This window comes from Haliotis cracherodii, unplaced genomic scaffold (assembly GCF_022045235.1).
Source record: "Haliotis cracherodii isolate W230 unplaced genomic scaffold, xgHalCrac1.p SCAF_18, whole genome shotgun sequence".
Taxonomy (NCBI): Eukaryota; Metazoa; Mollusca; class Gastropoda; order Lepetellida; family Haliotidae; genus Haliotis; species Haliotis cracherodii.
In genome coordinates this window covers 13645046-13778101 of record NW_027266273.1, presented here as the reverse complement: position 1 = coordinate 13778101, position 133056 = coordinate 13645046, and the positions used below count along the sequence as shown (strand labels likewise).

At 39.5% G+C, this 133056-nt stretch overlaps 3 protein-coding genes across 4 annotated transcripts; 1 reads left to right on the top strand and 2 right to left on the bottom strand.

Annotated features, from left to right (window-relative positions):
• Positions 1–5929: 5929 nt before the first annotated feature.
• Positions 5930–23493, bottom strand: LOC139465791 (EGF-like domain-containing protein 2). The gene is made up of 15 exons (XM_071247708.1): positions 23382–23493; positions 20487–20567; positions 18972–19219; positions 18317–18407; positions 16945–17219; positions 13796–13886; positions 13062–13190; positions 12160–12297; positions 11363–11586; positions 10699–10847; positions 10291–10430; positions 8777–8867; positions 7316–7487; positions 6736–6856; positions 5930–6186 (listed from the first exon to the last, which is right to left on the bottom strand). Exons 1-15 carry the CDS (start codon positions 23491–23493, stop codon positions 5978–5980), a joined length of 2271 nt encoding a protein of 756 aa, XP_071103809.1. The 3' UTR covers positions 5930–5977.
• A 22912-nt stretch (positions 23494–46405) lies between these two features.
• LOC139465289 (uncharacterized) lies at positions 46406–47861 on the top strand. The gene is made up of 4 exons (XM_071246967.1): positions 46406–46542; positions 46833–47059; positions 47236–47345; positions 47550–47861. The coding sequence occupies exons 1-4, from the start codon at positions 46406–46408 to the stop codon at positions 47859–47861; spliced, it is 786 nt and encodes a 261-aa protein (XP_071103068.1).
• A 7080-nt stretch (positions 47862–54941) lies between these two features.
• LOC139465790 (uncharacterized) lies at positions 54942–110136 on the bottom strand. 2 transcript variants are annotated; one of them, XM_071247707.1, is made up of 15 exons: positions 110115–110136; positions 87052–87132; positions 85588–85832; positions 84867–84957; positions 76647–77005; positions 63831–63921; positions 62945–63073; positions 62342–62479; positions 61533–61756; positions 60923–61071; positions 60408–60547; positions 58551–58641; positions 57131–57302; positions 56242–56362; positions 54942–55640 (listed from the first exon to the last, which is right to left on the bottom strand). In XM_071247707.1, the coding sequence occupies exons 2-15, from the start codon at positions 87116–87118 to the stop codon at positions 55432–55434; spliced, it is 2226 nt and encodes a 741-aa protein (XP_071103808.1). In that variant the 5' UTR covers positions 87119–87132; positions 110115–110136; the 3' UTR covers positions 54942–55431. The 2 variants fall into 2 exon arrangements, with proteins under 2 accessions (XP_071103808.1, XP_071103807.1); XM_071247706.1 differs by lacking the exon at positions 110115–110136 and adding an exon at positions 109996–110103.
• Positions 110137–133056: the final 22920 nt, after the last annotated feature.

Sequence of the window (133056 nt, the reverse complement as noted above, 5' to 3'; positions counted from 1 at the left end):
TGTGTAAATGGGGATGTTTCATGATTTTGCCTCAGTTTAATAGCTACACTTATCTTATGAAACCATGCATTGCTTGGGCATCTCAAGAATAAATAACACATGTTTCCTTGGCTTAGAACGTCTAATGACGCATTGATCTGTTATGTCAAAGGTCAAAGTCACTAGCAGATAAAAAGTTTGTTTGTGGTCTGATACTTCCTATGGGCAGGGGTCGAAGTTAGAAAAAGGTCATGCGTGACCTACATACAATACATTTTCTCTAAATTGCCTTTTTCTGCAGAAGTCTTAGTAACTCTTATACAGATACCTGTTATATTATTTTCATATTTTTGTCAATGTTTTGTTGAATTCCACCAAAGAACAACATATTTAATTTGAGTATTAATTAATTAACTGCATTATTTTGGTAATCTGACATTATTCCAATTCAAGGGGCTTTCTCCCCCTGCATTTGTGTTCCACGGTCAAAGGGAAGCTACTCTTCCTGGTTTATAAGTGCAAGGGAAGCTACTCTTCCTGGTTTAATAGTGCAAGGCACCTCATCAGTGTATTATTCAGGAATTGTTCTTCACATGCTCTAAACAAAGGGAAGTAAACCACGTTGCAGCTGAATTTAGTTGCTACATCCTTTTTTCATCCACACAACCACACCGGTAAGACGTTTTATAAATGGCGGAAACACTAACGTTAGAAGAAACATTTCTAATTCTCGTTTTAGTGGCGTTAGTTATTATTGTAGTGAACGTTATAGCTTTATTTATCCTCATGGAAAAGTATTTCAAACAAAGGACAATTTTGTTTCGGGGATGGAATCAAGATTTGCAGTAACAACTGCAGCTATGAGAGTGCGTTTCATGGAGACAGGAAAAATGGCGGCAGCAGATAGGCCGAAGCAGAGGTCCCCGTGGTCCCAGAGGCTATCGACGATAACGCCTGTTACCACTACTCCTTCAGGAGGTGAGTCAGTGCAGATTGGTTTTTATCCCTATAATGCATATAAACCCTCAGTTAACTCACAAATGTATCCTCCCGGAATTTGAAAATCATGTCCCTCAATCCCAGCATCATAACAATGCTCCTATTATGGTTAGTAACCCAATTGCCCCTCATAATTCAGAAGTCATTCCCATGTTTCAAAATGTTGACATGTTAAATATGCCACCACCTACAACGACACAAAGTGTTTATGATCACCTGGGTTGTAATGTTTCTGTCAGCATTAAAAACAAACTATGGAATGGTGAGTACATAGATTTTGGCACTTTTGCTGAAACCAGACAGAGATTTGATGGTTTATATACAACCTCGGCAGTTTTCATCAGTACAGCTGTACAGCTGGAGTTGAGGCCCAAGTGTGTGGTAGGAAGCCTCACCACCACATAAGATTGTCAAGGAACATGAAGAGTGACCTAAGAATTTGTCAGAGTTCAATGTAGTTACCATAATGAGATCAAATGCTGATCTGGAGTTTTTATACTGACAGTGCTTGTGGACAAGGCAAAGGTTTTGGTATTTATTTTGCCAGTCCATGGACCTGTGGAGCTTGGCCGAATCATTGGGTTCCAGGGCTTTATGACGAATATTACCTTCCTTGAGTATTTTCCCATCGCAGTTGCAATTGTGATATGGGGTCTTGAGTTACAATGGAGATAGACGTAGGTACCGGTGTGCACACTGTAAAACTTGGATTTTACGCCTCTTTGAAAAGTATTTCAGTTACATTTATATCATGTAAAGGCGACATGTAAAGCTATACAATCAACAAAATGTAACTAGGTTTACAAATCAATACAAATTACTACACGGCAATTACAATGGCAGTAAACAATAGAGTGGTAATACAATATCCAATGGCAATATACAATATGATGGCAGTGGCCAGTATCAAATACATACATACAGTGGTGATAGCAAAAGTCAGTGATAACTATATATACTCATTCAGCGCCGCCAGCGGTCAAGCTTCCGAGATGGACTAGGCAGGGAATCAGGGATGATGAACGATCCTCACATGAAAGTTGGCCTTGACGTGATGAAAATGCGTGAGAGACGAAATGTGTGAGAGATATGTAAACACGCTATTGTACCACTATATATACAGCCTAACCAGATCAAGGAAGGTTCAACCGTGTCTTTACCAGTCCATCGGCACGAGAACATTAAAGATGATTCCACAACATTCTGTCACAGTCCGCGGTCACCGGGAGTTTACACACCACAATGGCATCTAAATGCTTCCTGCCCATTCGTCACCACTCGCTCCTTTCCGTAACCTGCAAGAAGACTCACCTATCGATGAATGTTATGTGCGAAAATACGACAAACCAATCTGAATGCGCGTATGATTTCAAGTTCTTCGTCAAAGAATCCCTCAGAAATAATTTTTGATCTTACGTATGTCTTGCATCTAAAAATATACCCAAGGCACAGTTAAATGTGTTCAATCATACTGTATAATTTCGCACATCCCGATGTTTTCTTACCCTGAAATATATATATATAATATAAGGGGAATTATATTTGAACCACTGCGCAACGAGTTGACAATTGTTTTACGTAGGCCCGTTTGCGCTAAGACAGAACCCTGTCGCAAAAATGCCCACGAGAGGGGCACGAGTCGCTATTCGGGTTGTCCCGGAATAACACGAGTTGGTCATGAATGGCTTCCTGCCGTCTGCTTAGATTAAATGGCACTACATTCCTGACGACTAATCACTCTACCGAATCTCAACCAAAACAATGTAGCACAGTTACAATCATTGTCAAACAATAAAACAGATAGAGCCATATAACAAAAGTTACATTGATTATGAATTACATGTAACACAGGGGGACAGCCATTTTACGATACTTTAACCTCCTGAGCAGAGCCTTTGTCGACAAAAGCTTCACACCAAGTTTAGAAACAAGCAATTAATTATCCACATACTTATTTAAAATGTATGATACCGACTAATTTCTTTCAAGTGGTTTAGAATGAGATGTCCTCATATGGGAAAAAAAATCTTTCAGATTTACTGTTTGATAATGTGACTCCCTTGCGATTGCAAAGTCCAAACAGTCAAGCAAAATATGCTTGACGGTGAAACTTTCAATACAAGTGATACACTTAGGAGGTTCGTCCTTATCTGTTTTAAGCAGATATTCATGGGAAAACCGACTGTGGCCAGTACGATATCGTCACAAATCGACCTCATCATATCGTGACTGGCAACCCAAGTAGGTATAACCGACTGTTGGTTTAAACTACCTGGGTGTCCCACCTTTATTGCATTTGATCCCGAGTATTACTGTAATTACTGTACGGATAAAGGAATGGAGATAACGGTTTATTAAGATCTGCTTTAGCTGCAGCATCGACTTTTGAGTTATCTGTATTACATGACATGGTATCCAACAAAAGACGATGTCACATAGGCTAGTAGAAAGATCATTATATGTATAAATGCTAAGGATTATAGGATATTTCGATGAGAAGGCCTGAAGGCAAGACAAGGAATCTGAACATATGATGAAAGTTGTACATTTTTGGTGTTGTTTTACATAGGTCAAAGCTGTCAAGATAGTTTGGCCTCAGCAGTTGCGATTGAACTATTATCTGGGATTCTTGAAGTTTGGATCCTATGATTGTAGCACATTTCCCCCATTCGTGGGCCCGTCTGTAAAAATGGATCTGTAAGAATAATATTTTGTTCCTAATTGGTTATATTCTAGGTGACTTACCAAAGGATGTGACTATTGTGATGACACTCAAATGATTTCATATTTTGTCGGTGAACACGAAACGCCAACGGACTCGGAGCCGCACCATATGATTTGAGGACGTGTAAACGTTGATCTCTACTTCAGCGACACATTATAAGGACTAAACTACAAACTTTGCAAATTTTTCTGTTCTTTGTCGGCCAGTAAAACGACTTGCATCACCCAAGAAATGTTTAGCGGTTCTTATTCACGAACCAACAGTCACACATATGTCACCACCCCCGCCCCACCTCCCACCCCTACCCCAATAGAGGTGACACAGAAAGTATCCTCAGTACAAAATGTGAGATTGATCCTGTGAAAGGTTACGGGATGGTCGAGGTTCTAGAAAGCTGGTTGCACCTTTATAAGAGCGGCCTCTTACGACCTGAATTGTTTCCTATCTACTTGCCAAGTGCCCGCGAGTGTGTGAGTTGGGTTTAACGCCGCTTTTAACAGTATTCCAGTTATATCACAGCGTGTCCGCTTAATATTGGAGGAAAGCCGAATGTGATGCAGGTCTCAGACGTTTCCCACTTCGGTGAAACCCACGAGCACGGGTATGGTGCTGACAAACCTAGAAACATAATCGGGGCGAACCGGGATTCGAACCCACAATCATGGGTGTCTGGCGTGCCCATGGGAAGCAACTCTGCACAGCGAATCGCGGCGGCTTAGACGACTGGGCAATCCGTGCTGGAATACTGTTAAAAGCTAACTCACGCACTCCAGGTTGGAATAGGTCTTCAGCAACCCATGCTTGCCGTAAAAAGCAACTATGCTTGTCGTAAGATGCGACTTATGACATGGGGTGGTCAGGGTCGCTGACTTGGTTGATGCATGTCATCGTATCCCAATGGCGTGGATCGATGCTCATGATGTCAATCACTGGATCATATATCTTGAATATTGCTGAGAGTGGCGTTAAACAACAACCAAAACAGAACAAAATCTTGCCAAGTGCGTCAAGTGATACCTTTCGGAAAACAACGAATCCCTTCCAGCTTCCAACACTATTCAAAAACAGAAACAGGCCTGTGCAGGAACACATATTGAAGGGCCTGTACTTATCGACACCTATTTGACCCATTATATTGCCTTTTGTGACTTAAAACTGTGTCTTTCTCTGAATATAATTGCTAGAGTCCTCCCGAACCTTTCATAATTCAAACAATATGGAAACTGAAAACACAAATATCAATCATTTTCAATTCATTACATTTTATTTGATTTTCAAGAAAAACAGTCGCTTAGAAAACATAATTGATAGTTATTTACAAAGGATATATCAATCAAACAATTTAATTATCATACGTGCCGTCGTGTAAAGTCCATCAACGATATGGTCAGACGAGTATTTGTTGGCTTTGGGGGCCCAGTAATGTAGAGTGTATATACTGGTATAATATAAACAAGACCATTTCAAATGTATACTTTTAATTCCTCAAAATTTGACCGTGGCATAAAACAACGACCTAACACTTATGTCAACTGCCAGGCAAAAGAAAGCATAAACTTAATAATTGGATTTCACCAAAATTACAGACGTTATCAAGATGTTAATACGATGAAAAGTCACCGAACACTGTGAACGTAGATAAAATCACAACTATGATTCACCAGCGACAACCGTGTCTTGTTCGTTTAGAAATCTTGAAGCAAGGGTGTATCCTTTTTCTTGCCGGGCAGATAACTTCGACGGCATGGGTGGTTGCACATTGAGAACATGTAATTATGTTCAATGTATGACGCTTAAATAAGATCTTATCTTATCAATATTAATAGGCTGTCGTGATGTAGCTCGAGCAAATTACCAGACCGAGTCAACACTAATTGTGTGGCAATGTACCTCGACATCGAGCGTGTCTGCATAGTCCCCACGCAGTGACTTGTTTGTCTTGTCTGGACTCAAATGTCGAAATCACAAGTTTGATTCCGGACTCAAATGCCACGATCAAGATGTAGCTGCGCTAATGAGTAGCTTGCTTTACACAATATTCACAAAAACCTCCTGTGCATTTGTTTCATTGATTGATACCTGCGTCTTGTAAACATTATGAAAATTGAAACTTGTAACTAAGTCTATGATCTGTGCTACCTGACCTATGTCCCAGTGCAACATATATAAGTGGGCAAGAGTTTGCTTTGTTTGTGTGTTGAATTGAAATTAATTTTGACAGCGGGATTAAATGATATCTATTTCCAGTTTATTATGACAACAGATTAAGCTGAATCAGTAGCGGTGTGACATGCGACTCTTTTGAGACTTCACTTCATTGTCTTCATCCTCTTGTTTGCGTCGTTTCTTCATGAGCAGGAAACACATGTACACAATGATCAGGAGGAGTATCAGGGCGACGATGCAGACCACGATGGTGGCGGGGAACATCACAGACATCTCAGGGAGGCAGTTCTTTGCTGTTGGAGAAACACTAGTATCGCCTGGGAGAAAATAATATAGTCTTTAATCCATTAGTTGAACTTCTACAATTCGACTATCAAAGAGATCAACCCGGGTTCTGTTGATGGGGCAGGTAAGTGGATCGTTACGTTAGGTTCTATCCCCAAATGGGTAAAATGTGTTAAGCCCATTCTAGGCATCCCCGCTGTGATATGGCCAGAATAATACTGAAAGCAGTGCAAAACCCAACTGACGTTCCTAACATCTTATGCATGACCAAAGCAGTGACAGCTCGATTATTTGAACTTCATTTACATCGAACAATGTTGTTTATAACTCGCCTCAATAACCATCTCCGTGGTCTAGTGGATAGAGCATATGCCTGGAAAACGGAGGGCATGTGGTGTAATCCCATGGCCGTGTCATACCAGAACACATTGGGAGATGGTACTTGTTGGTATCCTGCGTGGCGCTTTGTATTAAGGGGATACATGAATTACTACAATTTAAAGAGAAACGCTTTATCCACATTGAAGTGCCGAGTAGAATTCAAGACTAGTTCAAGCGGATACATATAGGTGAGAACCTACCGTTTGTTTGCGAAGCTGTCGTGGTGTCATCCTCAAAGTACACTGTGGTGTTGGCTGTTGACTCAACTCTGCCGTCATTGGTTTGACGCTTCTTTCTGTCTCCCGTTACTCCGCATGTTGTCTTGAAATAAATACATGCAAGAAGTACATACATACTGTTAACAGAAATGTGTCCACTTTAAGAGTGAAGTGATTTAAAACTAACCTCCGGTAATATTTACACAGTTATCCAGTTCATGTCTCATCAACAACAGATTGTAGAAGCTGACAACTGGTTCGACAGGGGACAAACGGCAGGTGGGGTTGCAGGTAATCAACATATGTTTTCCAAGGAAGCTATTAAATATATTCCATCTAATCATTGCTACATGTAATATAGGACATTTGTCTTTGAATTGTTGAGTCCACATTTGCTTGAGAACTGCGAAAACAATTGCGTGGATCGATACTCATGATGTCAATCACGCGATTGTCTGGTCCAGACGCGATTATTTCCAGGCCGCCGTCATATAGCTGGAATATTGCTGAGTGCGGCGTTAAACAACAAACAAACAAACAAAGGCTTGAGAACTCCACGCACCAGTTGACAGCCAGCTTGATCCCCGGAGAGGCACAGTTTGTACTTAATATCGTGCACCACGGCTGCAGGCCCTGGTCGGAAGTAACCTGGTCTGTACTGCATGCAAATCTTCGTGTCACTCACCCTGCTCGGATAGGAGTGCACGATTGCCTTACCGGACTCGTCGCTGCATCTGGAATAAGAACAAATCGCCATTTTAATGTTTCATTACTGTCAATTTTCAGTGGAAAAGATTACAAGATTATCTTTGATACTGATTTTGAAAATGAACAAATTGTCTCTTCTTAAACTGATGCATTCCGTTTATGAAACACTGTAGCTCACCTGCTAAATCCTGTGTAATTTAGTGCCCATCTAATTCGTACGCACACATATTTGTAATAATAATAATTTAAACTAAAAATCTTATTATTTACAGAAAAACAAAGATTGTCAAATCACACATATTGTTGCATGCAATATACGATCTTCGTTCACACATTACAAGCCTCATCGAATGTCATAAATTGGTTTACTCGTAATATTTACTGTATTAAATATAAGTGTTGGTGAACATGATGTGATGTTTTGGAATAAATTGTAACTGTTGTTGTGCAAACGTTTCGTGCTTTCGGGAACATTTGTGATTAAATCTGTTCAATTTCTGAACATTTGCTTGACATAAACAGTATTCACAGAACGATTTTGGCACATGAGCTTGAAATAAAAACCCGCCTTTGAAGGCCACAAATATGCATTCTCTGCTCGGATTGGCTCGGAAATCAAAAGAGGGAGTTTGAACATGAAGTTTAAATCAAGCTTCAGGTATATCTATGTTCTGATATCGCGCAATAATAGTAACATAGCCAATTACATTCCACAGATTTAGCCATCTGAACTCAAAATATAATGTCTAGATCTATGTAAATAGTTTCAGAGTGACAAAAACACCCATAAGACTTATACCAGCAGGAATAACTTCAACTTTCCAATTGTCAAATTCGAGCAATATTTAAGAACCTCCCGCCTACATTTCACAACTTTCTGGGAATAATCGGGCATGCCTTTTTTCGCGGACATTTTAGAGAGCGTCAAATGGGTCTTGCCGAAAAAGTTTGATCAGTGTTATAACACCCGTAGCCTCAATATTGTGGCATGGCATGTGGAAGACGTGCTTGAATTTGATGTATCGGTGACAAAAAATTTCTCTGATGCAATTTCATCTTTCACTTGCTTCATGTGGTCCCATGCAGTTTCAGGCGAATTTTTTCTTGCCTTTGCATGTGTTTATGATGGGTGTCACCGGTGTGGCAAGATTCGCCCACCTTTTCACAACTATCCGGTATCATTACAATTTGATGGTGATTCATTGACACATGCTCATAATATAGTCAGTATCGTACAATGGTCTGTGCTTTTTGCGGAGATTTCCTTTGGTCATGGACATGTTTTTTGTGTGTGAATTGATTAAAATGCTCTTACCCATCGTTTCCAAACACTATTGCCTCTTTCCGCGAGGAATCCGTCTGACCATTATGGACGATTATGCGGATCAAGCCAAGGTACGAAAAGCCTGCAATTATTGATAATTGAAGAAGAGGCAAATATTTGCATACTCAATCCTCTTACCGACCCGTGAATACCCGAGTTAAAATAGGTCTTCAGCAACCCATGCTTGCCGTGAAAGGCGACTACATTGTATGTTTGTCGTAAGAGTCGACTAACGGGATGGGGTGGTCAGGCTCGCTGATTTGGTTGATGCCTGTGATCGTATCCCAGTTGCGTGGATCGATGCTCATGAAGTCAATCACTGGATTGTCTGGTCCAGACTCGATTGTTTCCAGACCGTCGTCATATAGCTGGAATATTGCTGCATGCGGCGTTAACAACAAAAAACAATACTCAAAACACATTAACATAACTTTTCTCCATCTTACATACAAAGCAACCTAAATTTACACCAGTTCCTCAATAATGACATCATACCAAGTCTACTGACATCGTGTCTGGTTAGGGAAACACGTGACCAAAGCGAGATACATGTCGCATGCAGTGTGAAAGCCACATGCTTCCAACTATCTTATAAAGAAAGTCTTTTGTACTCACAATATGCTTCTGCTTAATGACTCCATATTTATGTTATTTCGGTATATAAAGACAAAGAATTACTAAATGAATGACCATTCTAGTTATAGTGACCTTGAAATATATTAAAAGTCGCTCAATATCTTACCACTTCAATATTCTAGTCATAAACTTTAGACGATTTGAGTGTATGACCTTGATAGTGAATGTGAACATTCCCGAGGACTATCTAGCATATAAACAAATGTGTTGTCCCAAGGTGGTAATCAATGTCACAAACATAAATATAGCATATGCTTCTCATTGAAAGTAGGTTATCGTGACCTGTTATTGAAATCATAAGATTGCCATCACGTTTGATTCAAATTACACAACCACTATAAGCAAATAGTTTAACAAAACGTTGCATGCATATTTTAAGAATGACCTCTGTTGTGAGCTTGACCTTTCCGATCTCGGTTCTGTCCTAAAGATGACAATTACCAAGTTGCATTGACTAACAACAAATCTTTCTCGAGTATATTGGGCAATAAGCCTGATGATGACTTTGACCTTTGACATCACTGATACATGTGTAAAAAGACTTCCCAGGGCAGGAGAGGAGATAAACACGATATCTCCGTGATGTCCAAGCACCGCATGGTTTAACAACGCAATTTACCATGTGCCAGGCGTTAAAAGAAGTGACATTTACAAACATATTATCCAAATATGTGACCTAAATGCGGTGCCGGTCTGGCCGGCAGAATATGATATAATGCAATCTATTGCTGACTTTTTAATTACTATTACATCATAGAATAATCATTACGTCTCCAGTGAATTCTAATACATTTTAATATTCATTAATTACCGTTTGCTTTTATTAGAGATCAATCTTGATTGAACATCATAATCCATGTAATACTTACCATCATCCACGATGTTTAAACACAGCTTGTAGATTTGGTTAAGTGGAACAGGGTTGAATATGGTGCGACCATTACTCAGCGTGGCGGAGAGTTTTACTCCCAAAAAGTGAGCAGTCTCTTGCTGTTTGTTGAGAAACTTTCTGTAATAACAGAGCAATTGTCCCACTTATTAAGTATATATTAAAATACAATCCACAGGCAAACTACAGACATGTTTTATCATTTATTGTTATTGTGTGAATGTGCGTGGGCCACATACATAAACATTTTACAACAGCTACATCTAGAACGACTACTGCTACTTCTCCTACAAATTATGACGTATTGCAATTTTGAATAATACAAATGGCATTGCATAATCTCACCCTCATCTTGACGTAAAACAGTCATTCGTGGTATATTACTCACGTTGCAGTATCTGCTAGGATGGCATCTGTGGATATGGTTTGCCCGGATTCGTTGACACAACAATTGCCAAAAACAACTTCATCAGAGGCCACCAGCATGTTAGGGTTGTACTGGATGCGGTATGGTATTGTATAACACACGTTCCCTCCCTGCAGAACATAATGATGACACATTGCTTTGTCGCAAAATATTACCGAATACATATATACTTTCGGTGGATACGTTGTGCTGAGATGAGAGGCTCATCGGGGAGAAGCTAGAAGCTGGGTAATTAAGTTTAACTTAACTTAACAAAACAACACACACATATATAGTGAGTGTGTGTGTTGTTTTGATACAACTCTTTAGCAAACTCGCTAATGAACAAGTAAACAATAACCTGGCATCTAGCTTCTCCTCATATACATATAGGTAAATTGATATCAATCTTAACAGATGATTATGAACCCACCATCCAAACATTTCACATAGATGAAATATGATCTACCCGCAGAATCTCAGCACTACGTGTCCACCAAGATTTGTAAACGGCTTATCATTGCAAGGATTAGGACATTTTTCAACAATATTTGAAGTTGCTGCCTTGCTTCTGCTGCTGCTGTTGCAGGCTTTATGAAAACTTCTTAGCACTGAGGTCCACAGCGACTTTCAGCTCTCCTCTTACCTGTGTCGTAGTGGTGTACGTTCCACAGCGGCCACTGAAGCCGACAGTGATACACTGGCCTTGTATGTCTGAGGGGATCCTGTCTTTAGTGTCAGTGATACCCCCAACTGGATTGGCTGTGCATTCAGTGGAGGTGTAGCCAGAGACCGTGATGAGGGGCTGATACAGGTTGATGGGGTTCATGCAGATTGTCATCTTGTTGTTATCACAGGATGTGATGGTTGCTAGTTATTGATAGGCGATATAGTCAACATGAGCAGTCACAGACATTTAGCAACAGTCTATGAACAAGTGTTTACGTTTGCAAAGGTACCCAGATAATATCAAGTGCATTATAACCATATGTGATTCTGAAAGTCTCAATGGTTATCAAGATGAAAAAGGCCTGATGTGCTGCAAATTGATCCTTTTAATTAATATATTTCCAAAATTTATTCCAGGTACATGTTTGGACTATTATTTCCATTGAGTGATATGAACATCTAAATGGGATACATATTATAATAACTAGAAACAATATACTGAAAAAGATCGTCAAGAAACAATAAAAACTGAGGTAAATTAAATATGTACATACATGTATGATGATGACAAAGGTCACCGTGTCGAACAAACTATTATGATCACTTATACAACTTCAGTAATCTCTTAATAATCAGATCTCTTTCTCCGTAATGATACCTTTCTGTTTTATGATCTGCGGACACAACATATGATATTTTAGATAATTTGAGACGATTATGAGAATATAATAGAGAATTTACTATGTAACTATCTTGAGTAAAATATGAACGTACTTCTCTTGCGTTCGCACTTCTCAGCTTTGCCATTGTAATAACCAGAGTCACATACACATGCACCTGTTGATCCGTTTGAGACGCACTGTCCGTTACTTCCACAGTCCATGCCAGAACAACCTGGGCCATTTATGTCAGCTGCAATGACCAAACAATGATATCATTATCACAACCTTCTCTACAAGAGGGGGCACGGGTGGCCCAGTCCGCTTAGGCGCCGCGATTCGCTGTGCAGAGTTGCGTCCCTTGGGCACGCCAGAAACCTTTGATTTGTGGGTCGGATCCCGGTTCGCCCTAATTATGTTTCTAGGTTTGTCAGCACCATACCCGTGCTCGTGGGTTTCACCAAAGTGGTAACCGTCTGAGACCTGCATGACTTCGGGCTTTCCTCCCACATTAAGCTTACACGCCGTGATATAACTGGAATATTGTAAAAAGCGGCGTTAAACCCAAATCACTCACTCACTCTCTACACGAGAGGCGATAGGGTGGCTAAGTGGTTACAGCGTTCGCTTGTCACACTGAAGGCCCGGGTTCGATTCCCCACATTGGCACGATGTGTGAAGCCCATTTTTCGTGTCTCCAGCCGAAAAAATATACTTAATCAGTCAATCCTCTACATGACCATGTTGAAGTTAAATTAAATTAGCAAATCAAGATCGCAAGTTAACTTGTACCTAAGTTTATAAATGCAGATTGGATGAGGCGATTTTGCTGGAAGGCTATCGTAAAACAACAATCTTGCAGAATTGTCCGGAAAGTGTGGATTCGTCATGCATTACACATTCCCACAACACTATGTGTCATCCCAGAATTGTAAAACATAACATGTCCGCATGGAATCTCGAAAATAATCGTTCATCTTGTACTGAACACCAAGCACATCTAATGCTATAACTTACATTGAATAATACCACAGTCATCCCCTGTTCTACCAGTAGCGGAGGAACAGTCACAAGTCGAACTGCTGGGTGGACAGTCGCCGGCTTTGCAGGTAACACCATACCGGTTACAGTCGAATAAAACCGCAGCTGGAACAATGGTAGACAATCAATCATTCCTACACATGTCCAAAGACTCATTCGGTATTTCAGGGAGGGGGTTAAAACATAATTTGGCCTATTTTTTTTACATCCACAAGAAACATGTTGCTGGATTTACTGCTTGGTGTGAAAAATGCTTTCCGAAAAAACCCTTTAAGAGAGAAGAAACTATATGTCTTGGAACCGTTACCGTAAAACTACATGTATTCTCTTGGAACCAAAATGAAACACAGCCCTACAAACAACCAACCTCACAATCCCCACCAACCACCCCGATGTAGAGTAGTGTACGGTCGGTGCCTCACAAAAACGATTTCGTATTATGATTGTTCACTGACTGTAATGATGTCTTAATATTTAGATCTAATCAATCATAAAGATGCTTTAGCTATAAACGTTAAAAAATGGAATGTGATAACTGTTTGCTAATTAGCTAATGCAATAAACTAGACGTTTTTTCCACAAAGTTGTGTGTTTTCTTAAGTAATGTGGTTGATTATAAATGTTTTGAAAATACAAATTTAAGAACGAAATATACTTTACTTCTTGTCTGTTTCATACAATGGTGATAAATTACACAATATTGAACTTACCGTCATCGTCGTTTATGCATCCCTTGATGGTGATGTCATCGTAGCCCGAAGCACTGATTGTAATTGAGAACACTTCCTGTGATTCGACAACCTAAAACACAACACATGTACTGCTCCTGGAAAATGGCATGATATACATCAATATACAAACAGGGGGTAATATAAACCCTACATGTCCATATGCACTTCTCTCATCCAGGATAATATAAAACCTACATGAACACCTGGCGGTCTCACGTCCAGGGTAATATAAACCGTACATGAATATCGCCCCCTCTCTCGTTCAGAGATGAAAACCCTACATAAACACCGGACTGTATCTCATGCAGAGAAATATAAACCATACATGAACACATGATGGTCTCACTTCCAGGGTCATATAAACCCCACAGGGATATCTGCCCCTCTCTCATTCAGAGATATAAACACTACACGAACACCCGACTGTATCTCGTGCAAATAAATATAAACCATACATGAACACCTGACTGTCCATCACTAGGTGTCATATGAAATTGAGATGTACATTTTGCTGCAGATAATATTATTCGAACTTTGTACCCTCCATCATAACTGTAAGATCGCGGTGTCTGTACATAAACTGGAACTGTGCTATGCCAATAATTGAATTTAAACCCACATAACTGTTTACCTTGCCCCTATGATAACAATACGTTTCTAAGATTGTTGCAGTGCCTCTCAGTGAGCAGGAACATTGCGTTACCTCTTATATAAATGTTACCTTGCAATGTTTTTAACATAACTTGATTGTTACAGTATCTTTTACTTAAAAGGACACTTGCAGAACCACATTTATACCTTACAGTGTCTCTTACATAACTGTTGCCGTCCTTATACTTACCTGAAACAATGCAGTACTTCCTGCTTTAAATGTTACTCTACAGTGCCTCTTTCTTAACAGGAACATTGACAGTACTTCCTGCTTTAACTGGTACTCTGCAGTGCCTCTTTCTTAACAGGAACATTGCAGTACTTCCTGCTTTAACTGTTACTCTGCAGTGCCTCTATCTTAAAGAAACATTGCAGTACTTCCTGCTTTAGCTGTTACTCTACAGCATCTCTGTCTTAACAGGAACATGGCAGTACTGGTTGCTTTAACTGTTACTCTACAGTGCCTCTTTCTTAACAGGAACATTGACAGTACTTCCTGCTTTAACTGGTACTCTGCAGTGCCTCTTTCTTAACAGGAACATTGCAGTACTTCCTGCTTTAACTGTTACTCTGCAGTGCCTCTATCTTAAAGAAACATTGCAGTACTTCCTGCTTTAGCTGTTACTCTACAGCATCTCTGTCTTAACAGGAACATGGCAGTACTGGTTGCTTTAACTGTTACTCTACAGCGCCTCTTTCCTAACAGGGCCATTGCAGTACTTCCTGCTTTAACTGTTACTTTGCAGTGCCTCTTTCTTAAGAGAAACATTTCAGTACTTCCTGCTTTAACTGTTACTCTGCAGTGACTCTTTCTTAAGAGGAACATTGCAGTACTTCCTGCTTTAACTGTTACTCTGCAGTGTCTCTATCTTAACAGGAACATTGCAGTACTGGCTCCTTTCACTGTTACTCTACAGCGCCTCTTTCTAAACAGAAACATTGCAGTACTTCCTGCTTTAACTGTTACTCTGCAGTGTCTCTATCTTAACAGGAACATTGCAGTACTGGCTACTTTCACTGTTACTCTACAGCGCCTCTTTCTAAACAGAAACATTGCAGTAATTCCTGCTTTAAATGTTATTCAGCATTTACTCTTTCTTAACAGGAACATTGCAGTACTGTCTGCTTTAACCGGTACTCTGCGGTGCCTCTTTCTTAACGGGAACATTGCAGTACTTCCTGCTGTAACTGTTACTCTGCAGGGCCTCCATATTTAAGGAACATTGCAGTACTGGCTGTTTTAACTGTTACTCTACAGCATCTCTGTCTTAACAGGAACATTGCAGTACTTTCTACTTTAACTGTTACTCTACAGCGCCTCTTTCTTAACAGGATCATTGCAGTACTTCCTGCTTTAACTGTTACTCTGCATTTCCTCTTTCTTAACAGGAACATTGCAGTACTTCCTGCTTTAACTGTTACTCTGCAGTGCCTCTTTCTTAAGAGGAACATTGCAGTACGTCCTGCTTTAACTGTTACTCTGCAGTGCCTATTCGATAACTGGACCATTGCCGCGATTCCTGCTTTAACTCTAACTATTCAGTGCCTGTTGCTTAAGTGGAACATTACGGCGTCTGTAGTCTATTGATACCTTCCATGCACACTGTCTCAAACATTGTGTAACCTAGTCACCTAAGTTAACTGCAACATTGCAGTGCCTATGATAAAAATGTAGTTAATGTTACATCCAAAATTGCGGTATCTCTAACATAACGTCCATCTTCATATGGCTTTATCAGTGCTTATAATTTACTTTTTGATTAGCATCTAGACATTGGAAGAACATAAAAGTATAAAAACAATATGGGTGAAGTCGAAAGACGTTGCCTTGAAACATGGATACAAATACTTTCCATTCTAATATGGTCGCACACAACCTCTGGGTTAAACCTAAATTGTCAATGCAAGGGGAAATAGTCTAGATTATCCACCGCAACAGATTCTATATAGCGTAAAGGGAAAAATAGCTGTTAAAATTCAATGAATGGACAACTGTAAATCAGTGCTGACACCAGATGTTAGCGAAAGGCTAGGCATGACCTGCCATAGGCCCTGCCGGCATCACCCATCATACACATAATTTGCAGTACTCCTGCCGTGCAACGGCGGCAAGAAAACAATTCAGACAATCAAGTGATCGATGAACCACAAAACCCAGTGAAAGGATTGTCCATTTACTGATTTGTTGAAACTAATAAAAACGATGTTGAATTTTGAATTATGCCTGCTGTTTACAAGTGCAGAGATTCTGCTACTTTTAAGTAAAGAAAATACGTTTAAGAAATATATTCGTTTTGCAACACGACAATTGGGATCAGGTATATTCAAGATACTGTGTAACAATCAAACAAGTGAACAAATATCTGAACGAATTCTGTGCATGAACTGTCCAAATCATTCCCGCAATCTTTGTTAGGGCGTGATTTATGATCGTTTATCTATCAAAATTGAAACCAGATCAATACTACCACTCTTACCAGATCGTCGATTATAGGCACTTCCAGATAAGCATTTCTCTTTCCGTTTTGAAAGGCGACCGTTGTGACATTGTTGGAGTAGTCAGTGGTCGAATCTGCATCGCCGTTGGTGTAGGTCACTGCTGCAGTCATTGTTGACCTATCCGATGATGGTCTCCTGATTCGGATGACCAGTTGCCCCAAGCTCTCGGTGACACATGTTTTCGCATTCGCGCTGAACACCAATGGAGGCTGCGTGGTTGTCGTGGTAGTCGTGGTCGTCGTGGTAGGCGGTTCTGGAGGCATTGTAGAATAGCGTTTAATGTGTTGAAAATTAAAGCGACAAAGGCAGCACAATCCATTGTACGATTCCAACAATATTACAAACATCATTGTGTTTTGATAGTGAAACCAGCTCATTTGTTTCATATTTAGATCTATGCATAAAGATTCAGAGTAACAAAAACATCTCCACAATACTGTCTGACAAGAGGGGTGACTTCTGCTTTCCAATATTTAAATTTCCCTTTATGTCAAGCTGCGATTCCAACAGGTCAGGATCCAACCTTTGGTGTCCCCATTTAAGGCACAATCGAGCATACTACTTCTACGACTTTTAGCAAAGGGTCATAGGACTTGCTCATAATTTATTTTCATAATTAAAAGAACTGTTCACCTTCGCAGCAGCAATAGTATAGGTTTAATCTTTGAATGGACGGTATGCGAGTGCATTGCAATTTACATCGAAAAAATCTCATGCACATTCTTATTTGTTTGTGACTAAATATTCCCAACAGGTTACACAAACATAAATAAAACCAACATATCAATTTAGTTCATTTCTGATATCGATCAAGATGTGGTCAAAGGTCAATATTTTCTACTTGACAAATACCCAGTTGACTTCAAATACAACTCGCAGAGTTATTCAAACTCACAGCTTCTCGGTGTTAACCTACATGTACTATACTGCAATGAGAGTTGCCAAGGACTCACTTGCTACATTATTTCAGAAAGGAGAATATTTTGTCCATGATAAGGAGGTGAGCTGTGGAATACTTACAATAAATGTTGACGTGATACTATCGGGAGTGCCAAATTGTAACACTTTGACCCGCTTGCGTGCCTTGTTGACATCGCCGTGGGAGCCACATGCTTTCCAGCTTTCACTTTATGCACTCCAAGCCTCGCTTTCATAGCGGAAGTAGCGAAATGCGTAAAGGCCAATAACGGAACTTTGTTTTTCCTGCGACAATTAGCTATATTTAATTGGTACCAATTATAACTAAACGAGCTACAACTAAGTATCACTGGCAACAACTATTTGTTACCAGCTATAACCAGAAAAACTGAGCCTAACAAGAATTGTACATGAACAGTAATCTGAGATTACCAAGTTGACTAGGGATGCAAAATGCTACCACTAATGGCGAGTAGTCAGCCGCTGTAAATCTTAATGCGAATCTCTCCTCTGGCTCTGGGGTCTGTAACAAAACAAACCAGTAAATTAGGCTATGTGTAGGTGTCAGTAACGTCAAAATGTTGAATCTCCGTTACACTGTTATCACAGAGCGTTACTTAAGTCGAATGAATGAAGGAATCCTTGTTGAATTTCGTTCAATGGTAAATAATTTCAAGTGGAAGCTGTGGTTTAGGACCAAACAAGGCTGTATCATAACCATACATTATATTACAGTTAAAGAACTCAACATCTTTAAACAGGGTTATCTTCGCAAACTTCTACATGCCCACATTGCAACAATTAGTGGAACACCACAATGAGTTTACCCATTGTTTCATCAACATGGTTTATGCTGTAGTTTCTGCTTGTTGTATAATTTCCTGTTACCACTGTGCTGTCATATCGCTTCTTGTGCAATGTTTTAGTGAGTAGAGCCTCACATAGAGTGGATGGGTGTTAATTAAATTTGGTACATCGCATATTTTTAGTCGATTGCAACAAACGATTGTACAAACATAGCTATTTACATATCAATATATAAGTATGGAAATTATATTTACGTATCAAGAATTTAGTTTAAACATACCCCGTCAGATGTAATTGATACATGCATTGTAAAGCTTGGAGAGACTGTGAAAGTTCCGACTTGTCCAGATTGGAGATTATAATCCACCTCGAACGTTGCAGTGTCATATTCGTGTGGATCAATTCTAAAGGTGGGTCCAAACTGGGTGTCTCTTAAATCCTTAAGTAAATTGAACTGAAACTCATTCGCCTCAGGTATTTCAAAACAACCATTGTTGGAAGGGTCAGTTGAAAAAGAAAACGGTGCATCTGAAATTTCACAAACGTAAATTGTCATTGAATTATATAACGTATTTCATGTTACAATAAACTTTTAGATTGAGGTCACACTCTGCGGAACACAGCAAACACTTTATGACCGAGTTGGACATTAACTGAAATACCAACCCCCGCACTGTCTCAATAATTAATGTATGTCCTAGATATGATACCAAGAGGTGGAGAGGTAGCCTAGTCGTAAAAAGTTCCATGGGTGTGAAGCCTATTTCTGGTGTTCTTCGCTTAGATGTTGGTGTATTTATGTGAAGAGCATCTCATTCATTCACAAGACTATATTCCCTGTGAAGATCAGGGTTAGCATTGGTTATCAGCAACTCCATCCAACGGGATCGAGTGGTCAGGCCCGCTGACTAGGTTGATGCATGTATAATTACATACCGTTGCTATATGACCCGTGAAGACCTGGGGTAGAATAGGTCTTCAGCAACCCATGGTTTCCCTGAAAGGCGAGTAGGCTTGTCGTAAGAGGCGACTGACGGGATCGGGTGCTCAGGCTGACTTGGTTGATATAGATGCTCATACTGCCAATCACTGGATTGTCTGGTCTAGACTCTATTATTTACAGGCCGTTGTCATATAGCCGGAATATTGCCGAGTGCGGCGTTAAACAATAAACAACTAAACAAACAAACAAACCGTCCTGAAATAGCTGGAATATCACAAACAATCATACAAACACACGACTATATTACGATGCTCCGAGATGCATGTAAGTAAGTGAGTGATTGCACAATGGTATCAACAGATTCCAGTAGCACCCCAAATTGAAGCAGTACAAAGTAGGTTTCTCACTGGTATTCCCTGATACTCCATAAAGTAACCTTTTGGTTTTGGCTTTGAACACGATTGCCGTAGAATAATACTTCTTTTGTGCTGACATTTCACCAAAAAGATTCATAATAAACTTGCATAATCCCATACAACTGACACCAAAGTGAGTGTTATTTCTTCTAGAATTGATGTAGACACCTCACCAAATCCAGATCATGGTATTCATCAAAAGTCGATTCTCCCGTGAAATATGCATTGTACTATCAATATCGGGAGGTGGGTTTGCCTGATGTTTACGGTTCTGGTTATATTATACACGTGGGTATAACCAATATGAAATCCATATCTCGTGTCCCCGCCGTGAATATTACTAAAGGCGGCGTAAACACCTATTCACTTCTAACAATATGGAACTAACATTGCACCTGTATCAGGTAAATAGACCGAGTGATGACCTAAGCCTCACCTGATTGCCCAGAACACATGTATAACAGCAGCAGACAGCCAATGCTGTAGATGGTGTTTAAGCACATTTCCCCAGGCGTGTCTGACAAAACAAGAAAAATCATTTACCTGATATCTGAAAAATAATGAATACATCAAAAAATACATCATCCTCTACAGTACGTTCAATTGCCACGGTTGTTTGACATTGGTATTCTAATCCAAGACAGAAAAACTCCTGTCATCCACAAACTGTGAGTATGTGGTCAGGCTTATTGTTTTGCATACACCTTAATTGGGTAGTACAAAATAGACCTGTAATGATGAAGGGACGTGAATAAGATATCATATTGAAGGAAGTTTTTTTTATTATTGATCCAATTTAAACCTTTTCAAGTGTATGTTCAAAGACATGTTGGCGATGTTCGTTTGTTTGTTTGTTGTTTAATGCCGCACTCAGCAAGAGTCCAGCTATATGACGGCTGTCTGGAAATAATCCAGTCTGGATCAGACAATCCAGTGATTGACATCCACGCAATTGGGATACGATGACATGCATCAACCAAGTCTGCGAGCCTGACCAACCAATCTCGTTAGCTGCCTCTCCAGACAAGCATAATCGCCTTTTATGGCAAGCAAGGGTTGCTGAAGACCTATTCCGCCCTGTGTCTTGTTGGCGATGTATTGTGAGGGTGCAAAGAACCAAAAGACGAATGTGGTGTGTCGTCAAACAATGAACGAATGATCAACCATACGGTGTGACATGGTCAAAACCAATCTCCTAATTACAATTTGAGAGAGTCTTGTCCACTGCGCTTGCAGCGACTGGCTCCCGATCATGTCCCAGACGTGCTCTATGGAGGTACGTTTCATGATGTATTGCTGCTGTATGTATGGACAATATGCATTGGCGTTCTGACAGTCATAGTGATCCCGTCTTATGTCCTTACACACCCTATCCTGAATATCTATCACCTTGCCTTACGCTGACGTTCGTCAAGACGCATCCGTCCACGCCTATCCAGAAAGCCCAGTGTGAATTTGGACTCACCTGAAAATATTGCAAGGTCATCGGCGATTTCCCCCGTTTCGTCGTTCTAAATATTATTGACGTCTGGTTATACTTTAAACAGTTATCGGAAATGTGACGCTGTTTTTCTGTAAATCCATGTGTTAAGACGACAGTATTATGTTGTTTTTATTATACCTGAACTGTTCTGTCATATGTTTCGTCAGTTACGGTAATTTACTGTATGCACTGTCTCCATTACGCAAAGGTGCACAAAAGGGTGACGGGGGTGTGCAAATCTGAAACTTCAACCTGACAGGACAACATCGGTACGCATCATGGTGGTACAAACTTCTATCCGAGCACTGGGATGGTGAAAGGTCCGTTCTGCAATCGTGCGTCATCCCATCCTTGACTGTTACTGACCTACATGTACCACCATATTGGTCACGTTACCTAACAGTACATGGATGAAGTCGTTGTTTTGGGACCGACCATACCTCGTCGTCACGTCTCCTGTCTAACGTGCAGGTTCCACATATGCGAAATCACACTTTTGGACATCAGCATATCTCTAGCTGTCTGGCATACTGACACCCCACCCATTATCTTTCCGATTTCTTACAATTTGTATTACCCTGACATTGTACAGTAACTACACTACCGGACAAAAGAAATTAAACACTTAAACACTGGATTTGACCAAACATTTATAAATGTTATCAAAACGTTGTTTGGCTGAAAACACTGAAAACTAAAGGTCCCGAACACAACTGTGATACTGGTATGATAAACCATTCTTTCTTCATTTCAGGCACCATCAAACATGGGTGTATACTAAAAAAAGTCTTTCTTTTGCATCTGTGTTTTATGTCAAGCAATATTCCAGCAGCCCCAGCCTTTGGCGTCTACATTTTACACATTTTGCGGTACAATCGAGCATACTCCTTCGATGATTTCAACGAGCGTTATAGGAAACGTCAACAAAAGTGGTTTGATCCAGGTTACAACATTCAAGGCCTCAGTAAATCTTTCAAAACATTTTATGAAAGACATGTGGAGGACATTTCCAAATATGACGCATCAATGACAACATGGATGTCCGAAGCAATACCCTTTTTCGACAAGTTCAATGTGTTCCCGTGTCTTTTCAGATGACCACCTGATTTGCCTTTACCAGGGTGCCACCGGTGGGGCAGGATGCATTCACCTTTCAGCACAAGATATCATCACTATTTGTGAGAGGTTCATAACCACACGCTCATGATAAAGTCGGAATTGTATAATCGATTTTTGGTCGCCTTTATATACTAGTATCTTGTTTCTTCTTAAGCGGTATAGGGGCGGTCGGGTAGCCTAAGGGTTAAAGCGATATGGCTGAAATATTGCCGATCTTACGTAAAGCATAAACTCACTCACTGACTAGTGGTTAAAGCGTTCGCTAGTCACGCCAAAGACCAGTGTTCGATTCCCGACATGGTTACAATGTGTGAAGCCCATTTCTGGTGTCCCCCGCCGTGATATTGCTGGAATATTGCTAAAAGCGGCATAAAACCAAACTCACTCACTCACTCACTCTTAAGCGGTATATGATTAATGGAGTTTCAGATAGCAAGGTTTCACTGTACTCGTACCCAGGAAGCAAATTATCCTGGACGTAAGAGGTGTCTTCATTGATCGATAGTCAGGCTCGGTAACGTGAATGTGTCCTCATACACAAACGGTATAAATTATTGCTCACAATATCGATCATTGGATTGTCTTATCCGGTCACGATTATTTACACGACGAGGTCTGAGTGAGGCAATACACAACAAATGAACAAATAAACAAAACATAAATATCGAGTCAAAATGCGATACGTAAAGTGTAAATATATATACATGGTGATTTTATATGTCGACTTACCAAGTTCTGCCAAACAGGTCTTCAAGCTGGTAAACTTCGTAAACAAGGTAGATGCAGCCTGTTTCAGAGATATATTGAAACTGTTATCGGATAAGGTTACGTACGTATACATACCTGTTACTCCACCAATGAGGTTCGCCGAAACATCTCGATATGCATCAGCACTCCTTTACACAAGCTAACAAAAGAAATCTTTTTGACATATGTAGAATAAATTTATACAAAATGTGTTTTTGTCACACTACGTAACCATCGAGTGCACAAAACCAGTCATGTCATTCTGTAAACGGTGACAAGTCCTGAAAACAATCTATAGGAAGGACGGAGTAGGAAAAGTGTCTTTACAAACTGGAAATATTCCTTTGAAAATTATCAGACATGTTCAAATAGCCTCCGTCTAGTTGTTTTCGTACACAGGCCGCAGGGGTACTGCGGTTCGGCTTCGGGCAACTAACAAATTGTGAATAGCCTTCTTGAATCATGCTGGAGCAGGACACCCGGTGTCATCACTGATTTTCTGTGCTCCATTCATTTAATGTTCACCTCTATTTCTCTTTTACACACAATGGGTCTGTTTCGCCTGATCATATACAGGTTACTAAACGAGTCCCCGTTATATACAGATTTTATTACAACGAGTGTATTTCAAAATGTATCTAACGAGCGAAAGCGGGAGTGTGCGACTATGTGTATTTCAAAATGTATACTAACCAACAAAAGTTCCTGTGACACCAATATTTTAGTGTATTTTTCAAACAAGTAAAGTTTGGTTTTCAATATTGTAGTACATGTATGGAATCAAATTACAAAAACGCAACTGCTACAGAAAAGCATGCATTCCATGCAAAAGTTGACTTTTATGCAAGCCCTATGCATTTCACTAGCCAAGAATAGGTATAAAACATGTGCGTTAACGGGATTCCATATGCATTGTTTAGCATCGTGCTGACAACAACCACTCAGATAAACAACAACAAAATTATGCAGTTATTCAACGTTACGAAATGCCACGCCTGTCCGAAAATGAGCGTCGGCGAGCCATTGGTATGCTTGAAGCAGGATCGAGTCAACGTGATGCTGCAGGACAATTTAACGTCCACAGAAACACCATTTGGTGTTTATGGCAACGTTGGCAACAGACAAATGCAATCAGAGACCATCCTCGGAGTAGCAGGCCACGCGTCACGAATAATCGACAAGACAACTGGATTCGAAGCAACAGTGACTGCAAGAAGCATCCCTGGCCTTCGACGAATATCTTCCAAAACCGTACGTCGTCGCCTCAGATGTGCAGGGATTGTCGCCAGAAGACCCGCCAGACGTACTATTTGACGGGAAACCACCGCCAAGCACGTCTGGCACAGTGGTGCAGACAGCGTCTACGCTTGGCGGCCATGCAGTGGGGGACAAGTTCTATTCAATGACGAGTCTCGTTTTCACCTCAGCCACAGCGATGGACGGATTCGAGTGTACCGACGTCAAGGTGAACGTTACGTCAATCATTGTGTCATGGAAGAAGATCGGTTTTGGGCGGCAGCGTTATAATATGGGGCGGGATTACAGCAAGAGAGAGGACCCGTTTGATAGTGGTAGAGGGAAATCTCAATGGACAGCGCTACCGCAACGAGATCATCGGCCCTGTTGTTCTACCGTTTTTGAGTCGTCATGACCCAGGCATTACCTTTCAACATGGCAACGCCCGGCCTCATATTGCTCGACTTGTTCAGGATTCCCTTCAACAAAACAACGTAAATGTCATCCCCTGGCCGGCTTGCTCCCCTGATCTCTCACCAATCGAGCACATGTGGGATGAGATGGATCGGCGCCTTCGAAGTCAACCACGTGTTCCACAACACTCCAGGAACTTCGAAGCAGATATGGACAGATATCCCACAAGACTTTGTGCGACGCCTGAGACGAAGATGTGTTGCTTGCATCGCAACCAGAGGTGGACACACACGCTATTGATTTATAAATTGACATTTTGGCATGTTCATGTTTATTTTTTAAAATCATGCATTTTCTGGAGTCAGTATGGCAAATTAAACCATTTGAACACTTACAGGAGTCTTTTATCTGTTGCAAACCGAAATTGTTTCAGATTTGGTAAAAAACTTTTGTTGATCAGTATATTTGATGAGCGAGTTAGATACGTTTTGAAAATCACAAGTTGTAATATAAACGATATTACTCATTTTAACTTTGCATATTATCTAAATTCAAAGTTGAACAAGGCGTTGTTGTTTTGAGAGTAGCTTATGATTACAACAATCTTAGCTGATGATTCGATCATAGAATGTTCTCAAAAGGTTCAACCTGGAAAGTGTGCAGTTTACTCCAAAATCGATTGTAAGAAACGATTAAATGTCAATTCTAAAATCGTGTTTATAATAGTATTGATATACACAGACATAACCAAGTTAAAAACATTTGCATTCAACGGATAATCTGGCCTTAAACTCGTTTCAGTATAGGTGAGCCGTTAGGTGAGCCCGCGAGACGTTCGATTCATCGAGTCGTGTCATGTTGGCTGTGTCATTTCATTGGTGTGTGTGTGTGTGTGTGTGCGTGTGTGTGTGTGTGTGTGTGTGCAGATGAATAAAAGCGACAAACCTCTTTCCATTTCTTAAGAAATCGCTGTCAAAAGCAGAGTCAATTGTTCGATTCCAGCTGTATCATGAGTACGTGTTCATGAATGAAAAACAACAAGAAAACAGCATTATCACTATCGCCCGCCATGGGACACATTAGAATTGTGTTTGTTGATATAGTAGTGAATTTAAACTTTAAAAAGGCCCAAAGGTGGCATCAGAAAAAAAATATTGAGTGTGAAATTAATACACACAAAATGACCCTCCTCTGGAAAAATAACATAGCACTAATTCACGAACTCAATCTTTTTAAGTATCTCTTAGATAGGCATGCAAAGTTTTCATGTTATTTCAGTAGCTCCTGAGATCTCCCCATTTCACGGAGTATGCAAAAAGTTGAAAACAAGAAGCACGGGCCATAGCTCTGTAAAAACTGAATTTAAGACACTAATTTACGACCTCATTTAAGATCATGACCAGTAATATCAGTGTGTAAATGTCATTTCTCTTACTTAATTACTAGTAGTTTTTGAGAAAACGGACGAAGGAACACTGTTTCTATACCCCCGTCCCACTTCGTGCTAAAGCACATGTAAAGGCAAGCTGTTCATCTGAAAACGGGAACACATGAAACGTGTCGAAACAGGGATTTGTATCAGAGATCATTTTTGTCATTGATGCGTCAAATTTGGAAAGATCAACAAGAAGGGGAGTACAAATGGTGCCCATGGCATGTCTTCTTCTTGAAGAAATGTCTTTCCCCCCAATTTTTTTCCAAAATCATGCCCTCAATGCCCTTGTCCTACAGAATGTGTAGATATTGTATAGCCATTATTGTCCATACACGTGGTATTAAATTACTACTAACCACGGCTATAAATCTTACTACAACTACAACTATAATTACTACTAACCACGGCTTCAAATCTTACTACAACTACAACTATAATTACTACTGTACTGCTACTACTTATAGTATCACTACCGTTACCGCCGCTTGACCCCTACCACCACTACTACTACAACTACCACTTCTACCATTAGCAGCACCACTGCCACTACTAGTTCCACTACTACTACTACTGCAACGTCTACCACTAGCAGTTCCACTATCACTACTACTACTATTATTACAACTACCACTCGAGGTGGCCTAGCTTTGGTTACTGGTGGCCTATAGCCCATGTTTTAAACTGTATTAATGATATTGTTTGTTATACTCAAATATGTTTCATAAATTGTTTTTAACTATAATAACTTCGCATAAATAACTAAATATCAATATATTAACTTGGTCTCGTTGCAATATAGCTGAAATAATGCCAATGCGACGTTAAATTTTAACTCACTCATTACTACTACAAGTACTTCTACAACTACAAAAACTACAACGATAACGACCACCACTACCACTGGTACTGCTGCCACTACCACCACCACCATCACCACCACCACCACCACTACTACCACTACCACTACTACTACTACTACTGACCTGTGAAGATCAGGGGTGGAAAAGGTCTTCAGCAACGCATGCTTGCTGTACTACTACTACTACTGCTACTACTACTACTTCTGCTACTACTACTACTACTACTACTGACATGTGAAGATCAGGGATAGAATAGGTCTTCAGCAACCCATGCTTGTCGTAAAAGGCGACTATGCTTGTCGTTAAAGGCCACTAACTGGATTGGGTGGTCAGGCTCGCAGACTTTGTTGATGCATGTCATCGTATTCCAATTGTGTGGATCAATCATCATGATGTCAATCACTGGATTGTCTGGTCCAGACTCGATTATTTACAGACCGCTGTCATATGGCGGAAAAATTGCTGAGTGCGGCGTTAAACAACAAACAAACAAACGTACTACTCCTACTACTACTGAAGCAACAAACACACTACTAATACTACTACTACTATCGAAGACATATGAATCGTCATATGAAAATGGGTGATGAAACTGCTGATATTATCAATTCCCCAAATGCAGCACATGCACAAATGCAACCAAATGGTACACGTTTCCACTCTTCGGCATTCGTGTTGTGACAAACGTCTCTGTCTATGTTCTGAAAGTTTCGCCCATGTTGACAGACACTTTGGATACAACACCATAACTGTTATTCTGCACATTGACTTTACAAGATGCATTTTGGGGTTCATAAAAAAACATATGTGCCCTTGGGTCATATCACGCAACAAGACAACAGTGTATTGTTTCTGTCATCAGGGCGGCATTGTTGACACCATTCGAATCTTATTGTGTCGTGAGGTTGAAATGACTTCACAATAGAAACGATGCCATAGCTGAAGATTGTTGACGTCATTCGACAAATTGTGGTTCCGCTGCTATTGCGACTTGCTGTCCTTATAGGTAAACACTAAAATTCGTCTCTGTATGTAGACATCTTCTTCGATAATGAATAGAACATTATATTCGTTTTCATTTTATACTACGTTTAAGACACTCGTGCCTAAATTGTGGTATGTCCCTCGCTTTCTCTCGAGAAATACCGGAATTAAGACACTCGTAGTAGACCGTTCGTAAAGTTAATCGAAATAATCCGAGTTTTACCGATTGTCTTGTGTACATCATTTGACCTGTGCACCTGGTTTTGCAATTTCTGTCTGACAGGCGAGGAAAAATGGGGATTAACGTTGCGTTTAAGATAATATTATAGGGCGTGTGTGCGTGTGCGTGTGCGTGTGCGTGTGCGTTACATTGTGCTTTTCTTTCTGCTTTTACTTGTACTTTCACATATGCCGGTTACATGGTACTAGCCCACCGACACACCATGCAACCGTTTGACATAAATACCCCCACACAGACGACCAGTCCTTCTGTTATCCTCTCAATGCCGTGAGGCAGGCAAAGTAGCAACAAGTACCATATTTTAACGTCATATGGTATGACGTTGTCGGGGATCGAACCACAGACCTTCCGCTCTTTGCGCAGATTATCTATCCAATAGACCACAAAGTGTTCTCATTCAGACAGGTACGTGTTTAAACAGAGGACTCTAACATTTGCATCCTCATATTGTGTTTAAGGAAGTCAACCTTGTTTCATTGTGCATCTTCTGGATGTCCATGTAACGGATACACTAGCCTGTCTTCCACGCTCTGGAGAATGAATTCAATAATGAATTTAACTCAAATCTGGAATGATTTGGACCGCCTAGATTGCCTCTGTTCTATTCTGAAATTAAGCATTGTCCATCACTCCATTTGTATTTTATTCTCTATTTTGAAGATATACATTTTTTTTTAAAATAACTTTATTGAAATTGTGTGACTGAATATTAGGGTAATTTACCCCTAGTCTTTTTTATTATCAACAAATGGCTTTAATAGAGGTTTAAACTGTTATAGGAAGAAGCATTACATGATATCTATACACAAGAAAATGTAAAGTATGCCTTGATATATCGCTAGGTGTTGTAATTGTTTTCGTTCATATATTTATTCCTAATAAAAATCACTTCTAAATATAAGTTATTTTTTGGCATGCATTTGTTAGGCTAGTCTAAAACTGTGTGGCTATTAGTAATAAAACTTGTTCGTCAACAACCTTATGAAATTCATAACTGTCTATGATTATCAAACGTGTTTCACAGGGCCGCATATCTAAATGAGGATATGCTCCCCCGAACCTTAAACTGTCAGTCTTGCCCGGTTATTGCTCAAGAGCCTCCTCAGTAGGCAGGCTTCTATTCAGTGTTGTATATAAGTAACTCTGTAATTCATTGAAGTCCTTGGTCCCTAAAGAACTTACATCAATCCCAAGCAGTTTAAGTTTTCAACGAAGGCGTACTTCAGCAACAAAACCGTCTTTGTGTTCTGTGGGTACATGCTAGGTGTGTCTTCAATGTCCCGCTCTAATACCCAGGGCGTTATCCACAACTTGCCTTTATGTTTTTCGTTTTTGTGTATTTGATACAATCCATGAGATCACGTGTGTATGCTGGTTTGACGTGATGATGGTGCTCGGTTGATAAATTGTCAGTTGGTACAGATGTAATTTGACAGGGTTTTGAATGTTATCCACAGTTTGGGTACATGTGATCCCAGGACAAGCTAGGCTTAAAATTTCAACCAGTTTAATCACATAAATATAGGAGAGTCTACATCTGGGCTGACCCGTGAAGATCCGGGGTAGAATAGGTCCTCAGCAACCCATGCTTGCCGTAAAAGGAGACTATGCTTGTCGTAAAAGGCGACTAACTGGTTCGGGTGGTCAGACTCGCTGACTTTGTTGATGCATGTCATCGATCCCAATAGCGTTGATCATGATATCAATGGCTTGATTGTCTGGTCCAAACTCGATTATTTACAGACCGCTGTCATATAGCTGGAATATTGCTGAGTGCGGCGCAAAACAACAAACCAACTAACATCTGGGCTTTTTTTCATTTGAACATGTACGTACACGTACTCTGTTGTAAGAGCAGGGCTATATTACCCATACATTTGGCCAGCCTGAATCTCAAATCAACAGGTAACATTTCCAAATACTGAAATTGCAACACGCATGTTTCTATTTAACATGACCGAAAACGTTTCATGTCACATTAATTTTATATGACAAAATACCAGTCACATGCATTGTACGTCATTTTAAAAGAAAATAATTATATTCTCTTGGAAATATTTAAATAAAGAGTAGATACAAGAAACATATATTCACACAATATCGTATCTTTTATTTGCATATTATCATTCATCGCCATCACAAGACGTATTTCCTTCAATAACTGTCAAATGGCCAATTCCACAGATTTACTCACCTGATCATGAAGAAGAAATACAGGCCAGTGAAGCTACCTCATTTGTTTCCTGCTCAGATTGATGCATAAAAATTCAGAGTGAGAAAACATCTCTGCCCAGGGCTGTATGACGGGAAGGATGACTTCAACATTCCAATAGTGATCTTTCCCTTTATGTAAAGCAATATCCATGCAGCTCCATCCTTTGGTATCAACATTTCACAACTTCTGAGGTACAAGCAGGCATGTTCTTTCTACGACAAAATCAAAGAGCCCCATGCGGCTCTTGTCCAAACAATGTTTGATCAGGCTTACAAAATTGAAGGTATCAGGTTTCTATGATTATTGATTGCAGTCATACAAACCGATAATATTATTTGAGCTGCACGTTTTATACTTCTAGTGGATAAATATAAAATATTTTGTTTCACTGAACTGCCAAGAAACCTGGAGCTGTGGAAGAGGTGAAGTGACACATTGGTGGGAACGGAGTCATGGAGTTGTGATGAATATTGCTTCGCTTTGCAGGCAATTTACCTAAAGTAAGATGGACTTGAATTACACATATACTTTGAGCTATAAAAACCCATCCTGCATATTACCAACCAATTATATGAACTACATGCAGCTGCATGGTACTTTATCATATTGCATTGCTAAAGAGCTCAACATATATGGGGGCGTTGGGGTAACCTTGGGATAAAAGCTTTCAAACAAACTACAGGGCAATCCATCAGTCTGTCCTCTAGAGTAACTGCCCTTTATGAAAGGGAAGCTACTCTAGCCCTAGTCTAAGAGAAGTCACGGTAGTTGACAGAGTCTGACTGTCATGACGTTACGAAGTACAGTCAGGTGAACAACACCGACAAAACGAAACAAGGTAACGATTCGGACACATTTCGATCAAAACCACCTGTTTGTAGTTGAGGAAAAGGTTCCATGCAGCAGAGGTGTTCAAGCTCAGTCATGGAAACCGATCCCACAAGGTTAGTGTCCTCGCCAAATCTCCAAAGTTGCCAAAACTTGTAAAAAGCCTCAGCTACGTCACAGTTGATTTTCAGCGTATCTTTTGATAATGATAGCAACTGTCCAAGTTGTTTCTCCAGGGGCGGCCGGGTAGCCTTGTGGTTAAAGCGTTCGCTCGTCACGCCAAAGACCTTGGTTTGATTCTCGACATGGGTACAATGTGTGAAGCCCATTTCTGGTGTCCCCAGCAATGATATTGCTAAAATATTGCTAAAAGCGGCATACAACAATGCACACTCACTCACTCTAGATTCCCGTTAGTTAATTCTGACTGGATCACCGACTGCCTAGGGCGACGCCATGTTTGTGAACACTGAAGGTCGTCCCTACTTGATGTTTGCATTTGTATTCGCATATGACCCCAACGTATATCGTTTTTATCCATTGGCTTTATCCTGCCGAGAAACCTACCCATTGTATGGCAAACTTATTTATCCTGACGTTTATCTCATGTTGACGAAGATATCGGACGTGCCAGTGATACCTGGCGTACCGTTAACACAAAAACCCTGCAAGCTGGTCACAAGTACTATGTCACAATAAATAAGACAAAGAGGCAGAGGGAGAGCAATACATGGGTAGTCAAATAACTATTGCCCTGTAAGAGTTACAGTCATTAGATTATCGAGTTTGGATTCTATTGTTTAACATGAGTATGACACTCTGTCAACAAATCAAATGTATTTCGTCAGTATATTAATACAGCCTACGATTTAACAAAAAAGTCTTAAAGCGAAACGAAATAGGTCTCTCGGAATCTTCAAGCAAACCTAAGTGACATTTATTCAACTGGAAGCTCAAACATGCACAAGATTCCATATACATGATGCGTCAACTATTTTCGTCTTGAACATTGTCAACAAGAAAAGTACAAACTTTTTGAAGACGATTAATTTTAAGACGAATTATTTTGCCCTACCCTTATTTATTGTCAGAATAATAGTTGAAGTTGCATTTTAAGGTTGCCTTTGATGCTTTTTTTCCTAAGCTTCCATACACATTATACAGTAATTTCTGTAACATTGTTAAACATTGAATACAGACCTGAGTGTGATCGACGGTGCGTGGCATTTACTGACAACACCTACTGTCTCTATTATGATTCCAAAATATATTCTTTTACTTCGATGTCTTCAAGGTCATACCTAATGTCTCGTTGCGAGATTTTGCGATATGCTTGCAGGAAAAAACGAGACTTTAACCGATAGTGTCAGACGTATTTTACACTATTATTCGCTTTAAAAAAGTACCCGAGTCACAACTGACTGGGTCCAAATAACAATAAATAATGAGAGAACGCACAAGAACGTATGTAAACTGAATCAAAATCTTGTCAATGTTTCTGCAACATGATATTCAATTTTGGGTCTGCAGGTTCCATTGAAATATTCATTGCATAGATACGTATTCTGTAATATTCTTTGCGGCGTTCGCAACAAACGAATGCATATTTGTATGCAAATTGTGTGAGGGGCGGGTGTTACGGATAGAGCTGGACATGCTAACCCATTTCGAAAACTTCTGGCGTCATAACTGAATGTCAGTGATCCATTCATATAAATGTCAGCGCTATTTTGCCTTTTACGCCCAAAGGTACATGTATCTGTTTTGACAGACAATCGAGACCATGTATCTTCTGGAAGTGACGTTTCAAATTTACGTAATGTGAAATTCCAACCCGAGAACCAATATAATATATTTACTAGTATGTTTGCAGTACAATCAGTTATACAATAATAATTAAATAGAAATATTTAGGATATTTTGAAAACGAGATTGATGTTAAATTTGCTGAGCTTAGATTAACAATATAAGTATACAAATCCAAATATATTAACAAATGCCCACCACCTCGCCTTCGTCGTTTGCCCATGCTGCTCTGAGGTGAAGATAGAGGGCAAAATATGATTTAGCCTTGATAAATCGGCATCCCCGGATGACGTTTAAGCATGGCATCTTGATCAAACTGTGTGAGGACAAATCACCGCAACAAAATTAATGTTTTACTGTAAAATGGACATTTTCGCTGAAATGAAGGACAGGAAGAGAGCCAGGCAGGAATTATACCATCTATGAATGAAACACCTCACAAACCTCCGGTTCAAATGGGTGCTTTTCCTTCCTATTCGCTCCAGTTATACAAAATATAACTCACACTCATGTGCCCATATTTATTTGCTGGTACTTTATTTACTCTTAGACGATGCCAAGGCACGTCTACAAGCACTTCCGCTCACCCTTTCGTTTATTTTTCAACGTCGCACTCAGCTATTTGATGTCGGTTTTGAATTGATCGAATCTGGACCAGGCAAACCGGTGCTTGATGTTGTGAGCCGTTGGGACACAATGACAGGACATCAACCAGGTCAGCCTGACATTTGTTCTTTCAGACGCCTTGTTGAAAAGTCTTGGAATCGTTTGATGGATATTTATTACCATTAAAACTGACATCCTTCTTGTCAAACGGCCCACGTGGGTGGGTGTTTACATGTAGTCATTCGTTTACGCATTAACCAATGAAATTTGTGTTATCATGACGTCATAAGCACCTTCCAGATCGACCGTATAAACTCAGCCTACAAATGCCACGTCAAAAGTGATTTCTACCCGAACATTAAATTCAGGACAAACCGGGGCTGAATGGTTCTGTTCTGATGCGTAAAAAAAAGAATGCCACATGTAACAGGACTTACTGCAAACGAAAACTTTAATTTGCATTTTGATGTTTCTGAATGAAGATGCAAATAGAAAAAACTCAAATCGTTTTCAACTTAAGGTTAGGTAAACGGTAACTTCCTAATATTCATGTCGCCACGACGTCGGGGGTTTGCAAATATTATGTTAGATATAAAGGCACATTCAAAATCATAGATACCTCGGACATGTGCAAAGAATTTTCAGTTACATCTGGAATTTTCAATTTCAGCCGTTTCGTCAAAACCAACCAGAGCTGAACACAACACTGCTTGCCGTATACGGGACAATAAACATTAAGTGTATGTTCTCTAAGCACCTGTTTGCTGTTATCACGTAAACTAACCGTTTGATATAAACCTTCATTAATGTCTTATAATACTTTATCTCTGTAATCATATTTCTGCAAAAACGAACGCAATTTGTTTAGGCTGTCACAATGCAATGCGATAGGGCTAGCTGCTCGGGAAATCTGTTGTAAAGAATATTGACGAGAGTGGAAGCATAAAGATGGGAGGCTATTCCCTTAGTGTGTTCGTTGCTATCGTGTAACATCTGACTGTGCGATACAATAATGTCTGTCTAAGAGAGTAGCTATCCATTTAAGATGATTTATGCAACAAACCAACCAACCATTTAAGATGTTCGTTGCAGTCGTATTACATTTGACTGCTTGATATAATAATGTATATCTTATTGAGTGGCTATTCCCTTAAGATGTATGTTGCCATCGTATCACATCTGAATCTGTGAGGGGCGGCGGGGTATTAGGAATAAACATTGTATATAGCGAGCCTTGGCTAAAATTATACCATCTATGAATGAAATACTTTACAAACCTCCGGTTCTAATGGGTACTTTTCCTTCCCACTCGCTCCAGTTATCTTAGGAGATGCCAAGGCACGTTTACATGCATTCCCCCTTACTCTATTGTTTATTGTTTAACGTCGCACTCGGTAACAAAACAGCTTTTTGATGGCGGTTTTGAATTGATCGAATCTGGACCAGGCATATCGGTGCTTGATGTTGTGAGCCGTTGAGACACAGTGACAAGACATCAACGAGGTCAGCCTGACATTTGTTCTTTCGGGCGCTCTTTCGTTGCTGTATCATATTCTAACACTGAAACCCCGCAGGGACTGACATGCATTCACGCATCTCAAGTAACCCCACCCATCTCAGTTTCAAATGTGAGTACTATTTTACAGAATTATGGCTGAACACATGTCATTGTGGTCCATCTCATGAAGAATCGCTGTTTGTAATTGGCTTCTGCTTTCACACATTTCCAAGCGGTGACGACATAATGGTTACAATTGATTAAGGTTAAGTAGTATTACTGCGTATGCTCCAGATATATCGTATTCGACGTAATAAGCGTCCCTCTCTAATAAGCGACCACGGCGATATTTGCTATGGGCTAGTGAACAATCCCAATTAGCACCCCTTCCGATTGATCAATGTACACACGACTTTTTTTATTCGTGTATAATACGCACTCGTGTGTTATATGCACCCTTAATTATGGGTAATTCAATTCTGGAAAATCTGTCATATATGATACGCACATACTTTTCTTTTGTATCATTTCAGGCTGTCAGCCTAAACTACGAAAGTTACAATCTTTCAACTCTTTTTTCTCTCACCATTATAATATTCTAATAAGAGTCCCCTTTTTCTAATTTTGAGAGAGCCCCGGGCGCTTATTACGTTGAATGCAGTACATATATATACGTGTTTTGACGAAAAGTATTTGCACTGCAAACGTATGCAGACGGCCAAGTTAGGAGTGCTGAACAAACATTTTTTTCCCTTCTACTCCATCAATACAATTGATTCATTTAATCATATAGGTGTAGCTAGTGCAATATTTCATTATATAGGTGTAGCTAGTGTAATATTTAAGTGTATTAACCTTTATAACCATGTAAGTGATGTATTTTGCAAATTGTATTTGCCTACAAACTACTCTTACGCAGGTTACTTAAAAAAATATAATAATGAAACTGATAAATATTTTTAGTTCACAATTTTACAGATGATACACACTGATGATACAAATAGATTTTGAATACCAGTGTTACGATGTCGAGGGCGCTGATATTCTTGATTCTCTGTAATTATCTGTCTTGCTTTGTGATCGGTGCTTTAAAGCGTTAAACGTCTTCGACCTTCCTCGGCATTCCTCAGTGTAGCCGATCCCATTTCTGTAAGACCCCTGAAGATCGGGGAAGAATATGCTTGACGGAAGAAGCGACTAACGGGTTCCGGTGGTCAGGCTCGCTGACTTGATTGATGCATGTCATCGTATCGCAATTGCGTAGATAGAAGCTCATGAAATCGATCACTGGTTTGTCTGGTCCAGACTCGATTATTTACAGACCGCCGTCATATAGCTTGAATATTCCTGATTAAGCGTTCAACAACAAATACACAAACAATGATACAAATTTTATAGCGACTGATTTATGACTACCATTGTCTGCAGTACTCCAAAGGCAAATTACCCTGTAGCCATGTCTCCATAACTTAATTGTCATTACGTTTTAGGCGCTAATCCCTGTTGTTAATCCTCACCAACATTCCATTGTATATTGACTGACAGCCAACCTGGGCTACTTTATCACTTCCCGTTAATTACTGTTTCTTATAGTATGGCATTTATTGCCCTAATTGATCATCCCATGAACTGTGTTGGTTAATCACGCTCACATGTCCAATGTCCAAAGCAACGTCGTTGTCTCCTTGTCTGTCCATTGTTGTTCATTACTATATATGTGCTACCATTACACAGTTACCTGGGTGTTAGTCAGGCTGGGTATTCCGAGTGCTGGCATAGGGACGACCTCGAGCAGGATGTGCCGCTCGTAGGAAACGCCCTGAGGTGAGCTGGAGCTCCGCTCACCTCTTGTACGCCTGAGCTGGAAGGTCCGCTCATCGCTGTGTTTGTGTTGTCAGAGCAGGTATTCCGCTCATTGTGCAATTGTTGTTTATTGTTTACATGTTGTGCATAAAGCGTTCCGGGACAGTGATGTCGATTTTGTCCTTTATTCCCCCAAGAGCTAATTCCCCGTCAACATGCGCGTTGACACAAACAAACATTTCTGTGATGGAGACCATACCCGAAGCTGTCAGTGACTGTCGGAAAAACACGAGGTGATATAACTGATATACTGCAGCGCCTTAGACGACTGGGCCACGCGTGTACTCGCCAACATATTATGAGTGGGTGGGTAAATATGGTTTTACGCCGTTTAGGGCAATATTCTAGCAGTTTCGCACCAGAAATGGGCTTCACACATTTTACCCATGTGGGGAATCGAACCGGGGACTTCGGCGTGACAAGCGAACGCTGTAACCACTAGGCTACACGGCCGCCCCCTGGAGAAACAACTGGGACAGTTACTATCATTATCAAAAGAGAAGTCTAATACGCTGAAAATCAATGTCTAACTGTCACGTTGCTAAGTCATTATACAAGCTTTGGCAACTTTGGAGATTTGGCGAGGACACTAGCCTTGTGGGATCGGTTTCCATGGCTGAGCTTGTTCACCTCTGCTGCTTGGAACCTTTTCCCCAAATAGAAACACTTGGTTTTGGTCGATATATGTCCGAAGCGTTATCTTTTTTCGTTTTTTCGGTGTTGTTCACCTGACTGCACTTCATGACGTCATGACCGGACAGGCAGACTCTGTCAACAACCGTGACGTCTCTTAGACTAGGGTCATTAAGGGCAGTTACTCCAGAGGACAGACCGATGGACTGCCCTGAAAGGCTAGTAGAAACAATTTGTGTTGGGAATTACTGCTTTTCCTATACGAAGTTACGCCACTGTATAAGAAACAGGTTTTAGTTGTATAGCCAAGGCTAGCTAAATACAATGTCAATTGCTAATACAATATATTTACCACCCCCAAACACAATCGTGTGATAACATCTCTGTATATTAAAGATGTCAAATACTGACAAAGGGCACCTTCTCATACCCTGAAGAGACAGAAGGACGGAATTCGCATAGACGGATTGTGCAATATATACAGACCAACATTAACATATATTCTAAAATTGAATTGGGAACTTCATGGATTCTTATTGGTCAGTCAGAGGCTATTAAATCACGGCAGCATCACCGCGGAAGCTTATAGTAATAAAATATTACTTTTTTCAGTCTTGTCGGTAGGTATATTTAGATAATTATATCTACAATTATAGGTTACTACAATATCCCAAGGATGTGTGACAATACACTTCGTGCAGAAAACATGACATAAATCTAAAAAAAGAACAACAGAGAGCTTGGAATTGGGCGCCTTTCTATCTACGACTGTGACGTCATATCTTTTGCGTCACAATGAGCGATATGCAGTGTAGAACGAAAGCTTTGCAGAGCTTGCTCAATTTTCTTTAGGTGTGCCAACCTCATGTTAGTTTCAAAGTTGCCGTGCTTATACGCTTGCAGTGCCTGTTATATGTTCGAGTGAAGTATTACGGTGCAGATTGCCTGAGAATATACAACACCTTATTTTGTTTTAAGGATGTTGTCGGTGAATCTGTAATTCACATCGACAACCCACTCAAAACACTGGACTCAACCCATGCCGCTTTACTTGTTTATTTACTAACACCAAAGAGTTCGCATTCTATTTAGTCATGGTAGAATGGAGATAAACATAATGTGTTTTCAACGTAGAGCTTGATTACCTGTAGATTTAACCGCGCTAAATTAAACATTTGTAACCTCAATGTAGCGCGGTTAAATATACAGGTAGCCTAGCTCTATATTGAAAGCACAGTATGTTTATCTCCTAAAACTGTGGCCAGATGGATGTGAATCCAGACTAAACAGACCAGTCATCACAGTCATGTGGTTATACAACACAGAATAACTAACATGGAACTGCAAGGGACATCTCAATGGATGGCCCCTCAATAAGATATACATTCTTATATCACACAGTCAAATGTAATACGACTACAACGGACATCTTAAGGGGATTGCTATTCCATATCATAGAGATTATTATATCATGATTGGTTGGTTGGTTGGTTTGTTGTTTAACGCCGCACTCAGCAATATTCCAGCTATATGACGGCGGTCTGTAAATAATCGAGTCTGGACCAGACAATCCAGTGATTGATATCATGAACATCGATCCACGCAATTGGGATCAATGACATGCATCAACCAAGTCAGCGAGCCTGACCACACGATCCCGTTAGTCGCCATTTACGACAAGCATAGTCGCCTTTTACGGCAAGCGTGGGTTGCTGAAGACCTATTCTACCCCGGAATCTTCTTGAGTCAGCAACTCTTATAAGATAGACATTATTGTATCACACACGCACAGCCAGATGTAATGCGACTTCAACGAACATGTTAAGGGGATAGCCATACTATGAGATAGGCATTATATGTGCCTCCCTTTTGAAGTTAACTCAAGTACGACGACAAACAGGCGCTTTTAGTTCATCATGACAGCATCCGCTATTGCACTTTCCGAATCACGGATTTCAATAGAAGATTGTCTGTGTGTAAGCGTACCTGGAAGAGCTGGTGAGATAGCTTTTATTTTGTGTAGCAACAGCTGTCTGTGGTCAGCCAACAAACGCCAATGTACTTGTAATAAAATTTACAATTTTGAAATCACTGTCACTGTGATTGTGTCAGGCGCTCGGTTGTATAAATTGAACTGTAACAACTCTACCTCTCACTCTCTGTGGGGTATTTTGTTTTTTGATAGTTCTTAAACAACTATAAACATGCAGAAAATTAAACGCATTTTAATGATGTACCGGCAGACGCATATTAGATATGATCAAGTCATCCGTGTGATTCATTGTGGTGAAGACTGTGGAGACCTGTGTAAAGTGCTCGTGTATATCTAACCGAATGCGCTGAATCCGCCTGCTTCACTACGTACAACAATGGGAGGTCATTTCGACTGCCAATGCACACCCATCTTTATGCTGACGCTGACGTCAAGATTCTTTACAACAGATTTCCCGAGCAGCTCATCCTATCGCATTGCATTGTGAAAGCCTAAACAAACTGCGTTCGTTTTTCAGAAATATGATGACAGAGATAGAGCATTATGAGACGTTAATGCAGGTTTATATCAAACTGTTAGTGTCCCCGTACAGGCGAGGGGTGTTGTGTTCAGCTCTGGTGGGTTTTGAAGAAAGGGCTGAAATTAAAATTCCAGACGTAACTGTTAATTCTTGCACATGTCTGAGATGTCAATGCTTTTGAAAGTGCTTTTTTAATCATGTATAATATTTGCAAAACCTAGACATAATGGCGACATGGATAGTAGGAACATACCGTTTACCTAACGTTAAAGGGGCATCTGCGGTAGTGACTACCGCACTCTGAGAGGACGGAGCTTATACGTGTGATCTGACAGGTCAATGTGACGTCAAGATAACACACAAATTCCATTGGTTAATGCGTTTGCGGTTGACGTCGTGTAAAAGCCCACCAACGTGGGCCGTTTGACAACAAGGACGTAAGTAATAGGTAAGGTAATAAATATCAATCAAATGATATCAGCATTTTTCAACAAACGGGTATGTCTGTGGTTTCAAAACCTACCTGCCATGTCGCCTTCACATCTTTATAAAATGATACTGTGGAATGTCCACGATTTATCCAACACAGTCCAACACGAGAACGAAATACGTTTGTCATGATGAATAAGAGCAGTGTTATTGAACAAAAATACATAATATGTATCACGGCACCAATCGTGATCCTGGGGTGTACCGTATATCCGCAGTTTATGATGAGCATTTCTCACAATATATACAACAATCGGCAATTTCGACAGTGTTTTTTTTCGTTGCGTTCGTCTTGCCTTCATCTGGATGACAACGATCGTGTAAAAAAACATGGTAATGGTAAAAAATACTGTGATAAAAGTCCGTCTCGATCCGTTAAACTTGGCGACCCAGATTTCTTGTTGATTGGCATGCCAAGTGCCATTTGCATAAGGCCATCCATATTTTTTGTATGTGTTTCTCCCCTCAAGCCTCAACTTTCTAGAGGAGCGGGCGGACGAAAGAAAATATATTACGTATTAAAAAATGTCTTTCAATAATTGTCTAAGTTATTTTATGACATTTTAAAAAAAGTTTTCACACCCGGTACTAGAATCTAGTCTATCAATTAATTAATGATGTAGATTGAGTCGAGTCGCTTTTTAATAAACATCTGAAGAAAGATAAAAATTGACCTGGTTGACCATGTTCACCATTATTTTCATTAAGCTTATTCAGGTCGCTGGCTGCACAGGTCATCCTCTCTTGTAAACTACTTCGGAATGAATTTAACACATGTTGGATCTCGAAACCCAAAGCAACAATGTTTCTCTCAGGTGCATTTTTTCTTTATCCATGACAGCATCTGTCGTAATGTCAACGCCTCGACAATCTTTTTGTTCAGTTGATTTCAACAATGTAATACACACAGCCTCATTCACGGCGTCACAACAATATTTCTTCCAAATACCCACCCACGTGATCAGGGTTACGACCTTGAGATGAATTAATGAATTAATTTGCATTTTTAGAAAAGAAATGTTTTCCATCCTGTCCATGGTACTTTTAGATTGCACTGCGATTTTCTTGAATTACTTTCTAAAACATTTTGTTTCCCCCTTTCTGACCACGCGATCTCCTAGCAACCACGCCCCATGAGCGCATCCGAGTTTGATTGCTGCTTACAAATGTCGAGAACTTAGCAAGTTCGCTTGTTTTCAATATGAGCAATAAAATATTTTCATGCGACTCGTATTTTGATGGAGAGTTGTTCGAGATGAACAGGGAACCTTTGGTAATTTCGATAATGACATTGGTGACTTTATCGTGGAGAATCGACAAGATGGCGCCTCTCTTCTCGCCCTTGCAAGTGAAACAGAAACTTTGAGAAGTTCAGTGCCGATTCTTGAGATTAGTGAATCAGTTTCACAGGGAGATGTCATTGTGGAACCATATGAAGCCGAATTTTTATGTGCACACTTCTTTTGTCAAGGCACTCGTGAAGAGCAACCTCCCCGTGGAGAGTGCTGGATAACGCTAATAGCTCTTACCCCGTGTGGACCCGGGGTAGAATGTGTTCACAGCACCCCATTGCTGGTCGTAAAAGGCGACTGAATTGGGCAACCCGTTTGCCGTGGGTTGCGCCCCTGTGTCTGTGGGGCACTGGAGATATGGACGGCTGTCCTTTTTGCCCAACACACCACTTCGACCCTTACTTCACTTAGACGGGTAGTAGAATTGTCCCGATTCTGTCAATCGGCTGGTCACGTCATGCCATACCCTGTGCATGGAATACTTGATAATTTAGACATATCCTATCACACAGGTTTTGATCAGACAACATGATGATCTTCATTATGTCAAATAAAATCAAAATCCTATGTCAGATCGAAGACGGTGGCTCAAGGGCCAATCTGGTGATACGGACCGCTGAATTCTGTGTTTTTATAGGAAAATGCCATGAGCCGAACCAGCCTGACATCCCTCCTTTTATTAACGACAGCTATTAATGTCTTTATTTCAGGAGTATAACACCCTTGTAGCCCTGGTGTTGCCGCCTGGCTTCCAGTGTGGCACCGTCCTTGTTGACACTCGATGGCGGGTGGGGACCAGGGATGCTGAATTTATATTACGTCCAGCATGTCCCACAATAACCCTCCTGGTTCCAGTAAAGCAAACAAACGCAGACATGTAGATTGTGCTTCATCTGATGAAGAACCTTCTCCAAAAGATGCAGCTCCTGAAGTTTCGGACTCTTGGCCAAGATTTATTGTTATTGCTTCAGATGATGGAAATCCATTAAAACAAAATCCTTTCGCTATCTCCATGGGCATCAAGAGTGCTTGTGAGGAAGTGAAAAATGTTACGCGTCTTCGTAACGGATCACTACTTGTAGAATGTGCGCGGAGGCAGCAATCAGTCAACCTGCTGGGTTTACAGCAGCATTTGTTAATGTTAAGGTTGCTGTCTCAGTGCACAGGTCACTCAATTCAAGTCGAAGTATTGTCAGAGACCGTGCTCGCTGTCTCTCTGACATGTCTGAAGATGAGATAGTGTCAGAACTACAGCAACAAGGTGTCACTGGTGTAAAGCGCTTCACCAGGAAAAGAGATGATGGAACTATTACTAACACTCAAACTTATCTTTTTACATTTTCAACACCTATTATCCCAAAGTCAATTAAAGCAGGCTATTTCAGTATCGGAGTAGAGGTATATGTACCAAGCCCGCTCTGATGTTATTAATGTCAAAAGTTTGGCCATGGGGCAAATCGGTGGTGTGTTGCACCTGCAGTGAAAATCATGAGAATTCTCAGTGCTCGACTGAATCTCTTCTGTGTTTCTCCCATAACAGGGCTTGATCTCCAATCGCCAGCAGTGGTTTATTCGTAGTGGTTTATTTTTATTTACGCAATCTGATTGGCTGGCTGAGAGTGGAGAGCTGTGTCATCGTGTTTTGATTGGCTGTCTAAAAATAAATTCCGGCACTATTTTCGAATCGGGGATTCCCGAGGTCGTCTGGTGCAGGAAATACTCAGCTGTCAAAACATTAGGCCCCACCGTAGTGACGATGTTTCAATCACCGAAAGTTGGTGATCAAGTGAAAATTTGTGGAGGAGGAAGGGGTGTGATATGCGGAGATGTATCTGAGAATTTCGGCTTCCCGATGTACGAGATTAAGTCGCAGAATGGGAAGACGGTGACCGAAGCAAGATACCGCTTCGATATTACGGGACCAGGTGAGCCATTCCGGTAGATTCTTCACTGGGCGTTTTCAATGATAATAAAACAGCTAATGAAATACTTAATTAATTTATGTAAAAATACTAATAAACTACCATATTGCTTTTGGTATTTTAAAAAATTAACCATCAAACACATAAGCAATGTCACGTTATAAACGAAGTGTTGATATGGAGCCGATCGATCGTTTGTGTAACCCAGCGTCCAAAGCATATTTCATAGTTATTTGACAATAATAGAGACATAAACTTCATATTTCAAGAAAATAAAGACTCAAATAATTTGTATCTAACGCAATACTTCATTTTAATGAAGGAAACGATCATACTTTGCCGGACCGTACAGCGCACGACCAGGGTGTACTGCAACCACAGCAGTTGTCTCCCCTTACAACAGGTAGAGTTTATCCAGATCAATATAATTCATCTATTTGGGCCTATATTTATTTGGGGTCTTTTTTTACCTTTAAAACTTCAATAATTGAAACATACAATTTCAGGAAAATTATGAAGCTCATTTCTTTAATAAAAAAACAACAACATTACCACATTTAAACTTGAATGTATTATGTTATAAGTACCTTGATCTCTGAAAACTCAAGAAAGTAATATATGTATTTATATTTTTTCTTAACTATTTTGATTTCTTATAGGTAGCAGTGAAAAAATAATTTCATACTATTATTTTAGGTAGAAACTCACGAGCGAAAGAAAGGAATGGGTCAAAGAAAAGATCAAGAGAGAGTTCTCCATTCAGAGGTAAAATTATGATATAATTTTTTTTTGGAAATTCTGAAAAATTTGTTTTTTTGGTTGGGTTCGAGGCTTGCCGAGAACTTAGCCATAGGAACGAGGCTTGCCGAGTACCTAACCATGACTTACCACAAGTATAAACATATACAATAAAATATACACACATAAATCGATGAATAACTGTTATTAAATCTCATGTTGTTTATTTGTAGATGTTAGACTAGATGGTTCAGATGATGAGTTTGATGAAGAGTTCAACAACTGGATGTCATGTAGCCAGGAGGAAATTCAGCAATTCATCAAGGCACAAGAAAATAAGAACACCGCCAAGAAAACTAATTCAAACATGACAACACTTGCCAAGTGGTTAGAGAAAAATAGAGGTGAAACAAGACCCCTTCAATCCATCCCTCCACACAGACTTAACAGTCACCTTTGCAAGTTTTTCATGGATGCCAGGAAAGTAACGGTGAAAACTATGAACCATCATCCCTTAAAGGTAAGATTACGCACTTTAGAAACATTATTAAAGTAATATCCAATATTACAAAAACATGGGCCTCAGATTGGCAACTTTTCACTATTACATTCACAGATGTTAACAAACATGATAAAGAAATTGAAGTTTAATATTTTGGTAAACATCCACATCATTCACTTACTGTCATTCTGATAGCAATGTATAGTATATATTCCAAAATTAGGAACAATCTGATTACAGTTAGTTTAATAGATGACACATAATATTTGAACATCTTAAATTTCAAAGTAATTATACAAATCTAAATTTAAATATATTGTTATGATGATTTTTGGTTTATTCTACATTAGGATAATACACTTAATATCAAATTATTATTTAGAACAGTCTGCTTATTACTAAAAGTATGAAGCATGCTTATCTTCAAGTTCTTAAAGACATTTTACTTACAGGAATGTTATCATCATTTAACCGACATCTGAGGGAACACAATTACGCCTACTGTCTCATTAGGAGCGAGGAGTTTGCCCAACTTAATATGGTCATTGCTTCCAAACAAATGGAACTGAAAAGAAGTGGGAGAGGAAACAGACCTCGTAAAGCGGATTGCCTCACAGAGGATGAAGTTGACAGGCTTTACTCATCAGGTAAATCCATGTTATGATCAATTTATTCAGCTCTTAACATCCAAATATTCTGTGACAATTAGTTCTTTAGCTATGAAAAAACATATGAAAACAGCTAAAACTTTTGTAGCGAGCGAAGTGGTGCTCTTCACATGTATGTTATAAAAGGTCTGTAGGTAATGTATAATTGGCAGGTGTTCTCTTTACTGATATAAAGTCTCCCTCTCTCTTCAGGTCAACTGGGATCACACACACCGGAGGCGCTCCTGCACACTGAATGGTTTAACAATACCATATACTTTGGTATGAGAGGAGTGCAGGAGCACCATGATATGAAGTGGGGCGATTTGAAACTGAAGCAGGACGGTAATGGCGACGATTATGTCGCCTTCTGTGAGCGATCTACAAAAACAAGAGGTGGAGCAGATCCAAATAATATCAGGTAAGGAAAATAAATTGGTGATGATTTGTGAGTATGAATATTATATAAATACAACTTAATGTGCAACAAAACCAAAATATTCAATTGTTTAAAATATACTGCAATAAAATTGATTTTAATGTAATTTGAAATCATCTTCTGGTATGTTTTATGGATGAAAGAAATGTAACTCTTATGAATTATAATGAGTGACCTTACACAAATAATTTTGTAATTAATCAGTAAAATAGATCATCAATGATGTGAAAGATACTTTCACTATTTCTATCTATCATGTGTTTGTCTTACAGACAAGTTGAGCCAAAGATGTGGGCTACCAAGGAGAACCCAGAACGTTGTCCTGTAAGGATGTTCAAAAAGTATTCAGAATTGAGGCCAACACACTACATGAAGGAAACTGATCCCTTTTATATATCAACTTGTACAGACATGAATAAGTCCAAGAAGTGGTTCAGGGGACAGCCAGTAGGGATCAACAAGTTGGGTTCCTTCATGAAATCTATGGCGAAAGCAGCAGGTAATATATGTTGAACTATATGATCTAAATATCAATATAATAAGAGAACATGTAAATTGTTCATATCAATACATGATAATGTTTACACTACAGTGATGATAACTTGACTTAATTACTAAATGCAGATTTAATATAACAAAAGTAATAAAGTTTTCGAATAAACCGTTATGATTCAGGTTTGACAGATGGAGGACCACAAGCCAAAAGGTTGACCAACCATAGTGCGAGAAAATATGTTGTCCAAAAGTTGTGTGATGCTGGTGTTCCTAGCAACCAAGTGATGCAGGTTAGGAGCTTCACTAAGTGCTAAATCAGTGAATATTCAAAGTTAAAAAATCAAATTTCAATGTTTGAAAACTTGTAAAGATCTGTGCAACTTCTTTATGTCAACGTGATACAAAGAAAATACTTATAACTAAATTTTAGGAATGAAATTGACATACCCCATATCTCATAAAAATGTATTATTTATTAAGCTTATTGATTGCAGATATCTGGCCACAAGAATGTGCAAAGCCTAAATGACTACAGTTCACTGAACAGCAACCAACATAGAACCATATCTAAGATTATTGGTGGACAAGCAAAAAGACCCAAAAGCACACAAGGTCCTGTGAGCCCCATACCAGATCCTGTGAGCACCATGGTGTCCAGCCAGATGTCCAGAACAAGTTCTGAGCAGAGGGAGAGCCACACAGTCAATGTCTCCAGGGGTGTAGATCCCGTGCAGGGAATGTTCAACAATATATATGGGGGCACATACAACATCACAGTTAATTATTTTCAGAATCAACAGTATTAAAGACAATGTATTAAATGTTGTAAATATTTGATAACTGTTGAAATGATATTTTATTGTTTACATATATCCTATGTCTTTATGTTTCACACACAATAAACTATTGTGCTTGTCAAATTCATTGTTTCTTGTCATTCTCAAATGTGGGAAAATTAGACAACTCATTTAGTAACATTTTTGGTGTTGTGATGGTAAATAGTATGTTCAAAAGTCAAATATTGAATTATTCACTGTGAAATTAGTTTAAAGAGCAAAATTCGTTTACAAATATTTCAATTCTTTCATGGAGTTGAGAAGATTCACCTAGCAACAATCAGCTGATCAGTTGCCTGAGTTGGTATTTATAGAATCTAGCCTGATAAATCCTGCTGACAGTTCCTTGAGCCCTTGTTTTTCGTTATCAATATTTTACAACAACAAAAATAATTTAATTTCCTCTTATTTGGGTTTATAACATTAGTTTCCAGCGGACAAATAAACGTATGACGTGTTTACATACACTCGAAGGTGGACCTATTTAGTGTTGCGCATTGGGACTGATAGTCGCGACGAGATGAATACAAATAGTTATTGGCCGGGTAGACTCTAATCCAAACCCATTTATAGATATCAAGTCACATTAATAATTCTCAAAACGTTACTCCATCATCTTTTAATAATTAACAAAGCCCGTAAAATGAATGCAAACAAGTGCCTTGCCTGTTACGGGAAGACTCCTGTGGATTGTCGTCGCTAGAGCCTATTTACTTGATTTCGGTGCAGTTGTATTACTGGGCATATTTGAAAACGAGGCTCGGGGGAATCCCGAGTGGTTACTGAACACAGGAAATCTTCAACTACGAGCTCGATATTTTATGGCGTATTGTTATGGGAGAAAAAGGATTAACCACTGTGTTCGGTTGTTACCGAAAAATCTACACACTCGTGATTAATCTGCCACGATTAGAACTCGGCAAAGCCTCGTTCTAATCGTGGCAGATTAATCACTCGTGTGTAGATTTTTCGGTAACAACCGAACACAGTGGTTAATCCTCTATTTCAACGTCATGGAGATCACATGGCCTCATCTAAATCCTGCCCTGTTGAGACCAGAATTCTAAAGATAAAATGCACCAACAATATCTGCTACCTTGGTGCATAGAAATTAGTTCAATCTCAAACTCCATCTGCCAAATCATATTCAGCTGGAGTGTCTTCTCTGCCTGTTACCAAAGCTGCTACAGTTTGCACATGGTGTAAAAAATCAATCTTTGGGTGAAAGATGATCAAATCGTTATTTAGGACACCACTCTCGTTTAAAAAAAGGTGTCTTCACCATCGTCTTCACCATCAAGTTCAGCCTCACAAACAGATGCAATACCATCATCTCCAACTTCTGACAATACACCAGAATCAAGTCTTCTTACCAAAACAGAAAAAAAGAAACTCAAAAGTGCAAGGGCCCTCCAACATTTGGAGGTGCCTTCTCTGTCCACCCCTGTGGAGGTTCACAATCCATTCGAACCTCTAGAGATGGAAGTCACTCCCTCTGTGCCAGTCGATGGGAGGGGACTCCCTTCCCGTCTAGATCACCAGTTGAGCCACCGTGAGCTCTTCTATTAGTATTATCCAATGGAATGGCAGAGGGCTACGAAATAATTTTAATGATTTGCAATTAATACTTCAGGATTATTAACCATCGGCATTATGCGTACAGGAAACTTACTTAAAAATTACTGATCAAATTGACATCAGACAATCGTTTCTTTTCCCCTCCCGGTGAAAAGGCAACTGGAGGCTATTCTGTCTTCAAGCTGTTGCTGTTCGAGTTACAATGCACGTTGTTCTCACGTTGTGTTCTGTGTATATTCCTCCATCGTCTTCTCTTAGACAGGCTGACCTTCAGAATTTATACGAGCAGCTCCCAAAGCCCTGTGTCATTATGGGCGATTTGAATGGGCACAATCCTCTTTGGAACAGTACAGATACAAACAGCAAAGGAAGAACCATAGACGATTTTATTTTGAATAATGATTTATGCATATATAATGATGGTTCGAACACATATTTACATCCAGGTACAGGTACTCACTCTTCTATAGAGTTATCGATTTCAGGGAGGGGTGTCCTCACATACGAAAACCATGGTTTAATACTGACTGCAAAATAGCTAGGAAGGCGAGGTACATAATTTAAACAAATTTAAAGTTATAAATGCTAACGCATGGCGCACTTTCCACTTAGACTAGCTGCGTTTGCCAAACCATGGAACGCATGGTCAATAATAGATTGACATGGCACTTAGAAACTGATAATTTAATAACAATTATTCAGTGTGGTTTTTGTAAAAATCGCAGTACCATGGACCATTTAGTTCAATTGGAATCACTCATTAAGAATGCAATAATAAACAAGCAACATGCAGTGTCTAACTTTTTCAATCTAGAAAAAGCATATGACACTACATGGAAACACGGTATTTTAAAGGATTTACATGACTTTGAATTGTGAGGCCGTTTGCCTCAATTTATATCCGGGTTTTTAACTGACAGGCAATTACAAGTCCGCGTGGGTTCTACCCTGTCTGATCATTATCATCAGGGCCAGGGTGTCCCACAAGGCAGTATTTTGTCTGTTACATTGTTTTGTATCAAATAAATAGCCTCCCTAAAGTTTTAAATGATTCAGTTGAGGGATCACTTTTTGTGGATGATTTTAACGTATCTTGTCGTGGTTAAAATATGCATACTATTGAAAGACAATTACAATTATGTCTAGATAAAATACATCAATGGCCTTTAGAAAACGGTTTTAAATTTTCTAAATCTAAAACAAACTGTATTCACTTTTGTTGAAAATACAAACCTCATAGAGAGGCAAAGGAGGCAAAGTTTTAAGTTTAATTTTTGACAGCCATTTGACGTTTTAACCTCACATCAAATATTTAAAAAATAGATGCCTAAAGGCCCTGGATTTGCTGAGGGTCGTATCAATTCAAAGTGGGGAGGAGATCAGAAAACGCTCTTCCAAATGTACAGACCACTCAATCGCTGTAAAATAGATTATGGCTCCATCGTCTGTGGTGGGGCCTGTAAAAGTGATTTAACATAATTAGATAGTATTCACCATCAAGGTCTGAGGCTTTGCCTTGGTGCCTTCCGAACTTCTCCTATCAATAGTTTATATGTTGAGGCTGATGAGCAGTCCCTGAAACACCGTCGCTTAAAACTATCCTGACAATACATTACTAAACTTGTTTTCCAATCCGTCTAATCCAGCGTGTCACTGTGTTTCTTTATCGGTTAACAAACTGACCTGAAATGTGGCATTATTATCCCCGCCACGAAGGCTTTACGTCCGCTTCTTAAAGAGGATAATTTTTCTCAAAAACTATTTGAAAAATAACAAAATACAAATAAATTTGTGCACACTGATATAGCTGGTCATGCAGTTTGTGCATTTTATCAACATCTACTATCAACATCTAACATGACTCAACCCGCTGTGATAGGTTAGTCTTCTCTCTTGGCCCATTTATTGGCATATAATTTTGGTCCATATTTGCATAACTGACAAGGTTTGTCAACAATAGAGACGTCACGGGTATTTTTATGACCTACAGGTGTAGCAGTATGATGAGTCTTGGCAGCCACAAGTAGTGGAATTTACATCATGAGGCCACATTCAGCAACATTGAATGACATGGTGATCGTATAGGAAAATGAAATTATTGTTTCCTTAAATTTGAAATAGTGTGTGAAACTGACGTTTCTCTGAATCTGTTACTAAAATTGCTTGTTTTCAAATTTTAAATTCACAAACATGCGGTCTTTGTCTAATTTAGTGGAGTCTGGTTCTGGTTTGTCGAAACGTTTCAAAGCAATTATCAAGAACAATACCCTCCAGTCGATATTGTGGGCTCTTGCTGTTTGTAGATCCACCCATCAGCAACAGTCGTTTAATTTCTTTCAGTGACACAGAGTACGGTACTCTTGTTCTTACTTTGTGCAGTCCCCATGGTTTCTTACCCGTGAAGATCCGGGATAGTATAGGTCTTCAGCAACCCATGCTTGTGGTAAAAGGCGATTATGCTTGTCGTAAACCTTATTTTGTCATTACATCCATATGGCATTGCTGTACACAACAGACGAATCCAATGATTTTCTCTGGACAACTACGGGAGACTACATTCAGGTTATGAGATGAATGGTATATGTTCTGTGATGTTTAGAATTGAAATCTTGCTAGACACAACTGGAGCAATCCAGTCGATGCCCAATCTATGCTGGCTGACTCGTGTCGATAATTTCTCTTGCTTCGCTCCAACATGAATAAATCCACAAAAAGTACATTCAATGCCATATATGACGTTTCTAGTTTGACATGGTAGATCTCCGAAAGGTTTATTGCAGTATGTTTCAACTGTAAATTTAGATATTACTTCAGAGTCAGTTATTAAAATGTCCAAATTTGACGCATCAACTCCCGATGCCATTCCCTATTTTTGTCAGAAAAAAACAATTGACTTGCATTTGCATGTTCTTGTGACGGGCTCCACCAGTGGGACAGGATACGTTCGCCTTTTCGTGAACAGCTGGCATCATCACTATTTGATAGTGATTCGTAAACATATGCTTATGATATAGTCGGAATCGTTCAATGGACTGTGATCTTAGCAGATATGTCATATGATTATGGAAATGTTTTTGTCGCTGATAAGCTTGCTCATATAATTTGGGGCGACACAACAATGGAAGTATACACGTGAGTATAGGTGAGCGCACACTGTAAAAATTGGATTTTACGCCTCTTTGAACAGTATTTTAATTACATGTTTATCATGGCGTGCCAGCTCAATATGTGCGTTGAAAGTCCAAAGTGAAGCAGCTATGAGACTTGGGCTACAAGTGAAAAGATCTTTCAGATTTACGCTTTGATAAAGCCCCCATTACACAGGGCTACGACCTTTGTGCCACTTTCGAGCGATCAAAAACTGGCCAGAACGCTCAATGGTCGCCTTAACCTAGAAAATCATATTTCTATGTAACTGCTCCAGCAGTTGTTCAGCAGTAACTGCTCGACGTCTGCAATCACAATGAAACACTGCAGATTGAAGCCCTATATTTATCGGCAGGCTGAGGAGGCACTACAGGTAGCTCAAAGGAGGCAGAAAAGAGGCAGAAGCATTGCCATGGTGTCTCAAGTGTTGCCATGGTCTTCGAATGGAGGCACGGCGGTCGCCATACTCATCGTTCAATGCACGCTGTTGGTCGCCCAAAGAAGGCACAAGGGAGGCAGAAGCATCGCCCAGATTTACGGGACAGTATTTCAGCAGAACGCGTCTATTACCTGGCGACCATTGGGCGACCACTGAGCCTTCATTCTGCAACAACGGCAATGCTTGTGCCTCCCTTCTGCCTCCTTTGAGACACTTTTGAGCAACCAACCTCCTCGGCGGCCTTTGTGCGACTGTTTTGAACATGTTCAAAAAATCACGGCGTCCATGGCGATGTCTGAACTTCCTGTGAACCACCTTGGAACGACATAGGCAACCATTCTGCCTCCTTTGAGCCTCCAACGACGACCTGGCAAATTCTATGGTCTCACACGGGAGGCACAAAGGTAGCCATCCTATGTAAAGGCCCCATAATGTGAATTCCTTGCGATTGCAAAGTTCACACAGTGAAGCAAAATATGCTTGATGGTGAACCTTACAATCACAAGGGATATACTTGAGAGGTTCGTCCCCATCTGCTTTCACCAGATATTCTTGGGTAAACCGACTGTGGTCAATATGACATCGTCGGAACATAACCTCATCATATCTTGACTGACAACCCACGATGTATGACCAGTTGCTGGTTTAAATTCGTGAAGTTTATTTATTCCTACCTAGGTGTCCCACCTTTATTGCATAAGATCCCGAGTATAACTACTGGTTTGAAATTACTGTATGGAACAAAGAGTGGAGATATCGGTTTGTTAAGAGCTGCATTGGCTGCATTATCGACTGCTTAGTTACCAGTTATGCCTACATGACTTGGTAATTAACAAACGACGATGTCACATTGACCAGAAGAAAGATCAGTATATAGTTCTAAAATGTTGGAGGCGGTCGGGTAGCCAAGTGGTTAAAGCGTTCGCTCGTCACGCCGAAGACCCGGGTTCGATTCCCGACATGGGTACAATGTGTGAAGCCCATTTCTGGTGTCCCCCTCCGTGATATTGCTGGAATATTGCTAAAAGTGGCGTAAAACCATACTCACTCATTCACTCTAAAATGTTGAGGATTACAGCATTATTTGAAGAGACGCATGTAAGTGCCTCAAGCAAGACGAGGAATCTGAACATATGATGATTTTCAACAATATCGTTGTTGTTTAATATAAGTGAATGAGATAGGTTTGACCTCAGCAGTGGAGATTGAACTATTATCTGTGATTCTTGAGGAAACAGTTTTGGGTCCAATGATGGTGGCACTTGCAACTCAAGTGTTTTATATTTTGTAGGTAAACACGAATCGAAAGTGGGACTCGAACCCGCACCATATGATTTGAGGACGTGTAATAGTCGATATCTACTACAGCAACACATTATAAGGACTAAACTGCAAACTTGCAAATTTTTATGTTCTGATACAGTTACAGTAACTGGCATGTTCTCCTCAACTGAAGTGACGCAGAAAATATCCTTTGTACTAAATGTGAGATTGGTCGTTCAAAACGTTTCGGCATGGCTGAGGTTCCAGAGAGCTGATTGTACACAAATGTACCCATACCTTTCTAAAGACACTGTATTTCCGCCAGTTTCTAACAGTATTCAAAAACAGAACAAGCCTGTGCAATATGTGTTTGTCTTGTTTGTTTGTTGTTTAACGCCGCATTCAGCATTATTACAGCTATATGACGGCAGTCTGTAAATAATCCAGTCTGGACCTGACAATATAATGGTTGACATCATGAGCATCGATCTAAGCAATTGGGAAACGATGACATAAGTCTTCAAGGGGGGGGGGGGGGGGGGGGGGGGGGTGTCGGGAAGAGGGGGCAAAATTGTAGGTTGTAAGAATAACATAAACAAAACCATTCCAAATGTACATTTTTTTATTCTTCAATATATGGCCATGGCATAAAACAACGACCTAAGACTTATGTCAATTGCTGGGCGAATGAAAGTATACACTTAAGATTAGGATTTCACCAAAATTACAGACTTTGTCAAAACCTTAACGATGAAAAGTCACTGAAACACTGCAAACTTTTCAAATCACAACTACGATTCCGGACTCAAATGCCACGATCAAGATGTAGGTGCACTAATCTGTCGCGTGCTTTACACAACATTCACAAAAATAACCTCCTGTGCCAACAAAGCGTGCATTTGTTTCATTGCTTGAAACATGCGTCTTGTAAACATTATGAAACATGTAATATGCGATCTGTGCTTATTGTGCGAATCTGTGTTAACTGACCTGGGTGTTAGTTCGATCTAAAATTGTGAAAGAGTTTGCTTTGTTTGTGTGTTGAATTGAAATTTAATTTTGACAGCGTGATTAAATTATATCTATTTCCAGTTTATTATGACTTAAGCTGAATCAGTAGCGGTGTGACATGCGACTCTTTTGGGACTTCACTTCATTGTCTTCATCCTCTTGTTTGCGTCGTTTCTTCATGAGCAGGAAACACATGTACACAATGATCAGGAGGAGTATCAGGGCGACGATGCAGACCACGATGATGGCGGGGAACATCACAGACATATCAGGGAGGCAGTTCTTTGCTGTTGGAGAAACACTAGTATCGCCTGGAAGAAAATCGTATCATCTCTGATCCATCAGTAGAAGTTCTACAATTCGACTATCAAAGAGATTAACCCGGGTTCTGTTGATGGGGCAGATAAGTTGATCGTAGATCGTTAGATTCTATCCCCAAATGGGTAAAATGGGTAAAGCCCATTCTAGGCATTCCCGCTGTGATATGGCCAGAATAATACTGAAAGCAGTGCAAAACCCAACTGACCTTCCTAACATCTTTTGCATGACCAAATCAGTGACAGCTCGATTATTTGAACTTCATTTACATCGAACAATTGTGTTTATATCTCGCCTTAATAACCATCTCCGTGGTCTAGTGGATAGAACATATTCCTGGAAAACGGAAGGCATGTGGTTTGATCCCATGGCCGCATCATACCAGAAGACATTGGTAGATGGTACTTGTTGGTATCCTGCCTGGCGCTTTGTATTAAGAGGATACACAATTGACTCGGAGTTTTATTTGTCTGAGTGGGGTATCCATGTTAAACTTATGCTGACTACAATTGAAAGAGAAATGCTTTATCGACATTGAAGTGCAGAGTAGAATTCAAGACTAGTTCAAGCGGATACATATAGGTGAGAACGTACCGTTTGTTTGCGATGCTGTCGTGGTGTCATCCTCAAAGTACACTGTGGTGTTGGCTGTTGACTCAACTCTGCCGTCATTGGTTTGACGCTTCTTTCTGTCTCCCGTTACTCCGCATGTTGTCTTGAAATAAATACATGCAAGAAGTACATACATACTGTTAACAGAAATGTGTCCACTTTAAGAGTGAAGTGATTTCAGACTAACCTACGGTTATATTTACACAGTTTTACAGTTCATGTCTCATCCACAACAGATTGTAGACGCGGAAAACTGGTGCGACAGGGGACCAACGGCAGGAGGGCTTCGTTACGTTGTGTGTACACCCTCACACTGGTATGTGCCCGTCGCACATAAATAAATCGAGATATGCTGCATCTTCACTGAACAGGACCAAACACCATAGGTGTATTGACATAAGAGAAACGGACCATTGATAAATTAAATTAAACTAAGCAACCACCGTATTGCCCAGGTAAAAACCTGTGTATTACCTTTGTACAAATCTCTCCGAAAGATTATCAACATATGTTATCCAAGGAAGCTATTAAATATATTTCATCTAATCATTGCTACATGTAATATGAAATATTTGTCATTGCATATTTGTGTCCACATTTGCTTGAGACATGACCCGTGAGGATCAAGGGTAGAATCAGCAACCCATGCATACCGTAAGAGGCGACTAACGGGATCGGGTGGTCAGGCTCGCTTACTTGGTTGATGCATGTCATCGTGTCCCAATTGCGTCGATCAATCCTCATGATGTCCATCACTGGATTGTCTTGTCCAGACTCGATTATTTCCAGACCGCCGGCATATAGCAGGAATATTGCTGAGTGCGGCGTTAAACAACAAACAAACAAACACAAGCTTCAGAACTCCACGCACCAGTTGACAGCCAGCTTGATCCCCGGAGAGGCACAGTTTGTACTTCATGTCGTGCACCAGGGCTGCAGGCCCTGGTCGGAAGTAACCTGGTCTGTACTGCATGCAAATCTGTGTGTCACTCACCCTGCTTGGATAGGAGTGCACGATTGCCTTACCGGACTCGTCGCTGCATCTGGAATAAGGACAAATCGCCATTTCGATGTTTCATTACTGTCAGTTGTCAGTGGAAAAGATTACAAGATTATCTTTGACAATGATTTTGAAAATGATCAAATTTTCTCTTTTTAAGCTGATGCATTCCGTTTATTAAACACTGTAGCTCACCTGTTAAACCCTGTGTAATTTAGTGCCCATCTAATTCGTACGCACGGATATTTGTAATAATAATTAAAGCTATCTTATAATTTTCAGAAAAACAAAGATTGTCAAAGCATACATATTGTTGTATGAAATATTACATCTTAGTTCAAACATTACAAGCCTCATCGAATGTCACAAATTGGGTTACTAGCCATAAGTGTTGGTGAACATGATATGACTTATTGGAATAAATTGTAACTGTTGTTTTGCAAACATTTTTTTTTCGGGGACATTTGCCATTAAACCTGTACAGTTTCTGAACATTTGCTTGACATAAACAGTATTCACAGAACGATTGTGGCACATGAGCTTAAAACAAAAGCCTGCCTTTGAAGGCCACAAATATGCATTCTCTGCTCGGATTGGATCGGATATCAAAACAGGGAGTTTGAACATGAAGTTTCATTCAAGCCTAAGATATCGATGGTCTGATATCGCGCAATAATGGTAACATAGCCAATTACATTCCACAGATTTAGCCATCTGAACTGAAAATATAATGTTTAGATCTATGTGTTTAGATTTAGAGTGACAAAAACACACATAAGATTGTATAACAGGAAGAATAACTTCAACTTTGCAATAGTCAATTTGAGCAATATTTAAGGACCTCCCGCCTACATTTAACAACTTTCTGGGAATAATCGGGCATGCCCTTTTGAGATTTCAAAGAGCGTCAAATGGGTCTTGCCGAAAAAGTTTGATCAGGGATATAATATTCGTAGCCTAAATATTGTGGCATGGCATGTGGAAGACGTGCTTGAATTTTATGTATCGGTGACCCAAATTATCTCTGATGCAATATTCATATTTCACTTGCTTCATATGGACCCATGCAGTTTCAGGCGAATTGTTTCTTGCCTTTGCATGTGTTTGTAATGTGTGCCAACGGTGTGGCAAGATTTGCCCACCTTTACGCAAATATTATTACAATGGATTTTGATTCATTAACACATGCTCATAATATAGTCTGTATCTTACAATGGTCTGTGCCTTTTGCGGAGATTTCTTTTTGTCATGGACATTTGTCTTGTGTGTGAATTGATTAAGATACTCTTACCCATCGTTTCCAAACACCACTGCCTCTTTCCGCGAGGAATCCGTCTGACCATTATGGACGATTATGCGGATCAAGCCAAGGTACGAAAAGTCTGCAATTATTGATAATTGAAGAAGCGGAACAACAAGAGAGGAATAATGTCGCTTTAATGCATATGGTGCTTCAGTTTTACACTGTAGTCAGCTTAATGGTGGGGGTCCAATTGACACCGTGAAGACTTTCAACTGAGCAGGTACATTTGTTGACAAACCCTGGTAAACCAAGCAAAGATAAACACTAAAACACTTTTTATCAAATGGAAACTTGATCTGAAGTACTTGCTAAAACAGAGGCAGACCTCTACCACCATTTCCTGATGGCTCTAGAAATCCTTCCACAAAACCATGCATTTCCAGTGTGACACCTTACTTTGGTTTGGTGAAATATTTGCAAACTCAATCCTCTGACCGACACATGCAGAATCGAGGTAGAATAGGTCTTCAGCAACCCATGCTTGCCGTAAAAGGCGACTTAGCTTGACGTAAGAGTCGACTAACGGGATCGGGTGGTCAGGCTCGCTGACTTGGTTGATGCCTGTCATCGTATCCCAGTTGCGTGGATCGATGCTCATGATGTCAATCACTGGATTGTCTGGTCCAGATTCGATTTTTTCGTTATATAGCTGGAATATTGCTGCGTGCGGCGTTAACAACAAACAAACAAAACAATCCTCGAAACACATTAACAGAACTTGTCTCCACCTTACATACTAAGCAACCTGAATATACACCAGTTCCTCAATATTGACATCGTACCCAGTCTACTGACATCGTGTCTGGTTAGGGAAACACGTGACCAAAGCGAGATACATGTCACATGCAGTGTGAAAGCCAAATGTTTCCAACTACCTTATTAGGATAGTCGTTTGTACTTCCGGTTTAATGTCGTTACTTCCGTTTGGTGAAACATGTCGAACTCATAATATGCTCCTGCTTAATGACTCCATATTTAAGTTAGCTCGTTAATTAAGGACACAGAACTACTAGATGAATGACCATTCTAGTTATAGTGACCTTGAAATGTATTAATATCTTACCACTTCAAAACCCAACTCTAAGAATATTAATGATGCCACTTCTTGAGTAATCATAAACTTAAGACGAATTGAGTGTATGACCTTTGCAGTGGATGTGAACATTCTCGAGGACTATCCAGCATATAAACAAATGTGTTGTCCCATGGTGGTATTCAATGTCACAAACATAAATATAGCATATGCTTCTCATTGAAAGTAGGTCATCGTGACCTGTTATTGAAATCATAAGATTGTCATCACGTTTCATTCAAATTACATAACCACTACAAGCAAATGGTTTAACAAAACACTGCATACATATTTTTTAAGACAGAAATCTATTGTGAGCTTGACCCTTACGATCTCGGTTCTGTCCTAAAGATGACAATTACCAAGTTGCATTGACTAACAACAAATCTTCCTCTAGTATATGGGGTCAATAAGCCTGACCTTTGACATCACTGATACATGTGTTAAAAGACTTCCCAGGGCAGAAGAGGAGATAAACACGATATATCCATGATGTCCAAGCACCGCATGGTTTAAAAACGCAATTTACCATGTGCCACGCGTTGGAAGAAGTGACATACAAACATATTATCCAAATATGTCACCTAAATGCGGTGCCTTTCCGGCTGGCAGAATATGATATAATACAATCTTTTGCTGACTTTTAAAGTACTATTACAACATCGAATAATCATTACGTGTCCAGTGAACTCTAATACATTTTAATATTCATTAATAACCGTTCGCTTTTATTAATGATCAATCTTGATTGAAATAATTCAGGAAATACTTACCATCATCCACGATGTTTAAACACAGCTTGTAGATTTGGTTAAGTGGAACAGGGTTGGATATGGGGCGACCATTACTCAGCGTGGTTGATAGTTTTACTCCCAAAAAATGAGCAATCTCTTGTTGTTTGTTGAGAAAGTTTCTGTAAAAACAGAGCAATTGTCCCACTTAGTAAGTATATATTAACATACAATCCTCAGGAAAACAAAGTGAGCAATCTCTTGCTGTTTGTTGAGAAAGTTTCTGTAATAGCAGAGCAATTGTACCACTCAATAAGTATATATTAACATACAATCCACAGGCAAACTACAGACATATTCTATAATTTGTTATATAGTATGTTATTGTGTGAATGTGCGTGGGCCACATACATAAACAATTTACAACAGCTACATCTGGAAAGACCACTACTACTTCTACAAATTGTGACGTATGGCTATTTTGAATAATGCACATGGCATTGCATAATCTCACCCTCCTCTCGCAGTAAAACAGTCATTCGCGGTATATTACTCACGTTGCAGTATCTGCTAGGATGGCATCTGTGGATATGGTTTGCCCGGATTCGTTGACACAACAATTACCATATACAACTTCATCTGAGGCCAACAACATGTTAGGGTTGTACTGGATGCGGTATGGTATTGTATAACACACGTTCCCTCCCTGCAGAACATAATGATGACACATTGCTTTGTCGCAAAATATTACCGAAAAGGACAACATATTATATAGTATATATATATATATGTGTGTATGTGTGTGTGTGTGTTGTTTTGATATAACTCTTTTAAACAATTTTGCAAACTCGCAGATGAACAAGTAAACAATAACCTGGCATCTAGCTTCTCCTCAAATACATATATGTAAATTGATATCAATCTTAACAGATGATTATGAACCCACCATCCAAACATTTCACATACATGAAATATGCTCTACCCACAGAGCCTCTCATCTCAGCACTACGTGTCCACCGAAAGTTTGTAAACGGCTTATCATTGCAAGGATTAGGACATTTTTCGACAATATTTGAAGTTGCTGCCTTGCTTCTGCTGCTGCTGTTGCAGGCTTTATGAAAGCTTCTTAGCACTAAGGTTCACAGCGACTTTCAGCTCTCCTCTTACCTGTGTCTTAGTGGTGTACGTTCCACAGCTGCCACTGAAGCCGACAGTGATGCACTGGCCTTGTATGTCTGAGGGGATCCTGTCTTCAGTGTCAGTGATACCTCCTACTGGATTGGCTGTGCATTCAGTGGAGGTGTAGCCAGAGACCGTGATGAGGGGCCGATACAGGTTGATGGGGTTCATGCAGATTGTCATCTTGTTGTTATCACAGGATGTGATGGTTGCTAGTTATTGATAGGCGATAAAGTTAACATGAGCAGTCACTGACATTTAGCAACAGCCTTTGAACAATGTGTTTACGTTTTGAAAAAGTACCCAGATAATATCAAGTTCATTATTACCATATGTGATACAGAAAGTCGCAATGGTTATGAATATGAAAAGGGCCTGATGTGCTGCAAATTGATCCGGTTAAATAATACATTTCCAAAATGTATTCCAGGTACATGTTTGGACTATTATCTCCATTAAGTGATATGAACATTTAATGGGATACATATTATAATAACTAGAAACAAAATACTGAAACAGATCGTCAAGAAACAATATATACTGAGTTTAATGACATATGCACATATAATGATGACAAACTGTGTGGTTATATTAAGGTCACCGTGTCGAACAAACTATTATGATCACTTATACAGGTTTAGTAATCTCTTAATAATCAGATCTCTTTCTCCGTAATGATACCTTTCTGTATTACGATCTGTCGACAGAACAGATGATATTGTATATCATTTGAGACGATTATAAGAATATGATAGAGAATTTACTATGTAACTATCTTGAGTAAAATATGAACGTACTTCTCTTGCGTTCGCACTTCTCAGCATTGCCATTGTAATATCCAGAGTTACATACACATGCACCTGTTGACCCGTTTGAGACGCACTGTCCGTTACTTCCACAGTCCATGACTGAACAACCTGTGCCATTTATGTCAGCTGCAGTGACAAAACAATAATATCATTATTACAACCTCCTCTGCAAGAGAGGCGATAGGGTGGTCAAGTGGTTACAGCGTTCGCTTGTCACGCTTAAGGCCCGGGTTCGATTCCCCACATGGGCATGATGTGTGAAGCCCATTTCTCGTGTCTCCCGCGGAAAAACTATACTCACTCAGTCAATCCTCTACATGACCATGTTGAAGTTAAATAAAATTAGCAAATTAAGATCGCCAGCAAGTTAACTTGTACCTAAGTTTATAAATACTGGTTGGATGAGACGATTTTGCTGGAAGGCTGTCGTAAAACAACAACCTTGTAGAATTGTGCGAAAAGTTTGGATTCGTCGTGCATTACACATTCCCAGAACACTATATGTCATCACTGAATGATAAAACATTACATGTCCGCATGTAATCGTAAATCTTGTACTGAACACCAAGCACATCTAATGCTATAACTTACATTGAATAATACCACAGTCATCCCCTGTTCTACCAGTAGCGGAGGAACAGTCACAAGTCGGACTGCTGGGTGGACAGACGCCGGCTTTGCAGGCAACACCATACCGGTTACAGTCGAATAGAACCGCAGCTGGAACAAGGGTAGACAATCGATCATTGCTACATATGTCCAAACACTATTTACCATAATCATTCGATATCTGGGGAAGGGGTTAAAATTAGGCCTCAGATTTTACACCCACAAAAAAACCCATTATGCTTGATATGCGGCATGTTGTGAAAAATGCTTTCTGGAATATTTTTTTCATAGACACATGCTTTGGGAGACAATTCGATATTTCAGGGAGGGGATTAAAACATAATTTGGCCTCATTTTTTACATCCACAAGAAACATGTTGCTGGATTTGCTGCATGTTGTGAAAAATGCCTCCTGAATAAATATGTTCCACTCACCCTTTAAGAGAGAAGAAACTGTATGTCTTGGAACCGTTACCGTAAAACTACATGTATTCGGTTGCAACCAAAAGTAAACACACACCCACAAACAACCAACCTCAAAATCCTCCCCCACCACCCCCATGTAGAATATTGAATGGTCGGGGCCTCACAATTATTATATTATAATTGTTCACTGACTGTACTGACTGTACTGACAATCATAAACATTTAGATATATACCTTAAGAAAATGGAATGTGATACCTGTTTGCTAATTAGCTAATGCAATAAACTAGATGTTGTTTTTCCACAAAGTTGCGCCTTTTATTTAAGTAATGTGGTTGATGTTATATTTTTCAAAGTACAAATTTAAGAACGAAACGTATTATACTCCTTGTCTGTTTCAGACAATGGTGATAAATAACAAGATATATATATATTTAACTTACCGTCGTCGTCGTTTATGCATCCCTTGATGGTGACGTCATCGTAGCCCGAAGCACTGATTGTAATTGAGAACTCTTCCTGTGATTCGACAACCTAAAACAGAACACATGTACTGCTCCTGGAAAATGGCAAGAGATACATCACAACACAGACACGGGGAGACTTGCACTCTCTCAGGGTAATATAAACCTTACATGTTCATCTGCACTTCTCTCATCCAGGATAATATACTGAACAACAAAAGTTCCTGTGACATTGAATAAGGTTTAATGCAAAGTTATGTTCTTTACCCAATCTGAAATAATTTCGGTTTGCAACTGATAAAAGACTCCTGTAAGTGTTCAAATGGTTTAACTTGCCATAATGACTTCCGAAAAGTCGTGATTTCATAAAAATACATGAAAATGCCAAAATGTCAATTTACAAATCAGTAGCGTGTGTGTCCACCTCTGGTTGCGATGTAAGCAACACATCTTCGTCTCATGGAATGGACCAGGCGTCGCACAAAGTCTTGTGGGATATCTGTCCATATCTGCTGGAGCATCGGAGGGTGATCTCTGACTGCATTCGTCTGCTGCCAACGTTGCCATAAACACCAAATGGTGTTTATGTGGACGTTAAAATGTCTTGCAAGATCACTTTGACTCGATCCTGCTTCAAGCATACCAATGGCTCGCAGACGCTCATTTTCGGACAGGCGTGTCATTTCGTAATGTTGGATAATTGCGTAATTTTGTTTGTTTTTCTGAGTGGTTATTGTCAGGACGATGCTAAACAATGCATATGGAATCCCGTTAACGGACATGTGTTTATATCCATAGTGAAATGCATGGGGCTTGCATAAAAGTCAACTTTTGCATGGAGTGCATGCTTTTCTGTAGCAGTTGCGTTTTTGTGATTTGATTCCATGCATGTACTACAATATTGAAAACCAAACTTTACTTGTTTGTAAAATACACTAAAATATTGGTGTCACAGGAAATTTTGTTGTTGAGTATATAAACCCTACATGAACACCTAGCACTCGTGAAGAGCAACCTCCCCGTTGTGTGTGCTGGGTAACGCTAATAGCTCTTTCCCTTGTGTGGAACCGGGGCAAAATGTGTTCACAGCACCCCTTAGCTGGTCGTAAGAGGCGACCAAATTGGGCAACCTGTTTGCCATGGGTTGCGCCCCTGTGTTGGTGGAGGAAGGCAGTCTGGTGGTTGAGGGCACTGGAACCAGGAACCGGTGTTCAATTTGCCCAAAACACCACTATGACCCTAACTGCACCTAGATGGGTGGTAGAATGGGCCCGATTCTATCAATCGGCTGGTCACGCCATGCCCTTCACATGTTCAACCTGTTTGTATCATGTGATACATGGAATTAATCCTGTTTCAGGATAAAATGATGACTTTGAATATATTCATTATAATTTTGCTTAGAGTCGATGCCAGAAGGCGGTGGCTCATGGGCCAATCTGGCTATATATCAACCTCTGGGTTCTATTTGACTTCAGATTACTGTCAAGGGCCGAACCAGCCTGACTTTAAATTCTGTTTGTCAATAATAGCTACCTTTGTTTATATTGCTTGAGTATAACGCCTTTGTAACCCTGGTGTTGTAGATTGGTTTCCTCTGCAACATCGTCCTTGTTGACACTCGAAGGCGGGTGGGGAGCAGAGGTGTCAAATCAAATAATCACACCATGTCTCACAACAAATCTCCTAGTTCTTTCGAAGCTAACAAACGTCGTCATGTCGATTCTGTTTCATCTGACTATGAGGTATCGCCTATTGTTGCAGATTCTTGGCCACGATTCATTGTTATAGCATCGGTCGATGAAACTCCTTTAAAACTTAATCCGTTTGCCGTATCAAAGGGCATCCAAAGTACTTGTGGTGAAGTGAAGAACGTTACTCGTCTTCGTTCTGGTTCCATTCTTGTGGAATGTGCACGGAGACATCAATCTATCAACATGCTGGGTATCCAGCAGTTTGTGAACACGCAGGTTGCTGTCTCAGAGCACAGGACACTGAATTCTAGTCGAGGTCGAGCACGAAGTCTTGCAGAAATGTCAGAAGAAGAGATTGCAGCTTTACTTAAACATCAGGGTGTCACCGCTGTCAAGCGATTTACACGAAAAACAGAAGATGGAAATATTATAAAAACACAAACCTATCTTTTCACATTTTCAACGTCTACTGTTCCATCACCAATAAAAGCTGGATACTGTAACATCGGAATGGAGGTTCATGTTCCAAATCCACTCCGGTGTTTCAAGTGTCAACACTTTGGTCACGGGGCCAAATCTTGCACGACCAAGTCGAGGTGCTCCCGATGCAGTGGTCCCCATGAGGGCACAGAATGTTCAAATGAGATCAAATGTGCTAACTGCAGCGGTGAGTACTTGTCATTGTCCAAATCATGCCCGATTTTCGATCGCGAATTGAAAATACTTTAAATCAAACATACAAATAACATTACCTACTCTGACGCCAAAAAACTCCTTTTACCCTCTCAGACCCCTTCAAATAAATCATATTCAGCTGCAGTCTCTTCTCCGAGTCAAGGAAAAAAATCACCATGCCATCCACTCACTGTCAGACTGATATCTCGTGGATCACCAATGACCAGATCATCATTGATGAAGCACCTACATTATCTCCAAACAAGACAACAACAATGACGTCTTCATCTCAAACAGAAAACCTGCAACCTTCACATTGTCAACCCACTGAACCAGAACTCATACAGGAATCCGAATCAGTTCAGGGCGAAGCCCATCTGTCAATAAAAAACAAACCAAAAAGCAAATGAGGAGAAAGGCAAGAGCACTCCAACACTTGGAGGAGCCTTCTCCTGGTGCGTGCCCTGTAGCGGTTCATAATTCATTTGAACCATTCGACATGGAGGTCACTCCTTCCCTCCCAGTCCCCATTGAACCTACATGAGTGGAGCTACTAACTTAATACAATGGAATTGCATAGGACTTAGGAACAATTTTGATGATCTACAGTTATTATCACAGCATTTTAAAATAGCTTACAAGAAACATACCTGAAAAATACAGATAAATTTGATTTTTGTCAGTACAATTCGTATCATTCGTTTTCACCTCCAGGTGACGAAGCCACTGGTGGAGCTTTCATTTTGGTGAGGCGGGATGTCATCCATAGCCAAATGGTGCCAAGGCTCGACGTACGTTTAAACAAAATCGGCGACAGTCTTGGAGAAACTTTGTATCAAAGATTAATTACTGTACGACAATGACAAAGGTGTGGAAGGGTACAGAGATTCTAAGGGAAGGGTTCAAATTCTGGCATTCATCATCTTAAAGATGATCATGGTCTACTAACTGACAAAGTAGACATCGCAAATAAGTTGGGTGAAACTTTAGCCTAAACTCTTCATCTTCCAATTATTGTAACAGGGATTTATTTAGCTTAGTTATGTCGTGTACATAAATGTATAATTAATCATTTTAATCTTATTTCACGTTTTAGGTATCCGGCAGACGACGATTGGTTTATATATATACAAGTTGAAATTAGTTGTCAGTCCGTCTGTCTCTTGCTTTTATGTTTACTGCACAATTCTGTGTCACAGGGCTGGTCACATTTTGGTTATAAGGGTATTTGGGTTGGTCTATTTTCATGTCATTGTCTTTGGCGTTTTAACAGTAGCCAAGGCCATGCTTCTCACTTGATTGGTCCTGTTTTCAAATATACATGTCATCCGCCATGTTACTAACCAGTCACACTATCACTGAATGAGGATTGTACACCTGCTTGATTTTTTGCACAACTCAAAGGTTAGTTAGTATACATTTTAGTTGTTATATAAATTGTAAATTAAAGTCTAATATAAATCATATATAAAATAGGTATAAATATGTTCATGATCAACCTAGTGTAAGTATATACACAATCTACCATTTAACCTGTATGAATGTGCGTATGGTTTGTTTTCTATGTTTAATCTGGTCAATATGCTGGCTAGAAATTATTGTTTTGTAACTGTTTACTGTATGGTGTAATATTGATATATCATGAATCCTGTATTGTTGATAAAATTTCATTGTGGTGGTCACTGTTATGTATATATGTTTCAATAAGTATAATGGTAGCCCTTGATCAATGTATTATCCCTTATATAGGTTTACTATACGAGTTTGCTGTCGGGCTACTTGGTGCGTGGTCTCACTCCCGTGTCACCCACAGGGTAGGTTTCTGTGTACAGACTCTATGGTCTGTTTCATTATTAGGCCATGTTATATTTTATAGTCTTCATGTCAACAGATACTTTGTTCATCACATGTAAACATGTAATCATATAAAGTCATTTGTGTAATGTATTACTGTGTAATACCTGTATATGATGATATATATGCGCATTTATGTACTTAGTTCATAATGATGATAGGTTGACCACGTGTGATTTTAAATCACGTATATTGTTTATTTTTATTATTATTACAGAGTGCCTTCTTCCACTACGCTGGAATAAACCGATTGTACCTCACAACCCGTAGCCTGTGGTTTATGTAATAACCCCCTAACACCACTATATCATGGCTGCAACAATGGAGCCCCCAGTGAGGACATCTGTGCAACGCCAGTAGCCTATTTTGGACAGCATTCAACTGTTTGCTTCCGAGAGATGGATCTAATGTTCCATATCCGATTCCAGTCTTGAGTTAGACTTGTGCCTCATGCCGGGTGAGAACTTTGATAAGGACTATATAGTCGTGTGACTATGATGACATTATATCAGTGATTTGTGGCTTTCTATGTATCTGACACTGATCTAGATCAAACAAGTTTGAACTTTTTGTGCATTGAAAAAGTTTCTGTTTCTTCATGATAAAGAGATTGATATGCCTCATCATTTGTATATAGCAATGTTTGAGTGAAGTATAGCCATAAAGGCTTCATGCTGTTTATTCCTTGTGTTGATATGTGGTATACCTTACTTGTATTGTGATACTTAATTGTATTTACACATATATCTGCTGGCTTGTCAAAGTTGTTTTTTTGCTTAGAACTTAAAAGAAACATTTTTTTAGTTCTATTTTTTTTTTGTGGTTTTTATTTATAACAGGCACACATGCATGTATGTTACTACCGTGCCATTAGTAATTTGAACTAGTACCGGTACTACTATAGTATATGTAGTTTTGTGAATTTGCCTTAGTTAACCTAGGGATGGCACTTGTTTTTCTTAAGCTTAGGTAATCAAGGGACATAGATTGGTGATTGCTTGATGTGTGACTGAGTGGACTTTGAATACATTCTCAAAGTATGAATTAAATAGGAATAAATTCTTTATCACGTTGGTAGGTACTATATTTAGAACTCAAATTAGTGTTATTTGATAAAGCATATTTGATAGATTTCACATATCACTGCACCAACACTGCATTATACTAACAATACTTCCTTTGTAGTATACAGGTCATAGTTCATCGGCCATTTGTATTTTGGGCTATTTTTCAAGGATTGGTTGATATATGGTCTCTGGTGTTGTTTCTTTGAGTTCTTCGTGACACTGAATAATTTTTTGCTTATGCGTTGCGTTGCGTGCCCGCGCTGTGCCTGAAATTGCTGCTTTGCCGCGTTGTACTCTACGTTTGCTACGTTTGCTATCACAGAACAAGCAGAAGGAGAATTATGATCAACGAGCCAGAGCTGCTGTTTTGGAAATAGGCGACAGAGTACTAGTGAAGATTGTAGCCTTTGAAGGTCGCCATAAAATCGCTGATAAATGGGAAAACGATGTCTATGTTGTCATCAACCAGCCAAATGCATCTGTGCCCGTATACCAAGTAGGGAAAGAGAATGGTGAAGGACGAAGAAAGACCCTTCATAGGAATCTCTTGCTTCCTGTAGGATCTCTACATCAACAGGATATTCCAGTGCCAAAGCCACGTAGATCTTTACCATCAGCACCAGTATCTAAGACAGTGCCAAAGCTACGTAGGGTTTTACCATCAGCACCACTCTCTAAGACAAGATCATCACGGAGATTACAAGGAAAAGAACCTGATCCTGAAGATAGTGACGAAGAATCTGTGATAGTCCCCATCACTTCATTCCAACCGTCAGTTTCGAGTGCTGAAGCAGTCGATGGGCCAACTGAGGTTATAGCAGAGGAGGACACAAGAGTCACTGCGATGGATGATGATGATGCAGAGGAATCGACAGATCTACTTACTCCAGATCAAGAGCAGGAAGAGGAATCATCTTCAGAGGAAGCTTCTCCCGATGACGTCACAGTGCTTCAAGAAGTCACGCCTGTAGTTTCGGAAGAAACACCAGATCCTTACCTTGTCAGCTTGCTGACGGGGTTAACCTCTTTGGTCATGTGGACAAGGCGTCCGACCTCTGATCACGCTGGGCGCCAATGTAGCGGCCATAAAATTTCCGAGTCCCGTGATGGGATTCGAACCACGGACCTTCTGATCAGAGGTCGGACGCCTTGTCCACATGACCAAAGAGGTTAACCCCGTCAGCAAGCTGACATGGTAAGGATGTCATCTGTGGGATGACTCCACGCCCTGCTACATACTCCCCCGTCAACAGAAGGCACGTCCCGGGCCGCATAGTAGGGTACTGAGGCTTATTTTGCTCAAATTTGATATGAACGTGCTCAGCCCCACGTTGGGCGCCAATGTAGCGGCCATAAAATTTCCGAGTCGTGTCATCGTCCAAATCATGCCCGATTTTCGATCGCGAATTGAAAATACTTTAAATCAAACATACAAATAACATTACCTACTCTGACGCCAAAAAACTCCTTTTACCCTCTCAGACCCCTTCAAATAAATCATATTCAGCTGCAGTCTCTTCTCCGAGTCAAGGAAAAAAATTAGAAATTCTTATTGTTTACGTTTCCATGACAACAAGTTGAATTTAAGTTTTAATATAGGATTGGTTTACTTAAGGAGTATAACAAATGAACTATTAAATATTTCCTTGCCAAACATTGCATGTCTATATATAAAGCGCATACTGAACTAGTGCCATTTGATATTAAGGAGTTTTAGAAAGTTTTTTTAGAATTTCCATTGCAGCTTTTTTGACATGTGCGAAGAGAAATGTTGGGTCAGTTACCTGGTTTGGGACCATAACGTGTTAAAATGGGCGGGGGGTATGGGGACTTTGTCAACTATACGCTTGGTATCTTGAAAAAGCTTATGATACAACACGGAAACATGGTATTTTAAAAGATTTACATGACTTCGGTGTAAGAGGCCGATTGCCTCATTTTATATCTCAGTTTTTAACGGACAGACAGTTTGTTGGATCAACCCTGTCTGATCATTATAATCAGGATCAGGGAGTTCCACAGGGCAGTATTTTATCTGTCACATTGTTCAGTATAAAAATAAATAGTCTGTCAAAATTATTAAATGACTCAATTGATGGGCCATTGTTTGTGGATGATTTTTATATCTCATGTCGTGGTAAAAATATGCGTACTATTACAGTTGTGTCTTAATAAAATTCATAAATGGTGTCTTGAAAATGGCTTTAAGTTTTCACAGACCAAGACCAATTGTATCCATTTTTGTCGGAAATATAAACCTCATAAAGATCCTGAACTCTTTTTAGATGGCACTCCAATTAAGATTGTAATTTTTAGGATTAATTTTCGACCCTCATCTAACTTTTTTGCCATATATTAAATATCTAAAGACAAAATGCCTGAAGGCCGTAGATTTGTTAAAAGTCGTCTCACATTCAAAGTGGGGAGGGGATCAGATAACCCTTCTTCAATTATACAGATCTCTAATTCGCTCTAAGCTGGACTATGGCTGGAGCTTGTAAGAGTAATTTGAAAAACCTGGATTCAATCCACCATCAAGGATTAAGACTTTGTCTTGGTGCTTTTTGGACTTCCCTAGTTGACAGCCTCTATGTCGAGGTTGATGAAGACTCTTTAAAACAACGCCATATTAATTTGTCTATCCAGTATATCACTAAATTACCTTCCAATCCCTCAAATCCTGCTTATGACTCCGTTTTTAATCCCCTATATGAATATCCTCCAGAATACCAGACAATAGCTCTATTTTCACTGCTGAGGCCAATGCTATTCTTACAGCATTGATATACATTCAACAACAGTCTGCATGTAAACAATTTATCATCTTTTCTGATTCTCTTTCTTGCCTTCAGGCACTAAATAATGTGTCTTCGACTCATCCACTGATCCATTTAAGATATTTTAGAACTTTACAATGATCTTTTAACTGGCCAATTCGACATCGTCTTTTGTTGGTTACCCAGTCATATGGGCATAAAAGGTAACACAATGGCTGATGCTGCTGCAAAAGCAGCACTCAACACATCTGTGACACCACTTCTTATCCCATACAGTGATTACAAACCTGTGGTTCGATGTTACATCCGAGATCTGATACAAAAGAAGTGGGACACCCAAGCAGGTATGAATAAGTTAAGTGAAATTAAACCAAATATCGGTTACAGCTACTTGGGTTGTCAGTCCAGATTTGAGGAGGTCATTTTACGACGATGTCGTATTGGCCATAGTAGATATACTAATGGATATTTATTAAAAGGTGAGGATCCTCCGTTTTGTATCCCTTACAGTGTCTCTTACATCACTGAACTATTGCCGTCCTAAAACGTAACAGGAACAGTGCAGTACTTTCTGCTTTAACTGTTACTCTGCAGCGTCTCGTTCGTAACAGCAACATTGCAGCATTGCCTGCTTCAACTGTAACGCTGCAGTGTCTATTAGATAACTGGACTATTGCAGTGATTCCTGCTTTAACTGTTACTCTGCAGTGCATATTAGATACCTGGTCCATTGCTGTGATTCCTGCTTTAACTGTCACTCTGCAGTGCCTATTAGATAACTGATTCCTACTTTAACTGTTACTCTGCAGTACAAATTAGATAACTAGGCCACTGCAGTGATTCCTGCTTTAACTGTTACTCTGCAGTGCATATAAGATAACTGGACCATGCAGTGATTCCTGCTTTAACTGTTACTCTGCAGTGCAAATTAGATAACTGGACCATTACAGTGATTCCTGTTTAAACTGTTACTCTGCAGTGCATATTAGATAACTGTACCATGCAGTGATTCCTGCTTTAACTGTTATTCTGCAGTGCATATTAGATAACTGGACCATTGCCGCGATTCCTGCTTTAACTGTTACTCTGCAGTGCATATTAGATAACTGGACCATGCAGTGATTCCTGCTTTAACTGTTACTCTGCAGTACAAATTAGATAACTGGACCATGCAGTGATTCCTGCTTTAAAGGGCAAGTTCACACGGAAATGAACCATTTTTTCTTGTACTTTTTCCACATTAAAAGTGTTAACATAGAAGTGTCATAGACAAAAATATAAAAACATCATATTTAATTAACATATTTTTTGCACTAAAACGATTTATATTTTTCACATTTACCAAGTGTTCTATTTCCATAACAAAAACACCATGGCTTATGCCCCTTGCAATATGACGTCATTGGTGCCAATTGATAAACATTATGACGTCATCATGCTTTGTTAGAGCCGCTTCACGTGGTGTAGGTACAGTTTTGTGATTCTAGCATCTCAGATGCCAGCCAGAATTGTGTTATGCTGAGTCACCCTGCGCCGGAGTGTGTCGTAGACCATGTTGTTTTACCGCAAACTGTTCCTTGATATCTTTTGCGTTGAGAATAGACAGGGGCCCAGTTGAATTGGCACCAATTACGTCATAATCTAAGGGGGATAACTCAGGCCTATTTCGCTCGTAAAACGAAGGCTTCATAACGGCATATCACTTTCACACTATTGTGAGCTTCCTACTTTCACTGTGAAAAAAATGAGTGTATATTTTCAAACACAGATACTAACTAATTCTAAAATTGCGTTTTGTTTAGAAAAAGAAAGAAAGTGATTTTTGCGTGTACACTTCCCCTTTAACTGTTACTCTTCAGTACAAATTAGATAACTGGACCATTGCCGCGATTCCTGCTTTAACTGTTACTCTTCAGTGCCTATTAGATAACTGGACCATGCAGTGATTCCTGCTTTAACTGTTTCTCTGCAGTGCATATTAGATAACTGGACCATGCAGTGATTCCTGCTTTAACTGTTACTCTGCAGTACAAATTAGATAACTGGACCATGCAGTGATTCCTGCTTTAACTGTTACTCTTCAGTACAAATTAGATAACTGGACGATGCAGTGATTCCTGCTTTAACTGTTACTCTTCAGTGCATATTAGATAACTGGACCATGCAGTGAGTCCTGCTTTAACTGTTACTCTGCAGTGCATATTAGATAACTGGACCATGCAGTGATTCCTGCTTTAACTGTTACTCTGCAGTACAAATTAAATAACTGGACCATTGCCGCGATTCCTGTTTAAACTGTTACTCTGCAGTGCATATTAGATAAATGGACCATGCAGTGATTCCTGCTTTAACTGTTACTCTGCAGTGCATATTAGATAACTGGACCATGCAGTGATTCCTGCTTTAACTGTTACTCTGCAGTACAAATGAGATAACTGGACCATGCAGTGATTCCTGCTTTAACTGTTACGCTGTAGTACAAATTAGATAACTGGACCATTGCCGCGATTCCTGCTTTAACTGTTACTCTGCAGTGCATATTAGATAACTGGACCATGCAGTGAATCCTGCTTTAACTGTTACTCTTCAGTGCCTATTAGATAACTGGACCATGCAGTGATTCCTGCTTTAACTGTTACTCTGCAGTGCATATTAGATAACTGGACCATGCAGTGATTCCTGCTTTAACTGTTACTCTGCAGTACAAATTAAATAACTGGACCATTGCCGCGATTCCTGTTTAAACTGTTACTCTGCAGTGCATATTAGATAACTGGACCATTGCAGTGATTCCTGCTTTAACTGTTACTCTGCAGTGCATATTAGATAACTGGACCATGCAGTGATTCCTGCTTTAACTGTTACTCTGCAGTACAAATGAGATAACTGGACCATGCAGTGATTCCTGCTTTAACTGTTACTCTGCAGTGCATATTAGATAACTGGACCATGCAGTGATTCCTGCATTAACTGTTACTCTGCAGTACAAATTAGATAACTGGACCATGCAGTGATTCCTGCTTTAACTGTTACTCTGCAGTGCATATTAGATAACTGGACCATTGCCGCGATTCCTGCTTTAACTGTTACTCTGCAGTGCATATTAGATAACTGGACCATGCAGTGATTCCTGCTTTAACTGTTACTCTGCAGTACAAATTAGATAACTGGACCATGCAGTGATTCCTGCTTTAACTGTTACTCTGCAGTACAAATTAGATAAATGGACCATGCAGTGATTCCTGCTTTAACTGTTTCTCTGCAGTGCATATTAGATAACTGGACCATTGCAGTGATTCCTGCTTTAACTGTTACTCTGCAGTGCATATTAGATAACTGGACCATGCAGTGATTCCTGCTTTAACTGTTACTCTGCAGTACAAATTAGATAACTGGACCATGCAGTGAATCCTGCTTTAACTGTTACTCTGCAGTGCCTATTAGATAACTGTACCATGCAGTGATTCCTGCTTTAACTGTTACTCTGCAGTGCCTATTAGATAACTGGACCATTGCCGCGATTCCTGCTTTAACTGTTACTCTTCAGTGCCTATTAGATAACTGGACCATGCAGTGATTCCTGCTTTAACTGTTTCTCTGCAGTGCATATTAGATAACTGGACCATTGCAGTGATTCCTGCTTTAACTGTTACTCTGCAGTGCATATTAGATAACTGGACCATGCAGTGATTCCTGCTTTAACTGTTACTCTGCAGTGCATATTAGATAACTGGACCATTGCAGTGATTCCTGCTTTAACTGTTACTCTTCATTGCCTGTTGCATAACTGGAACATTACGGCCTCTGTAGTCTATTGATACCTTACATGCACACTGCCTCAAACATTGTGTAACCTAGTCACCTAAGTTAACTGAAACATTGCAGTGCCTATGAAAAAATGTACTATTGCGTTAATGTTACATCCACACTTGCAGTATCTCTAACAAAACGTCTACCTTCATATGACTTTATCATTCCATATAATTAACTCTTTGATTAGCATCTAGACATTGGAAGAACATAAAAATATAAAAACATATTAGATATAGGTGAAAGACGTTGCCTTGAAACGTGGATACAAACAGTTACACTGCTGATATGGTCGCACAAGACCTCTGGGTTAAACCTAAATTGTCAATGCAAGAGAAAATAGTCTAGATTATCCCCTGCAACAGATTTTATATAGCATTAAGGGAAAAATAGCTGTTAAAAAACTGTAAATCAGTGATGACACCAGATGTTAGCGAAAAGGCTAGGGATGACCTACCATAGGCCCAACCGGCAGCACCCGCCATGCACGTAATTTGCATGAAAGTAAATATTTATTGCCTGACGCTGCGCAGCAGTACTCCTGCCGTGCGACGGCGACCAGTAAACAATTCAGTCAAGTGATCGATGAAGCAGAAAACCCAGTGAAAGGATTGTCCATTTACTTATTTCGTTGAAACTAAAAAAAACGATGTTGAATTTTGAATTACGTCTGCTGTTTACAAGTACAGAGATTCTGCTACTTTTAAGTAAAGAAAAAAACATTTTAGAAATATATTCGTTTTGCCACACGACAGTTGGGATCAGGTATATTCAAGGTACTTTGTAACAATCAAACAAGTGAGCAAATATGTGAACGAATACTGTGCATGAACGTTTCAAATCATTTCCGCAATCTCTGCTCGGACGTGATTTATGATCGTTTATCTATCAAAATTGACCAGATACTACCACTCTTACCAGATCGTCAATTATAGGCACTTCCAGATAAGCATTTCTCTTTCCGTTTTGAAAGGCGAGCGTTGTGACACTGTTGGCGAAGTCAGTGGTCGAAACTGCATCGCTGTTGGTGTAAGTCACTGCTGCAGTCATTGTTGACCTATCCGATGATGGTCTCCCAATTCGGATGACCAGTTGCCCCAAGCTCTCGGTGACACATGTTTTCGCATTCGCGCTGAACACCAATGGAGGCTGCGTGGTTGTCGTGGTAGTCGTGGTCGTTGTGGTAGGCGGTTCTGGTGGCATTTTAGGCGGTTCTGGAGGCATTATAGGCGGTTCTGGGGGTATTATAGGCGGTTCTGGAGGCATTGTAGGCGGTTCTGGAGGCATTGTAGAATAGCGTTTAATGTGTTGAAAATTAAAGCGACAAAGGCAGCACAATCCATTGTACGATTCCAACAATATTACAAACATCATTGTGTTTTAATAGTGAAACCGGCTCATTCGTTTCATATTTAGATCTATGCATAAAGATTCAGAGTAACAAATACATCTCCACAATACTGTCTGACAAGAGGGGTGACTTCAACTTTCCAATATTTAAATTTCCCTTTATGTCAAGCTACAATTCCAACAGCTCCAGGATCCAACCTTTTGTGTCTCCATTTAAGGTGCAATCAGGCATGCTATCATCAATCATAACTTGCATGACCTTAGAAACGCTTCCAAAATGTTTTATGGTATACATGTTGAGGCCATTTCCAAATTTGACGCGTCATTGAGAAAATTTATATCCAATTTAATTCCATTCTTTTAGTTGTACCAAATGTTCCCCCGGTTATTATTCTGGCAAATAATTGACTTGCTTTTGCATGTGATTGTGACGGGTGCCACAGATGGGGCAGGTTAAACCTCTGGAACACCTGGTATCATCACTATTTGATAGTGATTCATAAATACATGTTCATGATATAGTCGGAATCGTACAATCCAGTCTGCTTTTAGTGGAGACTTTCTATGAAAATGGAAATGGTTTTATCTTTTCCAAAACCAAACGGTTTAAGCTGTGTTTAATTGTTACTCGCTGTAACCAAGAATCACCGTATAACACAAAGTGACTAGCCATGAGCGATACTAGCGTTACTAACTATCATTAAGCGTTACCAAGAGTCAACAGCCTTTAACCTATGTCACACTTTCACCATCTTGGATCGAAAACGAGGCTTGGTGTGCAGAGTGAGTCATATCAACTAATCGGAAAGAAAGAGCAAGTTGTGATGGGAAACACCGAGGCAGTGCGTTCCACTGAAGGGCATTTCAACCAGTAAAATGCGATCCGCTGTGTCAAATACAGAAGCTATTCTATGTTTAATGCTGAGTTCCAAGCTAAATATGCGCGTAAAACACAGGAATTCGTATTTTGCTGTCAAGAACCTGTAAGTGAATCGAATAGTGCATTTCCAAATACGTTTTTTCTGAAGTAGATAACATACATATGCCGCCGAGGCATTATGTGATATGATATTCAAGGATACAATTTTTGTTCGTAAATCAACCGGAAGACATGCAACACTTCTGTGTAATGTGCTAATTAGAACAAGTTACTGTAGTGTTTGCTGCACCTCGCACTATTGTTTTGCCATGAATCCAGTTGATATAAGGCAATTTGTCTGCTAAGATTTTCATGAAAAAAACATTACGATGTGAATGAGGATGATTAACATAACACGTGTGTCAATACATATTCAGAGGGGTTGACAACTATTCAGTTTGTACAATGACAGATGAAACATTACTTTCCATTAAACACCACTTACTTAACCGACCAAAACTAAATGTTTGTGGAATATTTAAAATAAATTAAGATAAAAATTAAAATATCAATAGTATATAATAATTACATGAAATTGAAGAACTATTAGAATTAATACAAAATCAACTTCTCAAACATCCTAATCTAATCATATCATGATAAAAAAAATTACATATCCTGAATTGTATGAAAATATCTCGATCAGATATGGTTACAGATAAAAGAACAGATGAAAAGGAATAAACTTCAGTCTGTAATAAAACCAAGGTAATACAAAATACCAGGTAATACCAAGTCAATGGAAAGACACAAAATATAAAAATAAGCCAATTAGTAAATATCAATTTCTGTAAAGAATTTATATATATGATGTGTCATTAATGACATCAAATTGAAAGCAAGATATGAGTTGATTGTTTCTGTTAAGTCGTAGCAGGAAAATAATTGATTATTTCTTAAAATTTCAGAATGTCAAGACCAAAACCTTGTCAATGGATTAATTGGTGTTTACGATCTGAGTCTATAGAAAAATATTGTTAAAATTCAGTTCACATTGACATAAGTATAAATTTGTCTTCTGGCCTACTGTTGTACGTCCTTTCTTTTCACTGAAAACCAAACTATTCATACTTCAGATCTACTAAACATTAGACAGATATTGTGGACTATGAAAATTCAATTTGACAACTTAGTGAAACATAATTTTTAAATGTACCGATGTGAGTGAGTGAGTGAGTTGGTTTTAACGCAGTTTCAAGCAGTTTTCCAGTTATATCGCTGCGTGTTGGCTTAATGTGGGAGGAAAGCTCGAAGTGATGCAGGTCTCAGAGTTAAACACTTCGGTGAAACCAGAAGCATGAGTATGGTGCTGACAAACCTAGAAACATAATTGGGGCTGTACCAATAAGTATGTCTGGTCAGAAAAGTGAAGTTCACTCAGATAAATTGATAATTTGATAACACACATATGGTATTCTTTTCATACAGTTTTAAAAAAATTATGCAAAAATAAAGTTGCATCTATTTACAAGCCATCTTGCAAGCTGGATATAGGTAAGAGCTCGTTTATCAATCGCTTCAACTATTCAGACTTTGCAAAACTGAATATGCCAGATGCTTGGGTCAGGTATCTTTATCAGCCATGTTTGATTCATAAATGAAAATCCTGCTAAACCTTGGGCACGTGGCAGGTGAGTGAGTATAGTTTCCATCACATCTATAATAAACGGTACATCATTCATTAACGGTACATATTCATGTCCTCTCAAAATACATCTAATTCAGTAAATAATACTTTTGTCTCTTTTGTTCAGTAATAGAGTAGTTTAGAAAGAAATAACACAGTGACTAACAAAACATTTTTGAAAGTATCAATCCATCTGATATGTGTTAAACTAAAACAGTATATTCTGTGTAAGGAACAGATGCATTATTGTAACGACACAGAGTGTAACAGCTCATTACATCTATGTAACACGCAACATTAACTATTCTTAAATTAGCAGGTATTGGTGTTGTCAGATTGTGGTATTTGTATTTTGTATTCAATGATGAAATACTTCGTTTAGTCTGAACATGTTAAAACATACTTTCGCTGGAGAGAAGTAACATTATTAAAATCACGAATGTCACTTTATGTCAGAACTGTCTCATTGACTCAGGATTTTCAAGATTTGTATGGATAACAACTTCTTTAATACTGTAAACACTGAACACTCGGGGGTACTTACTTACTTACTTTGGAGATTTAACGTGCGCTTTCCGACTGATGCGTATTTCGCACACGGGCCCGGCCAGGCCATTTAATGTGTTTCCGAAAGGGGTGAAAGTGGTGTGTGCAACCCAAGAGGGGGCTTTAGGGGTTGCTTATATAGAATTTTGGAATTTTGAGATTTGGAATAGATGCCGATGGGGTTGGGGAGGAGAACTAAGGGAGCTGGGTATGGTGGATGTTTGTTTGTTTATGTAATTTTGATTTGGTAGATTATAGTGTTTTTAGATGCGTTTTATTAGTTCCGTTTTGATTAAGAATACGCCTAAGGCCTTGAAGTTTTCTAGTTTATTTTGTGGGTTTAGTATTGCTTCTAGAGTGAGAGCCTTGTTTAGATTGAGGGTGGTTTGTAATGCGGTTCGATGTGTTAGGTAGTGTGTGCAGTGGATGAGTGCGTGTTCTGGGGTACACTCGGGGGTGTTGTTGGTTAAGATGTTGTAGTAGAATCAAAGAGCATAAAACCTCCACCATCAAATCCGACAGCAAATCAGCCATCTCGGACCATATCATCAACTGTCCCAATCACATCATCAACTAGGACAACGTCCAAATCCTCGCCAACAACCTCCATGATTTCACCAAAAGAAAACTAACAGAAGCAGTCCACATTCGCCGCCACAAGCCATCAATCAACAGAGATCAAGGCTATTTCATCACATCCGCCTACTATGAACTCATCAAACAATAATCACCTGTTTATTGGCTTCATGCCCCATTGGCTTCTAGCTATGTGTTTTCTGTCCACCAGTATCTCAACAGTCCAACAGTCATCCCTTGTTGTCACACCTACCTATGTTATCCCACTCATGTTGTTACTGTTAATCCTCTACTGTTAATCCTCCACTTGCTATATATATATTCTGCACTATGTCCCTCATTCACCAAATTTACCAAAGAGCCAAAAGATAATAACCTAGAAATTAATCTTCATTTCACAATGGAAGAGCTACTCCACGTCCTACAAAATAGGAAAAAGGGCACAGCCCCAGGCTTAGACCTTACTTCATATCAGATAATTAAACAACTACCACCCAAACTACTCCAAACTCTTCTGAAACTCTATAACCTCATATATCTAAACGGACAGGTCCCATCACCTTGGAAACAAGCCCTGGTCATACCAATCCCCAAACCCAATAAACCAGCTGACCAGGCTAATTCATACAGACCAATCTCCCTAACTTCTAACTTATGCAAAGTAATGGAATCAATGGCCAAAAACAGGTTACAACACTACTTAGAACAAAACAACATAATAAATCCAGACCAAAGCGGTTTCACTCCTGGATGCTCAACCTTAGATAACCTCGCCCGACTAGAGCAGGACATTAAAACAGGCCAACTTAACAAACAATATACTACAGGCATCTTTCTAGACTTCTCCAAAGCATTCGACATGGTTTGGCATAACGGGCTAATACAAAAACTACAAAAAATAGGACTTAAAGGTCAAATAATTAACTACATCCAAAGTTTCCTAACAAACCGCAAAATCACCGTGGGCATAGGCCAAACGCTATCGGACCAATGTCCCCTAGAAAATGGCACTCCCCAGGGCAGCATCCTAAGCCCAACACTCTTCAATATTATGATTAACGATCTATTCGAGGGACTATCCCCCAAAGTAAACACATCAAAATTCGCGGATGATGGAGCCCTCTGGATCCGCACTAAAAGCATTAAAATGGCCCAAAACTTACTACAAAAATCTCTAAATAAAATACAAAAATGGGCTGACAAATGGGGCTTCTCCCTAAACTCAGAAAAAACCACAGGAATAGTATTTAAACACAAAAATATGCAACCCGCCACCCTAAACCTCCAACTAAACAACAAACCAATCAAATTCCAAAAACAAACCAAATTCTTAGGATTAATCTTCGATGAACATCTCACCTGGGATGCTCACATTAAAAACCTTGTAACCAGATGCAGCAAAGACCTAAACACGTTAAGATGCCTAACCGGCTCCAACTGGGGGGCCTCTAAAAACACCCTCCTCTCACTCTATATATCACTAATTAGACCCAAACTAGACTATGGCAGTGCCATTTACGACACCTTAAACAACTCTCTCATTAAAAACTAGACTCAATCCAGTATCAGGCCCTAAAACTAATCACACGAACTCAACATGGCACCTCTTCCACCTCACTCCAGGCCTTAACGGGAGAAATGCCACTTAAAATACGTAGGGAACAACTTACCCTAAACTTCTGGGCCGCGTCCCAATCAAACCCACTAATCGAAAACTTTATAAAACAAAATATTAGCCCTAGAAACCAAGCCCTAGCCCGGAAACATCCACTACTTACTCCAATTTCCCAAAGAATAACCAATTACCTAAACGAACACAAAATAAATAATCTTAAACAAAACAATAAATTATCCAATATCTTCACTCCAAAACTTAAAATACCAAAAAAAGACACAACACTAGCCGATACACTAAATAAACAGACCGATCCTAACATCGCTAAAACCACCACACTAGCATACATACATGAAAATTGGCCAAATTGGTGTCACATATACACAGACGGATCCTCAGATCCGATCTCAAAACACACAGGTTTCGGAGTCCACATCGCACAACCAACCAAAGACACACAATCTTACCGACTCCCAAACAACCAATCCATATTCACGGCCGAACTAATGGGCATGGCCTCAGCACTACACAATCAGCAATCTAAAAAACACCAAAAAATCCTCATCCTAACCGACTCCCTCAGTGGACTACAAGCCCTCAAAAATAAAAACACTAAAAACCGCCCCAAACTAATAAATCAAATACTCAATAGCTCAAACAACTTAACTAGGTAGGTAAACAAATAGAGTTCATTTGGATCCCCGCCCACGTAGGAATCTTTGGAAATGAAAAGGCAGATAAAGCAGCAAAATTATCCCTTAAACTCCCAGAAATAAGCTTAAACTTACCCAGCTCAAAATCAGAAATCAAAAGTGTCACTAAACAAAAAATCAACAGAAAATGGCAAAATATATACCAAAACTCAAATAGCCAAATCAGGAAAGTACTCAAAAAAAACCTAAATAAACCCAAAATACTACACCCATCCAAAAAAATCGACAGAATAATTACCAAACTACAAACAGGCCACACCAAACTAAATAATCACCGTAAAATAGCTAAACTACACACAACAGGAAACTACCCACATTGCAAACAACAAGAAACACCAGAACACGTACTCATTCACTGCGCACACTACCAAACACACCGAACAACACTACAGACCACCTTAAATCTTTAAACCGGACTTTAGAATCAATCCTAAATCCACAAAATAATATTAGAAAAATTCAAAGCCTTAGGCATATACCTATTAAAAACAGGACTAATTAGTCGCATTTAAACCCCAAATAAAATATTAAAACCAAAACTACCTTATTTGATAACCACCCAACACACTCAGCTCCCTTAGTTCGTCCCCCACCCACTCTTGGCATTCTTTCCAAATCTCAAAATTTCAAAATTACTATATAAGTAACCCCTAAAGCCCCCTCCTGGGTTGCACAAACTCACTTTTCCCCTTTTTGGAAACACATTAAATGGCCTGACCGGGCCCGTGTGCGACATACGCTTGCAGTCGGAAAGCGCACGTTAAATCTCCAATATAAGTAAGTGAGTAAGTCCCTCATTCAGTCTTGCTAGACAACGGTATAAGGATCTATACCGAAACGTCGCTGTTTACAGTATTAAATAAGTTGTTATCCATAAAAATTGTGTCTATCTTGTCATCCGTCAACTTCTTAGTAATGCCTATCAAACAAGTCAGGATTTTCAGGTAAACCCACGACGGTAACACACAAAGAAAATATGATATAAATGAGATTTTTGTGTGTGTGTCTGTGTGTGAAATAAAGGGTTTATTTCATTATTTGATTAGCAAAAGTTGAAAGTTTGTGGTTTTGCCACTTATGAACATATAATCTTTGTCAAATTACAAAATGAGATAAATACATGTTATCATGGTTATTGGAAAGGGAAACAAATGTCCTCTGTGTATTCTTCAGTGTTTCTTGTCTTGATTCAATTATCAAATTATCAAAATGATCCCACCACTTGACTTGGTCTATAACACTATGTTTTTAAGAGTGTTTACAAAATATTTTCTTCTTGACAAAAACCCAGCTGACTTCAAATACTACTTGTAAAGTTATTCAAACTCACAGCTTCTCGTTGTTTAGCTACATGTGCTATACTGCACTGAGAGTTGTCAGGGACTCTTTTGCTACATTATTTCACAAAGGAGACAGCAGAACATTTTGTCAATGATAAGGAAGTGAGCTGTGGAAAACTTACGATAAATGTTGCCGTGATACTATCGGGAGTGCCAAATTGTAACACTTTGTCCCGCTTGCGTGCCTTGTTGACATCGCCATGGGAGCCACGTGCTTTCCAGCTTTCACCTTATGCACTCCAAGCCTCGCTTTCATAGCGGAAGTAGAGAAATGTGAAAAGGCCAATAATTGAACTTTGTTTGTCCAGCGACAATTAGCTATATGTAATTGGTACCAATTATAACTAAATGAGCTACAACAAAGTATCACTGGCAACAACTATTTGTTACCATCTATTACCAGAAAAACTGAGCGTAACAAGAATTGTACATGAACAGTGATCTGAGATTACCAAGTTGACCAGGGATGCAAAATGCTATCACTAATGGCGAGTAGTCAGGCGCTGACAATGTGAATTCAAATCTCTCCTCTGGCTCTGGGGTCTGTAACAGAACCAACAAGTAAATTAGGATACATGTGGGTGTCAGTAACGATAAACTGTTGAATCGCCGTGCCACTGTTATCACAGCGCATTACTTAAGTCAAATGAATGAAGGAATCCTTGTTGAATTTCATTCAGTGGTAAATAAGTTTAAGTGGAAGCTGTGGTTAAGGACCAAACAAGGCTGTATCATAACCATACATTATATTAAGTTAAAGAACTCCACATCTTTAAACAGTGTTATCTTCGCAAACTTCTACATGCCCAAATTGCAACAATTAGTGGAACATCACAATGATTCATTTGCAGAACATGACTGAAAACATGAATTTTATAAGCGATGTTTCCTATTCTTATGAGTAGATTCTAAGTGTAAAAAATGGTTAATGCTGTAGTTTCTGCTTGTTGGATAATTTCCTGTTACCACTGTGCTGCCATATCGCTTCTTGTGCAATGTTTTAGTGAGTAGACCCTCACACTGAGTGGATGGGTGTTAATTAAATTTCGTACATCGCATATGTTTAGTCGATTGCATCATGCTCAGTGATGTTTGTACAAACGTAGTTATTAAATTATCAACAAATAAGTATGGAAATAATATTTACGTATCAAAAATTTAGTTTAAACATACCCCGTCAAATCGTATATGTACACCGAATGTAATGCTTCGAAGGGCTTCGAAATTTTCTCTGAGCTCATGAAGGTCATAATCCTCCACCTCCATTGCAGTGTTATCTCCACGTGGATAAATACTATAGCTGAGTCCAGGGTGGTTTTCGCTTACATCCCTATGTACGCTGATGGCAATGTCACTCCCCTCAGGTGTTTCAAAACAACCATCTATGACAGGGTCAGTTGTAAAAGAAAATGGTCGCACTGAAATTTCACAAACGTAAATTGTCATTGAATTATATAACGTATTTCATGTTACAATAAGCTTTTAGATTGAGGTCACACTCTGTGGAACACAGCATACACTTTTGGACCGAGTTGGACATTAACTGAAATACCAACCCTTGGCACTGTCTCAATAATTATTGTATGTCCTACATATGATACCAAGAGGTGGAGAGGTAGCCTTGTCGTAAAAAGTTCCATGGGTGCGGTGTATGAAGCCCATTTCTGGTGTTCTTCGCTTAGATGTTGCTGTATTTATGTGAAGAGCATCTCATTCATTCACATGTCGTAAGTTGCAACCAACGGGATCGAGTGGTCAGGCTCGGTGACTAGGTTGATGCACGTATAATTACATGCCGTATTTATATGACCCGTGAAGACCTGGGATAGAATAGGTCTTCGGCAACCCATGGTTTCCCTGAAAGGCGACAAGGCTTGTCGTAAGAGTCGACTAACGGGATCGGCTGCTCAGGCTGACTTGGTTGATAGATGTTCATACTGTAAATCACTGGATTGTCTGGTCCAGACTCTATTATTTACAGGCCGCCGTCATATAGCCGTAATATTGCTGAGTGCGGCGTTAAACAACTAAACAAACAAAACGTCCTGAAATAGCTGGGATATTGCTGCGTGCGGAGTTATACAAGAAACAAACATACAAACACACGACTATATTACAAAGCTCTGAGATGCATGTAAGTAAGTGAGTGATTGCACAATGGTATCAACAGATTCCAGTAGCACCCCAAATTGAAGCAGTACAAAGTAGGTTTCTCACTGGTATTCCCTAATACTCCATAAAGTAACCTTTTGGTTTTGGCTTTGAACACGATTGCCGTAGAATAATACTTCTTTTGTACTGACATTTCACCAAAAAGGTTCTTAATAAACTTGCATAATCCCATACAACTGACACCAAAGTGAGTGGTATTGCTTCTAGAATTGATGTAAATACCTAACCAAATCCAGATTCTCCCGTGAAATATGCACTGTACTATCAATATCGGGAGGTGGGTTTCCCTGATGTTTAAGGTTCTGGTTCTATTATACACGTGGGTATAATCAATATGAAATCCATTTCTCGTGTCCCCGCTAAATATTGCTAAAAGCAGCGTAAACACCTATTCACTTCTAACAATATGGAACTAACATTGCACCTGTATCAGGTAAATAGACCGAGCGATGACCTAAGCCTCACCTGATTGCCCAGAACACATGTACAACAGCAGCAGACAGCCAATGCTGTAGATGGTGTTTAAGCACATTTCCCCAGGCGTGTCTGACAAAACAAGAAAAATCATTTACCTGATATCTGAAAAATAGTGAATACATCAAAAAATACATCATCCACTACAGTAAGTTCAATTGCCACGGTTGTTTGACGTTGGTAGTCTAATACAAGACAGAAAAATTCCTGTCATCCACAAACTGTGAGTATGTGGTCAGTTTTATTGTTTTGCATACACCTAAATTGGGTAGTAAAAAATAGACTTGTAATGATGAAGGGACGTGAATAAGATATCATATTGAAGGAAAATGTCTCGTTGTTGCATCCACGTAGCTCATAATCGGCGAGTTTAATTAACATCAATCCAAATCCCATGTATGATATTGTTTGCACGCACCCTGCAGCATGGATGACGTCAATGTTGAGGTATTACAGACACAACCATTAATCATTGTGCCGTCACAGTTTTTGATTATTGATCCCATTTGAACCATTTCAAGTGTATGTTCAAAAACATGTTGGCGATGTTCGTTTGTTTGTTTGTTGTTTGTTGTTTAATGCCACACTCAGCAAGAGTCCAGCTATATGACGGTTGTCGGGAAATAATCGAGTCTGGATCAGACAATCCAGTGATTGACATCCACGCAATTGATATACGATGACATGCATCACCAAGTCAGGGAGCCTGAGCAACCGATCCCGTTAGTTGCCTCTCACGACAAACATAGTCGCCTTTTACGGCAAGCATGGGTTGCTGAAGACCTACACTACCCCATGTCTTCAGGGATCTTGTTGACGATGTATTGTGAAGATGCAAAGAATCAAAAGACGAATGGGGTGTTTCATCAAACACTGAACGAATGATCAAACGTTCGTTTATTCGGTGTGTGAGGTCAAAACCAATCTCCCAATTACAATTTAAGAGAGTCTTGTCCACTGAGCGTGCAACGTCTGGCTAACGTAGCGGTTGTCTTTGACGTCGGCGGACACGTCTCCCGATCATGTCCCAGACGTGCTCTATGGAGGTAAGTTTGATGATGTGTAGCTGCCGGAGGTGGTCAGTTACAATACTTGCACGGTGTCTTGAAACACAAAACGTGAATGGCGCGCAAACAACACAACTAGGCGAGCCTCCATGGACAATATGCAGTGGCGTTCTAGCAGTCAAAATGATCCCGTCTCATATCCTTACAGACCTACCTCTGAATATTTATCATGTTGCCTTACGTTGACGTTCGTCAAGACGCTTCCGTCCACGCCTATCCTGAAAGCCCAGTGTGAATCTAAACTCAACTGAAAACATTTCAAGGGCATCGGCGATTCCCCCAGTTTCGTCGTTCTAAATATTATTGATGTCTGGTTATACTGTAAACAGATGCCGGAAATATGACGCTGTTTTTCGGTAAATCCATGTGTTAAGCTGACAGTGTTATACCGATCTTATTATAACTGAACTGTTCTATCATATGTTTCTTCAGTTACGGTAATATACTGTATGCACTGTCTCAAGGCATAAGTTATAATACTTTTTGACAATGCGTCTCGGGATATGTTAATTCAATGCCGCCAATACGCAAAGTTTCACAAAAGGGTGACGGCGTTGTGCAAATCTGAAACTTCAACCTGACAGAACAACATCGGTACGCATCATGGTGGTACAAACTTCTATCCGAGCACTGGGATGCTGAAAGTTGTTTTATGTGTCAGCTCCGTTCTGCAATTGTACGTCATCCCGCCCTTGACTGTTACTGACCTACATGTACCTCCATATCGGTAACGTTACCTAACAGTACATGGATGAAGTCGTTAACGTTGTTTTAGGACAGACCATCGTCACGTCTCCTGTCTGACGTACAGGTTTCACATATGCGAAATCACACTTTTGGACATCGGCATATCTCTAGCCGATTGGCAAACTGACACGCCAGCCATTATCTTTCCAATTTCTTTCAATTTGTATTACCCGGGCATTGTAACTACACTACCGGGCAGAAAAAAGTAAACACTGAAACATTGGATTTGACCAAACAATTACAAATGTTATCAAAACGTTGTGTGGCTGAAAACTAAAGGTCCTGAACACAACTGTGATACTGGTATGGTTAACCATTTCTTGCCTCATTTCAGGCACCATCAAACATGGGTGTATACTAAAAAAGTCTTTCTTTTGCACCTGTGTTTGATGCTTTCTGTTTTTGTCTGTCAATGGGCTAATTCGTGCCTCTTGAATTTTATCATGTTTTGCATATGCTGCGGCGATACTGTAGAATTGTGTCTGCATCTATTTGGTGGACATGGCTCAGAATTCTTGTTTGCATGTCACTCAGCAGTGTCTCAACTTAGCCTTCCTTTCATCCTTTCCGTCAGTGTATCTCACATACATTTACGGTAACACTGAACTTGTCACTACATGACATTACATGGCCAGATTGGCCACAGTAACAAACTATCACAGTTTATGCTTAATTTATTCAATATATTAAACAATTCCGACAATAGGCCATTTGAAATTCGATGTTCTCTTCGAGATCGTTTATTATGTTACACTTTGATCTTGGCCAAACAATAATGATTGTAATGTAGGGTGCAGTAGGGAGAAGTAGGACACAAAAAGAAAACCTTTGCCTGGAGTGAAAATGTAAATTACTCGCGTGGTTTAGACTACAGGACACCGAGTGCCCGTTGTTCGAGACAAGTTGAGGGTCGATGTTTTAGCTGTACGCAAGTAGCATAGAAGAGATATACTTATTTGATTTATCTTGAAACGAGATATATCGTTGCATATTCGATTGGTTTGTCATTTTTATGATAATTCTAAGGCATGGAGAATCCACAGCATTGCGAGAAAGGGGATATACATTTAATTTGTCAAATGTAAATCTTCAGGTAATTAACCCTACATTGACAACACTGTAGTGTTATAGCGTGTTGATTGCCGAAACCCGGAAATGGATACATCTACGGACAGAACTAAATTGTGAAATCAGTAAATGACTGTTCAAGATCATGGAACAATCCACAAAGTATTTTGAAATACACAAGGTTTACAATCTTAAAATGTAAATTTCATAATTGGATTGCTCAATATGTGGCAGCAGCAATAATTAATAGGCTGTATTACAGAATTAGTGCCAAGTATTGATAACAGGTGGATGTTTTGAATTAAGCATGTTTCCCATTCTTGAATCCCACAAACAATGTTGGAAACAGGCAGAAAAGTTGTTTTCTTTCTGGCAGGTGTATGTGTTTCCCGTCCGCATGGGCAAGTACGATAAAAAGAATGAAAGTCGAGCTTCTCACAGCGGAGCTATCTGTACAGGATGGCTAAGGGTGGCTAACGAAGGTGTCAAGCACGTACACAGTGAGGGAAGCCACAATGTTACACTTTCGTATCACCGTAGGCTAATAGTACGTTTTTTCAAAGCCTCATTGAATTCTTGCCACTTAGAATCAAGACAAGTGCCTACAACAAGACTGCTGCCACATAACAGTATGAAAAGATAGAAAACTAGATGTAGACTATGTTCTAGTCATAGGATAAAAGCGAATTTAAATCAGGATCCTGCTCACTCAAAGTTAACCTGTCCACTTATAATATATCGAACTGTCCGAAATGTAATCTGACAGAATGTTAATATCCATATTGGCTAAGGGTGCTGCTAAAATGTTCTCGAAAACTGCATTAATCGTTAGATGAAAGAACGGGGTTTTAGTGACATATCATGTAATGTCACGCATAAGATCAGAAATCAGAATGGTATCCGAGGACAAAATCTGTCAAAAGCATACATCAGTACTATCAACTGTAGATTTGACTTTTAAACCTGATAAATGTCCATTCCACTTTTGTACTTGATTCAAATGCTCCATAAAAATCCGTACAAAGAGAAATATATTGCTGGGTTCAGCAAACATACCAACAAATCCCTGTATCAAAGATTAACCATAATCCTAAATACTATAAAGTAAGGAGTTTCTGTATATTCTCAGAATAATTAGGGCTCCAAGTCGAAAGGCTGTAGAGCCCTATTGTAATCGTTCGATTTATTAGGGCTCCCTGCCTACTAGGCAAGAGCCCTATTGTAATTGTTCGATTTTATTATATTATTATTTATTATTCCGGCGTTTTTTGTCCCAATCCTAACTAAAGAACCAGTAGCCAGAAACTCTTGAATATTTGCAGCAAGATACCTTAGGTCCTGAAGCAGATACCACAAAAATTACAAGGCTCTAGGCTCAAGGACTAAGGGCAGGTAACTCAAAACAATTTCAAAAATTGCAATTTCAGTAGCTGATATATCCCAAACTACTGCTCCAATGACTTCCAATTTTTTTGTGCAGCTGCGGTATCAGATGCCCAACAACTTCTCTTCACATCCAATGCAGCAAAATTGCTTCGTTTGGCTGCTATATTGGATTAGAGGTTGTTGCACTGTTTTGTACCATTTTCCTCAGTACTTGTCTCCCAAAATGTGCTCAGCTCAAACTACCAGCTCAAAAGCTTCCAAACTTTCCATACTTTGTCTCCAAGTACCATACTACCAAGTTAGAAGACAAAGTACTGGCGATTCCAGAACACCAAACCGTTTGACTGTAGCTCAATGGACAACAGGGCTACAGAGTGTTAAAATGGTACTCTTTGGCACCCTGTCATAAACTTGCCAAATAGCAGAACTCTAAACACCTGTAACCCGGTAACTACTGGACCGATTTCGGCTAAAGTTCGTGTGTATTGGTAGAGTGGGACTGGCTGTTACTGTGCCTAATTGTAGTCACGCAGCATTTAAGAGAGAAATGATACATAATTCATGTATAGCAACATTTGTAGCCTATTGCTCCTAATGCAGGAAGAAACGGACTATAGAAATAGATTTACATTTGGCCTGGTATCTTCAACGGTTCTGCAAAGAAATCAGTGCCACTTGGTATAATAATTCGACATCGACATTGTAGTTTTTGTTTTCTGGAAGCTCATATCTGCATTGGCGCGAATTCACAACACACAACGGATGTGTATTGACATCACAGCATGTCAGCTTGAGCATGGGTCAGTCGATTGTATATTGGAGCGAGAGTCACGGTAACGGTATAGCAAGATAGCAGTAGCGCTGTTGTGTGCTAATTAAAGTGTATTACCACAACTAAAGGTATTAACAGACGGGTAATCCATTCACTTGATGTTTCGACGATAGAAGTGACATTTTAACATGGTATGAGAGTGCTCTAGATATCTATATATTTCTATCTGCCAGTGGAAAGTGCACAGTTTCGCGTACTTGTACGGTAGATCCATCCCGTTGCTGCCTGTCTGAAAGGAATGTTGTAAAACATGTTTTGTTGTCTTTATAAAATGCCTTGTTTTTTCTTGGAACAGATTTTCGCACTATCAAATTACCTTTTTTATAATGCCAAATTTAGGAATTATTGTTTACCAATATCACCATCGTTTAGAAACCAGTCCCTTTCTTAACTTACTTAAGTGCATTGATCTCTATTGCGTTTACAGCAAATCCTCTTTTAAACTTTGATCATGAAAGCTTGGAAGACTCTGGTTTTCTTTGCTGATTGCTTGAATTGCTTCAACAAGATGACCACACGTGGTGACACGTGATGACACGCGTTGTTACTGTTAGATAATGCCCCAAGCAATCTCATCCCTTAGCACGTGTCAAATGTCAAAATCCATTTCCTGCAAATTATAATAACAAGTCACCAACACCCCTGCATTCTGGTATCATCCATCCTAAACAGATCCAGAGCCAAAATGGACGTTTATTTCTTGCTCAAAACGGACCGGTGAAATAACCTATTGATAATCCAGATCATATTATAGTCATACACAGTAGTGCACATATCCTTCGCATATTGGAATGCACTTATATAACAACAGGAGAGAATGCCTTAATGGTAATACATAAGTGCCATTAAGAACTAATTTCAATGGTATTTAGTACTCTGTATAACCAAAGTGCGATTTTATAAAATGACTTATATCAATGGAGAACAGAATCCGCTGATACAAATTACGATAGGGAGCCCGCCAACGCTGCTTGCAGCTATATTTATTATTATTATTTATTATTCCGCCGATTTTTGTACCACCGCTAGCAAAATAACCACTGGCCCGATTTTGTTCAAATTCTGTATGTGTATGGAGACCGTTGAGTACTAGATTCCGCCAAAAACCGAGGTCCGTAGGCCCAAAGGCCAAGGGCAGATAATTGAAAAACAAGTAATTTTTGACGATATATTTTGCCCTGCTGCTCCACAACCGTTTGTCCGTTTACTTTCAAACCTTGTATGTATCTGCTGCTTCAGTTCCTTGATATTTTTTTGTTCTTTGACTTTGGTCATTGGTCACGTGGTTTGGCAGCCATATTGGATCAAGGTTTTCACAGTTTTTTTTTGGTACCTGTCTTCAAATCCCTACTTCTCTGAAACCCCTGCATGAAATGCATTCAAACGTTCTGAGAATTGTCTGCATACACAACACAACAAATTGTCAGAAGCGATTTTGGATATCTTTTATAGTTGCGGCCATATTGGATTCAAGGTTTTCACTGGGTTTTTTTTGTACCTGTCTTCAAATCCCTACTCCTCTGAAACCCCTGCATTAAATGCATTCAACCTTTCTGAGAATTGACTCCTTACACAACACAACAAATTGTCTTAACCGATTTTGAACATCATTTTTAGGTGCGCCTATATTGGATTTTGATTTTGATTATTTTTTGACCGAAATACTGAATAAATGGCTCAGATGTCGTAGCGGCGATGTCTCGCAAGCGTGTCCTAACTTTTGACAGCGTCGGTACAACCAAACCATTTGGGGATTCGAACATGGTCGAGGTCGGAAATAGTTTTGGCACTTTATCTAAGCAATGCAACAGAAACTGACGAACCAAGTCGTAAGGCTGAAGAGCCCTAGCGTTATCGTTCGATTTAATATTATCATTATTCCGCCGATTTTTGTACATCTAGCAGAATAAACACTGACTCGATTATGTTCAATTTTTTTTCTTATGTGTATGAAGACCGTTGAATACTAGATTCCGCCAAAATGCCAAGGCCGTAGCCACAATGGACAAGGGCAGATAACTCGTGAAGAGCAACCTCCTCGTGTTGAGTGCTGGGTAGCGCTAATAGCTCTTCCCCCGTGTGGAACCGGGGTAGAATATTTCCACAGCACCCCATTGCTGGTCGTAAGAGGCGACCAAAGTGGGCAGCCCGTTTGCCGTGGGTTGCGTCCCTGTGTCGGCGGAGGACGGGAGTCTGGTAGTTGAGGGCACTGGTTCCTGGAACTGTGTTCCTTTGCCCAACACACTACTTCGACCCTTACTTCGCCTAGACGGGTGGTAAGATGGGCCCGGTCTTATCAATCGGCTGGTCATGCCAGGCCCTGTGCGTAATATTGTATATGCACACATGTGTTGTATTGTAATGTATATTTTGGTCTTGGCCATGCATACCTTGTGTATATTCTCAATTTCGGATTGTATAAATTGCCTAGAGTCTTACACCAGAAGGCGGTGGCTCATGGGCCAATCTGGTACTTTCGACCTCTGTGTTCTGTATGTCTTCAATTTCTTGTCATGGGCCGGACCAGCCTGGCATTTTATTTGTTAGACAAATGCAGCTATTCATGTTGTTTTTACTGGAGTATACCACCTCTGTATCCCTGATGTTTGCATGTTGGAGATCCGATGCAATTAAACATCGCTCTTTGTAGCACTCCATGGTGGGTGGGGAGCAGGGGTGCTGAATAAATTACTTTCATCATGGCTCACAATCATTCTGGTTCCAACCGCAATGAAAAGAAGAGACGACTCGAAGCTGAGATTTTATCATCTGATGATGATGTCTCGATTTCACAAAATTCTAATTCTTGGGCACGTTTTATAGTTGTTGAATCACGAAATCAACTACCCTTGAAAATTAATCCTTTTGCTATCTCTAAAGCCATTGCAGGTATTTGTGGTGAAGTCAAGAATGTTTCACGCCTCCGGACCGGTTCTCTTTTGGTAGAGTGTGCACGGAGACAGCAAGCTATCAATCTTTTGAAATGTACTACATTCGCAAACACTGAAGTTGCTGTCTCTGCGCACAGAACGTTAAACTCAAGTCGAGGCATCATCCGCGACAGAGCCCGTTGTCTGGCAGAAATGACAGAAGAGGAAATTCTTGATGAACTCAATGATCAACATGTCACGTCAGTGAAACGTTTCACAAGAAAGGATGGAGATAACATTGTCCCAACAAATACTTATTTGTTCACCTTTTCACTGTCGACCATACCACAATCTATAAAGGCAGGATATTTTAACATCGGAGTGGAGGTGTATGTCCCCAATCCACTCCGATGTTACAAGTGTCAGAAGTTTGGACACGGTTCCAAATCATGCGATCGGCCGATTGTTTGTCACCGTTGTGGTGCAAATCATGACGCCTCAGATTGTTCAGCTGACCCCAAATGTGTGAATTGTAAGGGTAAACATGTTGCATCTTCAAAATCATGTCCTCTTTGGCAACATGAGAAAGATATCTTGACAGTCAAATGTCAAAACAACATTTCTTTTCAGGAAGCAAGAAAAGTCATTGCCAGCCGGTCACCTCCATCAGTGCACACTTATGCTGCTGCTGTCTCTCGACCTTCTACCACAAGATCTATAGAATGTCAAACTGACTTGACATGGGCACACTCTGAACACCCTGTGCCTGTGGTTACAACATCTGAGAGTCAGACAGATGATTCAGATACTCAATCATCTGGCATCTCTCCAGCATCTCAGGTTGTGACTCAGACTATGGCCCAACCTAAACCGACTCCTCAATTACCAGCAACTAACAAACCATCGACTGAAATGCCCAAAAAACAAAAGAAGAAACAAAACAAGAAAATTACTACTAAGATCCCTACTGTCACTGAAACATCTGTTGATGTTCAGAATTTCTTTGATCCTCTCGAGATGGATGTTACTCCATCTTCCATGAGTGGTGACTCTTCTTCACGTTCACGTGAGCGATCTCCTATAGAACCGCCATGAACCATTCAAATATTTTTCAATGGAATTGCAGAGGACTTAGGCACAATTTTAACGAGCTGCAATTATTAACAACAGATTTAAGTCCATCAGCAATTTCTTTACAAGAGACGTACTTAAAAAATACAGATAAATTTGAATTAAGGCAGTATAGTTCCTATCATTCTTTTTCTCCTCCGGGAGATAAAGCTACTGGAGGTGCTTCTATGTTGGTGCGGCGGGGCGTTGTTCACAGTCCTGTTCCGCTTGACACGAATTTGCAAGCAGTTGCAGTTAGACTTACACTGCATATTGCCTTCACACTTTGCTCCTTATACATTCCTCCATCTTCAAATCTTCAGCGTAATGATCTACAAAAACTATAAGACCAGCTCCCAAAGCCCTGTGTCATCATGGGTGATCTAAATGGGCATAATCCTTTATGGGGAAGTTCAACCATTAATCAAAAGGGAAAAGTGATCGAAGATTTTGTTTCCGATAATGATCTTTGCATTTTTAATGATGACTCAGACACTTACTTACACCCTGCTACTGGTACCTATTCATCTTTAGATCTGTCTTTGACGGATTCAGTTTTGTTAAATGAATTCTCATGGTCCGTCCATGACGACCTATGTGGGAGTGACCATTTCCCCACGGTGCTTAAGCCCATTAATCCCGCTGATGATCCACCTTCACCTCGATGGAATTTTGTGAAGGCTGATTGGCTTTTATTTCAATCTTTATGCAAAGATAAATTACAACCTACGTCTTTTCAGAATGTTATTGACCCCATTCAGTTGTTCTCAGATCAACTGAATGAAATTGCTGATGAATAAATACCTAAGTCCTCTATCAACACCCACGTGTTCGTAAACCATGGTTTGATGACACGTGCAAACAAGCTAGGAAATGTCGTAAGAAGGCGGAGAAATACTTCCGTAAACATCCTACTGTCCATAATTTAAACACTGTCAAAATTTCAAATGCTAAGGCAAGACGTCTATTTAAGCAAAATAAACGTCAATCATGGAGGAACTATGTCTCCAAAATAAACACTCGTACCCCTATGTCCAAGGTATGGAACATGATCAAAAAGATCAAAGGCAAGGGATCAAATTCTACAGTAAACCATTTAAAGGATGGTGACACTTTGCTAACGGATAAATCTGCTATTGCCAATAGACTTGGGAAAACTTTATCTCAACATTCGTCTTCATCAAATTACGTTCCCGAATTTCAAAAATATCAGCTTCAACAGGAAAAGAAAAAAGTAAATTTTACATCTGATAATGGTGAAGATTACAATGAGGTATTTTCACTACATGAGCTACATACTCCCTTAGGGCAAGCTCATGATACAGCAGCAGGCGCTGATAATATTCATTATCAGCTACTTAAATACTTGCCAGAATCATGTCTTGAAACTATGTTGAATATATTCGATGATATTTGGACAGCAGGGACATTTCCACCTTCATGGCATAAAGCCATTGTTATCCCCATACCCAAACCTGGGCGGGATCATTCTGATCCATCAAATTACCGACCTATCTCTCTTACTAGCTGTGTTTGTAAAACGATGGAACGCATGGTAAATAATCGATTAGTGTGGTACTTGGAAACAAATAATCTTCTTACCAATATACAATGTGGTTTCCGGAAGAACAGAAGTACTATCGATCATTTAGTGCGTTTAGAATCGTTCATTAAAAATTCCATTGTAAATAGACAACATGCTGTATCGATCTTTTTCGATTTAGAAAAAGCTTACGATACAACATGGAAACATGGTATTTTAAAAGATCTTCATGATTTTGGATTAAGAGGCCGTCTGCCTCATTTTATATCCCAGTTTTTAACAGACAGGCAATTTCAAGTCCGAGTGGGTACAACCCTGTCTGATCATTATAATCAGGATCAGGGTGTCCCACAAGGCAGTATTTTGTCTGTCACTTTATTCAGTATAAAAATTAACAGTTTGTCAAAAGTTTTAAATTATTCAGTTGATGGATCACTTTTTGTGGATGATTTTAATCTATCTTGCCGGGGTAAAAATATGCACGCAATTGAAAGGCAATTACAATTATCTCTTAATAAAATTAACAAGTGGTGTCTAGAAAACGGGTTTAAATTTTCCAAATCAAAAACTAATAGCATACATTTCTGCCGAAAATATAAACCGCATAAGGACCCTGAACTATTTCTGAATGGCACCCCAAAGTTGTTAAGGAAGCCAAGTTCTTCAGATAATTTCTCCGGTGACTATTTTGTGACAGAGTTGATACAAGCAAACTCTTTGAGGATTCGAACATGTTCGAGATCAGAAATGGGTTTAGAACAGACTTGGACACCCCTGCACACGACAATTTCGTAGCGGCGATACCCTGACAAGTGGTGTGTACATTTGACGGATTTGGTACAAGGAAACCCTTTTAGGATTCGAACATTTACGTTTGTGCGCAGTGGTACTTGGAGCCCGCCATTGCTGCTTGCAGCTTTAATTATTATTATTATTAGGGCTCCAAGCCGAAAGGCTGTAGAGCCCTTTTGAAATCGTTCGAATTATTATTATTATTATTATTATTATTATTATTATTATTATTATTATTATTATTATTAGGGGCACTCGTGAAGAGCAACCTCCTCGTGGTGAGTGCTGGGTAATGCTAATAGCTCTTCCCCCGTGAGGAACCGGGGCAGAATATTTACAAAGCCTCCCATTGCTGGTCGTATGAGGCGACTAAAATGGGCAACCTGTTTGCCGTGGGTTGCGTCCCTGTGTCGGCGGAGGACGGGAGTCTGGTAGTTGAGGGCACTGGTTCCTGGAACTGTGTTCCTTTGCCCAACACACTACTTCGACCCATACTTCGTCTAGACGGGTGGTAAGATGGGCCCGGTCTTATCAATCGGCTGGTCATGCCAGGCCCTGTGCGTAATATTGTATCTGCACACCTGTGTGGGTTTTTACTGGTCTTGGTCATGTTAAACTTGTATGTACTCACAATTTGTGATGGAATTAATTGCCTAGAGTCTTATGCCAGAAGGCGGTGGCTCATGGGCCAATCTGGTGATCTTGACCTCCGAATAATGTATGTCTCCAATTTCTTGTCAGGTGCAGAACCAATCTGACATTGAATTGGTAGATAAATATAGCTATTCGTGTCTTATTTGCTGGAGTATAACAACCCTGTATCCCTGGTGTTTGCATTCTGGATATCCGGTGAAATGTAACACTGTCCTTGTTGACACTCCATGGTGGGTGGGGAGCAGGGTTGCTGAATACTTTTCTTTCACCATGGCTTATAATCATCCTGGTTCAAAGCGTAGACATATAGAATTAAGCTCATCTGATGAGACAGTTGCAAATATTGATTCTTGGGCTCGTTTCCTTGTGATCGAGGCTAAAGATCATGAACCCATCAAACTGAACCCCTTTGCCATTTCTAAAGCCATTCAAGGATATTGTGGAGAGGTTAAAAACGTGACACGACTTCGTTCTGGCTCCCTTCTTGTCGAATGTGTAAGGAAACAACAATCAATCAATCTGTTATCAATCAGTCAATTTGCCAATATTGAGGTTGTTGTTTCTGAACACAGGACACTCAACTCCTGCCGAGGCATTGTCCGTGACCGGACTCGTTCTTTGTCGGACATGTCTGAACAAGAAATTGCTGAAGAGCCTCAAACTCAAGGAGTATCTGCTGTTAAACGTTTCTCCCGCAAGAAGGACGATTCAACTTTTGAACCAACAAATACGTACTTGTTTACGTTTTCCAGATCTTCTATCCCACAATCAATTAAAGCTGGATACGTCAACATCGGAGTGGAGGTGTATGTCAAAACTTGATTACGGCTCCATCATCTATGGTGGAGCCTGCAAAAGTAACTTAAAAAAACTAGATACTATTCATCATCAGGGCCTGAGGCTTTGCCTTGGAGCTTTTCGAACGTCTCCAATTCACAGTCTGTATGTAGAAGCGGACGAACCTTCTCTTAAACAACGCCGTCTGAAATTATCTTTACAATATGTCACTAAATTATATTCAAATCAGTCAAATCCAGCTTTTAATTGCGTCTTTAATCCTCTCTACCAAGATATTTACACAAAAAAATCATCTCTCGTTCCACCACTCGGAATAAGAATCCAGTCTGCCATGTTTGCTTCTAATATTAAATTGCATGATATTGCTCCCTTTCAACTGTTTTCATCCCCTCCTTGGCAAATGGTAAGGCCAGAGGTTGACCTCACATCAACCAACTTAAAGAAGTCAGATACTAACCAATTAATTTACCAACAAGAATACAATCAATTACGAACCACTTATAAATTTATATTTACTGATGGTTCCAAGGATGGTGGTGCTGTTGCTAGTGCCACTGTCATTGGATCCAGGACAATATCTTCGCGATTACCAGATAACAGTTCTACCTTTACAGCAGAAGCAAACGCCATTTTTATGGCACTAAAATATATTAAAAAACAATCTAAACATAAACAATTCATTATTTTTTCAGATTCTCTATCGTGCCTTTCAGGCGATTAAAAATATATCATGCAAACATCCACTTTTAATCAAGATTCTTGAATTATTTAATGATCTTGCTACTGGCCAATATGACATCGTCTTTTGTTGGTTACCAAGCCATGTTGGTATCACTGGTAACACAATGGCTGATGCTGCTGCAAAAGCAGCACTCAACAAATCTGTTACACCACTACACTCCCATACACTGATTTCAAACCCGTGATTAGATCTTACATCCGAGATTTAATGCAGCAGAAGTGGGACGCCCAGGTAGGTATCAATAAATTACATGAAATTAAACCAAATATCGGTTACACCTACTTGGGCTGTCAGTCCAGATTTGAAGGGGTCGATTCGTATTGGTCATTCAAGATATACCCATGAGTATTTGTCCCATTTTAATTGAAAGTATTAGTTATTAACTGTTCTTGCTATTGGCCAATGCGACATCGTTTTTTGTTGTTTACCCAGCCATGTTGGTATCATTAGTAACATAATGGCTGATGCTGCAGCTAAAGCAGCTCTCAACGAATCTGTGACATCACTTCGAATTCCATACAGCGATTATAAACCAGGGATCAGATGTTACATCCGAGATCTGATGCAAAAGAAGTGGGACACCCAAGTAGGTATCAATACATTACATGAAATTAAACCAATTATTGGCTACACCTACTTGCGTTGTCAGTCCAGATTTGAAGAGGTCGTAATACGACGATGTCGTATTGGCCATAGCAGGTATACAAATGAATACTTCTTGAAAGGTGAGGATCCTCCATTTTGTATCACTTGTGATGAAAGAATCACAGTCAAGCATGTCCTGCTTGACTGTATTGATTTTTCCATCACAAGGGAAAAATATTTCAAAGTGTCATCTATAAAGGATCTTTTTAATCAAGTACATGCTCATTTAATCCTCGGTTTTTTAAAGGAAATAGAATTAATTAATAAATTTTGATGTACAAAGATATATATTTTATAAATTGGTAGAATATGATAATTAACAGAGATTGTTAGTGGCTATATCCTCGAAGGGGGTTGAAGTAGCGTAAAATTATTGTCCCCCTGAGAGGATATGTAAGCCCACATAAATCAAAGTAATTTTATATCTGCCAGTGTTTTAATCGTAGCATATTTGTTGGTTTTAAATCTCCGGCTAAACACTGTCAACGGTCGCCAGTGACAAAAGGGATGGTGTAAATCCTGCTGGGGTCCATGCAGGTAGCAAAGGTATTGTAAGCCCCCATGGTCCTCAGTATGGTGTCCTCACTTTAGTTGCTGGTGATATATAGCCCAATTTTATCTATTGTAATGTTATGAATTGTCATATCTTATGATTCTGTACTAGTTTTAAACATATATCTGTGATATCTAGTTGGTTTTAAATCTCCGGCTAAACACTGTCAACGGTCGCCAGTGACAAAAGGGATGGTGTAAATCCTGCTGGGGTCCATGCAGGTAGCAAAGGTATTGTAAGCCCCCATGGTCCTCAGTATGGTGTCCTCACTTTAGTTGCTGGTGATATATAGCCCAATTTTATCTATTGTAATGTTATGAATTGTCATATCTTATGATTCTGTACTAGTTTTAAACATATATCTGTGATATCTAGTTGTTTTACTGTCCTTCGTCGACAGAATTTTCTACAGTTTTACATATATGTTATTAAAGTCACATTTTCTCTCGTCACGATATGGCTGCAATATTGCCGATGTGACGTTAAATATTAACTCACTCACTCACTATTATTATTAGGGCTCCAAGCCTGAAAGGCTAAGAGCCCTATTGTAATTGTTGTGTTTCTTCTTATTATTATCATTATTCCGCCGTTTTTTGTACCAGACCTACAAAAACAACCTGTAGCCAGAATGGCCTTAAAAATCGACAGCAACATCGGCATCAACGTGACGCAGATACCAGAAAAAACCCAAGGCCATAGGCCCAATGGCTAAGGGCAGATAACTCATCAAAGTTTCAACTTCAGCAGCAATAATCTTCGAAACGAATTGTCCAATGACTTCCAGATTTGCCATGCGGCAGCGCAATCAGATGCCCATCATTTTGTAATGCGGGACCATGGTAGCTACAACGCACCGTTTGGCAGCCATATTAAACTTAAAGGTTTTGGCGCTTTCTTTCACCATTTTTCTCAGTACTTGTCTCTCCAAATCTGCTCTATTCAAACTACCAGCTCAAAAGCTTCCACACTTTCCATACTTTGTGTCCAAGTACCATGCTAACAACTTCCGAGAATACTTTGGTCAAAAGTCATGCATTTTCCTGATATCGCATGTCCTGGCGATTCCAGAACACCAAACCGTTTGCCTGTCGCTACACGGACAACGAAACTAGAGCGTTTTAAAGATGGTACTCTTTGGCACCCGTCCATAAACTTGCCATATAGCAAAACTCTAAACACTAATATTTCGTCTAATACTGGGCCGATTTCGCCCAAATTTCGTGTGTATCTAAACTGGGCCTGTTCATAGTCATGCCTAATTATAGCCACGTCGTATTGAAGGATTTGAAGAGAAAAAATGAAACAGCATTCATCTATAACGACATATTTTAACCTAACCAGATCATTCAATACCTGTCAGACTAGGCACTCTTTAGTATTTAAATATGCAGTTCGATATTGAAATGCTTTCACAAAATTCCACGTTTTACATACAGCAAACTGTGATCTGACTGTGAAAATGTCATTTTGTGGGGAAAACAATAAGATTTTACGACACTTCAAACTTTTCAGTAGAGACATTAAAAGAAGCGTCTTGTTTCTTTACGCTATACGCTATAGTATTGTCGGTAAACATGTGGTATAGGTTTGTGGATTTCATAAACAAGTACGTGGACTTTGTGTATAATTTTCTAGGAACTGCGATTGTGTTCATCCGGTATGGAGTGCCGGGATCAGTTGTCAGTTTTAGTGAGATACAGTGTTCATTCTGTTGGTGAACAACGCAAGAAGAAACGGACTATAGAAATCTATTATTGAACCAGTGAAAGAAGCTGCAGTAAAATTTCGGAAAAAGCCCCGTTCACAGCTTTTCAATCTCCTTAGAACACTGATAACGTGCTCGCAACGGACTTCTCCAATAGGCATACTTATTTCTTGAACTAGTACCGACCCGGTGATTCTGTGATGTGATGTTGTGCCCTGTTTCCTGGTGAACTGCAACTGTGTTCTATGGCTATGGTTTTCGGATTACAGCTTAGCTACTACTGGTCCGATTTCGACCAACTTTCGTGTGTGTATGTACACTGGGCTTGCCCATAGCCATGTTTAATTGTAGTGGCATAAAGTTGAAGGCTACGGAAAGAAAACATTAAACAGGATTCATCTATAACAACATACTTGAACCTATTGTACCTCAGTAGATCATCCAATAACTGTCAGACTAGGCACTTTGTAGTATTTACTCATCCGAATTATACATATACCAAACTGTGATCTGAGAGACAAAGCGATTTTATGACTTTTCCAACTGGTTCATTGAAGACACTGAAAGAAGCAGCAGTATTAATTTACAAACAAACCCTGTTTGTTGTTTGAAAATTCTATCATCTCCAAAAGGCATATTTATTTATTTATTTGCATAATACAGGACAACGTGACGTATGTTCTGTGATTCTTTGTCCTATTCCCTGGTGAACTGCAACTGTGTTATTCCTATGGTTTACCGATTTCACTAGCGGCAGAGAGACATACTTACTTATCTATAGAAAACATGTGGGTACAACATGTCAACATGCTTATTTGGCTATGTCCGAAGGAGGTATTCTCGGCAGTGAATCAGGGTCGTGCATCGATGGTATAGCCGAATGGACAAATGAACATCAAACACATTGTGTATAAGCACCCAAACCCTGCTTCAGTCGGCACTGACAAGGTGTATTTCATGGTAAGGGCCAGCCTGCCACTGTAACATTATAGCCAGACAGCAGTAGCGCTATATTGCGGTGATTGACCTACTTGCACCAGTCAATGCACTCAGTAAACTGCATTGTACATCAGGTCTTTTGGTTGCGTTTGACCCCATCGCTCTTCTCGGTTAATACAAACTGTGAACACATGATCCATAACCACCTAAATACTAATTGCTTCAATGTGCACTCAAGATAGATGAAATACATAAGAGTGAACAGTATGGCATATATCCTTCCCGATACAGGAAGTGACTTATGAGTCAACTGGGATAATTGTCTTAAAAGTAATCACTTTGAGCCAATAAAAACTCATTTTCATTGGTTTAGTTTTCTGTACAACCAAAGTCAGATATTGTGAAATGCACTACCATGAATGTAAACAAGCATCAGCATTTCTATTTGATATCGCTTGGAGCCCGCATCGTTGCTTGCAACTATATTTAGGGCTCCCCCGCCAACTTGGCAAGAGCCCTATTGTAATTGTTCGATTTATTATTATTATTATTATTATTATTATTATTATTATTATTCCGGCGTTTTTTGTACCAATACATGTCACATAGTTAATAAATGCTATATCAAAATGATACACAGTAATGCAGATATCCTTCCTGATACCGGTAGTGACTTGTAAGTCAACAGGAAAAAAGCCCTGTTTTAGAAGGTCCACACTTTTGAAGCTTCACAGGGCGCCAATGATGAATGACCATGACCTTGAATCATTGGTATCAAAGTAACACCATTTGGTTTCTTGGAACGGATTTCCGCAGTATCAAATTACCTTTTTATAGCGCGAACCTGTTCATTATTGAAAATTCCATTTTTTCTGAGACATCCCTGATATAATGCCAACTTTAGGAAGTATTATTTACCAATATCATTATCTTTAAGAAACCAGTTCCTTTCTTTACTCACTTAAATGTTATGATCTCTATTGCGTTTACAGCTAATTTTCTTTTCAACTTTGACAACAAAAGCTTGGAAGACTAGGGTTTTCTTTGCTGATTGCTTGAATTGCTTCAACAAGAAGATGACAAGAAGTCACCGACATGTGTTGTTACTGTTAAGTAATGTCCCAAGCCATCTCATCCCTTAGCACGTGTCAAATGTCAAGATCCATTTCCTGACAATTACAATAAAATGTCATCAACACCCCTGCATGCTGGTATCATCCATCCTAAACAGGTCCAGAGCCAAAATGGACACTTTTTGCTTGGTCAAAACGGACCGGTGAAATATTCTATTGATAATCCAGATCATATCATAGTCGTACACAGTAGTGCACATATCCTTCCTCATATCGGAATGCACTTATATAACAACAGGAGAAAATGCATTAATGGTAATAGATTAGGGCCATTAAGAACTCAGTTTCAAAGGTTGTTAGTACTCTGTATAACCAAAGTGCAATTTTGCAAAAGTACTTCTATGAATGGAGAACAGGATCCGCAGCCACTTATTACGTTAGGGAGCCCGCCATCGCTGCTTGCATCTATATTTGTTATTTATTATCATTATTTATTATTCCGCCGATTTTTGAGACCTAGCAAAATATCCACTGGCTCGATTTTGCTCAAATTGTGTATGTGTATGTAGCCCGTTTGGTACTAGTGCCCGCCAAAAGCCCAAGACCGTAGGCCCAAAGGCCAAGGGCAGATAACTAAAAGAACAGAATTTTTTGAAGATGTATTTCGCCCTATTGCTCCGCAACAGCTTACCCGATTAATTTCAAACTTAACACATGTCTGCTGCTTGAAGTGCTTGACATTTTTTGTTCTTTGACTTTGGTCATTGGTCATGTGGTTTGGCAGCCATATTGGATTCAAGGTTTTTACAGGGTCTTTTGGGAACCTGTCTTCAAATGCAAACACCTTTAAGTCCACTGAATGAAATGCTTTCAAACTTTCTGAGAATGGCCTCTAAAAATAACAGATCAAACGTTATTAGCCGATTTTGGATATCTTTTTAAGTTGCGGCCATATTGGATTTTGATTTTGATATAAAAAAATCACCCAAATTTTTCTTTAAAGATCATATCTTATAAGGTTCTTAATAGAAACTATTGAAAGTTTGCATGAAGTTTTGATACTATATGTACCTAATTTTTTTCTGGGTTGCATACTGAAAGCACCACCGCTTGGTGGTATTATTTGATTTTAGTAAAAAATCAGACTTGAGTACAAATACTGAAGGAAGCGTCTCATAAATCTACTATAAACCCCCATTCACTGGCTTTGCAGAAACCTAAGCGTTCTCCACAGTCTTGTTCAGTATTATGTGTACTACCCTTGACGATCAGGGTTAGAATTGGCCTTTTTCAACCGGTGCTTGTCTCAAGAGGCAACTATGCTTGTCACAGGAGGCGACTAATCGGATCGGGTTGTCAGACTCGCTGACTTGGTTCTTCATTTCTCAATTGCCAATTGCTATGGCACCTTATTTTTGACGGCGTTGTTAAAAGCAAACCCTTTGCAGATTAGAATATGGAGGTTGGAAATGGGTTAAGTACACTCTGGGAAACTGTGCCACACACCCGTTTGGTAGCGGCAATGCCCTGAAAACGGTGACTATCTTTTGACGGAGTTGGTACAAGCAAACCATATGCGGATTCCAACACGGTTGTAGTCAAACGTGGGTTGAGAACACACTGGGACACATGTGGCGATGTCTCACAAGCGGTTTATTACATTTGACTGCGTTGGTACAAGCAAACCGTATGCGGATTCGAACATAGTCGAAGTCAAACATGGGTTGAGAACACACTGGGACACATGTGGCGATGTCTCGCAAGCGCTTCCTTACATTTGATGGCGTTGGAACAAGCAAACAATTAGAGGATTCGAACATGGTCGAAGTTGGAAATTGGTTACAACACCCAGGCGCATGTCAATTTAGTGGTGGTAATGTCTCACAAGAGGTTCCTTTCATTTGACGGCATTGGTACAGGTAAACCCTTTCAGGATTCGAATATGAACGAGCCAAACTGACAAAGAACTTACAGCCTGTTAAAGAGTCACCAAGCCGAAAGGCTTAAGAGTCCCAGTGTTAGCGTCTGATTTAATATTATTATTATTCCGCCGATTGTTGTACCAGGGCTAGAAAAATAACCACTGGCTCGATTGTGTTCGAATTTTGTGTGTGTATGGAGACCGTTGGGTACTAGTGCCCGCCAAAACCCCAAGGCCGTAGACCCAAAGACCAAGGGCAGATAACTAAAAGAACAGCATACTTTGAAGATGTATTTTGCCCTATTGCTCCGCAACCGCTTATCCGATTAGTTTGAAACCTTGCATGCTTTCAAACTTTCTGATAATTGTCTCCATACATAAAACATCAAACGTTGATAGCCGATTTTGGATATCTTTTTTAGTTGCGGCCGTATTAAATTTTGATTTTGATCACCGAAATTTTGCTTTAAAGATCATTTCTTGTAAGGTTCTCCACAGAAACTATTGCAAGTTTACATGAAGTTAGTGTGCCATATGCATCTCATTTATTGTTATTGGTTGCATGCTAAAAGTAACACCGGTTGGTGGTAATATTTGATTAATATTTGGGACACCGCTGGAACACGCTAATTTCGTAGCGGCGATTTCCGGTGACTATCCCTTGACAGAGTTGGTACAAGCAAACCCTTTAAGGATTCGAACATGTTCGAGGTCGAAAATGGTTTTAGAACAGACCTGGACACCCTGGCATACGCCAATTTCCTAGCGGCGATACCCTGCAAGTGGTGCCTACATTTGACGGATTTGGTTCAAGTAAACCCTTTGAGGATTCAAACATGGACGTTTGGGCACAGTGTTACTTGGAGCCCGCTATTGCTGCTTGCAGCTTTAATTTATATTTGAGACAAGTAGAATTAATACCGTGTGGGTTCTCACAAACTAAATGGACTGGCTTCAGTTTTGCAATCTCTGAAAAGAAGATTTGGTTTTTCAACTTTATACACCACTATCCCACATAAGAACGTAATGAAAAAATGATCGCTGGGGCATTTCTTACGTGACCATAGATATAGTTACAGGCTGTGCCACGTCAAGCATCCAGCGCCTACTGTTTTATGTAAATTCGCGAACACTTGGTTTTCAGTGATCCATTCATTTAATTATCATCACTCTATTGCCTTTTACGTGCTGTGGAATCGCTTTCGGTGGATAATCATGACAATTTAATCGCTGGCTATCTATAGATTTACATTTCACAGGTTTGGGGTTACTTGTCATAAATGCCGTCTGAAGTTTAATTAGAAAACAATATGTGAAATGCTAGAGTACGACAAGCAAGCAAAAAGCTGGGAGACCCACCAGGCTAAAATCGACTCGCCTTCTGGCTGATCTGCTTCTTTTGCATAGAATCGGAATTTCTTCTCGGATTTGGAAACTTAAAACAAGGTAATTTGGATGAAAAGATGAACTTTAGTTTCAGGTATATCAATGATATGACATCGTTCAATGACCGTCAAACAGCTCAATACCTTCACTGGTGTACCCACCTGAACTAGAGACGAAGGAGACCTCGTCTGTTTATGTTTATATCTCTGCATAGAGATACAGAGTTACAAAGACTCTCCACGTGACCATATGACTTGAAGCATGACTTGAATTTCCAATGGTCAACTTTCCCTTTATGTCGAGCAATATTCCAGCAGCTCGAGCCTTTGGTGCCACATTTTACAACTTGTGAGGTACAATCGAGCATACTCTTTCCACGATAATTTCAAAGAGCGTCATAGGAATCTTCAACAACAAAATTTTCTGATCCAGGTTACAACATTCAAGGCCTCAGTAAAACTTCCAAAACGTTTTATGGTGGAAATGTGGAGGACATTTCCAAATTTGACGCATCAATGACAACATTGATGTACGAAGTAATTCCCTATTTCGACACGTTCAATGTGTTCCCATGTCTTTTCAGATGAACACCTGACTTGCCTTTTACCGGGTGCTGGGGCAGGATGTACTCACCTTTTAGCACCTGATATCATCACCATTTTTGAGAGGTTCATAAACACATGCTCATGATATAGTCGGAATTGTATAATTGACTCGGTTTTTGATCGCTTTTATATATCTTGTTACTTCTTAAGCGGTTTATGATTAATGGAGTTTCAGATAATGAGGTTTCACTGTACTTGTACCCAGGAAGCAACTTATCCTTGACGTAAGAAGTGTCTTCATGGATTGGTAGTGAGGCTCGGTAACGTCACTGAGAGAGTGTCCTCGTACACAAATGGTATCAATTATTGCTTACAATATTGATTATTGGATTGTCTTATCCGGTAATGATTATTTACAGGACGAGGTCTTAGTGAGGCGATAAACAACAAATGAACAAATAGACAATAGATAAATATCGAGACTATTCGATATAATTAAACATGTGATATGTAATGTGTAACTGCATATATATGGTGATTTGATATGTCGACTTACCAAGTTCTGCCTAACAGGTCTTCCAGGTGGTAATGTAACTTACTAAACTAGGTCGCTGCAGCCTGCTTCAGAGATATTTTGAAACTGATTGTCAGATTAGGCGACGCACATATACATACCTGTTACTCCACCAGTGACATTCGCCGAAACATCTCGATATGCATCTGCACTCCTTTACACAAGCTAACAAAAGAAATCTTATTTGACAATTATACAAAAGGTGTTTTCGTCACACTACGTAATCATCGAGTGCATGAAACCAGTCATGACACTCGGTCTGTTCTGTAAACGGTGAGAAAGTCCTGTAAACAATCTGTAGGAAGGACAAGGTTGGACAAGTGTCCTTACAAACTTGAAATATTCATATGAAAATTATCAGACATGTTCAAATGGCCCCTGGCTAGTAGTTTTCGTATACAGGCCGCAGGTGTACTGCGGTTCAGCATTAGGCAACATGCAAATTGCAAGAAGCCTTCTTGAATCCAGGTAATCATGCAGGAGCAGGACACCCGGTGTCGTCACTGATTTTCTGTGCTCCATTCGTATAATGTTCACCTCGATTTCCCTTTTACACACAGTGGGGTCTGTTTCGCCTGATTATATTCAGATTACGAAACGTGTATGAAAAGATAGAAAACTAGATGTAGTTTTCAACACTTGCAAGTGTTGAACTTCCGACATGATCAAATACAGGAGTACATCTATGTAACCATATTTCCATATGTGTACATGTTAATGTTTTATGTTTTTGGTCACAGGTATATGCGCCAATATTTGCAGGCCTTTCCGTATTGTTCATATTTCTTATTGTTTGGATTTCAAGGATTACAGCTGAATATTTAACTATCCCACTGTATCATAAAACCGACAAACGTCTTTCCAGTTCTTAAGAACCAAACGCAGAGTCGACTTACGATTCTAGCTATATCATGAGCACGTGTTCTTGAGTGAGTGAGTGAGGTAAGATTTATCGTCACATCGGCAATATTTCAGCCATATAGTGACGAGATCAATTTATACATAAAAATAAAGACATTTTGACAATATAAAATCCTTTCAACAAAGGACAGTAAAACAAACTAGGATATCACAGATTTGAATATAAAACTAGCATGGAACCATAAAAAGATGTAACAGTACACAATACATGATAAAAACGGGCTATTGATCGCCAACCACTGAAGGTAGATCACCACACTAGGGACCACGGGGACTTACAGTACTTTTGCTGCCTGCATGATTAAAATCGTGGTAGGACTACATCTACTTTGAATGATGTTGAACTTACGTATCCTCTCAGGGGGACAATAATTTTACAGTACCTTAACCCCCTTCAAGGATACAGCCATTAACAATCTCAAATGATAATTTAATCTACATGTACCAATTTTAAAACTTTCATATCTTATGACACATAATCAAAATTTCTAAAACAACTCTATTTCCTTTAAAAAAACTAATCATTAAACTAGGATTATAACTTTCCAAAAAGATCCTTAATTGATGATGATTTAAAATATTTATGCATTGTGATGGAAACATCAGTACAGTCAAGCAGGACACGCTCGACTGTGATTCTCTCATCACAAGGGATACAAAATGGAGGATCCCCACCTTTCAAGAAGTATTCATTTGTATACCTGCTATGGCCAATACGACATCGTCGTATTACGACCTCTTCAAATCTGGACTGACAACGCAAGTAGGTGTAGCCAATAATTGGTTTAATTTCATGTAATGTATTGATACCTACTTGGGTGTCCCACTTCTTTTGCATCAGATCTCGGATGTAACATCTGATCCCTGGTTTATAATCGCTGTATGGAATTCGAAGTGATGTCACAGATTCGTTGAGAGCTGCTTTAGCTGCAGCATCAGCCATTATGTTACTAATGATACCAACATGGCTGGGTAAACAACAAAAAACGATGTCGCATTGGCCAATAGCAAGAACAGTTAATAACTAATACTTTCAATTAAAATGGGATGTTTACAAGATTGATTTTATATTGCCTGTAGACACGAAAGTGAGTCTGAAAATATGACATATATCTTATGTTTGGATTGTTTATTCATGTATTCTAATGCTGTTATTATGGCCTTGGATTCGGCCGTATCTGAAAGTCTTAAAGATATTGTCCAGGATCCAATTATGGTGGCACTGTTGCCAGCGCCACGATCCTTAGATCCATCTGTAAATATATATTTATAAGTATCATATTTGCTCCTTAATTCATTATATTCTTGTTGATAAAGAAGCTGATTTGTTTCCGATATCTTAAATTTAGTTAATGATAGATCCACCTCTGGCATTATCAATTGCCAATTGCGGAGAAGACAAAAGTTCTCTGGGGTGTATATTGTCAAGATTTTTCGCAGCAGAAATATGAAGTTTTATTTGGATTCCATAGGGTGGTGTAAGACATGATTTTTTTATTGTAGAGTTCCTCACAGAGGGGATTAAAAACACAACTGAAGGCTGGATTGGAGTTATTAGAATGCAATTTAGAAATGTACTGTAAAGATAACTTTATGCGATGTTGTTTAAGTGATGGTTCATCAGCTTCCAGATACAGGCTATGAACCAGGACGTTCTAAACCCTCCAAGGCAAAGCCTCAGGCCCTGATGATGAATAGAATCAAGTTTTTTCCAATTGCTTTTACATGCTCCACCATAAATAATGGAATCGTAATCAAATTTAGAGTGGATAAGCACTCTGTACAGTTGGAGAGGGGTTTTCTGATCCCCACCCCATTTTGAATTTGAAACTACTTTTAATAAATCCAATGCTTTCAGGCATTTATATAAGTCATGTGCTCGTCGAAAATAATACCAAGAAACTTGATAATACCAAAATGATATCAGTGTCCTTATGCGGTTTATACTTTCTACAAAAATCGAATCAGTTCAAACCTTTGATAAACTATTTATCTTTATGGTGACTAATGTGACAGACAAAATAATGCCTTGAGGAACACCCTGATCCTGATTATAAAGATCAGACAGGGTGGAACCCACGCGGTCCTGAAATTGTCTGTCTGTTAAAAAGTTGGATATAAACTGAGGCAAACGACCTCGCAATCCAACTTATGTAAATCTTTTAAAATACCATGTTTCAATGTAGTGTCATATGCTTTTTTGAGATCGAAAAAGAGAGACACTGCATGTTGTTTGTTTATTATGTCATTTTTAACGAATGATTCTAAACGTACTAAATGGTCGATTGTACTTTTGTTTTTACAGAAACCACATTGTATATTGGTGGTGAGATTATTGGTTTCTAAGTACCAAACAAGTTGATTGTTTATCATGCGTTCCATGGTTTTGCAAACGCAGCTTGTCAATGAAATTGGATGATAAGTTGATGGATCGGTGTGATCACGTCCTGGTTTAGGTATTGGAACAACAATGGCAGCACGCCCAGAAGGTGGAAAACTTCCTGTCGTCCAGAATTCATAAAAAATTCTAGTAAGTGTTTCAGGAGTTGAGAATGTCTGTTATCAGCTCCAGTAGCAGTATCGTGAGCTTGTCCGAGGGCAGTATGTAGTTCATGAATAGAAAAAAATTCATTGTAATCATCCCCATTATCTGAATTAAAATTAATAGGTTTCTTTTCCTGCTGATTTTCCTATTTTATGAATTGGGGTACATAATTTGATGAGGACGAATGTTTAGCTAAAGTTTCATTAAGTTTATTAGTAATATCTGTTTTATCAGTTAAAAATTCATTCCCATTTTGAAGATGGTGGATACCAGATTTAGATCCCTTACCTTTGATTTTTTAATCATGTTCCATACCTTCGACAAGCATCCGTTGTATTAGCAGTGCAAAATTTAGCTCCATGGCCGAACTTTTGACACTTATAACACCGGAGTGGATGTGGGACATAAACCTCCACACCGATGTCAAGGTAACCAGCTTTAATTGATTTAGGAAGAGTTGAAATTGCATTTAAAAGATAAGTTTGTGTGTCGACAATCTTACCTTCATGTGTCTTTCTGGTAAACTGTTTTACTGCAGTGACGCCTTGGTTATGTAATTCAGTTGCTATGTCTTCTTCTGTCATGTCTGACAGACAGCGAACGCGATGTCTCACAATACCTCTGCAAGAATTCAGTGTCTTGTGCACTGAAACAACATCTGTATTAACAAACTGCTGGAGACCCAGCAGATTAACGGATTGTTGTTTCCGTGCACATTCAACAAGGATTCAGCCAGAACGAAGACGAGTGACATTCGTCACTTTCCCACAGGTACTTTGAATTCCATTGGGGATGACAAAATGTCAGAATCTGTATGCCTACGCTTGTTTGCTTTTGAAGAACCAGAGTGCAGATTTAGAGACTTGTTGTAAGTGTCAACAAGGACGGTGTGCAGTGGAAGCCAGGAACACCACGGTTACAGGGATGATATACGCAAGAAATAAAGACATGAAAAGCTGTGAAAACTAAAAGAAGTAATGTCAGGCTGGTTCAGCCCATGACATAATTGATATGGTTAATATCTAGTTATCCTCTCACTAGACCACATCATCCCAAGGTGTGTATATGAGAGTAATTTCAACTTCAGTACATCTATCTATTCGTGAGGGTTGTATGTATCCAGTAAAAATCAGATAACGCGTGCGTTGAAACACGTCCCACCTTGTGCTCTTCTGTCTGCTTTTACTTGTACTGGTTATATATGCTGGTTATATAGTGCTAGTCCACCGGCACACCATGTTACTGTCTGACATAAATACCACCACACCGACTCCGAGCCGACCAGTGCTTCTGTTATCCCCTCAATCCCGTGCGGAAGGCAGAGTAGCAACTAGTACCATATTTTAACGTCATATGGTATGGCGTTGTCGGGGATCGAACAACAGGCCTTCCGCTCTCTGTGCAGATTATCTATCCAATAGACCACAAAGGTGGCCTCTTTCAGACAGGCACTTGTTTAAAGAGAGGACCGCCTAGATTGCCTCTGTTTTATTTGAAATTAAACATTGTCCATCACTCCATTTGTATTTTATTCTCTATTCCGAGATATATAGTTTTGAAAAGAGATAACTTTATTTAAATGTTGAAAAAGAATATTAGGGTAAATTACCCCAAGTATTTTATATTATCGCGAAATGGCTTTAAAAGACGTTTAAACTGTTATCATGAAGAAACCTTAAATGATATCTATACACACAAAAAAATGTAAAGTATGCCTTGATATATGGCTAGATGTCGTTATTAGTAACTGTTTGTACTACATATATTTGTTCCTAATAAAAATGACTTCTAAATATAAGTTATTTATTTGCATGCACTTGCTAGACTCAGTTTAAAACTGTTTGGCTATTAGTCAAAAACCTTGTTCATCAACAACCTTATGAAATTCATAACTGTCTATGATTATTAAACGTGTTTCACAGGACCGCATTTCTGAATTAGGATAGGCGCCACTGAACCTAAAAATGTCAGTCTGACTTATTGCTCAAGAGCCTCCTCAGTCGGCAGGCTTCTATTCAGTGCTGTATATAAGTAACGCTGTAATTTATTGACGACCTTGGTCCCTCAAAGAATTTACATCAATCCCAAGCAGCTTAAGGTTTCAATGAAGGCGTACTTTAGCAACAAAACCGTCTTAGTGTTAAGTGGGTACATGCTAGGTGTGTCTTTAATGTCCCGCTCTAATACCCAGGGCGTTATGCCCCTCTTGCCTTGTTTTTCGTTTTTGTGTATTTTATACAATCCATGAGATCATGTGTGTATGCTGGTATGACGTGATGGTGTTCTTCGGTTGATAAATTGTCAGTTTGTGGAGATGTGATTTGACAGGGTTTTGAATGTTATTTACAGTTTGGGTATATATATATATACCTGCATGTTAGCCCAGGACTTCGGTCAAGCGGGGCTTAAAATTTATACCAGTTGAAAGATAGGAGAATCTACATCTGGGGTGACCTGGGTAGATCCGGGGTAGAATAGGTGTTCAGCTACCCATTCGTGCCGTAAAAGGTGACTATGCCTGTCGTAAAAGGCGACTAACGGGGTGGTCAGACTCGCTGACTTGGTTGAAACATGTCATCGATCCCAATTGCGTGGATCAATGCTCATGATATCAATCACTGGGTTGTCTGGTCCAGACTCGATTATTTTACAGACCGCCGTCATATAGCGGGTATATTGCTGAGTGCGGCGCAAAACAACACACCAACTAACCAACCAACATCTGGGCTTCTTTTCTAATTTTTCATTTGAACATGTACGTACACGTACTCTGTTGTAAGAGCAGGGCTATATCACCCGTACATATGGCCAACCTGAATCTCAAATCAACAGGTAACATTTCCAAATACTGGAATTTCAACATGCATATTTCTATTTAACATGACCGGAAACGTTTCTTGTCTTTGAACATGATAACATTAATTTTATGTGAAAAAATACCAGTCACATGTATTGTACATGATTTTAAAAGAAACATAATTATATTCTCTTGGAAACATATAAATAAAGAGTAGATACAAGAAAAATATTCACACACTATCATATCTTTTATTTGCGTATTATCATTCATCGCCATTACAAGATGTATTTCCTTCAATAACTGACAAATGGCCAATTCCACAGAATTACTCACCTGATTATGAGGAAGAAATACAGACCAGTGAAGCTACCTCATTTGTTTCCTACTAAGATTGATGCATAAAAATTCAGAGTGACAACAAATCTCTGTCCAAGGTTGTATGGCCAGAAGGATGACTTCAACTTTTCAATAGTCATCTTTCCCTTTATGTAAAACAATATTCATGCAGTTCTATCCTTTGGTATCAACATTTCACAACTTCTGAGGTACAATCAAGCATGTTCTTTCTACGACGAAATCAAAGGGCCCCATGCGGTTCTTGGTCAAACAATGTTTGATCAGGCTTACACAATTGTAGGCATCAGGTTTCTATGATTATTGATTGCAGTCATACAAACTGATAATATTATTTTAGCTGCATGTTTTATACTGCTGGGGTATAAATAAACTGTGGAAAATATTTTGTTTCACTGAGCTGCCCAGAAATCTGTGAGCTGCAGAAGAGGTGAAATGTGACGTGACAAAATGTAATCTGATGTTTGTGTTCAACTGTTAACAGTTTATGTAGAATACAAATATGAAGCTGATGGTCTACGTCACACCACATTTGGCCTCAGATACAATTTTAAAAGATCTTGAGCAAGAAAATAGTTTGACGATGTCCGTTATAGGTGAGTACAAAGGCATGAAAGATGTGATACACAGACTGAGATAGTCAGAGATACTTTCACAAGCCCACCCCCTACAGTGTCCCTGACCGTCCTACAAAATTCTGTTGGTGGGATGCATGAATGGTTTATCCTCAGGCTGCAAATGTGCATCCTAGATACGGACCCGATAATGATATAGGGTGTATGATTAGGTCTGTAAGGTATACTCTACAATGAGTCACATGATTGTTGCATAATCTCACATATGACACATTGGTTGGAACGGAGTCATGGAGTTCGCTTCGTTATTTAGAGGCAATTTACCTAAAGTAAGATGAACTTGAATTACACATATACTTTGAGCTATAAAGACCTAACCTGCATATTTCCAACCAATTATAAAGTACATGCACCTGCAACGAATGATAATGTAAATACAAAAACCTCAAATCATCTTCAACTTAAGGATAGGTAAACGGTATCTTCCTACTTTTCATGTCGCCACGACGTCGGGGGTTTGCCAATATTATGTTAGATATAAAGGCACATTCAAAAGCATAGATACCTCGGACAAGTGCAAAGAATTATCAGTTACATCTGGAATTTTCAATTTCAGTTCTTTCGTCAAAACCCACCATAGCTGAACACAACACTGCTTGCCGTGTACGGGACAATAAGCATTTAGTGTATGTTCCCTAAGCACCTATTTGCTCTTATCACGTAAAAACTAACCGTTTGATATAAACCTGCATTAACGACTCATAATACTTTATCTCTGTAATCATATTTCTGAAAAAACGAACGCAATTTGTTTAGGCTTTCACAATGCAGTGCCATAGGGTGAGTTGCTCGGGAAATCTTTTGTAAAGAATAATGACGTCAGTGGAAGCATAAAGATGGTTGGCTATTCCCTTAGTGTGTTCGTTGCTATCGTATTACATCTGACTGTACGATACAATAATGTCTATCTTAGGGAGTAGCTATCTATTTAAGATGATTTTTTGCAACAAACCAACCAACAAACCATTTAAGATGTTCGTTGCAGTCGTATTACATGTGACTGCATGATATAATGATGTATATCTTATTGAGTGGCTATTCCCTAGAGATGTATGTTGCAATCGTATCACATTTGAATCTGTGAGGGGCAGCGGGGTAGCCTAAAGCGTTCGCTCGCCACGCCGAAGTCCCGGGTTGGATCACATGGGTACAATGTCAAGGTATGAGAAGGTGCCTGTCGTCAGTACTAGACATTTGAAATACACACAGAGGTTATCACGTGTTTGGGGATGGTAAATATTCAGGAATAAACTTTGTATTTAGCGTGCCTTGGATAAAATAATACCATCTACGAATGTAATACTTTACAAACCTCCGGTTCTAATGGGTGCTTTTCCTTCCCATTCGCCCCAGTTATCTTAGGAGATGCCAAGGCACTTTTACATGTATTTCCCCTTACCCTTTTGTTTATTGTTTAACGTCTCACTCAGTAACAAAACAGCTATTTGATGGCGGTTTTGAATTAATCGAACCTGGACCAGGCATATCTGTGCTTGATGTTGTGAGCCGTTGAGACACAGTGACAAGACATCAACCAGGTCAGCCTGACATTTGTTCTTTCAGGAGCTCTTTCGTTGCTGTAACATATTCTAACACTGAAACCCCGCAGGTACTGACATGCATTCACTCATCTCAAGTAACCCCACCCATCTCAGTTTCAAATGTGAGTACTATTTTACAGAATCATGGCTGAACCCTGTCATAGTGGTCCATCCCATGAAGATTCGCTGTTTGTAATTGGCTTCTGCTTTCACACATTTCCAAGCGGTGACGACATTATGGTTACAAAGGATTAAGGTTAAGTAGTTATTACTGCTTATTTCGTCGAATACGGTTCACACATTATATATATATATATATATATATATATATATATATATATATATATATATATATATATTTAATTATTATACATTCAATTGACGAAAAGTATTTGCACTGAAAATTTATGAAGACCACCAAGTTAGGAGTGCAATTTACTGAACAAACATGTTTTTCCCCATCTACACCATCAATACAATTGATTCATTTAATTATATAGGTGTAGCTAGTGCAATATTTCATTATATAGGTGTAGCTAGTGCAATATTTAAGTGTTTTAACCTTTATAACCATGTAAGTACTGTATTTTGCAAATTGTATTTGGCCACAAACTACTATTACGCTGGTTACTTTAAAAAAATTAATGAAACTGATAAATATTTTTAGTTCACAAGTTTTACAGATGATACACACTGACGTTACAAATAGATTTTAAAAACCAGTGTTACGATGTCGAGGGCGTGGATATTCTTGATTCTCTGTGATCGGTGCTTTAAAGCGTTAAACGTCTTCGACCTTCCTCGGCATTCCTCATTGCAGCCTATCCCATTTCTGTAAGACCCGTGAAGATCGGGGAAGAATATGCTTGACGTAAGTGGCGACTAACGGGTTCCGGCGGTCAGACTTGCTGACTTGATTCATGCATGTCATCGTATCGCAATAGCGTAGATCGATGCTCATGATATCGATCACTGGTTTGTCTGGTCCAGACTATATTATTTACAGACCGCCGTCACATAGCTTGAATATTCCTGAGTGAGCGTTCAACAACAAACACACAAACAATGATACAAACAAACATTTCTGTGAAGGAGACCACACCCGAAGCTGTCGGTGACTGTCGGAAAAACACGAGGTGATATAACTGATACACTGCAGCGCCTTAGACGTGTACTCGCCAACATATTATGAGTGGGTGGGTAAATATGGTTTAACGCCGTTTTGGGCAATATTCTAGCAGTTTCGCACCAGAAATGGCTTCACACCCCTGGAGAATCTACTGGGACAGTTACTATCATTATCAAATGAGAAGTCTAATACGCTGAAAATCAATGTCTAACTGTGACGTTGCTAAGGCATTTTACAAGCTTTGGCAACTTTGGAGATTGAGCGAGTACGCTAGCCTTGTGGGATCGGTTCCAAGGGCTGAGATTGATGACCTCTGCTGCTTGGAACCTTTTCCCCAGATAGAAACACTTGGTTTTGGTCGAAATATGTCCGAATCGTTACCTTTTTTCGTTTTGTCGGTGTTGTTCACCTGGCTGTACTTCATAACGTCATGACAGGACAGGCAGACTCTGTCAACAACCGTGACGTCTCTTAGACTAGGGTCATTAAGGGCAGTTACTCCAGAGGAGTGAGTGAGTGAGTTAAGATTTAACGTCACATCGGCAGTATTTCAGCCATATCGTGACGAGAAGTACATTAATAATACACATAATTATACGAAATAAAAACATGTCGACGAAGGACAGTAAAATAACTAGATTTATCACAGATCATGTCTAAAACTAGTAGTTAGCAATAAAAATATAACAACATACGAAACAATACAAGAGAAAAATGAGCTATAGATCGCCAGCCACTGAAGAGAGATCACCATGCTAGGGTCCATGGGGACTTACAGTACTTTTGCTACCTGCATGGACCCTAACCGGATTTACATCATCCCTTGAGCTGTTGGCGATTATTGACAAATTTAGCAAACCTTAAAATAACACATATGCTACGATTAAAACCGTGGTACAAATAAATATACTTTGAAAGACGTGGTCTTACATACCCTCTTAGGGGGACAATAATTTTACACTACTTCAACCCCCTTCGAGGATATAGCCACTAACGATCTCAGTTATTAATTTTATTCGACCAATTATAAAAAAACTGATTATGTACAGAAAATAACATTCAAAATTTATGCAATAATTCAATTTCCTTTAAAAAAACAATAATTAAATGAGAACTAATAGTATTAAAAAGATCCTTCATAGATGTAACCTTGAAATAGTTATCCCTTGTGATGGAAAAATCAATGCAGTCAAGCAGGACATGCTTGACCGTGATTCTTTCATCACAAGGGACACAGAATGGAGGATCCTCACCTTTTAAAATATATTAATGAGTATAACGTGAATGGCCAATACGACATCATCTCAAAATGACCTCTTCAAATCTGGACTGACAACCCAAGTAGGTATAACCGATATTCGCTTTTATTGCATGTAATTTATTTATACCCACTTGGGTGTCCCACTTCCCACAGGTTTATAATCACTGTATGGTGAAAGAAGTGGTGTCACAGATTTGTTGAGTGCTGCTTTTGCGGCAGCATCAGCCAGTGTGTTACCAACAATCCCAACATGGCTTGGTAACCAACAAAAAACGATGTCATATTGGCCAGTCTCAAGATCATTAAATAACTCAAGAATTTCAATTAAAAATGGATGTTTACATGACATATTTTTAATAGCCTGAAGGCACGAAAGTGAATCTGAAAAAGTGTTTAGATTTTGATTTCTTCTTGATATATTGTAGTGCTGTTAAAATTGCGTGCGCTTCTGCTGTGAATATGGAACTATTATCGGGTAAACGTGAAGATACTGTTCTGGATCCAATGATGGTGTCACTAGCAACTGCGCCACCATCCTTGGATCCATCTGTAAATATAGATTTATATATGTCATAAGTGTTTCTTAATTGATTGTATTCTTGTTTATAAATAAGTGGATTTGTATCAGATTTCTTAAGTTTAGTTAATGTGAGGTCTACAGTTGGTCTTACCATCTGCCAAGGAGGCGATGAAAATAGTTTTGTGGGAGCTATATCCTGAAAGTTAATGTTCGCAGCAGAAACGACTGATTTAATTCTTATTCCTAGGGGTGGAACAAGAGATGTTTTCTTATTGTAAATATCTTCGTACAGAGGATTAAATACGCAATTAAAGGCTGGATTTGACTGATTGGAATATAATTTAGTGATGTACTGTAAAGATAGTTTCAGACGGCGTTGTTTAAGAGAAGGCTCATCCGCCTCAACAGACAGACTTGGAATAGGAGAAGTGCGAAAGGCTCCAAGGCAAACCCTCAGTCCTTGGTGATGGATAGTATCAAGTTTTTTTTAAATTACTTTTACAGGCTCCACCATAGACGATGGAGCCTTAATCAAGTTTGGAACGGATCAGTGACCTGTATAAGTGTAGGAGGGTAGTGATCCCCTCCCCACTTTGAATTAGAAACAACTTTCAACAAATCGAGTGCTTTCAGGCATTTAGCTTTAAGAGATTTAATGTGTGGTAAGAAAGTTAAATGGCTATCAAAGATGAGTCCCAAGAATTTGGCCTCTTTTACAACTTTGATAGGGGTGCCATTCAAAAATAATTCAGGGTCTTTATGCGGCTTATATTTTCTGCAGAAGTGTATACAGTTAGTTTTTGACATAGAAAATTTGAACCCGTTTTCGAGAGACCACTTATGAATTTTATTGAGACAGATTTGTAACTGCCTCTCTATGGTATGCATATTTTTACAAAAACAAGATGCATTAAAATCATCCACGAACAGTGATCCATCCACTGAATCACTTAAAACCTGGGACAAACTATTAATTTTAATGCTAAACAAGGTGACAGACAAAATACTGCCTTGTGGGACACCCTGATCCTGATTATAATGGTCAGACAGGGTTGAACCCACTCGGACTTGAAATTGTCTGTCTGTTAAAAATTGTGATATAAAATGAGGCAAACGGCCTCTCAAACCAAAGTCATGTAAATCCTTTAGAATGCCATGCTTCCAAGTAGTATCGTAGGCTTTCTCAAGATTAAAGAAATTTGATACTACGTGTTGTTTGTTTACAATAGCATTTTTCACAAAGGATTCTAATCGAACTAAATGGTCAATAGTACTTCTATTTTTTCGGAAACCACATTGGATATTTGTAATTAGATTATTGGTTTCCAGATATCAAATTAATCTATTATTAACCATTCGTTCCATGGTTTTACATACGCAGCTTGTTAAGGATATAGGTCGATAGTTAGAGGGATCTGTATGATCCCGGCCAGGCTTCGGTATTGGGACTACAATGGCATCATGCCATGAAGTAGGAAAATTCCCTGATGTCCATATTTGATCAAATATATCTAAAAGTGTCTCCAGACAAGAATCTGGTAGATGTTTTAAAAGCTGGTAATGAATGTTATCAGCTCCTGTTGCTGTGTCATGAGCTTGCCCAAGGGCGGTATGTAACTCATGTAATGAGAAGACTTCATTATAGTCTTCAACATTATCAGAAGTGAAATTAACTTCGATTTTTTCCTGTTGTTTCTTAAATTTTTGAAACTCCGGGACATAATTAGAAGTTGAAGAATGTTTCGCTTACGTTTCTCCAAGTTTATTGGCAATATCTGTTTTATCCGTTAATAACGTGTCACCTTCCTTAAGATGGTGAACAGACGATCTTGAACCTTTGCCTTTTATTTTCTGCACCATATTCCACACCTTGGATATGGGCGTGCGGGAATTTATTTTGGAGACATAGTTCCTCCAAGACATACGCTTATTTTGTTTAAAAGCACGTCGTGCCTTGGCATTTGTAATTTTGACTCGATCTAGATTATGGACTGTAGGATGGCGGCGAAAATACGTTTCCGCTTTCTTCCTATATTTTCGTGCCTGTTTGCATTCGTTGTTAAACCATGGTTTACGAATATGAGGAACTGCAGAGGACTTTGGAATTGCTTCATCAGCAATTTCATTCAACAAGTCCGAAAACAACTGTATCGGATCTTGAACATGTTGAAAAATGTCAGGTGTTAATTTTTCAGTGGATAATAATTCATATAAAGACCAATCAGCCTTTGTAAAATTCCACCGAGTTGTTGGTGGACGATCAGTAGGGTTAACAGTTTTAAGGATGGTAGGGAAATGGTCACTCCCACAAAGGTCATCATGAACTGACCATTCAAATTCGTTGTAAAGATCTGAATCTGTGATGGAGAGATCCAGTGCTGAATATGTTCCTGTAGCAGGATGTAAATAAGTGTTTGAATCGTCATTAAAAAGGCAGAGATTGTTGTCCGAAATAAAGTCTTCGAGCACTTTTCCCTTTCTGTTAGTATTTGGACTTCCCCATAGAGGGTTATGTCCATTTAGATCGCCCATGATGATACAGGGCTTTGGTAACTAATCATAAAGATTCTGAAGATCAGCCTGCTGAAGAGTAGTCGAAGGAGGAATATATAAGGAGCACAAAGTAAGTGCAATGTACAAGGTAAGTCGGACAGCTACAGCTTGAAGATTAGTATTGAGGGGAACAGAGCTATGGATGATACCTTGCCTGATCAATAAAGTAGAACCTCCAGTAGCTTTATCACCAGGAGGTGAAAACGAATGATAGCAATTATATTGCCGTAAATCAAATATATCGTTGTGCTTAAGATAAGTCTCTTGGAGACACACTGCTGATGGTGTAAAGTCCTGAATTAGCAATTGTATCTCATTAAAAATTTTCCTGAGTCCTCTGCAATTCCATTGAATCAAATGAGGCGATTGAGTCATGGCGGCTCAATGGGTGACCTCACACGCGAGCGTGGAGAACTCCTAGCACTGGCCTGTGAAGATGGAGTTACCTCCATATCCAAAGGTCCAAAGGAGTTATGGACAGGCACCTCTGAAGGAGAGGGTGTCCTAAGATGTTGTCTATTTAGCTTCTTTCTTTCTGTCTTTGACATGTGAATATTTCCTGGTTTGTCAATAACTGGTAAAGCTTGTGAATCAGTCTGTGATCCTGAAGATGATGTAATGGGCTGACAATCTGATTTGTTGGGCTGAGTGACAGATGTTGTTTCTACTGGTTGATCAGAGTGAACCCATGTCAACGCAGTCTGACATTCGATTGATGAAGTGGAAACAGAGCGTGACACTACAGCAGAATAAGTTGTAGTTGAAGTTAACTGGTTATTAACTTGGTTACTGACTTGCTTCTTAGCTTCCAGATATGAAATATTGTTGTTGTGTTTCAATTTCAATATCTGTGACTCAGTTTGCCATACAGGACAGGACTTCATTTTGGCCACTACAGTTGATACACTTGGCATCTGCCCTACATTCGTTGCTGTCATGTTTACCACCACAACGCTGGCAAACCTGAGGTCGATCACAAGATTTGGAACCATGGCCAAACCTTTGGCAAGTATAACATCGAAGTGGATTGGGGACATACACCTCCACCCCGATGTTAACATAACCAGCTTTAATTGAACGAGGAATGGTTGTTCGATCAAAAGTGAAAAGATAGGTGTTCAGGGAAGTGATAACACCATTGATTTTTTTTGTAAAACGTTTTACAGCTGTCACTGCTTGATCCTTCAACTCTGTGACGATATCTTGTTCTGACATGTCAGAAAGGCATCGAGCTCTGTCACGAACAATGCCTCGACTGGAGTTTAAAGTCTTATGTGCTGAAACAGCAACCTCAACATTAGCAAACTGACTGATGGACAACAGATTCAGAGATTGCTGCTTCTTCACACATTCAACAAGAATGGAACCACTACGGAGTCGCGTTACATTTTTTACTTCTCCACAATGTCCGTTTATAGCTTTTGAGATAGCGAATGGGTTGAGTTTTATAGGTTGTTTGTCAGCAGCCTCGATCACCAGGAATCGGGCCCATGAATCATATTTGTTGGGAATGTTCCCAGAATCATCATCTTCAAGACGTCTTTTTTTGTCATTGCGAATAGAACCAGGTTGTTGGGTAGACATAGTGAAAGAAAGGTGTTTCAGCATACCTGCTCCCCACCCACCATGGAGTGTCAACAAGGACAGTGTTGTAGCGCATCGGATGTCCAGCATGCAAACACCAGGGATACAGGGATGTAATACTCCAGCAAATATGACTTGAATAGCTATATTTATCTACCAGATGTAGTGTCAGGCAGGTTCAGTCCATGACAAGAAACTGGAGACATACAGAATACAGAGGTCAACATCACCAGATTGGCCCATGAGCCACCGCCTTCTGGCGTAAGACTCTAGGCAATTTATTCCATCAAAAATTGGTAATTCATACAAAGTATGCATGGCCAAGACCGAAATATACATCATAATACAACACAGAAGTGCATATACAATATTACGCACAGGGCCTGGCATGACCAGCCGATTGATAAGACCGGGCCCATCTTACCACCCGTCTAGGCGAAGTAAGGGTCGAAGTAGTGTGTTGGGCAAAGGAACACAGTTCCAGGAACCAGTGCCCTCAACTACCAGACTCCCGTCCTCCGCCGACACAGGGACGCAACCCACGGCAAACAGGTTGCCCATTTTAGTCGCCTCATACGACCAGAAATGGCTGTGGAAATATTCTGCCCCGGTTCCACACGGGGGAAGAGCTATTAGCGTTACCCAGCACTCACCACGAGGAGGTTGCTCTTCACGAGTGCCTACTCCAGAGGACAGACCGATGGATTGCCCTGAAAGGTTGGTTGGTTGGTTGGTTGTTGTTTAACGCCGGCAAGTAGAAACATTTTGTTTTGGGATGTGATGTTTTTCCTATATGTAGTTACGCCACTGTATAAGAAACAGGTTTTAGTTGGAACTATAGCCAAGGCTAGCTAAATACAATGTCAATTGCTAATACAATATATTTACCACCCCCAAACACACTCGCGTGATAACATCTCTGTATATGAAAGATGTCAAGTACTGACAAAGAGCACCTTCTCATACCTTGAAGAGACAGAAGGACGGAATTCGCATAGACGGATTGTGCGATATATACAGACCAACATTAACATATATTCTAAAATTGAATTGGGAACTTCCGGGATTCTTATTGGTCAATCAAAGTCTATTAAATCAAGGCAGCATCACCGCGGAAGCTAATAGTCATAAAATATTACTTTTTTTTCAGTCTTGTCGGTAGGCATATTTACAAAATTATATCTACAATTATAGGTCACTACAATATTCCAAGGATATGTGGCAATACACTTCGTGCAGAAAACATGACATAAATCTACAAAAAGAACAACATACTACGAATGTGACGTCATATCTCTTGCGTCACAATGAGCGATATGCAGTGTAGAACGAAAGCTTTGCAAAGCTTGCTCAGTTTTCTTTTGGTGTGCCAACCTCATGTTAGTTTCAAAGTTGCCGTGCTTGTATGCTTGCAATGCCTGTCATATGTTCGAGTGAAGTAACAAACAAACTGTAAACAAACTGTCTGATCATATACAACACCATATTTTGTTTTAATCATGTTGTCGGTGAATCTGTAAAGCACATCGACAACCCACTCATAACACTGGACTCAACCCATGCCACTTTACTTATTTATTTACTAACATCAAAGACATTTAATTTAGTCATGGTAGAATGGAGATAAACATACTGTGTTTTCAATGTAGAGCTAGACTATCTGTAGATTTAACCGCGCTACATTGAGGTTTAAAATGTTTAATTTAGCGCGGTTAAATCTACAGGTAGCCTAGCTCTATATAAGCACAGTATGTTTATCTCCTAATTAAAACTGTGGCCAGATGGATGTGAATCCAGACTAAACAGACCAGTCATCACAGTCATGTGGTTATACAACACAGAATAACTAACATGATACTGCAAGGGACATCTTAATGGATAGCCCCTCCTCAATAAGATATACATTCTTATATCACACAGTCAGATATAATACTGTTATATAATATTGTTATTGCTTCAGATGATGGAATTCCATTAAAACAAAATCCTTTCGCTATCTCCAAGGGCATCAAGAGTGTTTGTGAGGAAGTAAAAAATGTTACGCGTCTTCGTAACGGATCACTACTTGTAGAATGTGCGCGGAGGCAGCAATCAGTCAACCTGCTGGGTTTACAGCAGTTTGTTAATGTTAAGGTTGTTGTCTCAGTGCACATGTCACTCAATTCAAGTCGAAGTATTGTCAGAGACCGTGCTCGCTGTCTCTCTGACATGTCTGAAGATGAGATAGTGTCAGAACTACAGCAACAAGGTGTCACTGGTGTCAAGCGCTTCACCAGGAAAAGAGATAATGGAACTATGAATAACACTCAAACTTATCTTTTTACATTTTCAACACCTATAATCCCAAAGTCAATTAAAGCAGGCTATTTCAATATCGGAGTAGAGGTATATGTGTTTCAACTGTCATGGAGATCACATGGCCTTATCTAAATCCTGCCCTGATGAGACCAAAATTCTAAAGATAAAATCCACCAACATCATCTCCTACCTTGATGCATAGAAATAAGTTCAATCTCAAACTCCATCTGCCAAATCATATTCAGCTGGAGTGTCTTCTCTGCCTGTTACCAAAGCTGCTACAGTTTGCACATGGTGTCAAAAATCAATCTCTTGGTGAAAGATGATCAAATCGTTATTTCGGACACCACTCTCGTTTTAAAAAAGGTGTCTTCACCATCGTCTTCACCATCAAGTTCAGCCTCACAAACAGATGCAATACCATCATCTCCAACTTCTGACAATACATCAGAATCAAATCTTCTTCGGGGCGATGCCCATCTTACCAAAACAGAAACTCAAAAGTGCAAGGGCCCTCCAACATTTGGAGGTGTCTCCTCTGTCCACCCCTGTGGAGGTTCACTATCCATTCGAACCTCTAGAGATGGAAGTCACTCCCTCTGTGCCAGTCGATGGGAGGGGACTCCCTTCCCGTCTAGATCACCAGTTGAGCCACCGTGAGCTCTTCTATTAGTATTATCCAATGGAATGGCAGAGGGCTACGAAATAATTTTAATGATTTACAATTAATACTTCAGGATTATAAACCATCGGCATTATGCGTACAGGAAACTAATTTAAAAATTACTGATCAAATTGACATCAGACAATACGATTACTATCGTTTCTTTTCCCCTCCCGGTGAAAAGGCGACTGGAGGCTCTTCTGTCTTGGTGATGCAGGGTGTTCTTCATAGCCCTGTCCATCTTAATAACCCACTTCAAGCTGTTGCTGTCCGAGTTACAATGCACGTTGTTCTCACGTTGTGTTCTGTGTATATTCCTCCATCGTCTTCTCTTAGACAGGCTGACCTTCAGAATTTATATGAGCAGCTCCCAAAGCCCTGTGTCATTATGGGCGATTTGAATGGGCAAAATCCTCTTTGGGACAGTGCAGATACAAACAGCAAAGGAAGAACCATAGACGATTTTATTTTAAATAATGATTTATGCATATATAATGATGGTTCGAACACATATTTACATCCAGGTACAGGTACTCACTCTTCTATAGAGTTATCGATGTCAGGGAGGGGTGTCCTCACATACGAAAAACATGGTTTAATACTGACTGCAAAATAGCTAGGAAGGCGAGGTACATAATTTAAACAAATTTAAAGTTATAAATGCTAACACATGGCGCACTTTCCACGTTGACTAGCTGCGTTTGCCAAACCATGGAACGCATGGTCAATAATAGACTGACATGGTACTTAGAAACTGATAATTTAATAACAATTATTCAGTGTGGTTTTCGTTAAAATCGCAGTACCATGGACCATTTAGTTCAATTGGAATCACTCATTAAGAATGCAATGATAAACAAGCAACATGCAGTGTCTAACTTTTTCAATCAAGAAAAAGCACATGACACTACATGGAAACACGGTATTTTAAAGGATTTACATGACTTTGAATTGTGAGGCCATTTGCCTCAATTTATATCCGGGTTTTTAACTGACAGGCAATTACAAGTCCGCGTGGTTTCTACCCTGTCTGATCATTATCATCAGGGCCAGGGTGTCCCACAAGGCAGTATTTTGTCTGTTACATTCTTTTGTATCAAATAAATAGCCTCCCTAAAGTTTTAAATGATTCAGTTGAGGGATCACTTTTTGTGGATGATTTTAACATATCTTGTCGTGGTTAAAATATGCATACTATCGAAAGACAATTACAATTATGTCTAAATAAAATACATCAATGGCCTTTAGAAAACGGTTTTAAATTTTCAAAATCTAAAACAAATTATATTCACTTTTGTAGAAAATACAAACCTCATAGAGAGGCAAAGGAGGCAAAGTTTTCAGTTTAATTTTTGACAGCCATTTGACTTTTTAATCTCACATCAAATATTTAAAAAATAGATGCCTAAAGGCCCTGGATTTGCTGAGGGTCGTATCAATTCAAAGTGGGGAGGAGATCAGAAAACGCTCCTCCAAATATACAGACCACTCATTCGCTGTAAACTAGATTATGGCTCCATCATCTATGGTGGGTCCTGTAAAAGTGATTTAACATAATTAGATAGTATTCACCATCAAGGTCTGAGGCTTTGCCTTGGTGCCTTCCGAACTTCTCCTATCAATAGTTTATATATTGAGGCTGATGAGCCGTCCCTCAAACACCGTCGCTTAAAACTATCCTGACAATACATTACTAAACTTGTTTTCCAATCCGTCTAATCCAGCGTGTCACTGTGTTTCTTTATCGGTTAACAAAATGACCTGAAATGTGGCATTATTATCCCCACCACGAAGGCTTTACGTCCGCTTCTTAAAGAGGATAATATTTCTCAAAAAATATTTGAAAAATACAAAAATACAAATAGATTTGTGCACACTGATATAGCTGGTCATGCAGTTTGTGCATTTTATCAACATCTCCCATCAACATCTAACATGACTCAACCCGCTGTGAGAGGTTAGTCTTCTCTCTTGGCCCATATATTGGCATATAATTTTGGTCCATATTTGCATAACTGACAAGGTTTGTCAACAATAGAGAGGTCACGTGTAGTTTTATGACCTACAGGTGTAGCAGTATGATGAGTCTTGGCAGCCACAAGTATTGGAATTTACATCATGAGGCCACGTTCAGCAACATTGAATGACATGGTGATCGTACAGGAAAATGAAATTATTGATTCCTTAAATTTGAAATAGTGTGTGAAACTGATGTTTCTCTGAATCTGTTACTAAAATTGCTTGTTTTCAAATTTTAAATTCACAAACATGCGGTCTTTGTCTAATTTAGTGGAGTCTGGTTCTGTTTTGTCGAAACGTTTCAAAGCAATTATCAAGAACAATACCCTCCAGTCGATATTGTGGGCTCTTGCTGTTTGTAGATCCACCCATCAGCAACAGTCGTTTAATTTCTTTCAGTGACACAGAGTACGGTACTCTTGTTCTTACTTTGTGCAGTCCCAATGGTTTCTTACCCGTGAAGATCCGGGATAGTATAGGTCTTCAGCAACCCATGCTTGTGGTAAAAGGCGACTATGCCTGTCGTAAGAGGCGTCAAACAACAAACCAAACCAAACAAAAACCTTTCTTGTGATCATGGCTGCGTCGACTCAATACATTGACGTTGGCTGTGCATTTATTCGAAAGACTACCTTATTTTGTCATTACATCCATATGGCATTGCTTCAGACAACAGACGAATCCAATAATTTTCTCTGGACAACTACGGGAGACTACATAAGGGTTATGAGATGAATGGTATATGTTCTGTGATGTTTAGAATTGAAATCTTGCTAGACACAATTGGAGCAATCCAGTCGATGCCCAATCTATGCTGGCTGACTCGTGTTGATAATTTCTCTTGCTTCGCTCCAACATAAATAAATCCACAAAAAGTACATTCAATGCCATATATGACGTTTCTAGTTTGACATGATAGATCTCCGAAAGGTTTATTGCAGTATGTTTCAACTGTAAATTTAGATATTAATTCAGAGTCAGTTATTAAAATGTCCAAATTTGACGCATCAACTCCCGATGCCATTCCCTATTTTTGTCAGAAAAAAACAATTGACTTGCATTTGCATGTTCTTGTGATGGGCACCACCAGTGGGACAGGATACGTTCGCCTTTTCGTGAACAGCTGGCATCATCACTATTTGATAGTGATTCGTAAACATATGCTTATGATATAGTCGGAATCGTTCAATGGACTGTGATCTTAGCAGATATGTCATATGATTATGGAAATGTTTTTGTCGCTGATAAGCTTGCTCAAATAATTTGGGGCGACACAACAATGGAAGTATACACGTGAGAATCGGTGAGCGCACACTGTAAAAATTGGATTTTACGCCTCTTTGAACAGTATTTTAATTACATGTTTATCATGGCGTGCCAGCTCAATATGTGCGTTGAAAGTCCAAAGTGAAGCAGCTATGAGACTTCGGCTACAAGGGAAAAGATCTTTCAGATTTACGCTTTGATAAAGTCCCCATTACACAGGGCTACGACCTTTGTGCCACTTTCGAGCGATCAAAAACTGGCCAGAATGGTCGCCTTAACCTAGAAAATCATATTTCTATGTAACTGCTCCAGCAGTTGTTATGCAGTAACTGCTCGACGTCTGCAATCACAATGCAACACTGCAGATAGAACCCCTTTATTTATCGGCAGGCTGAGGAGGCACTACAGGTAGCTCAAAGGAGGCAGAAAAGAGGCAGAGGCATTGCCATGGTGTCTCAAGTGTTGCCGTGGTCTTCGAATGGAGGCACGGCGGTCGCCATACTCATCGTTCAATGCACGCTGTTGGTCGCCCAAAGAAGGCACAAGGGAGGCAGAAGCATCGCCTAGATTTACGGGACAGTATTTCAGCAGAACGCATCTATTACCTGGTGACCATTGGGTGACCATTGGGCGACCACTGTGCCTTCATTCTGCAACAACGGCAATGCTTGTGCCTCCCTTCTGCCTCCTTTGAGACACTTTAGAGCAACCAACCTCCTCGGCGACCTTTGTGCGACTGTTTTGAACATGTTCAAAAATTCACGGCGACCATGGCGATGTCTGAACTTCCTGTGAACCACCTTGGAACGACCTAGGCAACCATTCTGCCTCCTTTGAGCCTCCAACGACGACCTGGCAAATTCTATGGTCTCACACGGGAGGCACAAAGGTAGCCATCCTATGTAAAGGCCCCATAATGTGAATTCCTTGCGATTGCAAGTCCACACAGTGAA

Coding starts and splice junctions, on each gene's coding strand:
- LOC139465791 (XM_071247708.1), bottom strand. CDS start 23,493: ATGTATACGTACGTAACCTTATCCGATAACAGTTTCAATATATCTCTG. Junction 19,220..20,486: donor CATGTGTTCTGGGCAATCAG/GTGAGGCTTAGG, acceptor GTGAAATTTCAG/ATGCACCGTTTTCTTTTTCA. Junction 10,431..10,698: donor ATCCTAGCAGATACTGCAAC/GTGAGTAATATA, acceptor CTGTTATTACAG/AAAGTTTCTCAACAAACAGC.
- LOC139465289 (XM_071246967.1), top strand. CDS start 46,406: ATGAGAGGAGTGCAGGAGCACCATGATATGAAGTGGGGCGATTTGAAA. Junction 46,543..46,832: donor GCAGATCCAAATAATATCAG/GTAAGGAAAATA, acceptor TTTGTCTTACAG/ACAAGTTGAGCCAAAGATGT. Junction 47,346..47,549: donor CTAGCAACCAAGTGATGCAG/GTTAGGAGCTTC, acceptor TATTGATTGCAG/ATATCTGGCCACAAGAATGT.
- LOC139465790 (XM_071247707.1), bottom strand. CDS start 87,118: ATGTGCTTAAACACCATCTACAGCATTGGCTGTCTGCTGCTGTTGTAC. Junction 77,006..84,866: donor TTGCATCCCTGGTCAACTTG/GTAATCTCAGAT, acceptor CAATGCCTCCAG/AACCGCCTACAATGCCTCCA. Junction 61,072..61,532: donor CGTACACCACTAAGACACAG/GTAAGAGGAGAG, acceptor TATGTTCTGCAG/GGAGGGAACGTGTGTTATAC.